Below are 114,377 nucleotides of genomic sequence, written 5' to 3'. Positions count from 1 at the left end.
TTTATTATATTTTATATAAAAATTTAAAAAAATTATTTTAAGATTTAAAAATTTTAAATTATTTATTATATTTTATGTAAAAATTTAAAAAAATTATAATGATGAAATGAGATGAATTGAAGTAAATTTTGAATACAAATAAAGTCTTACTGTATTAGTGTCACATTATTGAAAAAAAAAACAATTTTTAAAAAATTTCTAAATTTCTTATTTCCCCTCTGTTTTTCCTCACTCAACTAATATATCCTCATTTTACTGTAATAAAAACAAATTGTTGAGTTGTATGTTTTAATCCGTACAGAATGTCTTCGCTTTGTATTAACAAGGGGAGGAAAAAGTCGTGATAGAGAAATATTGCATACTAGAATAAATATGTATTTAGTAGTAATGTATAATTAAAATATGGGAAATAATCTAGCTATAAAAAGATTATAATAAAAATAATTCTACAAACTGATATTATTTGATGTAGTTCGTCAAATTGTACAGTTATTTTTATTGTAAAGTAAGTATAATAGATATAATTATATCAATTTGTAGAGTTATTTTGTATAATTTATTGGTGGATGTAGCAGTAATTTTAAAATATTGCCTAGCTTAACTTTTTTATTACAAATATCCTATAATTTTGGGCTTCAAGCTTTGGTTCTTTAGCAAGTATTTGTAGATGACGGTTGGATATAGCAACTAGTTTTGATACAGTAACAAAGAGAAATGATATTTGCAGTCGTGGAATGCGCAAGTGCTGCACAATCGTTTTAAAAAAATGAATAAATACGTGATTCACATAAAAAAAAGTTAATTTTTTAATAGTAGATTCTATTTTTTTTCAAAATGATTGTACAGCACTTGCATACTCTATTTTATATGTAGCATTACTCAATAACAAAGCCAACCACAAAACTCAGGTCCTCTCTAGAGGTCAACAGTCAAAATCTAGCAGAATGTGGCTTATAATTAAATCTGCATTGATGATGAAGTTATTGTTACAGATGTCCAAGATATATATCTACCAAATAAATCGGAATTAACTCTATGCTATAACGTATTTAGTCCCCCACCATGTGCAATCTTTTTAAGAATTAACTCAATGTGATATGAGATTTAAAAATAAGACTACTTGTTAATTTTTTTGTCATAGAAAATGTAAATTGAAAATACTTTACCAAATTACAAACAGCCACATGCCACTTTATTTTCTTACAATTTTATTAAAAGGCTTATTTTTATTTATTAAAATAAATCCAAGAGGCTTTCCTCGAGGTGGTGGCAACCACCACAGTTGATAACGTTGACGGTGAAATTTTTGGTAATTCCTTCTCCGATGCATGACACTACAATATAAATGACTTTTTGTGAGGAAAAAAATCGTTGTAAATAGTCAATTTTCATTACAAAAGAGTATTTGCAGCAAATATTTGTCGTTGCCCTACTCTCGCAGAGGCTGCATTGAGGAAAGTCTTTCCCACCAATGACTTTGTTCATTAAAAATAGTCATTATTAACTATGAGATTTTATCGCTGCAACTACATATATTGTCGTAAGTATTGTCCATATAGGTGATGTGGGTGGTCGTCACAAACAGATGGTTTTTTACCAACGAATGCATGTCTCCTTGCAATTGTTTTTATATGCGACCAATCTTTATTGTTGCAAATAGTGGTTTGCCTTTTACCAACAAAAACGCGTTGCAAATATAGTTTTGCAGCGAAGGCTACCATTGCAAATATATCTTTGCAACGAAACGATAGCATTGCAAATATATTTTCAATTTTACAAATATATTTTTCCAAAGAAATGTTAGCGTTGCAAATATATTTCAATTACAACAAGATAAAACGTTCCACATTACTAATTGCAACAAAAGTAAACTCGTTGCAATAATATTTCTAGCTTATATTTTGTTGCAAATGGTTTTGAGTTGTTGCAACAATTTAAATAATTTCTGTCGTTGATGTTTGTAATTATGCTAAATGTCATGATTGCGAACCAGATCCTATGAAAGAACAAGTCCTTCCAGTAAGCCCTACATACCTATAGTATTGCATTTAATTCAACTAATGGTATTTTAGGATGATTTCATGTGCATACACATGATATAATGCAGTGCATGTTATTGTATTGTGTACTTGCGAAAGACCTCTTCCTTATCTATCTTACATGACTACAATATTCGTCCAAACATTACTGGACTTAAAAAACACATTTCTGCATGAAAACATCAATTTATTTGCAACACCTATGCACCATGTACTTGAGTAAACTAACCTCTTACAATCCCATCTTACATGATTACACCATAAACCAATCCAACATATAAATTTAAATCATGTATTTCACAAGCACATCATTTTCAGACAATAATGAAATATTTCTGTTGCACAAGCTATAAGCACATCAATTTCATTCAAAAATTAGCACAATACATTATAAACCACTTTAAAACAGTTTCATTACAATATAAAGTCATTATAAAAAGTTCACAAAACATTAATATGCAACTATCCTATATATAGTTTGAAGAGCAGTTGCATACAAATGTACATGGTGCCTTAACTCCAATCCTAATAGTCAGGCCTTACCTGTTTCTTCACAACTATTGTTACTTTACACTTACATCAATGTTGTTGATGATTTACAACCACATAATTACATTTGTTACCTAACATATCACATCTTTTGCTTAACAAAATATACATGCATCTAGTTCAAATGGCTAAACATACCAGACCAAAAAGAAGGTTATGCTCAAAACTATCTTCTCAACCATTTACAAAACAACTTGCCTACGACTATATATATATATATATATATATACCTCTATAATCAGTTTCATGCCTTTCTGTAAGCCAACCTATGGATCTCTTCTGTTTTAAGACTCCATCAATGCCAATGTCATGTTTATTTATTCTTCACATAGCCTTTGATTCTCCATAACTGCTTGCAATATCCTTGTTAGTTCCACGCACTTATTTTTGTACATCTCAACTTGTTGTACTAGATTGTTTGCTCACCAAAGGAGAGCATATTTTAGGTTCAGGTATGACAGAACAGCCCAATCCTTAAACATACCCAGATCTATCCCCTAATAGGTCTTTGAATACCTGTTTTGCTACATCATTATCCATTACAGTAGGGGTCTCTCTCTTTTCATAAAAAGACCATTTGATTTTATCATATAAATATTCATATTGTAAAGAATAAGTTAACCTTATATATCACAAAATAACTTAACATGAAGACAAATAAACCAAATAAAAGTATTGTTGCTTACGTAATCCTCTTCACTATGCTTTATTACTAAGTTATACACTTCCTCATGCTGCACAGTAAATAATAAAAGTAAACTTTATACATATGGTATACACAAACTTACCAGCTAGAGATACTATAAAAAAAAAAAAAATCAATTCTTATATTCTCAGCAATTAACCTTTGGGTCATCAAATAAGTGTAAATAAATGATATCCCACCTATTTACAAATTTAGAACATGTTTATGCATAATAAAGCCATCCATCTCAATCACTCGCAATGACCAATAAACCGATTAAACCCAATCATGGGCTTTGGTTGAGATGTAAAAAACTATAACATCGTCACTATGACTATCATTATATTCAAGATCACTGAGATTTGTTTCCACGATTTATTTAATTTAAACTAACACAATTTGGATATACTTATAGTTAGTTGAAAGGCAGGAGATATACATAATTTGTGGCGCCCACGATCCCCATGTAAGGAGACACGGAAATCGAGACGTCGGGATGATGACAACAGGATCACACATCCCAACGTTAGTGCCAAGTGTGTGTACATGCAACAGTATACAAAAATAACACAGCGGATAATTAATACAACTAAGTACCAGAATTGTTAATACATTTTAAACAATCAGTAAAAAGGTTTAAAAATTATACAGTCATCCAAAATAAATATTTTACAAGTCTCAAACCAAAAAGAGTGATCCCAGATCACTCCTCAGGCGGAGCCGAATCCTCAGGCTCACCCTCAGCCTCATCTGCATCGAAATCTGCGTTACCACAAAATGGTACCGCAGGTAAGTATAAACCAAACAACTACGAAATAAAAATATATTAATGCGACCAACATGCATGCATATGATGAAATATGCATTATTCTCAAAAATACTATTTTCCCTGAAAATAGATATTTTCCAACACATGCCAAAATCTCATTTTGGCCCAAAAAGAATACTCCATCATTTTTCCAGAAAATGACCCAAATCAATAAAACCTCATTTTCCCAGAAAATGAATTACATAAATCCTTTTAATCAACACACGCTATTTTCCCAGAAAACAGCCCATTATTCCATTAACCAATGCACCATGATCTCCCATAGGGATCATCTGCACGTCCTGACTTCGTAGCGATGCTCAGTTCCGCACCCAGCGCGTTCGTGGCAAAGCACCTACTACGCAACGAGCGATGCCCAGTTCCATGCCCAGCGCGTACGTGGCCAAGCATCCTCTAGCCCCCGCCAGCAGAGGGGCCACGGAGTCGGCACGAGATCATCTCGTCCGATTCCGTTGTCGCCCAGCGACAATCCAGGGGACGTCACTCAGTATATTCCGCTCCCGAGTGACCAAATGAGCTCCAAGGAGATAATACCTCATCTCGGCTTGGGGTCGTGATACACACGCACCCAAAATCCTTTAACACATGAAAATTCAGTTTTCATGAAACACATGAACATGAATGCATGTACACGAAAACCCAGTTTCCTTTATAAACATGATCATGCGTGCAATATGCCATGTATATTAACAACACCAAAACCAACAACCAACAATTCACAATATCAACCAAACACACAACTCCGTCCACAATCCATCCTACCCCGAACTCCTCAGACTCAGTCCGGCATGTCCAACCAAATCACAATAATATGAGTTAGTGCAAAAATATATTTAAATCACGATAGTTATTTGGAAAAATACTTACAGTGCTATATAATAATTTCTGAAGGATCATGGAGCTGCAGAAGGTGGCGACACAGCAACGTAACAGTGTAAAATACACTGTGGTCGTGGGTCTCAAATACCCACTTTTGAATGGGGACAAACTAAGACCCGAAATTGATAGGATAGGGCCTAGAGAGGTCGGTGAAGCCAATGGTGGTGGTGATGGTTTGCCGTGGGTGGCGGCGCAAATGGTGGTTTTAGGCCAAAAATATCCAAATTGGAAATGGGGTTTGATGTGCTTCACCGGTGACGGATCGGAGCTGGGGTTGGGTCCATTGGGTTGCTAGAAGGTCAAGGATGAAGTGGTGAAGAAATGGTGGCCGGTGGTGGTGCGACGGCGGCGCGTGAACGAAGTGAAGGCCGCGGCTTGGTGTTGCGCGTGGAGGAGAACGACAGAACGAGAGGAGCTGTAATTTGGGAGGTGGGGTCGCCGGCCGATGGGGAATCGAACGGAAGGGGCGGTGTCGCCTGACGGAGACGCACGGCGGCAGACTGGGCGAGCGACAGAAAACACGGGGAGAGAGAGGGAAGACATCGCACGGGAAGAGAGAGGGAGAGGAGAGAAAAGAAAGAGAAAAAAAAAGAAAAAGAAAAGAAAAGAAAAGGAAAAAAGAAAAATAGAGGGAAAGAAATGAGGTTCAATCCCCACATCTTGGATCACAAAAAATTATCCAATGAAAATGATTTTAAAACAGCATCTCAATTAAAATAATTTAAACGTAATGATATAATGAAAATAAAATAATTAAATCCCAAAATCAATTAATTTAAAAAGAAGAATAATTTAAATGTACAACAATAAATAAATATTAAGAAAATATAACAATTTAATTTTCACAATTTAAAGATCATAAAATAACCCATTTAAAATATCCGATAATTATAAAATAAGAGAATAAATTTTTGAATTATTAAAAATAATCTTTCAGTGAAAATACACTAAAATACGAGGTGTTACATAATTCACACAATTTTTTCCAAACTAGTGCATCCACCATCTTGGAGCCTTTAGCCTAAGCTGCTAAATGTGTAAGGCTTGTCTTATATTACACTTATAGTCGATGATGAAAGGCATTGTAACTACTTTGTAGTTATAATCTGACACATTCTTGGTGATTCGTGTTCTCCAAGTCCAAGAGTAAATCCACCTAATAACATATTCTTATTTAATTATCATGGTTATTTAGCAACAATAGCAAGTAGCAAGTTAGTAATAGAAAATCACTCACCCTCACACGCTAAGTGAGATTCTCTTCCTTACCATTCGGAACAAATCTCCAACTATCATGCATCATGTTTACATGGTACTTGACAATCTATGTCACTCTCCGGCTATAAACCTTAGCATTATCACATAAGGATGATGTATACCCCTCATAAATTACTAAAGGAGTGGACCTCAAAGAATGAAGCTTTGCAAACAACCTCTCACTTGCTACCCCATGACCTTGCTTCCTTGTTGGTTGCACTACATATAATACACAATACAAACCCCTTATTGGAATAAACATATGAACATCTACATTCAAGCTGATTCATTTTCACTTTTTTGTCACTTTATCAAAAAAATTTCTCACTACCAACATTATATAAAAACAACCCACGCTACAATATGAACTTTAATATTATACATGGCTCTGAGCCAAAATAAAGAGCCATAAAATTGGTGTGATGCGAAAAGATATGAAGACTTGTTGTATACAAAAACTTGAGAAATATCCACATAACATTTTGGTTAGGCCATGTGACCACCATGTTCCCTAATAGCCTATGTCTAGTTTTCCTCAAATAAACCAACAAACAAAAACAGTAAATCCAAGAAATACAAAGTAAAGACATTTTAACCATGCAGGTGATAGAAGATGGAATACAAGTAATAAAAAGGTGGTACATTTAGTCGATAACTCCCATTTTCAAACTATCCATCGTCTGAACTTCAAAAGAACCTAGCTTTATCCAGTATACAAAAGCCTCCAAAACCATAATAGTTTAAAATGAAAGCAGAGAACGGGTTGCCACTCCCAAATGTGTTGACGCGTGATGGTGTGCGTGTGTTGGGTTTCACAGATGGGGACGTCGAAGGCTTAGAAGAATGGCATGCAACTTTCCCTGGCCTAGCCCCGCCATACGTGTGGTAGTGCTTAGAGACCGAAAGACTCATTGAATTTGAAGGGGCAGATGAGAGGAAGAAAACTCCTAATGCTCTTCAGACTTCAAACCCAAACATATGTCTTTTGTCTGAGAATGGAAAACAGTCTTCCCTTGTGTTCGGATAGATTTTAGACAAGCCCATATATGTAAGATATTTTGCTTGCTGCTTTCAATCCTCCCTGGATGGGCTAGCCTCAATTCTCCCGCCTGAACATAAATAAGAGAAATTACATTTGGTCTATCTGTGAAGGGAACTATATTAATGATTAATATCAAGAAAACTCATTTTAGGAAAGTCTTTATTTCAAATTTTAATGTATACTCTCCATGAAAGCACTTTAATTTGAGTCCAATTTTTCTATAAATTGTAATCATTTTTTATTTATCGACCCAAGTTATTCAAATGGAAGGCCAGGCACTGTCTCATTCAAACTATTGTGGTTTAATTTACATTTGTTATTCACATAGACGCTCAAACAGAACACCCGATCAAAGTAACTCAAGCGGAGCATCTGGGCAGTCTCTCGTCCGAACTACTGTGCATGTTACTGGGAAACCAAGCCTCAAAGAGTTATCGCAACAGAATTGCCAAACAATCCATCGTCTGAGGGTCTCCGAGTTTAATTTACATAGACTTCTACGAACTACTCAAACTAAACAAACGAGCGATCTCTTGTCTGAATTACTGGGTTGGATTTACATGGGTCACACACATAGCCACTCAAACAGAACTACTGAACAGTCCCCCGTCCGGACATGTCTACTTTAACTTACATGTGCATCTTAAAGATGCTGGAACGGAACAAAAAAGATCTCTTGTCCAAACTATTAGGGTTGGATATACATGGCTCACTCACAGAGACAGTCGAATGGAATTAACAAATGGTACCTCAACCTAACGGAGCCAATTTGAATTACGCCAAATGGTTAACGGAATGACTGGTTCTAACACGTTTGAACGAGCCTCAGATAGAGATGTTCAAATAGATTATTCGTTTTTAACTCCTTTGATACTCAGTAGTGCTAGGAGTCTTTTTTAAAAAAGCCCCTCTACCTCGACCCGAAGCCAAGGACGCCACACGAAAGAAAAAACTCACATTCCGATGAGGTACTTGCTGGTTGGCTTTCAGAAGAAGATAACAAGGGATAAACATACTCCAAGCCAATCCAACCAACGGATTATCTTTAAGAAACAAGAGGATTTCGACTTTCAATAGACTCTAGGTACTAATCCATTCATCTCTTTTGTAACCGTTGGGGTATTTTTTTTTTACTATATATATTTTTTTCTCTGCTTACATCAAAGGTTGTATTGTGATGGTTGTTGTCGAAAGGAGTATTTCACATTTGTATTGAAGGCATTTTTTTCATTTATCTAATAGACATTTCTTTCCCCTTATCAATTCATGCACATCAAGTGTTTGACAAAATATCTCAATAGTATATTATTTATTATTTTGTTTTTTCCTTTATTTTTGCATAATATTTTTCTATACTTGCTCATCGATAAATATATATTACCTCTATCATTTTCTTCAATCATTACTTATTTCACACCATTGGATATATTACTAATGCAATGTACTCATGTTTATAATGGACACCAACATAGATTCCTAATTTTCCACAAGACCATAAAATTGTGCAACTTGTAATGGCGTAAAGTGGCTTAAACATGCTTATATCTAACAATTGACATCTTCACCATTCATATCTTGACATGGTCACATATTACGTGAGATTTTTTTATAATTAACTGGTAAATTTTGGTTCTTGCAAGATATATGAAAGGAGTGATGGATAGAGTAAAAGGAAAGTGCTACAAGATGCCTGTGCAAAAGCTAAAAAAGCAGAAAACTCAAGTCGAACCATCTTTGACACCATCAGTGAACATGGGTAACTAGTTCAAGAATCGAGGTTGTGAGAAAATGTAGTATGACAGGTTCCACAACCGACTCGTAATAGGTGAACGAACTATTAAGCTATCTGATCTAATTGACATGGCTTTTAGGTTCATACCGGACAATTTGAGTCTTGACATTGAGAATATTTGACTTCCAAACCAAGATCTATCTGTGTTGAACTCATTCACAAGTTCTATACAAATTTCTCATCATTGATTAAGGATCCTCTAACATTTGTTAGGGGCACTCAGTTTAAGGTAACACCTATTTTTATCTCACATGTTACCAGTATTCTTATAGTAGATAATTCTGTGTATTTCTATTCTAAGTTTGATGCTCCTTTGAAACAACTTATGTCAACAAAGTTTGTCTATATAGATAAGCCTCATTATTGGTGTGACCAGGGTAGTGTATTCAGTTTGGCTGATATGTCAATTCATGTGCGTTTACTTGCAAGAATATTTTTTCAAAAGATTTGTCTTGTCGACTACTTCTCCGACAGTAACATTCCAAGAGCTGAGTTCCTCTATGTCATGCTCAATAATAATAGTATTTGTTTTCCATCTTTTATCATTATCATCACGGAGGGGGTCTTTCATGAAAGAACACCAAGCTTGCTTTATGGAGTATTAATTACTTGACTTTTGTGTCATCTATCCGTGAGTCTTCACACGTTTGAACTAACTCAACATCCTCAAGGGCCTTTCTCTCAATACACTATTTAGAAGTTTGTAGCCCAACTTTTTGAGATGGAGATGAGAATCATTGATCGCACGACCATACCCAATGGCTCAAGCAACACCATGTAGCAGGCAAGAATTCGTCAGGGACCTCTTCTACGAGGACAAATGACATAGTTACCCTGAGCTAGCTGTCTTCCATACGAGAATAACTATCTCAACTTCACTCCATCATGGGTGAGTTACGAGAAGGTCAGGCAGTTATCACAGCTCGTCAGATCAAACTTTAAGTTCAATTTGCACCTGATCATGACCTTCTGGTACAAACACAAGTGGATGTACAAGCTATTCTTTAGTGTAGGACTCATAATGATAATATAGATGTTGATTGAGAACGATGTAGAATTGAGAGTTCCTATTTAATGATTGGCCAAATATGAACTATTTGAGTTATTTGTATCAAAGTGGAAGAATGTACACGATGTCAATCAATACACTACATAGTTTGCACTACTTGTAATGTAGTTCTACTTTGATATTTTTATATATAAGCGATTGTGAGAAATCAAATTGCCACAATTAGCTTGTTAAATTCAATCATCAGTTTTTGAGATGGGTAATGCATGCAAGCTAAATAAACAGTATCGGCGCAATAACATCTCAATGTAGCGTGTTACAAAGTTAATCAATGATCATTTTACTAGTATTAATTCCCATACAGTCATCGTGAATGTGACTTATTACATAGCATGCATAACATCATCACTATTGCTATCAATGTTTGAGTCATTCTCGATGAGGAAGTCATATTCCTTGTCCTCTCAATTTTCATTGTAAAGCCAAGTCCCTGAGGGGTTTTGAGAGTTAACTCATGTCACCTAAAAATAATTTTCAACCACATAGTACATAATCCAATTTTTCTTTATCGCACAAAATACTCATTAATTCACATCAATTATTCCAGTATAATTATTCTAAGACAATACAAAGTCTTAATATAAATATCAACCTCCCAACATATCACATCATCAGAGCACAATAAGTTTACCGAATAAAAATCTTTAATACTCATATAAACCTTCTATACTTAATTTATTATTCTTAACTCATCTCACATATGCTCCATATTCTTGGTCCTCAGCTGAAATATTCAAATCATCAGAAAAATATTGTGGAGATAAGGGGTGAGTTATCAACAATTCAGAAAGTAGAGAACATATACTAGTATGCAAATATGACATTTATAAAGTTCAGAATGCAAAACAAAACACTTTATTTTCAGAATGCAGAGTCAGAAACATGTTATCAAATATATCAGAGCGAAAGTTCAAAAATATTCTTATTCAAAATTTCATTGGCATAGTATAACTGAAATATAAAATTTCATGTTTAACTCTCGTGGTAAGGTTGTGCAAACCCCAACAGGCAACCAAGTAGAAAAAGAATATGAATTTTTCCCTTATCATTCTCAGAGTCCCGAGTGTATACATAAAAAAGACCACGCAGAAAATCACTTTGTTTTCAAAGTGGATGCACCAGAAACAGAAAAGTTGATACCAATCCAAACAGAAGCCACAATTTTACACCCGTGGTAAGGTCAGAACATAACAAAAACAAAATGTCATGATGTCATGCCAGAGGTTTCAAAAATCGCATTATATTATATCAGAGTACTTGACATTTTTAGAAGATAACATAATCTGATTACAAAAATATGATTTATGCACAATTATTCATATTCGCTCTCATTTGCATAATTCAGAAACAGAATGCCAAAACTTTGCTTATGTCTACACCAGTTATGATAGAAAATACTTTATTCTTATGCAGAATTTCATGTAAGATAATCACATAATTTCTGTAAATTTACAATCAATCACGTATTTCAATATTTAAGCCTAAACTTCTAAAATAACCTATTTTAATTTCTCAAAACCTAAAATTCTCATAATTCCTAAAATACCATCATTTTCCAAAACCATCAATATCCACTTAATCGAATTTGTACCGAACAAGTATTATGATAATTTTGGAACTCAATAAATACTAATATTTAAAATATCTAAAATACCAACAACGTATTATAAATTAATAGAATACTTTGACTACTTTAAAAATCTTATAAAACACGTCGTGAAAAACCCCTCTCTTAAAAATAGATTTACTTCCTTTAGTTAACAATATTATTAAAATATTATCTACACAAATATAATATTTTATGAGACTTAAAACAAAACCCATTTAAACATAAACCCAAATAGACCACTCATCCGAAAATATATATATCTGGAACATACACTAAGGGTAAGTTGGAAATAATACTCAACTATTAGGTTAACAATTTACATATAAATATATATATATATACACACACCTTATGAGAAAAACTAGCAGTGAACAAAAATAAAAACATAGAAATAATAGAAGTGCAATGGCAACAGGGACTTACACCAAGAGAAGTTAGGGGCCGCATGCAACGGTTGGCTGGAATACCGTGGTGGCGTGGTTGTCGAGTTGGGGAGGGCGTGCGGCAGCGAAGTTGCCTACACTGGGTGGCAAGAGCGAGAGAGGCAGAGAGAGATGAATGAGAGGGAGTGCGAATGAGGCAAAGAGAGAGATGGCATGCGGTGGCGACGGGGTTGTGCTGGTCGGCGTGTTATATGGCTGAGGGTGGTTCCGTCTTCCTTGAGGTGGCGACAACGTGTTCAACTGATGGTTGATGGCTCACGGGGTGGAAGTCCTCATCTGTTTCTTGGTGTAAAAACAAGGGTGGTGTTTTTACTGATAACTGAGAACCAGGTGGGGTTCACGGAGGGGCGATGGTGCACGACTGGAGTGGTGAAATCAGAGTGGTTGAGGTATCGTGCGCGAACTAAGTTCAGTGGAGTAGTGACGCGTAGGCTTGGCTGTCTAAAAAAAATTTCATCATCGAAATTTGTTGCATCTTAAGTAAAGTCTAAAATACTTCTACCTCATAATTCATGCCTATTTCAATCCTCAATCAAATTGTCAAACCTAATATCCCAAATTCTAACCCTCCAATATTTTAGCTTTGAGCCTCCCATATTTTCCTTTAGACATACATCTTCGCGCACATTATAATGTTTATACACTTCGAAATGTCCAATCAAGTCTAAAACCTCAACAATTCAACTCATACGAATATCAAAATACACTCTCCAAAGTTCGTGATCTTTTATCTTATACTTGATTCATGAAGATATTCGACTCATGATTTCTAAAAGTTGAAAGTTCTCAATAATCCTCAAAAACTAAAAGTGTATAGCCACAAGATTCAAGTCCTAAGTGATCTCAAGTTAACAAATTTCCAAACTTCAGAAGATTTACTCTCAAAATCATATCACTGAAACCACGCTTCTGTTGTGCACTCTGATGATTGTACCAAAATGTTTAAGACTAGGAGTCTAATCTATTTTAGTACCTACGAAAATGAATCTTACCACACTTTAGTAGCAACTTACTTTCTTGTCTCCAAATCCATGCACACTCATTTATACTCTTTCATTCTCAGTCGCGTTCAGATTCGAAATGTTTCGTAACCGACAGTGAGGTGACATCATTGAGACTTGGATTTTAATAAACGTTTAAAAAGAAAATTTAGAGTTCATACAAACATATACAACTAGTACCAATATACCCCCAGAACAAATATATATATATATATATACTACTTTGAAAATTATAAAAGTACTAATATACCCCCAGAATCCAATCTTTCTCCAAAATATAAACCTTCAATCTAATCAAATCATTTTCTAAAGTCTACAGAATGAGCCTACACAATTTAAAACTTCAATCGTCATGAAATCAGCTCATAAAATCTACAAAATCTAATACTTCAAATTTCATAAGATATCTTTCCTAAAGTCTATAGATTCTAAAACCTTATATGCCAACAAGATTAATCCTTGCAATCCGCACAATCCGCACAATTCTAGACATTGAATCTAAAAAATTATTTCCTAAAGTTCATCGATAACTCAAAATCTCATATGTTATAGTCTGTAGAACCTCAAACCTTAAATATCAACATCATCACCTATTAGGCCTCAAATTCCTACACCTTAAATCTGGAGTTACTTCCTAAATCCACATATGTCCAAAATTTCATAAGTTATAGTCCGCAGAATTTCAAACCTTAGCTCTGATGCCAACTGTAACGCCCCGTCCTCGAGGAGTCCGGAGAGTTAACTCATGTCACATAAAAATAATTTTCCAACCACATAGTACATACTCCAATTTTTCTCTATTGTACAAAATACTCATTAATTCACATCAATTATTCCAATATAATTATTCTAAGACAATACAAAATCTTAATATAAACATTAACCTCCCAACATATCACATCATCAGAACACAACAATCTTACCGAATAAAAATCCTCAATACTCATATAAACCTTCTATGCTTAATCCATTATTCTTAACTCATCTCACATATGCTCCATATTCTTGATCATCAGCTAAAATATTCAAATCATATGAAAAATATGGTGGAGATAAGGAGTGAGTTATCAACAACTCAGCAAGTAGAGAATATATACTAGTATGCAAACATGAGCATTTACAAAGTTCAGAATCTAGAACAAAATACTTTTTATTTTCAGAATACAGAGTCAGAAATATGTTATCAAAGATATCAGAGCGAAATTTCAAAAATATTCTTATTCAAAATTCCCTTGGCATGGCATAACTAAAACATCATATCAAAACAGAATTCCATGTTTAACCCCCGTGGTAGGGTTTTGTAAATCCCGGTGGCCAACCGAGCAGAAACAGAATATGAATCTTCCATTTATCATTCTCAGAGTCTCGAGTATGCACATAGAAAAGATCACGCAGAAAACTATTTTATTTCCAAAGTGGGTGCACCAGAAATAGAAAAGTTGATAGCAACCCAAACAGAAGCCACAGTTTAACACATATGGTAAGGTCAAAACAGAACAAAAATAGAATGTCATGCCAAAGGTTTCAGAAATTGCATCATATTATATCAGAGTACAGAACATTTTCAGAATAAAACAGAACATAACATAATCAGATCATAAAAATATGATTTATGCACAATTTTTCATATTCACTCTATTTTGCATAGTTCAGACACAGAATTCCAAAGCTTTGATCATGTTTACACCAGTCATGACAGAAAGTACTTTATTCTTATATAAAATTTCATGTGCCATGCAGAAACAAATAACTGATGTCGTTTCAAATTTCTTTTCATAACAAAATATGTATATTTTTCTAAAAATCAACCTCAGCCCATTTTATTTATTTTTAGGTAAAGTCTAGTATAGGAATCCCGCTTACCTGGACTTCTTAACCTTTCAAAAATTTTATCAACAATGTCGAACAAATATTAATCGTCATATATAAGATAATCTCATAATTGCCGTAAATCACGTATTTCGATATTTAAGCCTGAGCTTATAAAATAACCTATTTTAATTCCTCAAAACTTAAAATTCTTATAATTCCTAAAATACCATCATTTTTCAAAACCATCAATATCCACTTAATTGAATTCGTACCGAACAAGAATTTAATCAAACAAGTATTATGATAATTACGAAACTCAATAAATACTAATATTTAAAATATCTAAAATACCAACAGTGTATTATAAATTAATAGAATACTTTGACTACTTTAAAAATCTTATAAAATACGTCATGAAAAACCCCTCTCTTAAAAATAGGTTTACTTCCTTTAGTTAACAATATTATTAAAATATTATCTACACAAATATAATATTTTATGAAACTTAAAACAAAACTCATTTAAACATAAACCCAAATAGACCACTCATCCGAAAATATATATCTGGAACATACACTAAGGGTAAACTGGTAATAGTACTCAACTATCAGGTTAACAATTTACATATATATATATACACCTTATGAGGAAAACTAGCAGTGGACAAAAATAAAAACACAGAAATAACATAAGTGCAGCAGCAGTAGAGACTTACACCAGGAGAAGTTAAGGGCCGCATGTGATGGCTGAGCTGGAATATCGTGGTGGTGCAGCTGTCAAGCTGGGGATGGCATGCGGCGGCGAAGTTGCCTACATTGGGTGGTGAGAGCGAGAGAGGCAGAGAGATATGAGCTGGAGGGAGAGCGAGTGAGGCAAAGAGAAAGATGGCGTGCGGTGGCAACGGGGTTGTGCTGGTCGGTGTGTTCTGTGGCTGATGGTGGTTCCTTCTTCCTTGAGGTGGCGACGACGTGTTCAATTGATGGTTGCTTGCTCGTGGGGTGGAAGTCCTCCTTAGTTTCTTTGTGTAAAACAGAGGTGGTGTTTTTACCGATAGCTGAGAACCAGGCAGAGGTCGTAGAGGGGTAGTGGCGCACGACTGGAGTGGTGAACTCAGAGTGGCTGAGGTACCGTGTGCGGACTAAGTTCGGTGGAGTAGCGACACTTTGGCTTAGTTGTGGGGTGGTTGGGCTGCTGAATGCAACCGAGGCTTGTGGATTGGTGTTTTACAGAAGGGTGAGGGCTGGGCTGTGGTGGAGTTGAGACGACGTGGATCTTGGCACTGGTAGGTGGAGGGGAAGTTATAGTCATGCAGAGGTAGTTTGATGGAGGAGGTGGGCGGTAGATGCAGACCAAGGCTGCAGCGAGTAGCACAAAAGAGAAAAATAAAATAAAATTAAAGGAGGGGCTCATGGGCGAAGAATGAAGGAGGAGGAAGAAGAAAGAAATAAAAAGAAAAAAGAAGGAAGAAAGGTGGTGCAGCGTAGCAAAGGGAGAATGAGATGAAGACCTAGGGCTTCTTGCCAAAACGATGACATTCCACCACAAGGGATTGGGCTCCCTCACTCACATGGACTGGGCCTGTTTCTCACACTCCCCAATTGGCCCAACAATCCACTTACAGAAATCAAACAAGCTCTTCTAACCCATAAGAACCCATTGGACCTCGAGAGAATTTAAAAAAATAAAATAAAATAAATAATACTAATACTAATAAATAAAATAAAACACTCAAAATTTTTGGGGTCTCACATTCATCATTTATAAAATCAATGAAATCCATAGTTCGTCAATATTCTGGAATGGTTGATGCATCAATTATTAAAGTTGGTACATTTTCTCTACATAATGAAATGTAGTTAGGCCCTAAGGTTTCAGGGGTTGGATACATAGATGAAAACTCGTTTTCTTGATAAGCCTTAGCCGATTCTTCATCTTTGTGGTTACATGTTTGTACATGCAACATATCATACACATTTTTGCCAACAATGTTTTGCACAACTTTCCAATCACCACTCCATATAACATCATCGAAATAAAATACTTGTTGCGCTTGAGATGCCAATAAGAATGACTCTTCCTTGTATCATGAACAAGATATATTGACATTGGTATAATGTGGATCCATATGTAGTCCACTATGACTACTAATGTCCCACCAATCACATTTGAAGAGATATTCATGACGCCAACCCATGTAGCACAACTACAATATGTGATATATCTATGAGCCCACCATAGTAGTCCTTTATACCCTCATTGAAACCCCCAATAGCTGCCATACCAAAACATTGGGTGCGGTGGTTTGCTTCACAATCCTTCGTATGAAACCTTATTCCATTGTTTATACAACCTGAATATAATGCAATCCAAGTGTTAGGACCACACGCCAATGAGGACAATTCATCAGAGGCATCGTTCAAAGCCAACATACGCCTCTTTTTTGCATGTTGGATATGGAGACGATAAATATAAATTATGCACATAAGCGCAAATAACATAAGTGGATATATAGGAGCATAAATCATTAAAATTAGTAATGTACACATGCTTTCAACCACTCTGGGAATTATATTTTGTGCCTCTCATTAACATTATTTGTGCATTCTACATTGATTTTTTCATAATGCACGCTACAACATGAAATGCTTCTAAGTACAACATTTGAAATATATATATAGGTAAAGAAAATGAAAGAGAGAAACATAAAATAATTAAAACCAAAAACTCACTTGACGTAGTCCCTAATCTCCATGCAATTATTGAGCACATACCAATGGACTTTCTAAAGAATTTTATCACATAAATGATATGATGATTTGGATGTAAACGTTGAGAAAAGACAAAAAATGTTGGTCACTCTTGTTGTTGAACATCATCCATGTTCTGTTCTTTTAGGTTAAATTTGTTCTCAACATCATTGAGGTACTGGGAGAAAAAATCCAAGTACTCCACATGAATGTAAGTCTCTATCATGATAGATCCTTCATGATGAGCTCTATTTCACACATAATGCTCAAAGCGTCCAAGATATCTCTCGAACAGGTACATCCATTGATACTGAATTGGACCTGTTAGCAATGCCTCGTGTGGTAGATGAATAGCTAAATAAACCATTATATCAAATAAAGCAAGTGAGAATATTCTTTCCAACTTACAAAGAATAACAGAGATGTCACATTCAAGCTTTATCAAGACCTCCACATTCAAAGTTCTTGCATAAAGTTCTTGAAAAAATTTACTCAATTATGTTATTTTCAATCTTATATATTCTTGTAAATACTTGCGAAAAGCAACTGGCAGTAGCCATTGTAAAAGTACGTGTGAATCATGGCTCTTTACTCCAGAGATCTTACAATCAATCTCGTTCACGTATCTTGATATATTTGAGGCAAATCCATTTGAGAACTTCACTGATTTCAACCATACACAAAAACTCCTTCGAGCTTCCTCCACTAACGTGTAATAGGCAGGCCTTATCAAAGAACGAGTATCCTGCTCCTGCAGATGTAGATCTTTCTTTGTACCAAGCCTCATCAAATCCTTTTGAGCTTTGATATAGATCTTTCAATTTTCCCTTAGTATTCATAATCATTCATAAAATATTGTTACAAATATTTTTCTTAGTATGCATAACGTCCAAGTTGTGTCTCAACATTAAGGTTTCCTAATATGGTAATTGGAAGAATATACGATTCTTCGTCCAATTCAACTCTTATGGGGACTACTTCCTTTTCTAGAATCCTTCACTGAAATTACCGCACTAAGGCTCATAAGTTACTCTAATATATTACGTACAAAAAATTCTTTAGGAATCATTCCATGCTCTTCCCCACTGTCAAACAAGTCAAGATTTAGCTGCCAACTATGATCCCTTGGTAAGAATCTACGATGACACATATAACAGTATTTTCCACCATATGTCAAACATGCCGAGGCTCGTGCCTACCTCCATATTACACACATGACAGCCATTTTTCCTTTCGTACTCCATCCAGAGGGTTTGCATATGCAGAGAAGTCTTTAATAGTCCATAATAAAGAATGTAAACAAAATGATTATCTCTTCCTCCCACAGATGTTTTAATTCATCAACCAAGGCTCTTAGATACACATCAATGTCATTTCCAGGAGCTTTGGACTAGGGATAAGTAATGTCAACATGGTACAATTTTTTCATACATAACTAGGGAGGTAGATTATAAGGTACCAATACAACTGGCCAAATGTTGTAAGTCTTGCTCACATTATTAAACGAGTTGATCCATCGCTTGCCAAGTGAAATCAGATATTGCGAAGCTCGTTTGCAAACCAACTATGTTGGTTGTCAAAATCTTTCCATGCCAAAGAGTCATTGGTATGCCTAAGAGTACTAGAATTGTCCACTCGATTCTTTGAATACTAGGTCATATGTGAGGTTGTTCGTGATGTCATAAATAGCCTTTGGACCGAATAAACTACACTAACGAACAAGGAAGCTAGGGGAGTACCCGAGTTGATACTTGGTCAACCAGGGATGAAATCGAACAATGAGAACCAAAAAAACACACAAAACTCGGCCACACAAGGGCAAAATGATAAAAGAGAGCATAAAACGTGTGTATGTGTATATATATATATATATATATACACATATATATGTGTATATATAGATTCTTCCACCAGCAGGCCAGCACCATTAACATCCAAACATCCAAACTGCATGCCATCGAAAACATCTAATTTCTTAAAGAGTGATTGACCGTTTTGTCCTGACCACTTCTAACTATTAGTCCAATTCGACATTATTCTTCCTAGTAATTCATCTCTGCTAGCTGTACTCTAAAGTACTTGGTTCTAATATTAGATATATGTGGCCTGACGGCTTCAAAAGCTAGATCGCTATTTGCTAGGAAACCATTGGAGCTAGCTAGCAATATCAGATTCAACCCTTGATGCATGCATGTTGTGTCATAAAACAAGAATAATCAAGCCAGTGTAGTACGGAACATAGCCAGCTTCTGGTCATTGCACTCATCCACGCAATCAAGCAAATTAAGAAGGATGATCATCAAGCTTCATTATCTCTTCCTCCTCCCCGTGGCTGTAATTATATTCGGCTTACTACGACTTTGTGGTAAGGATTTTTATTACATGACATGCACTCTTTTTTTTTTATCAGAACAATAATCAAACTACGTGATCTCCAGTCAATTAAGCTACATAATTAAGTTTGTAATATTAGAAAATCTAATGCCTTTAAGAGTTCATGAATTAATTATTGTTATCAAGGCCTTTTATGCCTTAAATTCCAATCGTTTATGGCCCCATTTTTATAGCCACTAGAGGGGTTTTTTTTTTCTTTTTATATCTGCATATATATTGATATTCTAAGCTATATAATATGCATAATCTAGATGGGAATAAGGTGGTGATGGAGTATATAGGAGCCACGGGCATTCCAGTTACATTCGATCCTGTTCCCATCAACGATGGCATCGACTTCCATTTCATACTCAGCTTTGCAATCGATGCAGACCCCTCAGGCAATGCCCAAAACGGAAAATTCTCACCATATTGGGCAGCCACATTGACACCAGACTCAGTTGCAGCTCTCAAGGCTCGCCACCACCCCAACGTCATCAAAGCCTTAGCCAGCCTCTCCGGTTGGAGCCTCGGCAAAAAAGTCCTGCGTTGGTACGACCCCAAAGACACTCAACTCTGGATATCCAATGCTTTCAAATCCCTCCGATCCATTATTACCACTTACCATCTTGATGGCATCGACATTGACTATGAAAACTTCCAAAAAGGCAACTCAACCTTTGCTTTCTGCATTGGGGAGCTCATTTCCATGTTGAAGAACCAAAGCTTGATTTCTGTAGCCACCATGGCACCCTTTTATACCACTGCTCGACCCTACATCGAGCTCTTCAATAAGTATGGAGGTTTCATTGACTTCGTTAATCATCAGTTCTATACCGATAAGGTTAGATCCCCGCAAGGGTACTTTCAAGCCTTTAGGCTTCGAGCTACGCAATTTGGCAGAGATAAGTTGCTGCCTAGCTATGAAGTCAATGGAAGAGGAATTCAAGGGGATGCCTTTTTCGAGGCTTTGGATCTTCTGAAGAAGAATGGATTTGATGTTAACGGGATCATGATCTTCTCGGCTGATGCTTCTGCCTCCAATAACTACTACCATGAGAGGAAATCCCAAGATTTCTTGCTTGACTCTACTATCGTGTAATGCAGCTAGCTAGCTAGGCCTTCATGCAAAGTTGAATGAATAAAGGATTTTTTTTTTTTAATGTTTAATTTTAGGATTTAGACTTAATGTTTCTTTTTATGTGTCAAAAAAATCAGTGCAAAAGAGAAGAAAAATAATTGCCAAAATCTATATACCATAAATTCATGCCACATGATCTTAATTAATTCAACAGAAATACATAAATATAAACTATATCTTAAAGCCATGCATGGAATAGGTCTTGAATTGGGGCCGGAAGCTAGCAAATTAAAGGTACCAAATTTATTAATGTAATAACGTCTATATATAAAATTACTTACACTTTGTATAAGTTCGAGTACGTACTTCACGACATACGTACGGCCATTTAGACATGATCCAACCATTACACGCGTACTACGTACGACACTAATAAAACTAAGAAGACCAACATGAAATTTAGATTACCTAGCTAAAAGCTAAGATAGAAGAACGACATGATGAAATTTAAACGACTTCGTTTAAGTTTCCATAATAACTGCTGATAACATGACACACATGCAAAGAGACGTTCCAAGACAGTATACTGCTAGCTGCATGCGGTGATCAACGACACATGGTGAAGTACTACGTACAGTTGGTGGAGCGAGCTTCTACTTTTTGCTGGTATAAACCTTGTAAATATCGTCGGCTATAGCCATTGCATCCGTAGTTATTCCAGAAAGTCCTCTCCTTGAAAAACCAGCACAATGCAGGCCATTCTCTCCCTTCCAGTGAGATGGGAAACTCTCTTTTGGCATTCCATCCTCATTCATAATATATTTATAATCCTAGACATGAAGAGTCAAGACATGATCAAAATACATTTCATAATTAATTTAAAGATTTTTATCACAGAAGTTGATTAGCTCCCAACGTATCATGAGTCACGTATGTGCACCACGTGGTTAAAGAAATTAAGCGTGTATATATATATATATATATATATATATATATATATATATATATATATATATATATATATATATATATATATATATATCAAGTAATTCTACATACAACCGTAAAATACGTAAATGCTGCATAATTGTTTTAAAAAATAGTAGAGTCTACTATTAAAAAATTAATTTTTTTATGTCAAATTTTATTCACTTTTTTCAAAGCGATTACTTTACGGTTGCACAATTCCCGATTGCAAATATTTTTTCTAATATACCTTAAGCCAACGAGTAACCGTGCTTTTATAACCAGTCGCGAAAACTATCGCATCAAACTTTATTTCCTTGCTATCATCGAACACCACATTGTTTCCATTAATTCTCGAGATCCCCGGGAGAACCTATAAGTCCGCTCGAACATATCGCCAAGAAAAAAACATATGCATATCAGATCAACAGACTAACATACTAAATTTATTAGGTCACTTAAGTACTTGATTTATATAGATGATCTGGATATATCTACCTTTATCTCTCCTGATTTGATCTTTTTGACAGTCCCAACATCGATGACAGGAGATCTTCCAGTTAAGACTTTTTGAACGAAAGGGCCTAATTTTGGTTGATGAATCCCATACTTGGATAGGTTGCCATATATGAATCTTGCCAGCAACAAGGTCACTTTATCCACCGCGTCAACTGAAAACCATTTCAGTAGAGACATTCCTAGATGCACTATTCCTTTGGTGAGCACGTGAAACTGCAAGGCCGAGTACTTGCAATATAATTAGGTCTCGTTTGGATTGAGAAATAAAATGAGATGGTTTTATATGAGTTGAATAAATTATTGTTAGAATACTATTTTTTAATATTATTATTATTTTGAGATTTGAAAAATTAAATTATTTATTATATTTTGTGTAAAAATTTAAAAAAGCTGTGATTATGAGAAGAAATAAGTTGAGATCACTTATTAATCCAAATGAGGCTTTAATGACACTGCTAAAAGAAAACATTAATAATATAGAAGAAGGAAATAAAGTATGACATTAAATTATGGTAACGAAATAAGGTCCAGTACTAATACTTCATAATATTAAAGGCACACGAATATTATAACTTCGTGAAATCCAAAACGAGGTTGTTCCTGCATGCATGCAACTATATATATATATATATATATATATATATATTATATGCAACAGGGTGGAATGGAAAAGCCACAATTAAGTTATTGATGATGTGTTCGCTAGTTCTGTTAGTAGCTAGATGGTTTTGAGTAGCTAGCTTGCTTGTAAGCTCCACCTATTTTTTTAAGCAAGTTTATCAACTTTTTTTTCAAAAAAAATATACGAATTTTACGTAAGACTTCAAATATAATAATTTCTTAGTCTATTTTCCTTTTTCCTCTTAGCAATGGAGTATTTACCAGGGAGAAAGAGAGTAATGTAGAGAGAGATTATTTTCAACAGGTTTAAAGACAACAAAAAGGAAAAAAAAAAAAAAATGAAATCAGCTATTTTGGGCTGTAGAGGAAAAGCAGTGGTAGTTCGGTTAATTTGGCTCTACTGCCTGCATGTACATGAGTACGTACAGGCGCCTGTCAGCCTTGCTGCTTGGAGAGGGTAGTTTCTTCTGAACCAAACATTTGCCCAAACCAAAACGCACAAAGTTGCCAAGCTGCATGCAACAAGGAGGGAGGGAGGGAAAGAGAGAGAGAGAGAGAACTAGCTAGAGAACCTGCAGACGTGGCTAATTAATTAGCTATTGCAGAGATGCATGAATGCTTTTCTAAGCTCAAAAATGATCTCTTTTAGCTTATCTGGACAAGATAAACAATGAATCTATGGTCCTATATATTAGGGCCTTGCAACGAAAGCAGCATTAATGCTTTTCTAGGCTCAAAAATTATCTCTAATATATAGCATTTAGGATATTGCAAAGAGAATCTTTTTTTTTTTTTTTTTCTCTGCTCAAAATCTCCGAGGCCAGCAACCCTGAACAAGACAAAGTTGTTAACAAATACATACTAGTAGAATTGCCATCGCAGGTGTGTGTGTGTGTGATAGAGAGAGAGAGAGAGAGAGTGGTCTTACAGGACTTCGAACTACAATGAATGTTCGGGCATGGTAATTGGAGAGATCATAAGCAACCTCCATTCCAGAGTTACCACATCCAACAACCAAAACGTCCTTGTTTTGATATTTCAAACCCGATTTGTAATGGCTGGAATGTACTATCTCTCCCTGAAAGCCATCCAAACCGGGTATATCAGGAATGTAACCCTCACTATTCTCACCAGACGCAATCACCAAGAAATTCGCAAAATAAACTTCCATCTTCTCATCTATGATGTTGTGAGCCTCAATCCGCCATTTCCCTTGAACTTTGTCAAGCTCGGCAGATTCAACAGAGCGGTGGTAGCGAGGGTTAATTTTGAAATGGGAGACGTAATCATCTATGTATCGAAGAAAAGCATCCTTCGGGATATAAGTTTTTGCTGTTCTGGGGTGTTTCGCAAAAGGTAAGTGGCAAAATTCTTTGGCCAAATGGAGACTTAAGCGATCATAGGTTCTCTTCTTCCAAAGAGAAGCGTAACAATCTTCTCTCTCAAGAATGATAAAGGGTATGGAGTGAAGGGTCAAGCAAGCTGAAATTGCGAGGCCAGAAGGCCCGGCTCCTACGATCAGTACTGCGACAGTTTCCATCCTAACTGGGAGCTAAAGTTTGTTTGTATAGAGAAAAGGCTTCAATTGCTACGAATTGTAGTGACTGATCAGATTAATCCTATTTATAGTGGATGTAGATTGGCATTATAATAATTATGACAATCTTGAACCCCTATCTCTTCAGATTATGGAAATCTCCGCGGCTGAAACAGATGGAAGCAGCCTGATAACATGTGGCGTCCTTTCTTTGCATGGCATCTACTGCATGCTGGCTGCCACTCTTCCACGTAATATATGCCATGGCTTTTTTTTTTTTTTTTTTTTTTTTTTTTTTTATAATAATATATGCCATGGCTAGGTACGGTGCATGATAGCTGAAACTTTCTGTGCATGCATGTAACGGTTGCTAGCTTGGCATGAATGGAGACCCAGATTTAAATTAAAGAAGGATTTCAAGGAAAAGGGCCGAGCAGATTTTGCAGTTACATATCTTAAAAGGATTGAACAATCAATTATATAAACGGATATATTAATTCATTCATAATGACAAATCTAAGTACTTGAAATATAATTACATAGCAGCATTTAACATCAGTACTTAGAATTCCTGCATTTTTCTCAATTTCTTCTTTGATTAGAATTTATCTGCCCGTTTATGACAATAATTTTTCTTTCCAACCTTGCAATTCGCTATTGAATAAAAACTTAGTGTCACTTATAAAATATCTGATTATTAATATTAGCGGCGAGCTTGGATCGAATGACATTTGTCATTCTTTTAGCAACCAACTTTTACGGCGCCGTCATTCTCGCCGGGACGCGCTAATATTTAGGATATCGTTTGTGTAACGGTAAACAGAATTGGATACAAATGAAGACATGAACATATTCTATTGTAAGTATCCAAAGCAAAAAATAACATGTACTCTCCAAATTACTTGCCAACAAACCACATGCATATATCATGTGGAAGAGAAAATCATAAATGAAGATCAATTAAGACGAATCACACATACACATATATATACATAAAGAAAAATGATATTTACAATTTTAAGAAGTACAAGTCTACACAGTAGTATTCAACTTTGAAAAAATTGGTTAATCTGACATCCACATTATAAAAAAATCATTTTTTTAAGATAAATATTTTAGCTATAAAGAGACACTACAAGGAGAATCACCTTTCTCGGCGATTCATTTTCGCTGGAAAAACCAATAAAATCGCCGCCTATAACCTTTTACAGCGATTTATAAATCGCTGGAGGTTCACCGGTATTAAAGCCCCACTTTTGATCTACTCCAACGGAAGCCAAAAATCACCGGGAAAGATTTTCTTTACCGCGATTTTTATTCACCGCAAATAGTACATTTTATTGCCGCAATTGCAAGATACGATTCAGTTGTTAATTGTTGGGAAAGATTAATTCCAGTGATTTAATATTGTCGCTAAAAGTGAGAAAATCGTCGAAAATATACTTTCCCAGCGATTTTTTGAAATCGCTGCAATTGACTAAATGATTTTTAAATAACAATTGCGGCGATAAAAATGCACCGGTATAGATCATTACCAGCGATTTAAAAATCGCTGCAATTGAGTTATTGGTTTTGTGAACTCAGTTGCAGCGATCATAACATCGCTGGTAATTTATCAATTGTGGCGAATTATAGTTGTCGCGAAAAATAAAATAAATCACCGCTAATGGTGAGATCTATTCCAATGGCTTAATTAAATTGCTGTGAAAAACTTTTTGCGGCAAGTTATATTCGCCGCAGGTAAAAGTATTTCCTGCGATATATGATCGCCGGAAATAAGTTTAATGTACAAAAAAATATTTCCAGAAAATTTTAATCGTCGAAAAATATATTTCACAAAATAATAAAAAAAAAGGTCCACAAAATTAACAAAATTAATCCTAATGAACTATACCCAAGCTATAATTTCTAAACATATCATATTATTATTATTATTATTATTATTATTATTATTATTATTATTATTACATACATTAAACTCTTATTACCTTGTCACTCCTCTATAAATAGATGCACCCCGTGAAAACCCACTACTTTTCCTGCACCAAGAAAAACTTATATTGATTGGTCAATTCATAAATTAAAATTTATCATATATAGCGTAAAGTGTAGAGAAACTGAATTCATCATGAATTAAAATTAATTACCTTCGCAAAGACGTAATATACTCTTGGTAGGTCATGTGCTTCATTTCTTCCAACTCTTTCTCGTAGTTGCTAATCTGAATTTTTGTCATTAAAAAAGGAAGAAATTAGACAAAATGTCAGAAATCAAAACCTTAATATAATGGTTATAAAATACATTGGAGAACCATTCGTTTCACTGTAGGTTATATATATATTTGACAACATCCCCCGTTCACCGGGGATCGATGCTCTGTATATAGGAGTACTACAACATGAACACATTGTATATATATATAATGTGCATGAAGTTCAATTTATATATATATATATATATATATAGTAGTCTTGACATTTTCCCATTATCTTAAGGTTGAAGTACTGTGTATATGTTGATATTAACGCAAACATTGAGAGATTAATTCTAATACAGCCAGTAGATAAAATGACTTGGCGGTCACTTAACTCTAATTCAGTACTTTAAGTTATTGACCAAAAGATAAGAAAATATATATGTTAATTTTATATATATATATATATGAACTATATATAGAACCCAATTTCCTTTGCTCCTCTCACTTCTTTTTCAGTCCAATGACAGTCCAAACCTCCAGATCTCTTCATGGTTTTCTTCTTTTCTCTTCCATGGAAGCTGCAAGTCAAATAAGCCACACAAAAGGCTTCAAATAGCAGGCGACAGAAAACCAAAACAGACATCATAGAAAATTGAAACATACAGTAGCAAAAACTATAATAGACTACAGCTAGTTCTTTTCTCTCTCGGGTTCTTCAAGTTTTCAACTCTTTTCCTTTGGCTTCTTAATGATATATAGCTATACAACATCCAAAAATAATTGCTAATGGATGTAGCAACACCACGTATTTGGGAGTGATGGAGTACTATCATTACTTCAAACCTTAAATCAGTTATATAGTCAAGCAGGTATTTAAAAGAGAAAAAAGCAAAATCAAGTACTGCCTGAACCATTCACAAGTAAAAAAGTTAAATCGATGATGGTCATCTAAGGGCAGAAATGCAAAAAATTATCCAATACTTAAGAGAATAGCTTATGGCAATGGTTGGATATATGAGTTATATCTATAGGTAGTCCAGTTTTTTTAGATAAGATCATTACAAAGCTGGAACTAGAATAATATTAAAAATGAGAATTGTGATAATAAAATACCTCTAAAACACTCTTCTTCTCCACAAGCAGTGCAACTTGGCTACTGTTTGTGAACAAGAAGAATGCTGACATTGGATGCTTAGGTTTCAATGGATCCTTATCCTTCATGTGAACAAAAATCAGAAATGTTAGTAACGTTGTTAACATACATGATTCTCATGTTAATAATACTTTTATTTTTTTTAAAGAGAGAAACAATCTAGAAAGTAGTCATAATGAAGCATAGAAAAATATAAGCTTGTTTGGAGAATGATATTTTAAGATATATAAAACAACATCTTAGTTGCATAGATCCGTTTGAAAATTGTGATTACAAAGACTTCATTGTTGAGGCCTTTCATTTGCTCCGTTGTCTCCCATCTTGTGCCCCATTAAAACCCATTTTCTATAAGTTGAATGTTAAGCAGAGTGAACTTTTGATTTCATGAATGCACCTGCAATATCTCATAGAACTCCCACAAAATTATTCACACTTTAGTTAGCAGTGACTAATTGAAAAGAAAATACAAAAATTAAGCAAACAGAACAAGGATTGAGATTCAGTCCTAATACATCACAATAATGACAAATGTGAATCATGTAGACAGGTGTGAATCTGCGTTGGTAATAAATGAACTTAACTAACCTGGATAGTTGCATCTAAGCATGACCATGGGTTTAGCATCAAAATCATTGTTAGTCTACAAAAGTAGAAACACAAAACCAATAACAAGTGTCACCAAGATGGTGCTCACAATCATCACACCAACTTCAGCTATGCATGCAAGAACAAACTGAATTTCATTAGCAGAATTTCATGACACCAACTTCAACTTCAGCTATACCAACACATGACAACATAACATTTGGTGCTCACAATCATCACACCAACTTCAACACAGACTCATAAATTTACTTTGTTTCTCACATCAAACTTGAAACAGGAAAAAACAAACAAATAAATATAAATGACAAACTAACAAAATAAATAAATAAAAAAGCATAAACTCATCGACCCAAAAAAGTAAACAAATAAATACAAATGACAAACTCAAATATTTCAAACTAAAAATTAGAAATAAGCATGATTTTTGGGTAGACATAACATAAAAGCAGCAACCAAAACAAATAACAAAAAGAATTATAAAGTTCAAGTCAATTTCAACCAAAAGTTCGCAAAACCCAAATTCTAAAATAAAATAAAATTGATAGCCCCTGTCCCTGCATCCAACACAATCTCGAGGACTTTAGTTATATGTATTGCCTAAAATCAATTAAATGCTTTAGCTAGATGATATAAAAAATCTGTTGATTAACACAAGAAAGAATCAGGAAGTAGAAAATCCAAGCCTATATATAATGAGTACATGAATGACTTCCATGACCGATGTGCTAGAAAAGCTTATACAATAGTCATGAGGATGACACTTGGTCATGCTTGAGAAAAGAATAAACCATATATGATGGTGAGTTTAACACTTTATAAGTAATGAGATCATCATGTGCACAGTTAGTTTTAACAAGGTTTCTACATGTTACAAAAAAAAAAAAAAAAAAAAAAGATTTGGCCTAACTAGGAGAAAAATCATGTTTCTAATACATGTTACATAATGAAAAGTAATGTTTCTAGCTTTAACAAAATATGAAACCTAATTATGAAACTGCATGCATGCGTGCATTATATGCATGTTCCTTAAACACATACATGGCAAATTGATGGACATGTGCACCAAAGAGATAATGCAAGAAATAGAATATTTGTACAGCACACATTAAAAATGATACTGCTATAGATTAATGGCATTGTGAATGCCAATAGATCTAGGAATGAATGTGTATTTAATCATGTGAACACAGAAAAACCAATATATCTAGGAATGAATGTGTATTTTACTACCAAAATAAAATAAATAAGGTGGCTTAATAATGTAGAACACTTAGAAACGTGAACCAAAATAAACACATTTTTTTAGATATAAACCTTGAACATACTCCAATGTCAACACCTTTGTATGTGGTAGTATAATCCCAGTAAACTAGCTAAAAGGGGGAAATATTCTCAAAGTAAGAATTAGTGATATATTTTAAACAAAGCATTCATCATGTCAAGTCCAGCAGCAAATAGAAAATCTATATCCAAGCATGCATGATACAGTTGCAGAGAAATGAATTAAAGCCAAAGAAGAGTATCAAGAAATCAATTAGTCTTGAATTCATAATTCTATGCATAGACTGCCAAAGAATAAAACAAAAGATTACAATCTAATTTGAGAAAGTTCTCACAGATACCTATCTTGGAACCCTGTTATGAGCAATTAACTTGCTAAACTGTAGAAAAAGGTGTGGAGTCTTGATGAGGATATCAAAGTTAAAACATGGAATGAGTGGGCCTACTAGTTCCCTGCAAATGCAATAAGAATGAAAACTCAAACAATTCATTTCCGATAAACAAAAGTCTATGTATATGCATCAAAACAAATTCAAAATATCGGCTGTGTTTTAAGTTAATGCAACCAGATGACCCTAGCTTTACCTGAATTCTAGCATGGCTGTTAAGGTAAAAATCAAATTCTGTTGGATTGACACATCGAACCAAACTTATGAACCAACATGTGATTGACCATCAAGATATTCAAGGAATATATCTCACCATGTTTTGGAAAAAAAAAAACATTTACATCATTATTCCCAGCTAGAGCACCGGAGAAATCAGATTCTAATTTAACTTTCAACTACTGCAGCCTCCAACAATGCATAAAGTTCAGAAATGCATAAATAACACATGACCTCACATTATCATGTACACAATACAACCTATAGAATATAAAATTCCTAAAAAAAAAAAAAAATTCAAGGAGCCATCAAGATGGCCATAAAGGGGAAGGGAAAAATTATCTCAGTCCAACGGTTAAGTATTTACAAACAAGGAGGGAAAAAAATCCAATGATTAAAAGAATTGGTAATAAATTACACTAGCAATTGTATAGTTTGGATGCAGAAAAACCTCTGCCAGCACATTGACAACTTCCTCTTCAGTCAACATATGTCCCTGTCCAAACCCAAATGCAAAAAACCCATCGAAATTGATATGTTCAATTAGTTCTCTGTTAGTTTATTTGAAACAAAAGGCATATATGAACAAAACCTTCTATTTCTATATGTCAAAATTCTCTCATTCGCATCAACAGCAACAAAACTAAATTTACTTACTTAAACCCCAACTTAGTTATCTGCAACACTTAATCCAAACCAAATCCGAGTCTTTCATCGTCTTATTTTCGTTACCAAACACCGCTTGAGGAATTAAAAGTAAAATCTTACTAGAGTTCCAATTTTTTAAATTGAATTTTCTCATAAACCAAACAAAGACAATACCTTTTTTACTTTTTTTTATCGGTAAAAATAAAAAAATAAAGGGACAATACCTTCAGAAAAGAGAGAAGCTTTGGGCACCGCAAGCCTATGTTTTGGAAATCTCTAGATTCTGAAATACAATGGGTTGCAGTTTCTGTGGTGCTGTGTCGTGGAGGAAGGCGACACATGGTGGGTATAAGAGCTTGAGCGAGATCCGTGAAGGAGAGAGCAGATCGACGGTGAGAGAGACGGAGAGCTTCGGTGGAGGGGCTGGGGACCGTTAGGGGGTAGCTACGCCGGTAGCTAGAGGTGGTGCGGTGGCTGCGGACGCGGCGGCACTGGGAATCTGAGGGAGAAATGAATTCGAGGGAGAAGAGAGGGAGATCTGCGGGAGAGAGAGAAGCCGCGAGGGAGGGACTTGGCTGGGTTGGCCGGCGACGGTGGAGGTGGATGGTGATAGTGGGTCGACGACGGCGTGCAATGGCTGCTGCGTGGCGGCATGAAGAGTGGGGATTGAGGGAGAAGAGGGATTGGGGAGAGACAGGAGGGGAGGAGAGACACTGGAGGGATTTTAATGGAACGAAGGGAAAACGCGGGGGTTTTAATTTTTATTAAATTTTCCGGCGATATTAATATGCCGCTAATAGTATTAATTCGCAAAAAAGACCTTTATGGCGATAATATTCGCTGCAAAAAGTATCTATTGCGGCAATTCTAAAATTGGACAGAAATAACATGCCCCTGCAGTTACAATACTTTGTTGTGACAAAAAAATCGCCGCAAAAAATGAACAGTAAATCTCCTCAGCATTTCCCACTTTTTGCGATGGAATTGAGCGGCGACTTGGAAATCGCCGCAAATAATCACCTTTTGCAACTTTTTTTTTTTTTGTGACGATTTTAAAATTGCTGGAAAATGCTTATTTTCTTGTAGTGAGATTCTACAAAAATAAAAACACAAACTGAAGTAGATTGATGTAATAGTACGTTAGATTATAAAATTACTTTTATTGTAAAATAAATTCAATGTATCATATAAAGTCATGTCAATTTATGATATACTTTTGTGAAAATTTTTTGTAGTTGTAACACTTCTCTTTTTTAACAATGAATCTTATTTTTAAAAAAAATGCATATATAGTGCTTGCTTATTTAGGACTATATCTAATATTATCCTATATAGATGTACAATGGGTAAAGTGAGCTAGGCATGAAGTTAATTATGAAAATCTTGGACTATTTATGCATGATTTCGGGTGGATCTGATGGATAATTAAACATCTTGATAATTTGTGTTGTCCGACATCTGTCGCTGTACTCGGCCTCTATTTGCATGGCATCTCATGCATGCAGGCTGCCACTCAGCTTCCACGTAACTATATATCCATGCATGCACGTTATTGGCCCATTGGTGGGAAATGCATAGTGAACTGGATCTGTATATAACCGATGCTTAATCGGGAACTGCATCCCCCAATTTACGCGTAAAAGTTCGGGGTCCATAACTTTTTACTCCCGGCTGAGGAGAGAATCCCTCAGAGAGCATTGGATCTTTTCCTCCGGTATGTATCCGTTTGGATGTTTAGTTAAATTGAGATGGGATAAATCTTTTATAAATAATAATGGATTAAAATGATAGAGTAAATTTTATATAATACATTTACGATAAGTTTAGATATATTTGAATGTTAAAATAAATTTATATGTATTTATAAAAAATTGAAAAAGATTATAAGTTCTATATATAAAGAATTTTGAATTAAGATAAATTTAGTGATTTGAAAATTGAATATTTAAATGTCAAACTCATTTTAAAATTAAACTAAATTGAGTTGATGTCACTTTATACTAAATTCTAAACGGGGCCTAAAAGTAGAGACATCTAAGTATCTCAAACAATTATTACAATGGATCAATCCATTACAATTTTGACAGGAATGGTTCCATTAATGTTATCAAATTATGCTGTACAATTTGTGTAATAAACATATTTTAAGATTATATATCTAATTAATATTATTCTGTACATATAAATTAATTAGGTCAAATGTTGCAGAAATATAAAATCGCTAACTCGAAGTAGCATTTTTTTGTACTTTTCAATTAACTAAACTTTCTTAATTGGCTCTTATAATAATAATAATAATAATAATAATTAGAGTTTTGTTACATATAGTTACTTTTGCATACTCTTTATACATTTTATTGATGTGATTAGCCAAATTAGTTATTTTATATTAAAAAAAGTAACGCAACCAATCACATTAATGGAGTGCACAAGAAGTACACAAAAATGACTGTATATAGAGTTTTTGTAATAATTATCCTAGCTATTTTCCAGTGGCTTGAATTATATTAAAATGATTAATTAGGCCCCATTTGGATTGAGCTAAGTTGATTTGAGTTGAGTTCTTTATAAATAATAATATTGAGTTAAGATGGTGAAGTGAGTTTTATGAGACTACTTAAGATGAGTTCATATGTGTTTGGATGTTAAGATGAATTTAGATATATTTTTAGAAAGTTAAAAAAGGTTATGAGTCCTACGTGTAAAAAAGTTTTGAGTTGAGTGATGTTTAGTGATTTGGAATTGTGTATTTAAATTTTAGGATAGGTCTAAAACAGAATCTAACTGAGATGAGCTAAGCTCATTCAAGAATCTAAACGAAGTAGGCTGCGTTTAGATGTTGAACTGAGTTGAGTTAAGTTGAGTTGAGATAATAAAATATTGTTAAAATATTATTTTTTAATATTATTATTATTTTGAGATTTAAAAAAATTAAATTGTTTATTATATTTTGTGTTGAAATTTAAAAAAATTATAATAATAAATTAAGATGAATTTATGAAGCAAACAAAGCCTTAGTGTACGTATGATTAGATAATGTTGAACTAAATTGTACAAGCTAGCTGCAGGATTGTGTAGCACATGACTCATATTAGAGTTACTGGTTTAATTTGTGCAAAGGCGATATTATTAAACTAGGGTTGGTTTGGATACTTAAATATTTCAATATATATGTGAATAATAGTAAAATAATTTAAATTAGGATATTTTATTTTGTTTTAGGAAATGACATATAAAAAAAGTTAAATACAAAAATATTATAAATTTAAAAAATTGTTTAAATATCATTTTTTATATTTTTTTGTTTTAAAATTTGAAAAAATATTTTTTTATATTTTTTTTAAAAATTTGATAAAATTATAATAATTAAGTAATAATTAGATAAAAAGTTAACAATTTAAAATTAAAATTATTTTATATTTAAGTGATATTTAAAAATAAAATATCTAAAAATATTTAAAAATAATTGTACTGACGAGTGTAACCTGAATATACCAATTAATTAAAGAGGTTGCATGTGGTATTATTGAAATAAAAAAAAGAAAAAAGATATTTGTAATCGTAAATTATATAACCGTCACATAATTATTTTAAAAAAGTTGAATAAAATATGAGATCTATATAAAAAAATTAATCTTTTAATAATAAATTTTATTTTTTTAAAAATAATTATGTAATATTTATATATTTTACGATTTTACAGAAAATTACTATTAGAAAAAAAAATCCCTATCGATAAATTAAACATATATAGGGCCCATAACAAGGCTTTTCAATCATTTCGGATTATCACTTCTTATTAATTACTTGGTGTGAATAAATTAGTTATAATCACGCGTGCGTGATAAATTAATTCCCTTGCTTTTCGTGCGGAATTCATGAAGTGGATTGCATGCTAAATTTATGATCTTTCTTTCTTTGCCACGTAGAATTTAGAGGTGTAATCAATTCAATGCATGCTTCCCCCTTTTAATTACTTGCATAGTTTAGTGAGTATGTTGACATTATAAATGGATGAAAATTCCACTCCCATATTATACGAGAAAAGATCTAAATCTCATAAATTAACGTAGATTGTATCGCATCAAAAAATCTTTTAGGTTCATTTTCAATCTCAATGTGTTCCTTTTCATATCTTCTTAGGTTGCATTTAAATGTTAAACTGAGTTAAGTTGATATGATAAAATATTATTAAAATATTATTTTTTAATATTATTATTATTTTGAGATTTGAAAAAGTTGAATTGTTTATTATATTTTGTATTGAAATTTGAAAAAGTTATAATGATGAGTTGAGATAAATTAAGGTGATTTTAAATTTCAAACGCACTAGTGTCCCCAAACCCAATCCCAGCATTTTTGGATGTTTTTTCACATCGTTGTCTCGGTCGGTTGAACAATGTTAAAATGGAGACTTTCACTTATTTTTATAATTTCTTCCTCTTGCTCCTTTTATTTTTCGATTGAAAAACACCACAAATATGACTGCCAAGAAATCAAAACCAACGAAAACCTATAAAGCAACTAGCACTGTTCACCCAAGTGATTTCGGACCAAATACTATACCTGGCCCGGAACCCAAGTTTCAAATTTGGGGTTAGTTTTGGCCCGGGTTAGTCCAGTTATGACCCGGGCCGAAATCTAGATGAATTTGGATTCCGAACTGTACAATATATATATATATATATATTTTTTTTCAAAAATTCAACTTAGTTGGTATTACATATATTCAACTTTTGCTTTCAAATTAGAAATGTATCTTATTGTAAATTAGAGAAGTGAGTGAAAATTTTGAATTTTTTTAGAGAAGCAAACAACACGATTGAGTAGAAAAATAAATAGCTAGAGCATGATAATCCATTTTACAGGGACCAAAATAATTGCAATTTCCTAAAAAATTGAAAATTTGTGGTCCATTGATTCAATAGACTCATTAAAAATTTATTGACATCTTATTACTTAATTAATACTCTATAGTTACCGTGCCATTTTTCTTCTTAACGAAAGGCTTAAAGTCAGCCATGACATAAAGTAGTCTATAGCAAAAATCTCATTCAATTAATTATTATCTATATTTTTCTCATCCTAAGAACTCTTGAAAATCTATCAAATTTAGAAATTTTATTGCAAAAAAGTGTTGGATCAAACAATTAGGAAAATAAAGTGTTGTTTATACTTTTTCATGTATATGGCTTGTATATCATTTTGCTTATTTGTTGATAATGAGATAATCTAAATTTAATTTAAAATCAATAGCATCAAAACATTCAAATCAAAAGTGGTGATATGGTCGTTGAGGGATATCAACGGGACTGAGACACGGGACAACTATCGGCGAATAAGCCTGGAAAGGCTCTCTGCCTAGGGGCTCGGGTTGGGGAAGGAAGTGGTGAGGACAACCGGGGCTAGGGGTTTCCGATTGGGATTCTTTCGCGAATCCCTTTAGGGTGTATGTAGATATTGAAGTGAGTTGAGTTGAGTTGTGATGATAAAATATTGTTAGAATATTATTTTTTAATATTATTATTATTTTGAAATTTGAAAAAGTTGAATTGTTTATTATATTTTGTATTGAAATTTAAAAAAATTACAATGATGAGTTGAGATGAGTTGAAGTGAATTTAGTAACCAAACGCATCCTTAATGTCTCTAATTTCCCGTATGCAATTTATGATATTTTGGTCAAATTTCAAATTGGAATCTCATTGAAAAGTCATGATTTCTTTATTGAAAAAGTCATGATTTCTTCGAAGAAAATAAGCCTTCCACTCGAGTGCCCCTGATCATGTAAATGTGGTACAAGAAATGTAGATATGATCCTCTCATGCACCATTTGATATATTATTCTGTTGACTTATGACATGGATTTATCACATCATTAAAGACACTGTTTTCTAACTCTAATAAGAAAGAAAATTGAAAAGGTGTCAAATCACAATTGCCCAATCCAAGGATAAAAAAATATCCACTCTGTTTTTTATTTTTTTTTTATTTTTCTAAAGGTGGGCCTGGGTCATTTTTCATTTGGTCCCTTTGGACACCCTGGCCATTGCTTCCCAACCAATCGAAAGCCTTTTACGTTCAGTCTCTTCTGGTCTGGAGGCCTGGAGGGAAATGGAAGGAAGCTGGAACCCCACGCCACCAACAGTGCGCACCCTCGCACGTTAGAATCTTTCAAATTTTCGCATTCTTATTTGTTTATTTATTTTTTAATAGTTTATTTATTTTTAAAAAATATCTCATCTCATCTCATTATTATAATTTTTTTAAATCTCTACACAAAATAAAATAAATAATTTAACTTTTTTAAATTTCAAAATAAAAATAATATTAAAAAATATATTCTAACAATATTTTATTTAACTTTTTAATTTTAATTTTATCTCATCTTATCTCATCTCAGAAAACAAACGAGTCCTAAAAGTAATATTACACTTATCAAAAACATCCCGAATTTACTTCCGGAATAACATATTTTCTTTTCTTTTATTTTTTTTATATACTTTTTTAATCATTATAAATATTTTTAAAAAAATAAAAAAATTTATAATATCATTAAAAAATATTTTCTTAATTCCTAAAAAAAAAAAAAAACTTCTTTCGGGAGGTTTAACATTTCTCAATCTTTAAAAAGAATGGATCTTAATTGAAATTGAAACCATATATTACCTCACTTTCTTCTCTCTCTCTCTCCAACAACAAAGACGTCGACGACCGCCACCACCGCTACCAGAGGAGCTGCGGAGCGACGTCTTTTGCAACGAGGAAGATCCATTTTTGCATTCGCATCTCTTCTCGTATTATACTTGCAGAATCTGATCCCGTTCACTCTGCGTAAGCACAATTCGATCCCTCTCACTTTCTTCGAGTCCAAATTTTCTCGCATATTCTCCTTAAAAATTCCAGATCATTTCCGCAATATAAATCGTCTCTTCCTCTTTGTTTTTCCGAGAAACGGCCAGAATATTCATATCCTCGTTATTTCTGCTTTGGAATTTTGGTTCTCTGGTCAGGAACTGTGAATATATCAAGGGCTTGACAGCGGACGTTTGGATTGCATCACTGTGGAGTTGTGTATTAATATTGGTGGGGGATTAGGGTTTCCCCGAAGGTTTAAGAAATTTCAAGGGTTTATAGTGGAGCAGTGAAATGCTAGATTTCATGAGTTGGTTCTGACGAGTGTTTATTTGGCTGTAAGGTAATTAGGATTCGGGGATTGAGGTGGTTAGGATATCTGATGGAAGATTAAGATATGGTGCGGCTTCTTGGACTGACTCGAGGGCAATCGGATGAGTTGCCTCGCGAGATCACCTCGCGGATCAACCGGGCGAGTGATACCGGTGAGAATGGGTGGCTCATTCGTTTCTTCGACTCTGCGTTCTTCTGTGAGTGGATCGCCGTCAGCTATTTGTACAAGCATGATCACTCTGGGGTACGGGACTACCTCTGTAATCGAATGTACACTCTACCCTTACCGGGTATTGAGAGCTATTTGTTTCAGATTTGTTACATGATGGTGCACAAGCCGAGCCCTTCTTTGGATAAGTTTGTCATTGATATGTGCTCAAAATCGCTGAAGATAGCTCTGAAGGTGCATTGGTTTCTAATGGCTGAGATTGAGGATTCAGATGATAATGAAGGGATTAACAGGATTCAAGAGAAGTGCCAAATTGCAGCGACTTTGATGGGTGAGTGGCTTCCTTTGAAACAGCCTCAAACTGTGCCGTCGACCCCTGGTAGCAAGAACCTGGTTTTTAATAAGCTACTATCATCAAAACAGCGGCTGTTGTCACTTACATCTTCACCGCCATTCCAGAAGTCTTTGTCATTCTCGCCTTCTCCAGCAAACAATTTGCAGCAGGATGTTAGCCAGTTACCTTCTGAGGAGAACAGCATCTTAAAGAAATTTATTCCAAGTCCAAAGTTGCTATTTAGGAAGTCAACAGAGAAAGATGATGATGGCTCGGAGAAGGATGGGTTCTTTAAGAGGCTTTTGAGGGACAATAGAGGTGATGATGAGGCAGGTTCAAAGGTTCGAGATATGTTTCTTTTCAGGAAGTCAATGGAGAAAGATGATGATGATTCTGAAAAGGATGGGTTCTTTAAGAGGCTTTTGAGGGACAGTCGAGGTGAGGATGAGGAATTGACGGCAAGCTCAGAGAGTCTTTTTAAGAGGTTATTTCGTGATAGCAAGAGTGGGTCTGAGGATAAATTAGTGGAAGATGATGAAAAAGAAGGTTTCTTTCGTAAGCTTTTCAAAGAAAAGTTTGACAACAAGAAGGATGGGAATGAAAGGAAGGAAGATGAAGATATTATCGACTCTGAAGCAAAATGTTCCAAATCTGTTGAAGATGATGAAAAAGAGGGGTTCTTTCGGAAATTATTTAGAGATAAATCTGATGACAAGAAAAATGAAGATATTGTTAACTTTGGAGAGAAAAGTTCCAAATCTGTAGAAGATGATGAAAAGGAGGGGTTCTTCCGGAAATTCTTCAAAGATAAGTTTGAGGACAAGAAAGATGCAAATGATAAAACTGATGAGGGGTGCACCAATTGTGAGGAAGAAGAGGCTTCTGACTTTTCATTGTTACGCAGAGTGTTTCGTGTGCACCCCGAAGATTCCAAAATTACCGTTGCTAATGAAAACAACAATGGTGGTAGCTTGCTTGAAAGTAGTCCGGGAACTGAGAGTTTTTTCCGTAAATTGTTTAGGGATCGTGACCGTTCAGTGGAAGACTCAGAGCTGTTTGGTTCAAAGAAGCACAAAGAGGTTTGTTTAGAATTGGTTTACTCTCTATGTTTTATATGTTAATATGAAAGCATGACCTTATGTAACACCCCCTTCCCGTAGGTTAGGAGTGTTACATGCTTTCGTAACTATTACCGGTAAAGAGACCCAAAATATTAAATATACCCAATTTATCGAAAATAAATTTCCAAAGAAAAACATAACAAAAAATATAATCTCATAGCAAGAAAATTTAAAACTGATATTTTAGTGAAAAAACACTTATTAACTAAGCCTGAAAATCCCTTGACACATGATCTATGCCTTGCCGTTAGCTCGTCAACACTATATTCTTTACCTGGACATTTTAAAAACATAGGGCTTTTTTGAAAGCCTGCGTACTTAATACATATACTAACATAAATATGTAACATGTACTCATTAAACTTGTCTTTCCCTTTCTTTAATGGCTAGCACACCTTAACCCCCGCAGCAAGGATGTGCACTGGTTGCACTGCTTGTTGCCACAAGGGAAACAACTTATCATAACATACTATGGTGGACTATGCTTAGGTCCATGGCTTGTACATTTTCCCATAATTGCATTAGTACCATGCATCTCTTATGGCGATTCTTCAAGCTTCTTTCATAACTTGTCTCTTACCTTTCTTACCATGATGTGTGTAGAACACATAATGACACAGCTTATTGTAATCTAAATATAAACATATCATGATGCATGTATTTTTGATAGGTGTGTATCATGATGCATGTAAAAGGGAGAATAACAAACTTATCATAACATACTACGATGGACCACGCTTAGGTCCATGGCTTGCACATTTTCCCATAACTGCATTGCACATTTTCAGAATGCTATTCGTCTGAAATTATATTGAAATTGGAAGATAATACATGTTTTCCATTCAAGTTTTATAAGATTCTATACTTCTAAAATGTCATCTTAACATTTGATTGCTAACATTCTTAATACAAAATGTGCGTTGATATCAAAGTCTTTAATTCATGAAGAATTCTGAAATTATACTTCCTCTATTGCTTTTAGTGTTTACGAGCCTTTATGATCCCATTTACTAGAGTATTTGAACATGCTTTAATTTTTTGGATGACTCCATTTGGTAGCTACATCGATGCAGGACAAAAAGCTCCAATGCACTTTAAAACCATATCTAATGCAGTATCTTCAGGAATTCAGCAATATAGTTAGGTTTCTTGATGGAATCCTGGTCTGGGTTTAATAAAACAATGATTGGGATTAAGTAGGTATGGAAAAAAATTTGATCTCGGTGGCTTTTTTTTATCTGCAAACAAGTTTTTATTGATAAAAAAAGTGGGCAAGTGCCCATGTATACGAAACATATACAAGAGCAATGCCTAAGCATGCTAGTTTAGTGATACAAGGAATTCATGAAAGGTCATGACATGAAAATCAATTATAATCGACCAAAGGAGTGAAGTATTGAAAAATAAGTTTATAAGCTCATCCATTGACCTCTCTTGATCTTCAAAACTTCTTTCATTTCTCTCTTGCCAAATGTACCATCGTAAGCATATTGGGACCATCTTACATATTGATGCAATCTGAGAGTTGCCTCGAACTATCCAAGAAGCAAGGAGGTCATTTACCCTTCGGCATCACCCAAGCTAGTCCCAACCAATCAAAGACTTCATTCCATAAAGTCATGGGAATCTCACAATGAAGTAGTAGATGGTTAGTGGACTCTCCGCTCTTCTTACACATACAACACCAATCCATTACTATGATTTGACGTTTCCTCAAGTTGTCTAGAGTGAGTAGCTTCCGCAAAGAAGCCGTCCATACAAAAAATGCTACCTTTAGAGATGTCTTTGTCATCCAAATGCTCTTTCATGGGAATTGATTTGTGTTGTGCGTGGACATGGCTTGGTAGAAAGAGCGGACTGTGAATATCCCTTTTTTAGAGGGCACCAAAAAATCTTGTCTTCCACTCCCCCCGACAAATGGGTGGAATACACAATGTCAAAGAATGCCAAAAAAATATCAATTTTCCAATTTTGTGCATCTCTAAGGAATGTAACATTTCCTTGGGGAATATCATTGGAGATGAATGAGGTCAGTAATCGAGGCTTCTTTCATTCTTGATAAACTATAAACGTGTGGATAAGTTTCCTTGAATGCCCTATCGCCGTACCATACATCGTGCCAAAACTTGACCTTGGATCCATTACCCATTTTAAAGCAGGTATTTCTTGCATATATATCCCAACCTCTTCTTATATCCTTCCACAACCTCACTCCATAAGACCCACTCACCTCATTAGAACACCATTCTACCCATGGTTCCCCATGTTTCAATTCAATGATGATTCTCCCCAAGGCCTCCCCAGTCATAGTGATATCTCCATAACCATTTGCCAAGCAAGGCTTTGTCGAAAGATTTTAAGTTCCAAATACCCAATCCTTCTCCTTTAATGGGAGAGCATATTGTGGCTCATTTCACCAAGTGAAATTTAAACCCCTCCCCTCCCCTCCCCTTTTGGAAGCCATGTTTGTCACAATAGAGAAACTCCATTGATCTTGGTGGCTTTAGAGCTACTAAAATTAGGATTCAAGGTTGTAGGATTTTCTAGCACTGGTTGTTGAAACAAAAGGTTAAAAGAAAAAGAATATAGTCTAGGGAATCATCTAGGCTTCTTCTTAAACAATCACTCTAGGGATCCAACGCTTAAAAGGGTTGCTGAAATAGTTTTTTGTAAGTAGGCTGCTGAAACTTATATTCAAGTATTCTCTGAATTTCGACCAAATGATAAAAGATTTTTATATGGTTACTAATCAATTATTTCCTACAAAAACAAAGACTCCTAAATAATAAAGCGAAGTAATTAAAAAAAAAAATTAGACCAAGTAACCTGTTAAAAAATAAATTTTAGACCAAGTAGGAAGCTAGAAAAAATTGGGAGAAGTCATTAAAACTTATGAAAATTTAAATCTCATGGGTCTTTGGCAGAGCCCTTTCCAGACAAAAATATTATTTTTTTCAGCCTCTTGTACGCCATGAGGTTGAGGGCTCAAGGAACTGATAAGATGTGGTGGGTACCTGCTAGGAAAGGTATATTTTCTATTCGTTCCTACTATAAGACCCTTACAAACCCGTAGAGCTATCATTTTCCTTGCAAAAGCATTTGGAGAAATAAGGTGCCTTTAAAGGCGGTATTTTTTGCTTGGACGACTTCTTTGGGCAAGATCTTGACTATGGACAACTTATGGAAATGTTGGGTCATTGTTGTTGACTGGTGCTGTATGTGCAGAAAGAATGGTGAGACTGTGGAGCATCTGCTACTCCATTGTGAGGTTGCCAGGCGTTACGAATGATGTCTTTAGAAGATTAGAACTAGCCTGCGTTATGCCTCTACTGTGGTCGAGCTTCTGGCCAGCTGGACAAATATTGGTGGTATTCCACAATTCACAGCTATGTGGAAGAGGGTTCCTATTTGTATTTTATGGTGCATATGGTTTACTTATCAAAAAAAGAAAAAAAATTATGGTGCATATGGAAGGAATGGTTGGAATTTTGAAGGTAGGGAGCACTCACTGGAGGATATTAGATTGTTATTTGTTATACTTTATTTGTATGGCCTAAAGCTGTTGATTTCAATGGTCTAAATTTTCCTGATTTTCTTGTTTTTATTTCTTCCTCTTAACTAGGTGTTACCTCTTGTGTACTCCCTTTGTATTTGGGCTATGCCTATTCTTATTAATATAAACTTTTGCTTATATATAACTCTCTTTGGTATTTGGCTCAGCCCACTCCAGCAAAATCTGGATTGGTAGACCACCCATGCTTCAATAAAGCTTAAATAAATTCTAGAATATGTGGAGGTATTCGAGGAAGGAGTAGGTACTTAAAATTTGAGAATATGTGGTTAAAACAAAAGGTTTTGTGGAAAGGGTCAGGCAATGATGGTCCTCCTATCAGATCCATGGCACCCCTAGTTTCATTTTTTACTGGTAAATTGAAAGCTTTAAAAAAAGACTTCAAGCTATGGAATGCTCTATCTTTTGGAGATATAGGCAACCGCAAGAAGTCCCTATTAGAGGAGCTGCATGTGGTAGAGAGGGCAGAGGAGGGTCGGGCTTTTTCTATGGAGAAACTATCTCGGAAGACACAGTTAGTTTCAGAATTAGAGAGGGTTACCTTATTGGAGGAGATTTCATGGCGGCAAAAATCTCGAGCATTGTAGTTGAAAGGAGATTGAAGTACAAAGTTTTTCCATTAGTGGCCAACTCCCATAGGAGAACTAATACCATTGAGATGTTGAACATAGATGGAGCTGTTTGCACAGAGGTTTCTGTGATTAAAGAGCATGTTGAACATAGATGGAGAGCATGTTTTATCAAACATCTACTTACTGAGCATGTGGTGTGGAGGCCAAAGCTTGATGGGTTAGCCTTTGAGACCATTGAGCGGCAGAATGTTTCTTGGTTGGAGAGGCCCTTTGAGGAGATAGAGGTTCGTGGAGTGGTGAGGAAGATGGTCAAAGACAAAACACTTGGTCTAGACAGATTTTCTATGGGCTTCTTCCAATTATGTTGGGATGTAGTGAAGGAGAACTTAATGAAGGTGTTCTAGGAATTCTTCTATGTTGGAAAATTTGAAAAAAGCTTCAATGCCACTTTTATTGCACTTATTCCCAAGAAGATTGGGTCTTTGGATGTTAAGGACTATCGGCCCATCAGTTTTGTAAATGGGGTGTATAAGATTATTTCCAAGGTGCTTGCAAACCGCCTAGGGGAGGTTTTGGGGCGGATCATTACGAAACCCCAAAACGCATTTGTAAGGGGAAGACAAAGATTGGACTTAGTACTCATGGCCAATAGATGTCTAGATACTAGACAATAGATTAAAATCTGGTGATCTGGGTATCTTATGCAAGTTGGATATGAAGAAGGCTTATGATCACGTTAATTGGGACTTCCTACTATACTTGCTTGAGAGGTGTGGATTTGAGGAGAGGGTGCTCTTGGATTAGGTGTTGCATATCGACGACGTGGTTCTCAATTTTGGTGAATTGCAATGCAGTTGGCTTTTTTGACAGCCCTCAAAGTCTAAGGCAGGGGGTCCTTTGTCCCCACTTTTTTATGTCTTTGTCATGGAGGTGTTTAGTAGAATGGTCTTTGCCATGGTTAACAGTGGCTTTGTGGCTGGATTTTCGGTTGGTTACACCAATCAGGATACTCTTAACACTTCTCATTTGTTGTTTGCAGATGATACTTTGATATTTTGTGAGGCAGAACAAAACCAGATTCAGGCGTTACGGGCACTTCTACTTTGCTTCGAAGATGTGTTCGGTTTGAAAGTGAACTTATCCAAGTCAGAGTTGGTTCCAGTTGGTAACATTCTCAACATCCGGTTGCTGGCTAACACCCTTGGATGTAAGGTCTCCTATTTTCCCACGAAATACCTTGGCCTTCTTTTGGGGCCGCTTCCATGGCTAAATCTATATGGGATGAAGTAATTGAGAAGATTGAACATAGATTGGCAGGTTGAAATAGATTGTATTTATCGAAAGGTGGTAGGGTCACCCTAATCAAGAGCACTCTGACCAATTTACCAACTTATTTCTTATCTTTGTTCCCAATTCCGGCAAGTTTGGCAATCCGAATTGAGAAACTCTATTGTGATTTCCTTTGAAATGGGTTGGGGGATGAATTCAAATTCCATTTGGTCAAGTGGGTTACGGTATACTCTCCAATCTCTTCTAGTGGGCAGAAATCTGAGAATCGGGCTCTTCTTAGGAAATGATTGTGGTGGTATAATATGGAAAGGGAAGCTTTGTGGGAGTTGGTTATTGACGACTTCAAGTATGGAGGTTTGTAGGGGGGAGTGGAGCACTAGGGAGGTACGTGAGGTTTATGGAGTGGGAGTCTGGAAGCACATCAGACAAGGTTAGGGAGTTTTTGCTCACCACACTAAAATTGTGACGGGAGACGGATCTAGAATAAAATTCTGGTATGACTTATGGTCTGTAGATAAAGCCCTTGAGGGCACATTCCCTACACTTTTCAGGATTACATGTGAGAAAGAAGCATCAATGGCTGACCTCATGGAGATGTCTAGTGGCTTTGTCCAATGGAATGTGAGTTTTATTAAGGCGGCCCACGATTGGGAAGTTGGTAGCTTTTTGGATTTTTTTAGACTCTTGTACTCCATGAAGCCGAGTATTCAAGGAACTGACAGTTTGTGGTGGGTACCAGCTAGAAAAGGTACATTTTCTGTTCGTTCCTTGTATAAGTCCCTCATACATCCATAAGTCCCTCACACATTCGCAGAACAATCACTTTCCATGGAGAAGGATTTGGAGAAATAGGGTGCCTCCCAAGGCGGTATTTTTTTGTGTGGACAACTTCTTTGGGTAAGACTTTGACGATGGATAATTTATAGAAATGCAGGGTGATTATAGTGGACTAGTGTTGTATGTGCAAAAAAAGTGGTGAGACTATTGATCATCTTTCATTGCATTGTGAGATTGCTAGAGCATTATGGGATGACATCGTCAGATGGTTAGAGCTAGCCTAGGTTATGCTTGCTATCGTGGTTGAGCTTTTAGCTAGTTGGACGAACCTGGGCGGTCTTCCACAAATCATAGCTGTGCGGAAGATGGTTCCTATTTGTATTTTATGATGCCTACAGAATGAATGAAATGATCTGACTTTTGAAAACAGGAGCGCTCATTGGAGGAGATTAGATTACTATTTGTTAAAACTTTATTTCTATGGGCTGAAGCTGTAGATTTCGATGGCCTAGACTTTCATGCCTTTCTTGTTTCTATTTCTTCCTCCTAAATAGGTATTACTTTTTGTATACCCCTTGTGTACTTAGGCTATGCCTATTCTCATTAATACAATTGTTTACTTATATTAAAAAAAAAAACTGAACCAAAAACTCCCTAATGTAAAGAAACTAGGAGTTTTTTTACCTCTTCCCCCTCTCTTAATAGGCATATTCGTAGTATACTCCCTGTGTACCATGATAATGCCTATGCTCTTTTTTTTTAAAAAAAAAAATTTATTATCAATAAAGTTTGTCTTATTCTTTTTTGAAAAAATAAGTTTTCTTTTCAAGGAGTTTCTTGTTGTTTGCATCACTTGTAGCTGTGTTTTGTTGTGAAAATTGCAGTTTTTAGCTCTTAGCCTTCCATTTGCCATAGAAGCACCGTTGCTTGTAGATAATTGGTGTTTTTGGCATAGGCACATTGACTCTCAAAGGACATGTCTTAGATTTGCAACTTGAAATATGAGAATGCTTCCACTTATCATCAAAAGTAAATATGGGAATGCATCCAAGTGGAGTGGCTGAGTTGGAAGAGTTGATGTTATGGGGGAGTTTTTTTAGTTTGTCTACAAGAAAAGTTGTGCATTTCATAACGTAGTATGGATTTTGATACAAAATCCACTACATTGAGAAAAAAACTATGGGAATGTAATTTATCAAAACAAAAAAAGATAACTATGTGAATGTAATGGGGATGGTAGCAAGTGAAAAAAGTAAGTTGTAGGTATTTCTAGAAAAGGATATGGTCTATGGAATAAGGTAATATACTCTTTAGACCCACAAACTACCTTTCCGATTTGCACACCTTATTTCGAGTTCTAATAAAAGCCACTTTGCCTGAATGAAATGGTATTGCTAGACTTGGAGATTTGAGTTCAATAAATAGATTGCTGAATCTAGAGGACAATCCATTCACTTGTCAGGAGTTGGTTTTGGCTTGCCTGTACATATCCTGAACAATTTTTTTTATTGGCACCGGGTGTCCGGAACAGCGTCCCGATTAATACTGAGGGCGCACAAGCCCTCGGCAAGGAGTTTCCCTCAAACATATCCTGAACAATTAATGAACAGGTTCTCTAATATGTGTATATAGAATATCAATAGCAATGCAGTAAGCATCTAAGTAAGGTCTGTTTTAGGATTCCACTTGAATTATCATCCCCTGCATGATGTTTGTCTGTTAGCTTGCTCTCTATAGCAACCCCCTCAATCCACTTGTTCTGCTGTGCCCTATTATTCAATGGACTAAATCTGAGATGTTTCACCAATTATATTTACAAATTAGTTTCTTTCCCTTGAATTTAATTGATACATAAAAAATGATGAGGTTTTTGATATAGTGACATCTTCTCTGATTTAGTATGTAGAAAGAACCATAGGTTGATCCAAGATATGACCATGCCACAGTAGATCCACTATTCTTTAAAAGATGAGATGAAAAAAGGAAAATGTATATTGAACATCTGTTAACATGCAAATGTCTCATATTTTCTATGCTAATTCACCATGCTCTTTATTTGGCAGAAGTATCCTGGTTCACCAAAGCAACGGAGTGAAAAGTCAAATGCAAAGCCCCCACTTCCAAATGACACTGCATCCCAGTTTCGAAAAGGGGCATATCATGAGTCATTGGACTTCGTGCAGTCATTATGTGAAACATCATATGGCTTGGTTGATGTATTTCCAGTTGAAGATCGCAAAAGTGCTCTTTGTGAGGTTTATTATTATCTTTTTATGCTTTCTCCAGCTTAGTTTATGATAGCGCTCTATGATACATATATACTTAGACATATGTTGCTTGAGTTTTTTCCTGATGCATTTGTTGTGTTTGTCATTCATATGTTTCCAGTCTCTCGCAGAGATCAATTTGCATGTGGCTCAGGCTCAAAATAATGGAGGTACTTCTTTAATCATTGTGGACTTAAGTAGATGAATGCTCATCTTGGGCACAGTGCTTTCGATTATTTATTTATTTATTATTATTATTATTTTGTAATGCTTCAACACGTTGCTTAGGTTTTTCTGGAACACTGCAGTATGTTTCTGAAGGTGTGTTTTTGTAATGTGAAGATTGCAAGAACTTCAACTTTTGAAAATTAGAATACGACCTTATGAAAAATGTGTTCTGTATATCTTATATTTTTTCTCCATTATATTTCTCAAAAATGTTCGGAATGTGCATTTGGAAACAAGTCTAAGGATTTCTGAAAGGGGTATTACCAGGAGGTTTGTTTATTCTTATAGAAGAACATGCAGAAGTTTACATTATGTTTGTGGAATGTAACAATTGGCCTTCTCCAGATTGACAGATAATGTTTCTGCAAGGAGAATAGCTTTCTCAGGTTGATTTTTCTGGCTGGATATTTCTATTCAACTCCTCAATGCTATTTAACAGAAAGAGAAAAGTTTTGGTACCCCATACTAACTGATAAAGGTGGGTGGTGTATGGGATCCCACATTGCTTGGGAAGGTGAAGTTATTGTTCTTTATAATGGTTCCAATGGTGCTCCAATTGTGTCATTGATTAGTCCTTTTAGAGTATAGGCCCATATGTGGCTTGGGCATCCCTTGGGGTTTTACAAATGGTATTAGAGCCTATTCTAACCAGAAATGTGGGACTCGAGCCGTGCCATCTACAACGGACTATCCCAATGAGGACGTCGGGAACTTAAGGGGAAGAGATTGTGATAGCCCATACTGACTGATAGGGGTAGGTGGTGTATGAGATCCCACATTGGTTGGCATGAAGAAGTTCTTGCTCTTTATAATATTTGCAATGAGACTTCATTTGTATTATTGACTAGTCCTTTTGGAATATAGGCCAAGTTGTGATTTGGGCATCCCTTGGGGTGTTACAAATTCATTTAAATATGTATGTGCACCTTTTGTTTTGTATATGTGGTGTTTTGGTTGACGTGAGCAACTCCTCGTTTTCCAATGTCATATGTGAACTTTCATCTTCTCAAGATGCATTACTATTCTTTTGTCCTTTCCTTTGATGTGAAGGTTTTTGTTTTCACTTTCTTTCCCCTCTCTTTTGCTGCTGCTTCTTCACTTTATCTCTCTCCCCTCCCTCCTAATTGTAATAGACTGATAAATTTTGACTGGTTGTACTAATATTAGCTTTAACTTGAAATTGTGGGATCTAAAACATGGTCTAGTGCATGATGCTATTGTTTTCTTTTGAATGAGGTCATTGATGTAAATGTGAAATTTTGTCAAGGTGAGGCTTGCCAACAGGTTTTGGCCTGTAGAAAATTGTGAGTTGTTTCTTGTTTTCTTCATGATCTATTAGGTTTGGTATGCTATTCAAATTAATATCAAAGAGGAGTTATTTAGACACTGGTTGTTCTGGTCCCTGGATATCCTTTTCCACTTCTTGTAATTGGCTTTTATGCCGTTTTACCCTGTAATTTGTGTAGCCTTGTTGATATATATTTTGTATTATCTGGGTTATTCATTTTATGATATTGCTACATTGTCTTTGAATAATGCAGATTATATGTTTTAGGAGTTTGTTTTTAAATGGTAAGGGAATTTTGCCACGTTCTATTATTTGAATAATTCCGATTCTTTGTTTTAGGAGTTTGCTTCCCAATGGGAAAAGGGATGTATCGTGTGGTTCATATACCTGAAGATGAAGCCGTTCTTTTGAATTCGAGGGAAAAGGCACCCTATCTGATCTGTGTCGAAGTTTTGAAAAGTGAAACGCCAAGGTAATTAATGAATTACATTATTCAAATGAGGGACGGTTGTTCCTAGTTGTTATAGTAATTGAAACAAGTACCATCAAATGAGATGATTTTAACCTTTTGTTTTCTGCAAATGAAAGGACTCAACTGATTCATTTTTTTTTTTTGCCTTTCTATAAAAACTTGTTTTAGCACTACTAAGGATGCGTACGGTGCACAAAAGCTTTCTAGAGGAGGAATTCCTCTGGCAAATGGAGACGCATTATTGCCAAAGCCCCCTCCTTGGGCTTGTCCATTGTGGACTGCCCAGGAGGTTTATCGTAATAGTAATGACCGAATGTCAAGTTCAACTGCTCAAGCAATTGACCAGGCAATGACACACATTTCAGAGGCAAAAATGAATATTGTCAATGTGAATCTTTCCGTGGAGAAGCAATTTCCCAGCCATACTGAGAGTATTGAGCACAGTAGCATCCATTGTGGTAGTCTGCTGTCTGCTCCAGCTTCTGGCGGTGTTATGTCCTGGAGTTATCAAGGTGGCGAATGTTTGAACCACACGTCAAGAGCAGCACATATTTGTGATTTGGAGTGGGTACGGGTAGTTCTGACAGTAGATTCAGGGGTTAGAATGGAAGACATTGAGGATCAAGGCCCACCACATCGGAAGGAACACCGCCGTGTTCCAAGTACAGTAGCTATAGAAGCAGTAAAGGTGCGTTGTCAGGGGATTTATGTTTTGATGCTGTTGTTGCCATTATTGTTTTTAACACAAGGACAAATTATTGATCCCCACTGCTTACATTTTTATGGTAGCAATCTCCTCGCTAGAGGAGCTTATTGGGGAGGAGGGTGAAAGGGCCCTTCACCCTGTTCATGGTACTTATGCCTCGCAGCTAGCTTTCTTTCCAACTTTGCTGCATTAGTTGTTATCTTTCTAGCATGACTTCGACTTATCAAGATGTCTGTCAGTTAACGTGTACTTGGGGCACTCCTTGCTTTTTTGTCTTTTTACTTTTTAGTGAGTTTGTAATTGCAAATGAAAGTTAGCCTTTTAGTTGATTTTTGTTTATTCCCATTCCGTTCTTCCAATGAGTGGCTCTTATGTTAGTTCATTTGTCACTGTTGAGTATAGCCTTTTTTTAAGATTTTCTTCCCTGGCCACTAGATGAATGATTACCAATTGCTTTTATCCTAATTGTTAAAAAAATGGTGGGACCAAGGGTCACTTAATAAAAATTGTGGGACTAAGGCCAGGACTTCTGTGGCTATTAGGATAGGGATCTCAGGTTCTGTGGTTAAAGTTTCCAGGCTTGGGAAACAATCTCCTGTGCGTATTTTATGGGAAAGTAAAGAGTACAAAATCTTGGCTGAATTTTATAGGTTTGAAAACAGTATGAAAATTCCTTTAACGATTATGGTCTGGGCGCTCTTTAGCTACATGTATTTTTTCCCCAAAGCATTCCTGGGTGTATTTTTTTTTTCAGGCATGGGAAACAATCTCCTGTGTGTATTTTATGGGAAAGTAAAAGAGTACAAAATCTTGGCTGAATTTTATAGGTTTGAAAACAGAATGAAAATTCCTTTAACGGATTATGGTCTGGGCGCTCTTTAGCTACACGTATTTTTCCCCCAAAGCATTCCTTTGTGTATTCTTTTTTCTTCCCCTAAGCATTCAGCCTGGTGTATCAGTACGCTGATGATTCATGGATGATGTGTGGGGCTCCTATTTTTAAGTTCTAAAGGCTCGGATATGTTTTTTTCAGACCATCTCTACATGCTTTCTTAATAGGCCAAAGTTTCATGTGTGACTTAAAAAGATCCAAATTTGCATCAATTGCAGTCTGGTTTGTTGTGTAGATGGATCTTTTTATTTTATGTGGTCACCATGGAGACTTAAACGAGTCCTGATTAGGTGGAAGTCAATATCTTGTAGACATATCCTGTGTTCATAGACTATGCCTAATGCTTTCATTAATCAAATTGTTGAATACTTATCAAAAAACAAATATTGGACAAAAACATTGAGCGGTATGACTGTGCGCTAGTATGTTGTTTCTGGAAAACGGCTGCCTTTTTGCAGTACAGAAAGGAACTATATTGTGAGTGACCAACCTATTCTTCTTGCCATAGCTGGACTAAAGTAGAAGTTAACAAACATGAATGGGAAAAATTGAAGGGCCAGTACCTGGAATGATGGTTTTCTCTGCAGATTACCTTTTTCATTCATATTTTTTTTTTTCAGACTTTGTTGATGGACTTTAACTTTCTGTAGGCCGCTGCTGCAAAAGGAGAAGCACCTCCTGGGCTCCCTCTGAAGGGCGCTGGTCAAGATTCAACAGATGCACAATCAAGGGTGAAAATTCATTGAAAATTGAAATTTGTGGACTTTTGATTTAGTGTGGTGGTGGAGAATATTATACTGAGAGAGTTCTAATTTCTCAACAGGTCAACGGTGGTTCACCCAAGGCCAGTGATGCCTTATCTGGTGAACTTTGGGAGGTAAAGAAAGAAAGGATACGCAGAGATTCGGTGTATGGAAATTTAGCTGGTTGGGATTTGCGCTCTGTAAGTAATATATATGTCAATGTTTTGTTTTGATGACTGTAGTTACATTGAGCAATGTGAACTAGATAGCTGATAAACATTGTAGGCTATTTTGGCAGCGAGTGGGATGCCTAAGATATGAATTTGTGCAAAAATTAACTAGAAAAAGATGTCCATCTGACAATTCCTTTCTGATTGTAGGGTTCAACCTTAGGCTCATCAACATAGAGTTCCTTCACGTATCATGTTTATTACCTGGTTGATGTGAATGAGATTGCAAACTTTAATGATGGTATCCTGTTTCCTGTTGGATTTTGATTAGTTGGAACAATTATGATACTACTACCCCATGTTAAACTAATGTATCTAAAATGACGGCCCCCTGTTCATGTGTTTGATACTTGCTTTGTTTAGCATTAATGATTAGAATTGGGGACTGTTGACTGTGTGGTAAGGCTATGTATTTTGGCCTTGTCATTTATTCTTGAGGATTTGTGCTGTCTGATTGTCTTTGTTACTGTAGAGCTGGCATGTATTTGCATATGTTGAATGTCCTGTGGCAGGTCTTAGAACACATTTGACGTTAATGACATTTCTCATTTTCTTGCTTTTCTGTTAGGTTATTGTGAAGAGTGGTGATGATTGTAGGCAAGAACATCTTGCCGTGCAACTTATCTCTCACTTTTATGGTAGGTGCCCTTTTGTAATTGTTATGATTTTGTTTCATGTAATGTAGTTCCTTATCATCTTCAAAAGCTGTGTGAAACCGTGAATAATTATGATCTCCAAGTAGTATCCTCTTGATGTAGTTTGTCTTGTTTGATTGAGGATTTTGAATAGGATGATGAAACATTTTCTGACCCATTTGTCTGGGTACTTATAAAAGAAAATGTAATGTTGTTCCTTGTTTTGTTCCATGGTACCATCTTTGTCCAGTTGATTCACTTAGAGAATGTTCTCATTCTTTATATCTGTCTTTTATAGTTTCTCAATCTTTTCTTTAGCGAGGAATAAGATGAACTGTTTAGATATGGAGGTGGATGTTGTTTCTTCCAATCAAATTAAATTTAGTGTTAAAACAGAGGAAAATTGGATCATTTTTCTTCAATTTAGCTTTCAATAATGACTAGAAAATTGTAGCGCTCTCTATCCTGTTTTAAAAGCAACATTGCGGAGTTTATGGAGAGTGAATGCTCCTTTGAGAGTGGCATTTCTAGTGTGGACTGCATCATTGGGGAAGATATTGATGTTGGATAACTTGAGGAAGCAGAATGCCATTGTGCTTGGTTTGTACTGTATGTGTAAGAAGAGTGGGGAGTCCATTGCTCGCTATCTTCTTCATTATGAGGTAGTGAGAGATTTATGGATTTTTCTCTTCAAGTTGTTTGGGAAAAAAGTTAGAATGCCTAGGAGAGTGAGAGTTTTGAGTGAGTTAGGGAAGAAAGAAAGGACATGATTACATTGTGGAAAGAGGTTGGATCCTTTATGTTAAATGTGGTGAATTTAGATTGAGCATAGTGCACATACCTTTGAAGATGCAGTAAAGCTGAAAAAGATTGTTCTCAACTCCACGCATGGATTGCAGCACATAATAGTTTGCTTTTTTTACCTCATTTTTTCTTATTTTTTGAATTGTTCTATTTTTTTCTCCTTAATAGGAGATCTCATATATTTTTTCGTGTTCTAGGGTTGCACCCCTTCACCCCTCTGTGCTTTTCTAATGAGATTATATTACTCATAAACAAAATGTGTGCATGGTATGTGCTATTTATGTAATGAATCTCTTCTGAAGTGAATGTATGTCTATTCTGCTTTTCGTCTCTTCTCACATTTTTTTTTTCTAGACTGTAGATTAATAGCAGTTACTTTCACTGTAAGAGAAAATGTATCCAGGTTTATGATTGTTCTAAAACGTGGTGACTGAAATACTCTAATGAATGAAGCAGTATGTTTTAGTTTATTGACTGGTGTTGTCTGTTCAATAAGAGTAAGGAAATGATCAATCACCTTTTGCTTTGTTGTGTGGTATCTCTTGTTTTATGGTATTCTATTTTCAGGATGTTTGGGTTACATTGGGTCATGCTAAGGCCAAATCGGTAATCTTCATGGTGCAACCTTATGAAAAATGATTGTCATGTTCGGTGTGGTGCATTTGGAGGGAAAGAAATGTTTGGAGTTTCAAGGATCATGAGAGGATGATGGGGGATCTTAGGGCTTTTGTCTTTTGACTCTTTATCTTGAATGTTCATGGTTGTACTATTTCTAGTTTTTAGGAGTCTAGTCTGTGTACGTGGATGGCACCCCCATAGCTTTCTAATGAAATTATTAGATTATGAAAAAATATGTAGTATATCTATCTGCAGTAGTGAGTGAATGATTTTACTATTACTTGAGGGCATTTCTAAGCCCTTTTTATCTTGTTTCTTGTAAGCAACTATTCATCTTTGATTGTGACTAAATGCACTCAAAACTGCACTTGCCTTTCTCCTGTTCTCAAGTGGCACAGTAAGCAAAGAGAGGAAATTAATAAAAACTCATATGATCCAGTGTCTTATACAGCCAATGCTCATTCATTTCAAGAAACTGGTTTTCTCATATCTTTTTTCCTGTGAAAGCCTGTCATAATTGGATTTTGATGCCAGATATATTCCAAGAAGCTGGTCTCCCTCTCTGGTTGCGGCCTTATGAAGTTCTTGTTACTTCTTCATACACAGCTCTGATTGAAACAATTCCAGATACAGTAATATTATGTGAACTTATGCTTTTTAATCGAATTGGCATTTTAAGCTCCTGCCTATCTCCTGATTAATGTTTTTTTTTTAATGTTTTAGGCTTCACTTCATTCTATAAAAAGTAGGTATCCCAACGTTTCAAGTTTACAGGAGTTTTTCATTGCTAAGTATGAAGAAAACTCCCCAAGTTTTAAGCTTGCTCAGGTAATTCACATTTACAATCAGTGCAGCTATCTTTCAGATGCTATTATCCTTTGTGAGTCTACTCATTCCCATGTATTTCCAGAAAAACCATGGGGGAATACAACACTATTAATTGCATTTTTTATTTTTCGAGAAAACAAAGCTCAGATGGAAATAGGTCCTGATATTGCATTAAACAAAGTCCCCACCCCATCCCTTCACTATTTTTCAGAAGTGTTTTTTAAAATTTTTATTTTCAATAGAGGTAGTTATTTACAATAGAGAGAGAGAGTAGTTGAAAGTGGATGGAGAAAGTGCAGTGGTTATGAGAATTTGAATTCTTTTCAAACTTTCAATTACAAAAATAATTAAGTAAATTTATAAGTAAAAACTTATTTCTTTTAAGAAGCTAGTTGTTGAAGGCAGTTTTAGAAATATTTTTGGGGAAAATGCACATGACGTCTTCAAACTACCATGCCATTGCAATCACCACCCTAAACTATCAGTTTTGGCAATTAATCTCCCCCGGCGCCCACACCGGAAAAAAAAAAAAACAACCAAAAAATCTCAATTTACCCATTTTCTGTAAAAAGTCCAAGCTACGCCTAACAGTTTTTAAAATGTACTTATAACTTTTGTTTTAAAATTTTAAATGACAATATAATCCTATTAAATTAAAAAGAAAGGCGACACAAAGGAGTGTTTTTATTTTTTTCGATTTTTTGAATTTTTGATGAAGGGTATTTGTGTCAATTTCTACATTAGAGGTATATTGAAATATTTTGGTTATTTAGGGGTGTAAGTGTCTAAATTTATAGTTTAAGGGGTGATTGCAAATTGGGTGGCAGTTTGAGGGAGTTACCTTTATTTTTCCCAAATTTTTGTAGAGTTTTCATTTAAAGGCCACTTGTGGGGCTCTCTTTATTAGTAGTTAGGGCATGAGTATGTATACAGACACGAATGTGTATGTCTATTTATGTTATTCAATTGAGTATATGTAAAACATGTTTCCTTTCCAGTGTTGTTTTTGTTGGAAGGCTGGAAATGGAGATATAAGGAGTGTTGGAGTATTTTAGACTGGAGATATATGTATGCAGAAACGTATGTGTATGTCTATTTATGTTTATTCAATTGAGTATATGTAAAACGCATTTCCTTTCCAGTGTTGTTTTTATTGGAAGGCTGGAAATGGAGATATAAGGAGTGTTGGAGTATTTTAGAATGGGGCACTTGATGATGTCTTTGTTATGGAGAAGTAGAGGAATAGCTCTATTGTAAGGGTGACTGGGTCTTGTCAAAAATATTTTTTCATGAGACTTTTATTCTGCATGTTTTGATGAAATCTTCCATGCTTCCGTCCAGTATTAGAATTTCCTTGTTGAACGTATCAAACCTTAGGTGAATATTTTGGTTCTTCGTTTTAGTTTTTGTTCCTCTTTTTATAACTCTAATGCACTTGGTTGCACTCATTTTTTTTTTTTTTTGGTGTTTTGCTTTATTTTTTATGCTTGTTCAAAAAGAGAGAATTGAGGGTTTCTAGAAACACTTATCTTTGGATGAGTTTTTCTGTTGTACTTTCACTTGATTAATTTAATTTTCTTGTTATATAGTTTTTTGGTTTTACTTTTTTGTTCTTTCTGCAGAGAAATTTTGTTGAAAGTATGGCTGGATATTCCCTTGTATGCTACCTTCTGCAGGTATGGTTTCTCAACCCCCCCCCCCCCCCCCCCAAAAAAAAAAAAAATACCCCAACATAAATAGGATACTAATTTGGGATCTGTTATGTTGGTCTCTTCTGAGTTTTGAACTTGTCTCTTTTAAGTTCATGTGGTTTAATTTTCAAAGCATTAGGAGGGTAAACTACCTGATGATGCTTACAAAGGGGAAATTTGGACTGAAGTAGGAACATGAATTACTTTCTAGGTTCCAAAGCGTCCAAGAAATCAAAGACTTGTGATTTCATCAATTACATAAGAAAACACCCTGTACAGTCACTCGAATGAGGCTATATGTCATATCTCTGTCACGTGTTTATGTTTTTTGGTTGTATGTCTGGGTAAGTTATACTTATTTGATTTGAATTAGCATGTAATTGCGTCTATATACAACCTATTTGACTTTGCGCTTTATGCAGTTATGTATCCATCCTCTTCTTTGAAATGTATCTGGTGTGGCAAAGTAAAGCGTCTTCTATAGCATATTCCAGATTGTGGTTTGTTTCATACCTGCTTCTCATCAGATGGTTTAATTTTTTCCAGGTGAAGGATCGACACAATGGGAACCTCTTATTGGATGAAGAAGGTCATATCATACATATTGACTTTGGCTTCATGCTTTCCAATTCACCTGGTGGCGTCAATTTTGAGAGTGCACCTTTCAAATTAACCCGTGAACTTCTTGAGGTATGGCAGCAATGTTGTGAGATTCACATTCTTTCTTCTTTTACTTTTTCTTTCTCTCTTTTGCTATGTTAATTGTAACAAGATATGTTGGGTTACTTATTTAGCATCTTGATCTTTTATAGACTTAGATTTTAACCGTAAAGTGATTGGAATGTTGTGATTGTTCTAGGTCATGGATTCTGATGCTGAGGGAGTTCCAAGCGAGTTCTTTGATTATTTTAAGGTTCTTTGATTATTTTCTTTTGGTTTGCTTTTGTTCTTTTTTTCCCCTGGTTTTTTACTCTTTGAACTCTTTAGATAGCCTAGGTTAAATTTCACTTACGGGCTTCGCACCTCAAATTCAGGTTTTGTGCATTCAAGGCTTCCTTACATGTCGTAAGCATGCTGAGCGCATTATTCTTCTTGTGGAGATGTTGCAGGTACCAGCTTTTGCTTTTTGATTATTTTAACTCTATAGGTAAAATAAAATGCATGTGCATGAAGAAAGTGTTAGGACCTTCATAATTCCAAGAAGCTCTCCAACACTGCAGCAACACTGAATCATATTGTTGCACCTTGTGTTTTTCTTTTTGATATTGGTGCGAAGAGGAAAAAACTTGGCTCGAAGGCAAGAGGACTTAGCAGACCTACAATAGATGGGTAGCTCAAAAGGGGACAAGTGGGCCTAGGCTCTGAGATTGCTGGACCCAATAGAGGTATAGCATATAGGCAGTTAAATAGGAGGCAAAGAGCAAAGCAAGTGGACTGCGCCTTTGGGCCTCAGCTCGTGGGGAAAAATGGAGGCAAGGCAAGGCTCGGGACCCAACCCTTGTGGAGAATCAGAGAGGGTGGTGATCTAGGGCCCTTTATTGGCAGGAGTTTGGTAACCTCACCAGAAAAAGCTCTGACAGTTTCGTGACAGGCTGAGGAACCCTAAACGGTGGCCCAGAGGGTGACGGTGACGGTGGGGAAGTCAACAACAGCTGTCTCTAAAAGGGCTTCGGACATTTCCCTACCACCGAGCATTGGATCTCAGATGCATCACAGCCAGACAACGCCCGTTGAGAAGGAGCGAAGTGGTTGCCATTGACTCTCCGATGGTATCCCTTCCGGCAAAGGCCCTATAGAATACGAAGGTGGACTGAGACCTGTATTCAGTGACTGGAAGTGACGAAGGAGTCGTTGAAGGGCCTTCCCGGATTCTAATTTCGATGTAGGCCTTCTTTGAATGGGAGTGCAGGAATACCTTCGCAAAGGAGGAGATGGGGATGCCGTTGGATTTGCAGTGGGCTACTAGGGATGGGGAGCCCATACCCCTACATTGTAAGTTGCCAGGTGAGTCTAGTGTTTCTGACTGGGTTCTACATAAGGTGAAGGAAATTCAACATTGTGTGGGGATGGAGTGCGAGGGTTTTGAGGAACAATTTATGGCTTTGCTTTGCTTACTGCCATTGAAATTGGTCATGCTTAGCTCTAGAAGTCAGATTCCAATAAAAAGAGGGAGCTAACGAGACTAACGTGGTTTCTTAATTATGAGGGCATCTCAAGCTGAGAAAGATCCAAAGAGAAGGGGCTAACATCTTCTTTATGAAGCCCAAAATTGTTTTTTGGAATGTTTGAGGGCTCAACGAGGCCAATAAGTGTCTTTGAATAAAAAATTTGCTTCGTGAGTGGAAGGCGGACATCGTATGCTTATAGGAAACTAAGTTGAAATCTATTCCAAGAAGAATTGTTTGAAGTATACGGACTTATCAAAAAAAATTGTTCGAAGTATACGGAGTTGTACATATGTGGATTGGGCTTATCTTGCATTTGATGGGGCTTTGGGAGGTGTTTTAGTTATGTGGAATAGAAAGGTGGTGGAGAAAATGGAGGAATTCATAGGGAGTACACCATGGCATGTTCCTTTAAGGGTGTGGAAGAAAACTTTATGTGGGCTTTTGCTGGTATATACAGGTTGAATTTGGACAGCAACAAAAGACTTTTATGGAAAGAAATAGCTGGAGTACATAGCTGGTGGGACCTACCATGGTGCATAGGTGGTGAATTTAATGTTATAAGGTTCCCAATGGAACATTTAGGAGAAAGTAGGCTGTGACCAGGAGTGGTAGAATTCTCGGAGTGTATTTTTTACTTGTGTTTGGTGGACATCCCTCTCATGGGTGGAGCATTCATGTGGTCCAATAACCATACGTGGTCTAGATTGGACAGATTGAGTCTCATCGGAGTGAGAAACTCATTATCTAGACACATGTCAAAAGAAGTTGCCTTGCCTTTCGGATCATTTTCTTATCTTGCTGGATTGTGGTCGAATCCAAGGAGGGCGTCGGTACTTTAAATGCAAAAATGTGGCTAAAAACTAAATGGAGAAGGCCTACGACCATGTTAGCTGGGAGTTCCTACTTTACTTGCTTGGGAGGTGTGGATTTGGGGAGAGATGCTACTCGTTGATCAAATGGTGCATATCAACGCGAAGTTTTCAGTTTTGGTGAATGATAGTAAAATTGGCTTCTTTAATAGCTCCCGAGACCTAAGACAAGGGAATCTTTTGTCCCCACTCTTTGTCATTGTTATGGAGGTGCTTAGCAGAATGATATCGGCTTTGGTTCACAATGGTTTTATGACTGGATTCTCAGTTGGTGACCTCAATAGGGTACTCTTATCATTTCTCATTTGTTTGCAAATGATGCATTGATATTCTGAGGTAGAACAAAACCAGATTCGGGCACTAATGGCACATTTACTCTGTTTTGAAGCAGCATTAGGTTTGAAAGTGAACTTTGACAAATCAAAGTTGGTGCCAGTTGGTAATGTTCTCAACATCCGACAGCTGGCTAACACTCTTGGATGTAAGGTTTCCTCTCTTCCCATGAATTATCTTGGTCTTCCGTTGGGACCTGCCTCAAGGGCTAAATCAATATGTGATACAATGATTGGGAAGATTTAACATAGATTGCCTGGTTGGAAGGGACTGTATTTGTCGAAAGGTGGCAAGATCACCTTAATCAAAAGTACTTTGTCTAATTTACCAACGTATTTCTTATCTCTTTTCCCAATTCCAACAAGTGTATTGAGAAACTTCACCATGATTACCTTTGGAGTGGCATGGGGGATGACTGCAAATTCCATCTAGTCAAGTGGGATAAGGTATAATCCCCAATTTCTTCTAGTGGGTTGAGAATTAGAAATTTGAAGATTTTCAATCGGGTCTTACTCGGGAAATGGTTGTGGTGATATAATATGGAACTAGAATCCTTGTGGAAGTCGGTGATTGACTGCAAATATGAAGGTTTGTTGGGGAGTTTTTACTCGTCATACTAGACTCATGTTGGGAGATGGCTCTATAATAAAATTCTGGAACGGCTTATGGTGTGGAAATAATGCCCTCAAGGACTCATTCCTTTCAATTTTCCAGTTTGTATGTGAGAAAGAAGCTTTAGTAGCTGGTTTTATGGTGATATCTGGAGATCAAATCCAATGGAACATCAACTTCAGTAGGGCGTTCCAAGATTGAGAAGTTGGCAGCTTTGAGGACTTTTTTTGTATTTTGTATTCCTTGAGACGGAGCATGCAAGGAACTGACATGTTGTGGTGGGTACCCACAGGTAAAGGTACATTTTCGGTTCACTCTTTCTATAAGTCTCTTTCACATTTGCAGAACAATCAATTTCAATGGAGGAGGACTTGGCGTAATAAGACACCTCCCAAAGCAGCATTTTTTGCTTAGACAACTTCTCTGGGTAAGATATTGACAACAACAGATAACTTGCGGAAACGTGGGGTGATCATAGTAGATTGGTGCTGCATGTGCAAGAAATGTGGCAAAACTGTGGATTATCTTCTACTGCATTGTGAGATTGCTAAAGCGTTATGGGATGATGTGTTCCGCAGATTAGAGCTAGCTTGGGTTATGCCTGCCACAATTGTTGCGCTTTTGGCTATTGGACAAATCTAGGAGGTATTCCACAAATCACAGTCGTGTGGAAGATGGTTCATATATGTATTCTGTGGTGCTTATGGTAGGAGCGAAATGACTGGACATTTGAAAACAATGAGCGCTTATTAGAGGAACTTGGATCTCTTTTGTTAGAACTTTATTTCTATGGGTCATAGCTGTAGATTTTAATGGCCTCATCTTTCATGACTTTCTCGTTTCCATTTCTTCTACCTAGATAGATGTTTCCTCTTGTATACCATCTTGTTTACTTGGTCTATGTCTATTCTTATAAATACAATCGTTTCCTTATCAAAAAAATATTTTTAACAAACTCTAGCTTTCACTTCATTTAGTAATTTGTGTGGGGTCATTTGTGCAACGACATGGTTAGTGGATAAAGAATTATAGTGTCTGCTTTGCATGGTTGACTAAAGGTGCTATACTTTTATGTTTGGTTCAGGACTCTGATTTTCCTTGCTTTAAAGGTGGTCCACGGACGATACAGAACCTAAGAAAACGATTCCATTTAAGTTTAACAGAAGAGGTTTGATTTAATCACAAAACCTTTCTCTACTGTACAGCATTTCACTGCTATGGTTTTTATGGTGGTTATTTGTTGTTTTCTCGCAGCAATGTGTCTCTGTGGTGCTTTCCCTAATAAGCAGCAGTTTAGATGCATGGCGGACACGGCAATATGATTATTATCAGAGAGTTTTGAACGGAATATTGTGAAATTGAATCTCCTCTGCTGAATGGTTGTCCCATTCGAGAAGGCAAGCCCAGTTTAGGTGCCCCGATTAAAATTGCATGTCAGTCACCGTGTGATGTAAGGGCATTTGGGTCATTGTGGGATGGCTTCAGAGTTCTCTTGGAGCCCAAAGGATTGTTAACAGCAGCTTTTGGCCTGTTTTTTGCTGGCTGGGAGGAACTTGTAACTGTTTCGTCAGAAATATTTCTCGGGAAGTCTAGCAGGTGCATTTTACTTCAGCAGGGATTTCATTTTTCATTTTACATATTTTCCCCTTTTTGTTTCATGCGATATGAAACTCTTTTGGCCGATGGGCAAATTAGCTTGTTTGGAGGAGATATACAGCCCATCTTAACCATCATGGGGGAGCACACACTGTACAGAGCAACTCCGGTGGAAAGGACAGATCAGAAATGAAATAGCTACAGAATTAAAAAAAAAAAAAAGGCGGTGGAACTACCAAGTTGAAGTGCAGTTGGGGTAGAGGAAATTTCCGGTAATTGTTTATTTATCAAAAAATAAATAAAAATAATAATCCGGTGATTGTGATATCAGCTACATATTTTGCACCGGTTAGTGATCTGAAAGCCTGAAGGTATTCAACTAGTTTTGGTTCTTTACATCTTTCATTTCCATATGAAGCTAGCCGATGTATTATTTTGAGTAAAGCATGGAGATAAGATTCAACATTTAAAAAATAGCCTGGTGTTCCTTTGTGTATGATTCTTCTACAGTTTCTTCATGAAGTTGTGTTGGAAAAGAGTATACGATTGATTGTACACGAGTATTCCCATTTTGTTTTTCTTTGTTGCAACTTATCACATATATATAAAGCATTTTGGTGGCATTGATTTTTTATCAACTATTTTGTATCCCTTAAGTGAGTGACAGCCCTTCAAATGAGCTTGTATATGTATTTGATTCTCTTTTGTAAGTAGTAGAAGTTTCTATCACATCTTTTCTTCTAAGGAGAATGTAATTAATTAAATCTTGTGGCTAAAACCAATCTAGTGTTGGACTATTGGCTGGCTCCGATAGTTATGCATTTTATGAGATTTTAGCATCGTGACAGATGCCCAGTAATAAAAAAATTAATAAAGAAACACACACCCCCTGTATTGTGCTCACTGCCGAATTGATTCTCCACTCCGAGTTGCAGTATGTTTATTATCAGGAATTTTAGTAAATTATCTTTCTTTAATTAGATTATGTGTAATTTTATTAAACAACTATAATTTTCATGCTTTTCAATTTACGATTAATTTCGGAAAATGATATAGTTACCACTATATTGCAACTAAATCATAATGAAACATGACAAATTTATGAGACGTTTGGATACAAAAAGTCTTTTATCTCATATTGTCGCATTTAATTATTTTAATTTTTTATATAAAATATAATAAATAATTCAAATTTTTTAAATTTTAAAATAATAATAATATTAAAAAAATAATATTCTAACAATATTTTACTTAATTTGTATTTCAAATTTATCTCATCTCAACTTACTATCCAAATCTTTCTTTAATCTTTCTTTTGTTTAGTCATGAATAACTTTGAATGAAAGTGAAAAATAATTTTTTAAATGAAAGTTGTATTTGAGTTCTTGTTATATCATTGAACAGTAATTTTAAAGCTCTCAAGTTTCCATGCAACGGAGTTCATTTTGGTACACCCACCACTTTGTTTTGTGTTGACAATATTTATTTTTCGTTTATTTTTCTTTGAAATTGAAATGCCCACCTCAACAATTATCACGAACGGGTATGCTTAATGATCACGGAAACTTCTTAGGGGGTAAAAAAGAAGTTGTTTGGTCAATGGCAGGGAATTGGGAATAAAATTAGATTACATGGAGTCGGCAAAATTGGAGAAAAGGGTAGTGTCCACATTGACGTAATATGAATTTAGCAAGAGGCATATGTCATGGTATCGTCTTACGTCTTCGCCGTCACCACCAAAACCTCCCCCACACACACATTAATCTTTTAATTTCTTTTGAATTGAGAGATGGGTTGAGATATTTTAAATAAATTAAATTAAATATTATTAGAATATTATTTTTTAATATTATTATTATTTTGATATTAAAAAAATTAAATTATTTATTATATTTTATGTGAGAATTTAAAAAAATTATAATTATTATTTGAGATAATTTTTTTAATCCGGGGCTTAAACGGCTCGTACGTTATTGAAATAAGCTGACCGACCAATCAGAACTCAGGATTGCTACTTAAGCTTCCCTAGCCAACAAGATCACAGGAGTCCACATACTTCTCCTTCATTCAGCTCTCAGTATATAAACTCGCGCCTTGCCTCCCGTATTACACAGTTACACTATCGAATGTCGATTTAGCTTGAATTCTCTCCTCTCTCTCTCTCTCTCGGTCTCTTTTGCTAGGTGCACTTGTCTCTCTACCTCTTTCTTTCTGATTGTTTCCTGTCATTTGTGTTTGATTTCTCTTTGATTTTATGATTTCTTGTTTAATTTTTATTGCTGTCTTCTTCTCCGGCGTTTTTGGTTTCCTTTTTCGAATTCTTTCGTGTTCTACTGCTTTCTTGGGCTTTTGTTCTCTTTTTTTATTCGAGGCGTATTCTTTCGCATCTTACTTCGTATGCTGGAGTTTTGTTGCTACTTTTTGAGATAATTTTGACTGAGTCTATCTGGGTTTGCTTTGCTTTCCATTTTCTGGTTTGGAGGTGCTATTTCGGAGATTTTATTTGAGAATTGATTGGATTTATATGCCTCATGTGGGTGGTTGTCCACCCCCTTTTTTATATTTTTATTTGATATATCTTTAATTTAATTTTGTTCGGTTGGCTTATTTATCTTCTAGTTTAGTCAGTGAGATTTGTTTCTGGGTTTATTTGGATTGCGTGCCTAATAATGTTGATCGCAGGTTAGTCACTGCGCGGCAAATGTCTTTTGATATCGACGGGAATCATTTTTCAATTATTTGGTTTGGTTTCATGAATTGGAGAAGGCTCTGGTGTTTGGAATATCTATTGGACATGAAAATTGGCATTTTATTTTTCTGGAAAGCTTCCTTCTCATTGCGTTCTAAGTAGAGTTAATTAATTGTTTCTGTGGAAGACGTCCTACTTGGACTTAATTTTGAATTAATTTATGGGGAAAGCACTGCGTCTACCTCCGGGGTACCGATTTCATCCCACTGATGATGAGATAGTTCTGCTCTATCTAAAAAGGAAAATAAAGGGTGAACGTTTCTATTCTAAAGCAGTTGCAGAGGTTGATATCTACAAGTTTGCCCCTTGGGAACTTCCAGGTACATGGGAAGAGCCTTACATACACGCTTTTCTTTGTATGATTAGCGTAATGTGCTTTCTCTGTGTGTTTCTTACTAAATTTTGCCTTTTCCTTCTTCAGGTAAATTCAAATCCGGAAGTGGTGATCTGCAATGGTACTTCTTATGCCCAGTGGAGAGAAAGTATTCTAGAGGGCATAGAATCAATCGTGAAACCAAAGATGGGTGCTGGAAAAAAACCGGAAACGATAGTTCTGTTCATCACGATAAAGAGTTGGTGGGGTCAAAAAAAACATTGGTTTTTCACAAGAACCTCAACTCGACAGCTACAGGGATACGGGGAGGAAAATCAACACAAAGGGAACGAACTGATTGGGTTATGCACGAGTACAGCCTTGGAGATCAGTATATGGCCAAGGAAGGAATTGTCAAGGTAATGCTTGGTTATTTGTCAACCTTGGTTTGATACTCTTGTTTGTGAAGTATGAAAAGCTTTCTTAGTATTTTTTATTTTTTTTGTTGGCTTAGAAAACAGGATTTATTATTATTAGTATTATTTGTTTAAGCTAATTGTTATTTTATAAGTAACGTAAGCTAATTATCAATAATAGTTCTTTCCTGCTTGGCACCAGAGATCAACAGATAATAGCACATATGCTTGTGGAATGACATGCACATTTCCGGGTTTGTTATCCCATTTATTTCATTTGGTTACACTTCAGAAGTACAAGGATTTGTCAAACCAAAGTTTACACCCACCGTGTTTAAGACGGAATTCCTGATTTTTTTTTTCTTGTATATTTGAATTTGGGAAATAATATTCTTAAAACTGATGGGATGAAATTCTTTCTACCTCTTGTGTTTTTTACTGGCTGTAAGTTATTTTGTTGTTGTTGAGCCTGTTGGAAATACCATAAAAATGGATATTTTGGGTGCTGCAAATATGGATAATAAAGGTTCTCTTTGTCCCCTCTATTTCTACCTAGCAACAGTTCTTTTTCTTTCATCATCCAGCTTATACATTGTGTTGAGAAGCATAGGACTGAAACTTCACAACCATAACCTCAATTTATAAAAGGGTTCATGTTGGTCGAGTTTTTATGTTCTTTTGAAGCCAGCATAGTTTTGCTATGCACATACTCCCTCCATCGCATATTACGGCATTCCAAAATTGCCCTTAAAAAGTTGCATCCTTCAAAAATATGGAAACTTTGTTAGAGTAACTTCTGGAACTGATTTTGTTCAAGAAACAAATCAATAATTTCTACTGATACTCTTCAGGAAATAGAGGGAGAAAAACAATTACTGAAATAATTGCCTCTTTTGAAAATGGGGTTTACAGTGGGGAGTCGTATTTATTGGTAATACTATTTCCATCTCTGTTCCCGCATAATAAAAACCATTGATGATGGTGTTATGGTGCCCTTATTTGAATTCATTCCCGTCATGTTGATCTTGCAGAACACATATGTGCTCTGTATGATTTTCCAGAAGGAGGGCCTAGGGCCAAGAAATGGTGCTCAATACGGAGCACCATTTAAGGAGGAAGAATGGAATTACAATGAGGATGACGACTCTGCAGAAGCTGTCACTTTAGCTGGTTCGTTGCCTAGTAGCAGTAGCGGTTTGGCTGCTATCGACACCAAGTTCTTGGGTGGCACAACATCTGTGTCATGTTTATCTGAAGCTATGCAGTCACAATGTGAGGGGTTTTCTGCAGTTCTCAATAATGATGCCTCAATTGAGTTATCTCGAGTATTGGGCAATAGCGATATTCTTCCAGAAGTGCGTACTTCCTTCAAAGAGGACAACCCTTTGATTTTGAGTGAAGATGACAAAAATAAGGTGAGTAACAATTCATGTTTCGGATCCAGTGCATCTGCGATTTTAAAAATGCCATATTTTCAAATGTTCATGTTCATTTCATGCTTACACTGAGCTTTGCACATTTTTCACTTGTCTGATCTTGTACATTCTTGTTTTTCAAGGTGGTAGTTGCGTTAACCATTTTTTATTTAAGAAAAAGAAGTATCATTCATTTCTGTCATAGTAGTGACCAAACTCACTTGTGAAGGGTGACCCATATGGCTGGATTCACTGTGTAACATTTAGCATTGCTAATTTTGTGTCTATCCACATTTCATTCTATTCTTTTCTTTTCTCAGCCCATTTTGAAAGGCAATTCGGAAAGTAATGTTAAAGTTGTACAGAGCAAGTCAACCGTTAAAACTTATATATCATTTGATACTATACTTCTTTATCACAGTCTAGAGTTTTTTAACACAATCTCTGTAATTAATATTAGACAGGTACTTAAAAAAATCATAAACATGTGTGGCACACCACGTTTCTGTTTCCTTTACATTTTAGGTAACACAGCATTTTTGTTTTTGGATTTACAATCTTGCTGTTCTTGTTGTCTTATTATATTCATTTTATCTTGGATAAGCATCTAATGATCTAATTTTTCCTCGCCTTTGTCTAACATATTATGGATTGAACCTTCAACGTCAATTTTCATGTGTACCACGTTTTGTTAAAAATAACAGTGTTTGGCATTTTGACAATTGGCCATTCTGTGAAAGCAAAGAAGAAAGATGAATCTTGGTAATTGCCTTATTAATAGTATGTAATCCGTCTCCATTTGAAACATTGTTTGCTGTCAGAAAATCATTACTGTGATGGTATATTTGCGAATGCATTGTCCTATAGTTTAGATTAGGTCATTCTGTCTGCCGGAATTTCTAGAGTTGGGCCTCTTTTTTTTCTTTTTCTTTTTTCTGTTCCTTCTTCTATGCATTATAACTGGCGATTTTCCTAATGTACTTCTCTTTGCCCTTTGATAATCCTCTTTGATATCTTGCATTGGACGACATAACCTTAATTTCTTGTGAATCTATCGTTTCCATTGGGACGTTACAGACGAATTTCTGAATGTTTTACAGTTGATCATGGTAGCGTTGTCTTCTGTGAGTTCTGCTTGCAGATTTCTTTGAAGCTTTAATATGTACTGAGGTATAATATATTTTATTTTATGGATTTGGCAGAATCTCAATCCTGATGAAAATGCACTTTGTTTATCTGATATCATGGGAGATTTTGAAGATTTCTACAATTTTGAGGGAACTCCCTGGAGTCCGGATGACCTTTTTTTTGACATAGCTGATCTCGATCTGCCACCGGACGCTCCTCCTACATAAAATTCTGTCCCAAAAAATTTTATTGTAAAATGTATGTTTTTACCATTTGCAATTTTCTTCTACATGCTGTATTGAACTTCAAATTTGTACTGAATAAATAAGAAACAAGCTATATTTAAATACTTTCAGTGGCATTGATTTTCTGATCAATTTTGTCATTCCTTCTTACCCTGCGAGCATGTATGTATTTGATTGTCTTTCAAAAGTGACATGTGTAGAGTTAGAACTTCCCAAAATTTGAAATCAATCTGTTTATTCCGTATTCTGTTCCTTGGATTTTGCCAGGGTTACAAGCTGAAGGGCATGGAAGCTAGTCGGGAACTCTTTCGATGAAGACAAGGATCGAAGTGCAGAAGTGTTTGGGTTACAAGGTAATAAGGCATCTCGCAACGATGCCGTTTCTACCAGGGAGGAACGGTGCCGTTTCCATTCCGGAAGAGGTGCAAGCAACGCTGTCGTTTAGTCTAATTTCTTTAAGTCCTTAACGTTGTCGTTTTTTATTGCATTTTAGTTCTATAATACTCTAAAATTCTGTTTTGGTCCTTCCAGTAATTGTGTTACACGTGTAAGAATATTCCAAAGTTAGTGGACCCTGCGTGACATTACCGTCGGCTGTTATCCTTTCCATTTCTCCATTGTTCTTACAAATTCATTCATTTTACTTTCACACTTGGATTTCTACACAATCAGAAGCAGCACCATAGCAAATGAATATGGATATGGGAAATTTTATATCTGAAATCGTCAATCCGCTCCACCCCAACAGTCTCCATGGTCCTGAAAATTCTTTGTTAGTTCCTTCTTTAAGTAAATTAAAAAAAAAAAAAACCATCTTTTTGTTTTGTTGCCCTCGTGAATGAAACTTGAATAGGTAGCTCTAAGAAAAATGCTTTGGTCATGTTTGAAGGAAAGAGTTCGTGAAGTTTCTGCAGAACCAAACAACCTGACATCGATGCCTTTCCTACGGCAACAAGTCACCAATATATCCCTAAAAGAAATAGAAAAACCAATATCGCTCTGTATAAAACTATAAAAAGTAGATATAAAAAATGTAAAAAGAACAAATAAAAGAAGAGAGCATAGGAGCCAACCAACCGTCACCCAACTAAACTCCAAAAATTCCCCCACGATTTCCAAGAATGACTTGACGTTTTTAACTCTTCACTCACTCTCACACTCTTGCTTTCCAGGACTACGTCCTGACTCGGGCCCGGAATGGACCCTTCCACCCGCCACCACCGCCAGGCTCGCCGCCGATCATGGTGTTGCTCTTTCACGGCGCCGCCTCCTAGCCCCGAAAACCTCTCTCTTTCTCACCTTAAATCCTTTCCCTCCAACAAGTCGGAAATCCTCTTCAAACCCAGAGCCAACTCCGTCCCTAACTCGCCCCAGAACTCCAAATCTGGTCTGGGCCTCAAAGGGCGGACCCGGATCGACGCCCGCCGGATCTTGTCCCCGGGTCGAGTGTCCCCAATAGACTCCGATTCCACCGTCCTTTCCGTCCAAGAAGAAATCCCCGCGCCAGTCGATTCCTCAACATCTCTTCCCAAAGCCCAAAGCTTCCGGGCCCCAGCGGCGAGCTCGTCCCCAAGCTCCCGAAGTGCCGAGAATGACGCTGTATTTGACGTGAGGTTGAACTTGCGTGGGAAGAGAGGTGGGTGCCTCGTCTTGGAGCTGAACTCGGAGGTCCTAAGCTCGAGTTCGGATTTATTCGCTGGCTTGATCAGTGAATATAGGAGGAATTCGAGCGGCTCGTCTTCGAGGCGGAAGGTGTGTAGAATTGAGGTGCCGGATGTGGAGAATCTCAGGGTGTTTAGGGAGACCGTCGAGCTGATGTTCGAGGACGATATTCCAAAGCGGCTCTTGAAGATCGGTGTGTATCGGTGCATCGATATACTCGAGGTTAGTGGCATTTTGTTTCTGTGTTTTATTCTTTGAATCGCGGTTTCTTGCGGGTTCTTGTGCTTGTAGTAATGCATAAGAGACGATCACTATGTGATTCTTGCGCTCTTTTTATGGAAGCTTTGCTTGGTTCTAATACGTGTGTATCAAAGTATCTATCTTTTATGTACAATTAGAACGCTTGTATTTTAGTTAGACTGCATGCATGTTGCTTGAAAGAGTATTTGTAAGACTGGGGTGGCTGTGAATTTGATTGGTTAAAACTGTGTTAGAGTGAGATTTTGTTTTGCAAGGAATGTGGCTTTCCAAGACCATAATCTACTGCAAAATTAACTTTTTCAGAGTGCTTTTTTGTGCCATCAATCTCGTCTTTATCTTCATTAACTTCAATAAAATTTCTTGTCCCACCTGAAAACAGAGAAGATGATTGTTGTTATTTCCTTGCAAAATGTGTATTGGAAATTGGATGGATCAACTGTTCAATTGATTAAAAAAAAAAAAACTCTTCAAAATGCATCTATTTGGACGAAAAGTTTTTTACTTTGAATTATATCCCAGCAAGTTACATTTTTCATCCCAATATGATTTCTAGAGTTAGTTTGATGTGAATCATACTTTTCAAAATCTAGATAGAATTTTTATTTCACATTGTCATCAAGCATGAGATGATATGCATTTTGGCTTCCGTACCTAGTTGACCTCTGTTGTTTTTTTTTTTTTTTTCATTTGGGCCTCCATGGTTCTGTGCTGCATTGTTTGTTTCAAAAGCTATCTAGCTTAGAACCAAGCTGCGCCACCATTAGGGTGCCTATGAAGAGTGAAGAATGATCAAATGAATTCAACCTTGTTCTTCTATCAGATGCGAGATGTCGAATGGATGCTGGAACATATGAACTGATGAAACATGGATTAATCTTTTTGAGTACATAGGAAATTAGATTATAAAACATGGAAATATCTTTTCTAGTACATAGGAAGCTAGATTCTGTCTTTGGTCTGGGCTTGGTCGCATGATTTGTGAAAAAGGGTTAATCAAATGTAGCCTGAGCTCAAATTTGCATGCTGGAGATTCCCGAACTAAAATTTTCAAATATGAAAAACTAACTATTCTGTTGAATATTCTCTTCCTTTTGGATTTGATCAGATTTTCTGGCGAATCTAAAAGGGTTATTCTAATTTTCTTAGTCTCTTCCTGTCTGGCTTTTTCTCTCTAAAGAGGGTAACTTCTGTCAGTTACATTTAAAGATTAATAATAACATCACCATCTTCTCATGTTATGCCTAACAAGCCTTTTGATGAACTGATTAGTTGTAAAAGGCCCATCCTTGCATAAAGTACCAGTAACATTGTACAATTCTCACTCCTGCAGAAGCTCATCTTTTGCTTCTCTTGCTTTTACTTCAGCCTTCGGTTAGGTTGTGGAAGGCTCACGCCTTATTGTTCATTTTGTTATACAATGAGATCATAACTGTTAAGAATATAATACAAATAATTTAATCTACCTCTTTCCATTAGTTTAAGCTTTTTGGACAAGTGGTGGTTTGGCATGGTATCAGAGTAAAAGTTCTGAGTATGAACCCTAATTCTACACTCTACTCCATTTAACTAATATTTCACGTGTTGGCCCACTCATTGAGGGTGAGTGTTCAGAATGTAATATAAATAATTAAATCTACTTATTCTCATCAGCTTAAGCTTTTTGGACAAGTGGTGATTTCACAATAACCCTCCCCCCCCCCCCCCCCCCCCCCCCCCCCCCCCAACCCCCAACCCCCACACCGGGTTTCTTTTCCTTTTTTGGGATTTCTCTAATGCATATCTTATGTGTTCATACCCTTTTCACACTAGTGCTATGACAGAAAGCATAATCACTATGTTCACATACTTTTAAACTGGGAAAGAGAGCCGGGTAAAAAAAAAAAAAATTATCTCTCTTATGCATATCTTATGTGTTCATACCCTTTTCACACCAGTGCTATGACAGAAAATATAATCACTATGTTCACATACTTTTAAACAGGGAAAGGGAGCCGGGTAAAAAAATATTCTCTCTCTTATGCATATGTTATGTGTTCATACCCTTTTCACACCAGTGCTATGACAGAAAGCATAATCACTATGTTCACATACTTAATAGATCTGCTTGAAGAGAAAAATAAATTAAACAGGGAAAGAGAGCCGGGTAAAAAACAAATTATCTTTGAGAGAGAGAGAGAGAGTTTGGAGGTCTGTATAAGCAAAAGTGGGGAAAAAGTAAAAAAAAAAACGAACCAAAGCTCTTTGAAAGTTCGGTGTTAAGAAAGCTTCTGCAAAATATGGGCTATGATATCTGTAATAACATTTGCATGCCTGCTTATTATTTCTAGGTATCAGCAGGTATCATGTTCACCAAGGGGATTTTGTCCTGTTTAAAGTACCTTGAGGCTGTTCCTTGGACCGAGGAAGAAGAGGAAAAACTGAGGATCCTGTTTACAAGATTTAAGTTTGATGATGCAACAACCAGAGATATTTTATCCAGACTGTATGCTCATGGCTCGGTAGATTCCCATCAACATTTAGTGAGACAGCTTGTTTTGTCTATCACCAGTTGTACCGATGCCAATGCTAGGAACGAGCTGAAGTCATTAGTCAAGGGTCTCCTGTGTAGAAGTTCAGTCTATGAGGACCAATCTGACCTCAATAAGGAAGACCTTTACGTTGCTTGCCAGTCATGTCTGAGTTCACTTTTCAGCTTGTTTGAGGAGGCCTCTGGTACTATCTCCCATGAGAGATTGTCAGAGAAGGAAAAGGATAGGCCGTTGATTGAACGCATCTCAAGACAAGTAGATAACATCAATTGGTTGCTAGAAATCCTGTTTGATAGGCAAATGGCTGAGGAGTTTGTGGATATGTGGGCAGATCAAGGAAAGCTGCTTATAATGCACGAGAATTCATCTCCAATGGTCAGGTACGAGCTCAGCAGGGTTTCAGCCCTTCTATTCATTGCCATTGGGACCAGAAAACTGCACTGCCGTTCAGAATCGAGATCCAGACTTCTCCTGGCATGGTTTGGGCCTATGATGCTGGACTTTGGTTGGCTGCAGAGATGCAGAAAAGGGCTCGACGTGAAGGCATTGGAGGAAGCAATGGGTCAGACGCTCCTTACTCTTCCTTTGAAGCAGCAGTATGTGCTGTTTATGGAATGGTTTCAGTGTTTCTCCCAGCATGGCACTGAATGCCCTAATCTAAGCAAAGCCTTCCAGATTTGGTGGCGACGCTCATTCCTAAGAGGCTCAGAAACTCATGCAATTGAATCCAGGTAACAGGCAACAATTCCTGATTCCTCTATCATTCACTCGTGTGTGGTATTGCAGTAGAAGTGTAGGTGTGAGATATTTGGAGAAACATCTGGGAGTCAATAATATCTAGATCAACTGTGTAGATTTGTTGTAACAGCTCTAAGTGCATAATATCTAAGTGCATAAATTGGAATCTCAATAATTTCTATGAGATCATCCTATACCTTGTTGTGCATATCCGCAAACCCAGATGAATGTTAGAGGACCCAATCCCCCCACAACAAACAAAAGAGTAATGTTACTCATCATCCCATGATGTGTCATTAGATGATTGGAGACTATTTATTATGTTTTACTTGTGAACTTATCATTCAATGTCACATCATAGAATGTTGAGAGAATGATGAGAAAAATGATGATGAGTAGAATATACAAATAGCAAAGAAATAGAAAATACTAGCACTCCCCTAAATAATGTTTGTTTCTTTACGCAGTATTACTGCATTATTTCTTAACCTTTGCTGGTTATTCCTTCTGACAATTGAATGACAATAAGGCATACTATGTATATTCCTGTGTCGATCCAACTTTTTTTCTCTTGAACTATCTTCCTCTTTCGGCTAAGTAAAACCCTTCCCAAAATCTTCCACAGATATTTATCTTGTTTTTCCATATTTATGTAGTTTGTACATGAAGTCAAATGACTGCGTCAATCGGCGTTACTTCCTTAAGTACCACGTAAGAATTTTATCCAGACACATAGCAAGGTGTCGTGTGGGTGGATAGAACTGGAAGTGGAAGACGTAGAACGATAGAAACAGCCATCAAATCGTACGGATTGCCCCAACGTTAGAAACTGTTCCACGCATTTGTAATGCTGTACCATGACAACCAAATTATATTTCCCGATGGAGAATCGAGATTTTATAGGGATGTTTCATCTGCAGTTAATCAACCTTTGCAAACGTGTCGCGCAGCGAAGCCATGCAAGATATACCTTGATATCATCAAGAGATAAGAATATGAGAAATGATAGTTACAGTCGTGAGTGCGTAAACATCGTGCAATCATTTTGAAAAAATTGAATAAATATTGGACCTATGTAAAAAAATAATAATTTTTTAATATTAAATTTCACTCTTTTTTAAAATGACTGCACGGTACTTGTACACTCTACGACTGCATGTAGTATTACTCAAATAGACAATTATTTAAAATATTCTACATTTTTATAAATATAACTGAAGATGATAAAATGTAAAATAAATAATAATATTTCTCATATTAAAATAACTTTTTCATTTTTACGATGTGATTATTAATTCTTTTTTATAGAATTTATCTAAGAAAATCCTTAATATATATTTATATATATTTAATGAATTTTCAAATTTTTGGGGGCTAAAACCCCAAGACCAAGTGCAGGTCCGACCCTACTTGCAGCAAGATTGGAATTCATATACAGGAGAAACAAATTGAGGATGACATGCAGGCCAAACATGAAAAAATAAATGTGTTTTTTTACCATACAAAAAGCACTTGGAGAAATATGTTCTTGCAAATCGTTACACTCCTGTTCAATTAAGCAAGGTCCTTTTTTTTTAGCCAAATATGGAAGTCTTGATACGAGATTTTGAATGAAAAAAACTGAAGGGAAGACAAAATTCATCAATTCCACACGGTAAATCAGACTTTAGGCTCGGCATTTGCTAGAAATGGTAACACTTCTGATCTGAAATTCAAGAGAAAGATCATATTGAATTCAAATATCCTATGCTAAAAATGTGTGCTTTTATAAGGTAATGACGTTATATGTATAATATGACGAAAGTATTAGATCATTTATACCCTCAAATTTCATGATAATTTATCGTCTAATAAGATTTCCAAAAGAATATAAAATTATATTAATACACTGAAAAACATGAAATATTATTGAATTCATACTTTGTAACTTTCTACTAATTTTGCCATACAACTAGGACATAAAGATCATTTTTTTTTTTTTTTTAATATCTCTTCTTATGGAGTTCAATATGTATAAAAATGATATAGATACAACTATGTTATCATTTTTACACAACTTTGTAATAAAATCTAAAAAAGAAGTTTAAAAAAACTAAAATTTAATTAAATTTTAAAATAAAATAAAAACTTAGATAGAGAAAAATAATAATATTTTTATAGAATTTATTTGTAGATGTAATTCTCCTTCTCATATAAAAATATTTGCATCATCGGTGTCTCGTTTCCTTGACCATTTATCTGGCATCAGTCATGATCATGGAAAATAATTAGGGCTCGTTTGTTTTCAGAGATGAGATGAGATGAGTTGAGATTAAAGTTAAAAAGTTGAATAAAATATTGTTAAAATATATTTTTTAGTATTATTTTTGTTTTGAGATTTGAAAAAATTGAATTGTTTATTTTATTTTGTATGGGGATTTGAGAAAGTTGTAATGATGAGATGGAATGAGATGATATGTTTTCTAAAAACAAACTAGGCCTAGTCATCACGATTCACTAAGACAGCGAGCTCATGCATAAGCATTCTTATCTCTCTCTCTCTCTCTCTCTCTCTCTCTCTCTCTCTCCCCGTGTTTTTTTTTTTTTTTTCCGTCTTCACATTAAGTTTGATATTTTGTTTGGGCCTTAATTTTATAACTTGATTTTGATATTGATGCCTATATCAATACTCCTGACAATAAATGTTGTATGGTTCTATCTCTCTTCCACTCGAGGCTTTTAAAATCAGGCAAAAACTTGAGGGAATGATCGGTGAAAGTGGAAGGGATGGGATGGGATGGGATGAGTAGTTGCCACATTTTGGTTGAGATTCCAAAATGATTCTTTTGGTGGTGTGAAATCAATGTTTCCTGGTTTTGTGTTTTTCTGTAAGGTTTTAGGCTTAGTTTTACCATTTTATTAAATATTGGACAAATAATGGCTTCCATACTTGCTGGCAATTGAATGACAAAAGCCTTTTTTTTTTCCTAAGCCTTTTTCTTCTCTGTTATTAGATCATTATCTTCTACAACATAGCTCAAATGATGAAAGGTATCTTTATTGTTGTTTTTGTTATTATCATTATTACTTCTGTTGCTGAACAAGGAGAAACAGATGGTGTTGATTTTTGAATAAGTTGTTGAAGTCACATGTTGTATTAATATGAAAATTGAGTTATGCATGTTTTGGTATCTTTGTAAGTTCATTTAGATTTTTATTATTTATGTTGTATTTGATCATTTTGGTGAACATGCATAGTTTTGCTACTGGAAAAATGGTTCCATCTGATTCACTAACACCCATTGATGACTCCCAGTCTGTTTCTCCTATGCTTCTTCAATTAAATTCTGCCATTTAAGGATCTCAGGGAAGCTTGTTGCCTCCACAAGGGGCATTTTCCTCAGTTGGACCTCCACAAACACTGTATAACATGAATTTGCATGGACATACGCCTCAGGCCTTCATTATTTATGCCATCAAACTTTGCAAATCCTGCTTCATCTGACCAAGTTCAAAATTCACAAATATCATCCAGATTTGGGAACCCGAATGTTGCCAGAACAACAGCAACCGCAAGATAAAAAAAAAAATTTGACCTACAAAAGTTCCAGCATGGCTAGTAGTCAAAGCAACAGTCATCGGGCAGAAATTTGTTGCTGATTTTTTCACTCCAAATACCAAGAAGTGTTGCGTTTTATCTGGACTAGATAATTTAACTATGAAAACGAAACAGCAGCAGCAAGTGCATCAAATTACAGGAGGGAATTTAATTAATGAACGATCATTAACAATGCAGTCTTATGCAAGCAATTTGTGTTGCGAGTGTAAACATTTCACAGTCCCCAACATCAACCTTGACCTCTGCCACTAATTTTGTTGGGCTTCTCCACGAGAATTCCATAAACTCTCGGCATGAAAATCAAATGAACGGTCCAAGCGGTCCCTATGCTGGGACCCCTGTTCAGATGCCTTGCATAGGCTCCTCAACCACTCTTCTGCCATCTCAACTCAATCCCTCTTCTCCCTTCTTATCTCCAACTCCATCCTCTTCCAACAAACACCCGCAAACTTCTAACTTAACATCATCAGCCACAACAAACAATGTTAATTCAGCAAATTCACCAGCATAAATCCCACAATAGAACTCAGCTCAGTCAAAGGAGGCCAAAGATGAATGCCAGAGCTCTGTCGAGAAAATTCTACAAGAAATAGTCCAATCATCACAGTATAGTAAAGAGAATAACATCATCTATATTGGATCCTTGGGATATAACATGAATAATGTGAATGGAAGTAGCCGTTCGCTGACCAATACCAAGTCCTTAGTGGGGAATGAAGTTGTCAACAAAAATTCTGGTGTTCATGGTGGAGGGTTTGGTGGCGAGTTTGCTTTCTCTACCGCTGCTAGTGGAATCAGAGCTGCCATAATGAATAACTCTGGCACTTTTACTGGAAGGGTAGGCTTGTCATTAATGCCTCAGGGTGCTAGCGTGAACCTTCAACAACAGGAATTGGCTAGCAGGTTGCTTAATGGACTTGGAGCTGTAAATGGCTCAAATAATCCCCAACTCAATTGGAAATATCCCTAAAGAGGCTTATTTTTATTAATGACAGGTATTGTTCATCACGAAAGTTGCTTGTGACTCCTAGTCTGACTCCTCATTTCTATGGTGACACAAGCTGTTTGTGCCATAGATGCTTGAGAATGGTCATTATGTTAGGGACCTCGGTCTAATCCCTAAACACTAAGGTCCACAAGCTCGCCTTGATGATTGTGATGATTGCCAAATTGCTTGGCCTTGAACTTTCGTGGCAATGGAGGGTCCCTACGTTGATGAAGGTTTACTGTTTAAGTGATGGAAGTGATGATGATGATGATGATGCAATCGGGTGATCTAAGTATTTTGATGAATGTAATGCAATGTACCACAGCTTGTGCTTGTCCTTGAGGATGGTGCTGAATGGGTATGAGCTAGGGTTGGACAGGTAAGGTGAGGTTAGGGTTTCGGTGGGCTAGGGCAAACAAGTGTTTGAGAATGATGGCAATTAGGGTTTGCGTGATTTAGGGTAATGGATAGGGTTTTGGATTGATTGGAGATGAAGAATGAAAGATTCTTAAATGATAGGAATCTATTAAGGAAGGATGGGAATTCGGGTTTGGCAAATAAGGTAAGTCTTGGTTGACTTGGCTCAGGAGTGCGTGCAGGAGCATGCACAGGGGCATGCGCATGGCCAAGACATGGGCTGCTTGGCCATGGGCTACTTTTCTTGAGGTCTTGACACACTACAACTTGGAGGTTTCATGCAAAGTTACAGGATTTATCTCCCACTACTAATGAATATACAATTACAATCTATAACTAAAGAAGCGGGCCTCTTGACATCCCTTGCATCGTGCCGCAGCAACAGTGACCCGTCTGACTGTTACTCAATTTGGGGAGTAAACAAGCCTGACCTATCTTGCTCTCTAATTGTTAGTGCAAAAATGTAAGTCCCTTTTTATTTTAATCCTCTAATTCGCACCTCTGGGTTTTAGGAAGTACAGTGACTTATGGAAATTTGTGTACGTGGCTATAAGCTTTATTGATGAAGATCAATGAATTTGATTGTGATTTCCAGTTCCCTTTTTTCAAAAAAAAAAAATCTCTTCCTCTTGTAATTACCCTTCCTGAAGTTCTGTCTTGTAATGGTTTTAAAGCGTTACTACCATTTTAAAGTCAAATGATTAGCTATGTGAAATGTTGTCAATTCTTTAATTTTCGTTCTCTCCCCAGTCTATTTTATGTTCTCAAATGATGTTTCATTAGTTACTACATACTGCAAATACGATTCAAATTTGTGTTAAACATAATATCCTCTCGTTTATGCTTTCATAAAAGAGAAATGTTCATGCTTTTTTTTTTTTTTTTTTGGCACTGGGTGTCTAGGAACATCATTCCGACTAATCCCGAAAGTGCACAAGTCCTTAGTAAGGTGATTTTCACAAGTGTACCTCTATAATTCAAGAGAAAAATGCTCCTAGAAATTGTTTGCTCCAAGAGGATTTGAATTTTAGACTTGGGGGAGCATAACCCAAGCCGCCTTACCACTTGAGCCAACCTAGGGGTTGAAATGTTCATGCTTTCATTTGGATAACGAAAGAAAGAATGATACCAATTGGATATACATTTTAATTGCATATTGCTCACAATTCACGTACCAAGTAACAAGGATTTGTAAACTTTGGATTGAAACCTTTATTGTCGAGTGTGAGGACCTCACAAGGACCAAAAAGACAGTTACTTCCCGCAAGATGTAAAGATGGGTCCCGAGCAGGAGATGGAGATACCACACTAGATAAAGCATGCTGCGTTTTCATTTCCTGATTGTTCTCTATAACGACTAAAACTTCCTGAAAAAAAGCCCCTATCTCCTTTTTTCTCATCTCTTCTGGGAAGATCATGTTGATGCTGCATGGGTGGTTTTACTTGTTCTTCTTGCCACCAGCCAGAATTCGTTGAATCTGAAGGCCTCTGCTGAAAGCTTGGTTGAATAACAGCCTGGTCTGGAACTCTGAGACGAATGGGAACCAGGCCAGCATGGCCACGGGCGCAAAGATTACTAACCCCATAATGTATTCATAACCTCTTGCTAGAGCTTTCACTGATCCCCACATTCCAATGCCCTTTACGAACGGCCTGCAAGCCTGTGATATCTGTCGTACAAAGCCAACACTTCAATGACTAGTTAAAAACAGACTGCTTGTTTCTCTAAAATGCTTTCAACTCAGTAACCAGGAAGTGCAAAATTCGTTCTGACGTGTTTTCAAACCAAAGATGCAAGAATATAGATAAACTATGCGGACTGCAGAGAATGGTTTACAGGAAAATAAAAGAAAAAGAAAAAGAAATAAATGAGTCATGTACCTGCAGAAGTGCCCATCCTGTTGGCAAGAATGCCAGCAGGCTAGCAAAGATGTCTCCGACTGTGAGATTAACCACAGTAAATAGCACAAAAACGGTGAATACGCATCCAATAAAAAGGACTAACTTCATCAGACGGAACATCAGCTGGAAATCTGCACTGAATTGCTTGCTTCCCATCGACACGATCTGCAGTCCAATATTTACCATCCAATGAAATATAAGTCCAAGCCATGACCAGAGACAAACTCTTTTAATTCAGATGAAGTTCTTGGAGGTTGAGACTAACCTTTAAGATGACCACGACTGCTACAATGACCAGCCAGGACAGACCATAAACCTGCAACAACATAAAAATAAGTAAATAAATAAATAAATCTTAGGAAGAATTTTCTTTACTGGGAAACTATTTTTTATGAATTTTCAAATCCTCAAGTTCACAAGATCTTCTAACCCATTCCAAAACAAATTTTTCGTTTGAACTCATCTATGGTGGGGAAAAGCAGATGGCAGCAGTTACTTATTCTATCTATCCAAAGAGTCCTAGTTTTGTAACTCAGCCATGAGCTGCAACCAGGTGCTTCCTCTTTATGCACCGTAGTGCATCTATCATAGCAGCACTTGGATCCTAATTTTATTATTTTACTGGCAATTTATAGACATTGTTGCAAGGAAATTTTCAAAATTTTAAACCAAGGGCAAGAGCTTAGTATACAGAAGGATTGAAGTTTTTAGGGTAACAATCTTGCATCTTTTCATGGAACAAAATTCATGGAAATATGAACTAAATGTCGATAGCCAACTTACTTTAATGCTTGTGTCTTCTCCTACTGCATGTAGATGATATACAATTCCATACTGAAAGACAAAGAAGCGCAGAGCAAGAACAATATCCCAGAACCGACCAAAAAATCCAGTATACAGCAGATGTTCCTGTTCCTCATCCCACCAGGATTCCCAGCTCTTGTTTGCTGGCACACCAATTCCGCCTCGGCTCGTTATCCACTTTGTCCAATCATCCCAATCTTCCACTATCTTCTGCCATTCAAAGCCTGAAGGGTTGAAGAGGAAAGGAGCAAACAACCAAGAAGCCACTAAAAACCACATGGAAAATGTGAGGAGGGTATAAGATGAAGGATCAGGAGCAGCTGAACCATAAATCCTATAAACTATAAGCAATATCATAAGCTCCAACCCTTTCACAAAGTGGCTCCTTGAATACAGCCTATAGTTCTCTGCAAACTTCTCGTGACGAACCACAAAACCACGCCCAGTTGCTCTGTACTTTGCCCCACCATGCAGAATGGTGCGCCCAAAGTAATGGACCTTTGTTCCAAGTGAGAACGTGAAGAAAACTGCAGCTAGCTGCATCTGCATGATTATTATGTCACCTAATGCAGTTCCAAACCCTCTCTCCAGTCCAATCTCCATGACCATGGGCAAGGCCATCAAAAGACCTATTTGAACAAGAGATTGCGAAGCCATTGCTGCCTTTAAAGGATCATCTCCCTTTTTCCTGGCAAACCTAACTATTTCCTTCTCCAATCCACTCAATGACAGGTAAAGTTTGCCATATAAGTAAACATAGACTGTAATGACAACCATCTGCATAACAAGAAGAAAGTGTCCTTTTTAGCACATGAAAAATTGGCTAACTTTCTAAATGAAAATCTATGCACTTAGCGATGAGTTCTCCTTCATATTCATGCTTGTCCTTTACATATTAAATTGATGTAAATGGTACACAACCTAATTTCACAAAAACAGGAGGGATTTGGTCAACTATATCCAATTTAAATTTACTTTCTGTGGTTATTACCATAGCACTGACGTAGAATCCTACTGTCGTGAAATAAAACGACAGCATGCGAAAAAAGTCGAAACGATGCCCTAATCGATAGATATCCCTGCTCAGCGTCTGCTCTCCATTACCACAGGCCACTTTCGCTTCAAAGAGTGAGATTTGGTTGAGCCCGACATCTCTACCCTTTCCAACTTGGATATATTCATGATGAGTAACATTCCCTCGTCTTAAAGTTGAATTGAAACCTGCATAGGTAAAGCACATGTTAAGAAGTATTCTCTCAGAGAAAATGAAAGTTTTGAGGACGCTACCTGCAAATATGTCCTCGCTCAGGTTGATGCCACGAGAAGCCTTACTGATGCCACCACGAGTAATGTGGAATATTCTATCAAATACATCTGGATGACCATAGTGGAACCGAACCCTACGAACAACCAATGAAGTAAAGCCGAATATAAAATTTTGTTGCACCATATTTATTTAGATGATTTTCATGACAATGGCAACGACAACAAGTTAGTTTCCCATTCCAATATACCTTGTATACTAAAAACTGTCCAAATATTGATAGTAGCATGGTCTTGGGGGAAAATGTGAATTCCAAACATTAAAAGAGTGGGTGGGTGGGTGGGTGTGTGTGTGTGTGTGTGTGTGAGAGAGAGAGAGAGAGAGAGAGAGAGAGGTCATAAAATTCACTACCAAATGAAGCTCAAAAAAAAATTATATTTTGAGCATCCATGACAAGCTTTTCAAGTAATCTATGGGTATAATATACAATTACAATCACCATTCATTCATCCCAACTCTGTTCTCACTATGGAAAATGTCAAGTGAATTCTGGCTTGCTGTTCAAGATGAGGCAAACTTAAAAAGTAATTGCCTTGGGAATCTTAATTAATAAAAAAAGGAAAAGACAAGAGAGAGAGAACATACTTCAAAGGTCTTGCAAGCACTCTTTGGCCTATGGTAACAAATGACGTTTCTTGGTTTGACATAAACCAAGCCAATGAAGATACACTGCAGTGCAGATGCTAGAATGTTTAGAAATAATGTTGTAGGATCTAAATATTAAGATTGAAAAAAAAGCACTGGATAAATGGACTTCATCCAACCTTCCGGTAAAGATATGCTCACGAACACCCAAAATCGTAGGTGGACGCACTCCATGGTCCTCATTAAACTCTTCCAAAAGGTTACGCATCTTAAAAGCTTCTTCCAAGTAATTATCCTATGAGAAATTGACGAAGTAAATGATCACAGTTGGCCCAAATAATAGATAGAGGAACCATGATGACTTCAAAATTCTATTGACTAACCTGGTTCATGTCGATGGTCTGGACAGCTTCCCCTCTAGTAAAAATTATAGCATGGTTCTGATTTTCAGGCTTCCCTTCTCCTATCTTTGCCGATCCTGGCAATTTTATCCGATAGATTTCCTTTAAAGAAGATACAACAATGGTCAGTATGGTGATTGTAAATCAAAACAGTGGTTTTGTTCAGTGTTTGAAAGAGTAATCACCTGATCTAGGTTATCAACACCTTTGACCAATACAGAGTAGTAAACCTTCTGTACCTTTCCGCCTTCTCTCTCCTCAACTTCGTCTATATATGCTACACGAAGAGAGGGATTACTGTACAAAGAAGAATCAAGAATCATATTCTTGAACACAATGAATGCAGCATCAAAATCCTCAAAGAATTCAAATTGCATAACACTATCAGCTTCATCAGATGGAGAACATACTTAACCATCAAATTAAGAATATCTGTTGCACGGCGATCTCCACTGCGCTTCTGATTCCCATAATTCTGACATGTAGCAACATATGTGAATTTCATGTCAGCCACAGCCTCTAATTGTGCATATAGCGATCTCTGACTTTTCTTATCTTCCTCTGATGGAATTGTGACAGCCTTGTAGCCTTCAAGTATCTCTGATTGTGAAGAAAAGAAAAAAAGGGTCAGATGCCAACATAATTACCTCCAAAAGACAACATACTAGAGTAGACAATATGCTGCATCTGAGGAGAAAAAAATTAAGTTATAAACACACATCAACAAAAAGTAGAGGCCACAGGTACAAAGGCATCAGTAAGCCCATGCTCACACATGATTATCACTCTTTGCCAGATGTTAAAAAAGAAAAAGCTAATATACACTAACCTTTTTCACTAGCCATGTCGAGAAAAGCCTGAAGCTTCAAAGCCCGTCGGTAGTACATCATCCCCCTAACTGCAATGCTAAAATATACTTAGACTGAAGACCAAAACCAGGAGATGTAATTAATTGAGAGAATAAAGCATAAATACCTGTTCTGCACAGAGTTTGTCCCCTTAAAGAGACCCAGTGACGAAGATGCAATATGTTCTCTTCATTTTCCCATATCTCACTATTGTTTTTGCAATTCAGTCGCTCCATGAAGTTATTCCACTCATCTAATCAAGTCACAATATGATTTCTAAATTAGTAACACCAAGCAAAATGAATTCACTTTAAACATAGTTCAGGTACACCATTAAACAGTGTTAGAGTGCATATTCACATATCACAAACCTGGGAAAATCTTTTGAAGGTAATATATGACTGATACACCATCTTCATTTTCCATCTCAAGGTCAGCTTTAGAATAGACAGTTTCCTCGCTATAGTATGGAGTCAAGACACTTTCAATGGCAAGAAAAATGATTTAGCAACCATGTGACAAGGCTAATAATATAATCAAAAGCTTAAAGGCTTCATCTGCAATTCATGAAACAATTTATTGGAAACTCAAAAGTAATTGTAGTATCATAAAGAATAAGTTATGACACATTCGCTAGGCATTTGTAATTGCATATAATATGGCAAGCAAAATTTACAGAAACTAACACAGGTGGGTACCAATATTTGATATAGACACACAAGTAAAATTCATAGGAGTACTAATAATTTTTGGCAAGTCTAATTCTGTCCCTTGATAATTAACCCACTAGTTGATAACTTTCAGCAAGTATACCTCTGTCCCATAAAAGTTGTTATTTTTCTATGAGCACATGTCTAGAAGCAATACTTCAAATGGCTGATTTTTTCAGAAAGAACCAACCAAGACAGAGTGGACAAATATTTGAAGCCATCATTTGAAATATATATCAGACCTGAATGAGAGCATTTTACGAACTCGTGGAGCACGTGGCATATCCATGAACAATGAATTTGTGAAAAAGGCAATCCTTCTGCGTGCTTCAAGATTTGTTGGTACATCAAGGGCAGATTCCTTCACCGTCAATAGTATATAGAGGCGTCTTATCTACAAACAGTGGCATGCAACAAAATTGTGTAATGTTTACAGAAACCAAATGTAGAATTTATACTTCCATTACTATTAGTAACTTTCAATAATTTACCTGTTCTTCCCATTGTGCAGTGACTATAGGAGGGAACACTATAGCAGGTTTGGCATCGGTGCCAGCAAAAAGTTGCCTTCCAGAATCCTTGGTGCTATGACCAACTTCTACCAGTTCACTGAATGACATATATTATATGAGAGAAAGCAAGCACCATAATATACCATTAAACTTCTAACATAATTTCCGAACAGACTGATTGCAACAAAGTTAACCAACCGGATCTCATTCACCATCATATCACGAGTAACTACTTCTAGCATATCTTGCAGCAACAACACCACTGTATCTTTCTTGGATGGATCGCTGTCTTTCTGCAAAAGGAAAGGAAGACAGGAGTTTCAATCATATGATGGTCATGCATACACAAACACAACCACCGGCTATGACGAGTAGTTTTTCTCCAAAAACTCACCAAGATCCCCACAAGCTCCACAAATGTCTTGCAAAGAGTAGGCAAAGGGCCCATTCTGAAATTTACAAGAAGTGCATTCTTTGAAATGTTACTTTCAACTTCTTTGAAGATGATGCCCATTATCCTGTTAATTATTATGAATTAGTGTCAGCCAGGCGGAGGAAAATTGGAAATCTTGAAATATAACTAGGATATACACTTTATAGGAATCACATACATTAAATTTGATTATTTTGGGTAAAGAATCTAGGATTGATTGAATATATACTTTACAAATTAGTAACCAAGAGGTGCCAATAACAACCTTTTTTCTGTTTCGCCAACCACCAAGGCATTCAGAACATGCTTGAAAGATTCATAGCATTCAATCACAGCACATTTCATATATTCATCCGCACATATGCGCCTCCAAAGATCAGAGTCCTTGGATCGAAATTGAGCAGCCATATCCAATGCTATTGGGATCTTCAATGTAGACAAACAGTCAAAATAAAAAGCAGTGACAGATACAGTATATTTTGAAGAAGGATTACACTAACCTTGCTGGCAAGCAAAAAAGGTGGCCACTGAATTATTTTCAGACTTGGATCCGATGAATAAGGAACTATCAAAAGATCCATTTCCCTGCATTTAGAAGGAGCCACTCAGTTTAACTGCATGATGAATAAAAAGATAGTATAGGTGAAAAACAGAAAACTGGTTCAAGGGCCTTTCCTGTCGCTTAGTAGATCTTCCTCACGGAAACTACATATTACTTCATTCCATAACTGAGCAAATTTGGCAGCTTCACTTCTCCTGCTTGTCGTGATCTATAAAAGAATAAGATTTTAATTAAACATGAAGAGTACACTCGTATGTCTCTACTCAACTTAGGGTAATCAATAATATACAAAAGTTTTGAAGGCATAAGTGCAACCTCAGCAAAACGCTTGGATAACGAGAATCCCCTTTTCTGTGACCTATCAGAAGGCACCAAATATGTGTTGAATGCGCCAGGTAAGGACTGGAACCTTGACCTTAGCATGCCAAGAGTTCGTATCTGTAAAAAGAAAAAAAGAAAATAACATAAACAGGCCTCAAAGCTCAAGTCAAAATAGTTGGGCACAAGTCTACAAGCCATGGAGTTGTTGCTATGCCACTATCATATTTTATCTCGTTGATCACATAAAATTAAATCAATCCAAGGGTTTCCTCACTAACATAAGTGAGATGCATCAATAGCCAAATGATACGAGTGGAAGACTAAGATATTCACTTGAATTAAAAGAAAATGATGGCCGTATGTTAATATTTCTTAATTCTGGAAAGAGTGTGCCTGTTAAAATTGGAGAGAGACAGACAGAGACAAAGAGTTTAATGAAGCCTGGAATACCCACCTAATGATTCACTGACAATGTAGCAGCAGAATGTAGTTTACCAAGATGTAGAAATAAATATAGAATGTCATGTACTCTTGATATGATACATCTCCCACTTCTAGGAATTCTCTTATGCCTCCTTGATGGTAATGTGGGAGGTAAATAACAATGACTTCAGTAAAACTCAAAATGAACAACCCAAAAGTCCACATTTCGATTCTGTAATCCTTGATCCAACTATCAAGAGCACCAATATTGAGTTATGCTACCCAGGTATTGTTGGAAAATTAAAAAGGGCCCAATTAACCTAGCTTTGGCTAATCTTTTGTGCTTACAAACAAAAAATAGAGAAGTATGAACGCAAAACAAAATGGGCAGATAATTCACCTTAAAGGATGCATGATGATCCATCAAGTAATACGATAAAATATGTCATGAATAATTTAGGACAGAAAAAAATACAAAGAAGAAAAGATCATTCTAATGGGTCACCTCTCCTAGACGATCAAAGGCCCCCAGAACACCACCATATAAAGTCGAGCAAATGGCATACCAAATTTGAGTGTCCATGAAATAGACCTGCATTGAACTTACAATGTGATATGAGATGCATTGCCAAAGGATACTGTAGGAGGTGTCATCCCTGACAAACTGAACAAAGTAACAAAATATCAGACTGAAAATTGGAAAGATAAAGTAACACATACCAATATCACCGGTACCCAGAGTGCCACAAGTGCTCCATAATTCTTTTTTGCTGCATTGACAACAGAACCTTAGCATAAACAGGCCCCTAAGTTGGAAAACATGAAAAGAATGAAGAAACAGCATATAGATACCTTCAGGGAAAAATTCATGCCAGTCATAGTCAATACGACGAATATTCATTATGTCACGTGTCGGCTTCACCAACGGTTTTATCTAGAGAAGAAGAGACAAAATGCTTAACTGAAAATCCAACCACCTCACATATCTCTTTTACATAGAAAGATTAAGAATCACCGCCGACCAATACCTGGACAAAATAGCTGAATGCAAACTTGGAACTCAGAAGTACCAACCAAAAAATAGTATACCTGAAATCAGAAAATTATCTACACAAATGAAGCAAACTTCTACCCAACAAAAACTGAAATACTGAATTGTAAATCATTGGATAAAGATTAGTGTGTTTCCACGTCATACACACTTTATCAGGGCGAACTGACTTTCATGCATTCCCCTCCCAACATATATTCTTGGCTGCATAAAAGTAAGAAAGCAATATAACAGTATTTATTATGGCCTGGGGATGCTGAAAACAAAAGAAAAAGTAAAAGACACACACACACACATATATATGGTGCTCTGCGACCAGGATCAATAAAGTAGCTTCAGATTAACTTAGTAAAACTAGATCTGTGTTTTTACAATTGGTGTTCCAAATAAGGGAATTTTTAAGTGAGTTTAAGTTCAACCAATTATGTTTGAAGCCTCAGCCAGGCAAAATTTATTTCTAATCCAATGGTGTCAGTATAAAACGTGACTTAGAACTGAATTCCGAATCCCATAGTTTGTATCTTTTCTTTTTCTTTTCTGTATCTATCGGAATTATCATACTCCCTATTGACAAAAATCTGTGAAAAACAGAGGCACCGAAAAAAAGAAGGAAAAATAAAATAAAATTGAAAAGAATGCAACATTGTTTGATTCTCAATACGTTGCCCTTCGAAGTACGAATTTAGCTATAAGAGTACACTCTACAGATTTTAACCCATCTCATCTATTAGTTATCTTTGTTGACCCGCTACATACTCAAAAACCTAAAGGTCCTATGTTCATGTGCCAAGGACTTTTTTGAACGCATTTTTAGTCGAACATCTACTTGATGGGGAGCAAGTTAATTGCTTCACAACATAACCAACATAAGCGCATAGATTCCACTCCCATGTGCACAAAACTTTTGAAACACCATCTGCAGTTGTGAACAAGGCAGAATATCTTTTTTCCCAATTTCATACAATATTTGCTACGGTAGATTTCCCAGCTACTTTCATCTTATAGTCTCTTGCAACTGGCTTGCTTAACAAACGCCCAACCAGTTAAGAACCTGGGCAAGCCTAAGGAATGATGATACAAGACATGCAAGAAAACATAGGATATAAGAAGCGCAGAGCAACAGAATTACCTGTGACCACCACAAGAGGAACCTAATGATATGCCAATCTGAGTTTTCAATCCAACGACGGAACATCGGGAAGACGAACAAAGCAGCTGTCAGTAAATTTGGGAGCAAATAGATGGCTACAGCCATGATATATAGAGGGGAAATGCCTTTCACTTCACCAAGAAATGACAACATATCTTTAATGTTTTTAGGAGCCATTTTAGATGAGTGCAGATAAAAAACCGGAAGAATGATGGCCCATGCAAGACTAACGATTATTTTGAGAATATTTCTCAGCACATCAGTGAACCTCCACCTATGATATCCTGGGAAGTTCAGAAAAAGGTCCAAATTACCTAAAACAAAATAAAAGAAAAAGATGAGAAAAACTGTCAGCTGCAAAATTGAAGTGGCAAAACTGCCGTAACTTGCTTCAATACAAATACCATCTCAGCTGAAAACAATACCAGATACAGGAGTAAAGCAATGATCCAACAGCTACATAGAAACCAAATAATTCTCCCTATATTGGGAGGTGGTAGTGCATTTGTGAGATTATTATTTTCATTGGCTCCCATGCTAACAACTTTCTTTTGTGGAGAGTCCTAACTATACAAAGCTCATATCAAGTCCCATGCCTGAGCAATTTGGGACCCTAACCCTCCTCCTTTGTGTCCCAATCAAAAAGAAGAACAAAAACAGGTGAGTTCAACTTCCCAGTAGATGCAATTAAAGTTGCAAATGGACTTAATGTGAAATCTAAGCACATATAGATTAAAGAAGGTGATCAACGGAGACTAGTGCTTTTGCTGTTGTCTCTGCCACAGCAGCCTTTGCTGGTTTGTTTGGATACTTGGAATAAAGAAAAGGGACTAATGTGATTTGGCTACAATGGCTTATCTATAATAGACAGTCTCAGACGTACATCTTTCTCGTTGGCCAACATACTAATAGAAAATCGAATATAAATTGATCACATGTTAAATGTATATGTAAGCATATAGATGAGTCCTATAATTTATCCCAATGAACTGACACCATGAATTCCACATATACATCACTCATATAGTGTACCCAAACTGTTTTTCACTTTCCAACAGGATCCAAATAGGTCCAACTTGGAGAAATTAAGGAAAATCTACCTTATTTGAATCTTTACTTTGCAAAAGCTCTCAACTACAACAGATAGCCACAACATCCCATAATTTATAACTCATGAGCAATATATTTGAAAACAAGGGGAAACCCCAATTTCCACTTTCAAACTATAAAGCATTTTACACTTTGCACCTAAACTACCAAAACGAGCACATTGCACCCTTAAACGAACAAAAAGTTGCAATGCCCACCCTTTGTTAAGATCCAATCATCAAGATTGTGGTACACTGCCTATTTTTACCTATTTTGCATCCACCATAACAGCCAAAATGGGACAAGGTTGCTATCAGTTTCTAGTAGTTAGAGGGTGTATTGTGTCAATTGTGGTAGTTTGGAGTGCAAAGTGTAAAACAACCATGGTTCGAGGGTGGAAACTGTACTTTGTCCAAGAAACAAGAACTGTCAGTTTTGTGAAAAAGACATTATAAGTTCACAAATTTGTCAAAATAAGTGGGAAAGTCTTTAAAAATCAATGAAAGAAGCCAGGTAACTTCCTTCTGAATGCACATTCTGCCTTATCTAAGGAAGCATCTTCTTTTACATATTTATCGAAGAAAGTGTCTTGTTTTACAAAGTGAGATTAACCACCAATAATGAGGCTCCATAATAATGCAATAACCACAAAATGCAGAAATGAAAAATAAATCAGGTTTGTATCCAGTCCTCAAAAGCATTTATTTTATAGATAATATCTAAAACATTTGCAACTATATAAGTACATTTGGAAACTGGATATTATTTGAAAATATTTCTTATGTGGAAATCCTGCTTATAAGTACTGCTATGTATTGAAGAAATCTTATTCCAAGAATCTTATTCCAAGAATCCTGCTTATAATTTATCTAGTTTTAGACGCTGATTCAAACATGATTGATAGAATTATTCCTAACAGGAATTCGTGTTTATTTTAAAGTATTAGGATAAATTACAGACTTCTCTCCAAGTTTAAGTAAACATTGTCGCTAGCACTAACTAACTACTTTACAGTATAAGATGCTTAGAAAGAGAGATACAAGCAGCATATATTCAAAGTGGCTATTTATAAAGAATTAATAACAATTGAATATAAATGAGCATTGCAGCTGTAAGTGAGCATAACATACATTGAAGGAAACGAAGAATGGCTGCAGTGATGAATATCGTGGATAGATCGAATAGGACTTTTGCTTGAAATATATCTACTAGTTTAATCTTTTTCCAGGCAATGATGATCATTCCCTGTAATACATATCAAAAACATTGAGTATAGATACATGCATACTCAATAAGAGCCAACAAAAGAAACTTCAGCCTAGTATTTCCAATCTGTAGCAATAAAGTACCTGTAGAGCCAGAATATAAAAGGTCCACAATCTATCAAAACTTCGAAAAATGTGCCAAAATGTTCTGGTCTCAACAAAGTATGATTTGCCTGTGGTTCCAGCTTTTTCTCCAGAACACTTCATTCCCTGTTATAGTAGTTATTCTAAGATGAAGCCACAAACTAATTTCAGAAATGTGGTAGGAACTTCTCAGAGTATTAGAATACCTGTACTATATCACGTGTTGATTTAAAAAAATCACCATCATCACGCATAGGCCAACCAAGAGAGAAGCAATGAGACGACCTAGAAAAATGCAAGGAAAAATAAAATCTTCAAAAAGGAGAGAGACCCAAACAAGCAATAAAATCTCAATATTCAATCAGCAACTTGATATCAAGCCCATACGAACCAGAAGTACTCATTCAGATCATCATAATTGCACCAGGCAGTGTGAGAAGCTCTACCATTTCTGCTCTTCTCGGCTTCCTGGCATCAGCAGCATTCTCATATCAAAAATAAAGATCTGAAGTTTGAACCAGCAGATATGAACTTCCAAGAACATACCTTTTCTATTACACGATACAGGGGCGTTATAACCTTCCGCAGGAATGCCTCATCATCACCACCATAAGAAGGCTTAATATTTTCACCAGTGACAATGCTAACATTTCCAGCCAATAGGCCATGGAGTTCGTAAGCCATCTGAAAGTAAAGTCTCCATCATTATCAAAAATGTAATAATCTATAATGAATACAATGGATGGAAAAATCAGATGAAAAATTACCAAGAAAGGAATTCACACAGATGAGAGCAGTACTCACATTATGAAATATATAGCATAGACATTCTGGCATGAAGCGAATGTTAGCTGCTTCTCCCCAAATAAGAAGATATAAGCCCATGTATAGCAACTTTCTCTGCTGTATCTCTTGCTGACCTTGAGGAAGCCTATAGGGAATGGGATTTGTCTATTTTAGCATTAAGTTCCACATCATGCATAAGAGCTCAAGTTGAACCAGTAAAAATGTAGATATGGTTATCTCACCGTAAACTGTGTTTTCGTCCCAAAAACTTGCACCATGTTTTGTAATTCTTGAAGAGCTTGTTCATAACTGCATCAACAGCACGTTCATCAAGCTGCATAAAAATTCAAAGAAATATCAGAAAGGTTTAGCCACGGCCAATAGTTTAAAATCATACATAAGGCAGGCTAGCCATATAAGACGGTGCTCAGGGTTTATGATCGTGAGCCAAAATAAAGCAGAAAATCTCATGAAACACTGTTCAGATTGTCAGTAAAGTAACTAGCAGATGCATACACACATATCCCACTTCAGTTCTAAACTTCAAAGTTGCTCAAGCGTTTAAATGCAGGAACAGCCATATCACCGTCCATCATCAAAGGGACAAAAGAAACTACAATTGCTGGGGCATAAAAAGTGTAGACAAAACTAGAATTCAAAAATGAGAAATTGGGGCATGCCTTGTTAAGAGGTTCAGGCTTGGGATGAAGCCTTATATGAGCATTAGCAAGTAGCAAAATCAAATTCTCCCTCTGGTTCCTGACATTGTCTCTCTGTAGTCAGAAAAAATAAACCAAATGCATTAGACACTTGCTGAAGATCTTAAAGTGACTCCTAGGCCCAATTCAACCATGTATCTATCTTTTTCTCTCTTCTCGGTTAAAACATGCCTGGAACCCGAACATGGCCCTCAGCCAATCAAGGAGGTCTAAATCTCCTGCTTTCTGCCTGTGTTGCTCAAACGCACTGGGCCAGCTCAAGCCACGAGTGTTCCACAGTGCAGCCACAGCAGCCTTAACCTGGTATAAACAGAAAGCAGGAAACTTGAATGCCACCTCAACTAAGCATAAAAAAACAAGACGCTGTCGACATTAATCACAACAGGGGAATACCTCTTCAAGCTGCATGATAGACTGTGAAGCCCCGGCGGAATCCAAAGGAAGAATATTATACGGTGCATAAATTTCTGTCTTTTCTTGGACATCTCTGGCGGCCGCGATAATCTGCTCATAGAGACATTGTTGCAAACAAGCTTATGCCATCGGATAGTGGGCGTTTCAAAAAAGACTGACACGGGCAGAAAATCACCCGAATCAGGACAACATCAAAATAAAATGACAATTAATTAGTCTACCTCAGGAGCAACTTCTTCAACTTTCTCAGTTTTATTAACAGCACAAAGCACTTCAAATAGCACTCCAGCTGTCTGATAAGCTTTTCCGAGTTGAGCTCTGTCGAGAATTGGAATATAATAAGCATATTACAGGAGCTTTCAGTCCTCCACAAACAAACGAGAAAAATAACAAGAGCAGAAGTATAGCAATTGTTTAAATACCTGTCTGCCTGTTCCCCTTGGTCCAGAGCACTAACATAGTGTTTATAGTATTGCTGATAAAAGCTTTCAATTTCCCTTGCATCCGTCTTCTTCACCCGAGAGGCAAGACTAGAAGCATTGTCCTGAGTCAAAAAAGTCGAACCAATTATCCTTACGCTTCAAATGGACTGTGAGAAAAGATTACCTCCAAATTTCTACATTCAAACTCTTCACTTCTGATGGGATGTAATATTTTCCCAGCTAGTTTGACAAAAAATGGTGTATTGTACTAGTTTGAAAAATAAAATGGTGTATTCATCGTCGAGCTCAGATGAAAAAAATGGTAAGTCACCCATAATTATACTAATTGTACTATAACTGCGGCCTCAAGATTATAGTCCTAACAACCCAATTGAAATCTGCTTTTAGAAAATGTCGAGAGAAAAAGGAAGGGAGGGTCATTCTGGCAGAAAAATGCACGGAGAAATTATTCTTTACCTCACAGTTATCCTTTTACAAGGTATCAAATTATCGCTTCGATTCGGAACATAATATAATCATGCCTTCAATCTGGTGGAATGATGAAGTTTACAATTTTCCATAAAATTTCACTCAATAATGAAATAGTATCGGTTAACTCAGAGAAGGGGAAAAAAAACATAGTAAAACACTTGTGAACCGAGCCCATTCTCTAACCTATAAGAAAACCACGGTCCTGTTCTTTCCATGACAGCGGGTAAAACCGTAAATGTCCCCAGTTTACCAAAACCCCTCGTTACAAGTTGCAACAGGTGGATCCGGATGGACGCTTATTGGATATGGATAGCTTATTGAGATGATAATTTTGTAAATAGTAATAAGAAAATTTATGTATAATAGTGAAATAGTTTAATATTTTATGAGATTTTGAAAAAGAAAGAGAAAAAATTGAAAAAATATTATAAAATTAAAATATTATTAGAAAATAATTTTTTAATATTATTTTTATTTGATATTTAAAAAAGTTGAATTATTTTTTATTTTTTGTTTGAAAGTTTGGATAAATTGTAATGGTTAGTTTGAAAAAAAAATGTAATGATTAGTTTGAAAGTATTTGTATTTAAGTGACATTTGGAAAGTAGGAGAGATGAGATCATATCAGAATTATGAGATTGAAACTTTTTCCAAACAAACCCTTAATAGATAAAATAGTTTATGATCCAGTAAAAAAAAAAATTATATTCATCATCCTCACATACCACATTTTTTTTATTTTTTCTCTTATCAAATATGTGGTAAATAGATGATTAATAGAAGAATTTAATTAGTTTAAGAAGAATAAAACTAAAAAAAATAAATATGATGTGTAATGTATGAGGATAATGAATAGCAAAGCTTATAAAAGTCCTTATAACTAACTCAAAGATTTAATCTAGTCTATAGTTAATAACTAATCATCGGCGTAAATCTAAGCTGAAAATTTTCAATAGTTGTGTTTATATTAAATGAGGAAGAAAGAATAGTTTTTTTTTTTTTTTTGAGGAAGAAAGAATAGATTAATCAACTGTCATATAATAGGTTAATTAAGTTTAATAGGGGTGTATATCGACCTATCTAATTGGGTAAAAAATAACGGATCATAACTTGAGAATCAAAATCTATGTTCCTAATGATCTCCTGGATGAATGCACCCTCAGTCCCTAACCTTCATTCATCAAGTATTTGAAATGGAAAATGTTAGTCAAAATTACTGTTTAAAATTACCGTTCAAATATTTTAATTTTCTTATTTAATAACTAAAAAAATAACAATTAGTATAGTTGTATTTTTTTTAATAATTAAAAATATTAAAAAAAAAAAAGAAATTGAAATGAAGTGGTATGCCCAGCAGTAACCGCTAGCCGCCCACTAGCATGATACATTTAAAATTAGTAAAAAAATTTAAAAAGTATTAGATTTATAAAAATAAATTTATAAATAGCATAATTAGACGTGGTGCGGAGATATACTTTATCGTAAAATAAAATTTAAATCTGTTATATAATTTTATAAGACGGCCATTCCTCTCCCCGACGTTGAGACGTAGGACCGCTCGCGCTTGGGTTGCAATCACTGTTGCCTTCACAAACTTCAAGTACTAGTCTAGAAAATATATATTATTTTCATCTTCTTATCATTTTACGATATAATATTAAATAATAAATATTTTATTATATAATATTAAATAATAGAATCACAAATAAAATATAATAAATAATTTTTAATTATTTGATGTCACATTATAAAATAACAAAAAGATATTGAGATTTGTAATGATAATTAGTATTACCTATTCTAAGCTTATATTAGATCACTCTCATTAACTTGGTTAAAATTTAACTTTAACCAAATTTAGCTAATAAGACACTTAAACACCTTCACATTGAATTAGGCATGTCTATATAAATTTAGACTATATAGATATTAACTACAGTAACTCACCAAATATGCGAGAGTCATGAGTAACTTAACCAAACACTATAATATTTATTTCTCATCAAATATGTGGGTATTTTTTATAATTAAGAAATTTGGTTTGATTTGTTATTATTAAATATAAAATATGATAAAAATAAATTAAATAAAAAAATATTAAATTAATAATATTTTATTATTATATAGAAAGTAAATAAATAATCTAAGTTGAATTTAAATGAATTAGATAAATACAAATTTATATTATATTAGCTCAATTTTAAATATGCATTTGGCTTGATGCTATTAATCCGAAAACAGATATTTTTTCAAATGAACTTAACTTTTCAGATCTATCAAATTTAATTTTGAGAAAAAGGACAGAGAAGCCAGTACCCTTTCTAACCGTTGCAGGAGCCCTGTCTTAAACTGCCTCACGCCACGCCCACTCGAGCTTTGATCCAACCTGTGCGCCTTCTCAAACGCATAGAATCGACCTTCCACAATAACCAACCAGAAATGTACTTTCAGAAAAACTAGCAAAAACATACACTTGCAGTCTTTCAGAAATCACTTTCGGCACACTCGCAGTGTCACACAGCCGAATTCACAACATCAACATTCACCAAAACCCTAGTTACAAACACGTGCATGCATACATACAGACGTAAAGATAGATGAGGGAGATATAGAGAACTTTACAGAGATAAGAAACTCGAGGTCGCTCGCTTTCGATCTCGTTAGCGACTCGGAGGATGGGAGCAATAGAGGCAAGGGACGAGGGGACAACCTCGTTGTCGAAGACCTCCATGGAGAAGGTGGTCATGGCGGCGCTGCGAGATGGCTTCCTCGCCAGGGCCTGTAGGACCGACTCGGAAGTCGACATTGCTGTCACCTCCTCGGTCGGGGAAGGAATTTACGTGTTTCCCTCTGTTTTAATCTCTACCTGCCAAACCACAAGAAGAAACAAAATCAGAACTAAAACGTTTATGCGTTTGTATATATAACTCGATAATTGAACCCTAGCTAGCAGCTCGAAGAATCAAGCGCTCTCACGATAAATATTTTTGAAAAAATGAGATTCGAAAAATGCTCCATTTGGCAGCAGAGAAACGTAGGAAAGGAGAAGAAAATTTGGATAATACTGGTTGACAGTAACTCGAAAACAAGGATGTTAACAAGTAGTCAGTATAAAAATTAAAAAAATGGTCGTCATTTATTTAACTTGGATTTTATAGTACTGGAGAGAAAAAGGAGATGCTCAAGATAACAACCACAATCTAGGTCCCCGAAAATCTTCAGGAGAATTGAAAGAACGAGGTCTATTTTGAGAGATCCTGAACATTACAAAATCATATATAGTCCATGATCAGATTCTGGACCGGATCAGATCAATTGCACGAAAACGAAAAGCGAAACACGGAACGTCCAATTCTTTCCATGTGCGATAAAGACAGCAGGAAAGATGGAGCAAAAACGGAACTGAATATTTTTCCTCAATCGCAAACCGGGTGATAAAGCAGCTTACGTTTGATTAGCAGGTGCAATTAAAATGATGATCCAGCTGATGCTAAATAGCGCCTTCGTCTTTAATCATGCAGGAGCCATGCATGCATAACCAACAAGGAAAATCAAAGACGAAAACTTAGTGGTAATGATGAGTTAATTAATTCTCTTGGACGAGAAATGAAGCAAATTAAGAAAAGCAGAGTGAGAACAGGGGGAGACCGATGGTAAACCTACCGGTGGATGGAGTTTCGACGAGGCAAATTAAAATGTCTTGCTGATCAGCCAAATCAAGTCGTTAGAAAATAAATGGAGAGAGAAATCGAGAGAGAGAAAGAGAGAGAGCTTTTAGTGGGAGTCCGTACGGTTGGCTGGGGGACAGATGGAGGAAGGGGAGAGTTGAAAGAAAGGAAGGAAGGAAGAAAGAAAAAAGAAAGTGCAAGGGTGGACGGACACCGATATTGGAGGCACGTAAATCGTTTTGAATTTGAACGCTTCTCCGTCTCTCTTGCCTCTGCTAGTTACAGACATACATACATACACATATATATTATATGTGTGTGTGTGATTGGAGGTCCGTTTTTCTCTTACTCTCTCTCTCTCTCTCTCTCTCTCTCTCTCTCTCTCTTTAATTTTTAATTTGTTAGGGATCCGTAATTTGCAGATTGCTTGTACGCTGTAAGTTACAACAGTCTGTCTCCCTTGCTTCTACGCTGTAGTTAGGTTATAACAGTCTGGACATAAGCACCAATTAAGGTCCATTTTACGAGTACCAGCTTTCTCTTCCATATTATTAACCACCTCGAGCGCGCTTCTACTCAACCGTTTAGGTGCGCGCGGTGCCAAGCGGGCCGGAGGAGAGAGAGCTGGCACGGGACCACCCCGTACGTGTACCCACATCCTCACGTGCAATGCAAGCTGAACATCCATCTTTAAATTATTACAATATATGGATACATATATATATACAAGGATTTAAATAATTATGTAGTGTATACGTTTGGAACTGATAGCAGCCATATATCATACTATATGAATTATGAGTCGTATTAACTTTTCGTTATACTTTACCAATTTGACATTTTTTAAGTAAATTTTTATGTTAATCATTAATTTTAAATAAATAATTATTTAAATTTAATTAAAATATAATTAATATTATTATTATTGTGATATTTTCAAAAAAAAAATTAATCTCTTCCACTCCACTCAAGATTATATGTCGATTTTTTTTTTTTTAAAAAGAATTATTTACCAAACAATAATTAAAAATTATTTCCTTCAGTGGCTTGAAAGTTGGACTCGCTTTGGGCCACGCCCATCCATTTTGAGTTCTAATTAAGCTGAACTTGCTTTGGGCCATAACCATCCGTTTTGAGCTATATATGGACCTGCTATCATCAGTTTTACACTCCTCTAAATCTCAATACGAAGCTTAATTCGTTAAATGGAAATGAGCACACATGATCATTGGAGCCCATTTATATATCATATTCGTCGAGAACTAGAGATCAGGTTAGAGAAAAGTACTATATATATTTATAGCGGGTTTTGCTAGATACAAGCGAGTTCGTGCACCATATCGTGTACCGATAATTTTTTTTATTAAAAAAAAAATAGAAAAAAATTTTTGAGAGAAAAAGAAAATCTCCTATATCATAAAAATTATTTTCATCTTTAATTCACATCATTTCATTAAATATATGTATGACATATTAATATTGGTGCACGAATTGGTACACAAATTTGCTTGCAATAAGATTTTTCCATTTATAGCTCCCACGCCTTGAATTGATAAGTAAATTAAATATCAAGCAACTCCAGTTGGGCCCAATTTTTTTTCAAAAATAAAAAAATTATCTATTTGCAAACCCATTAATTGACACATTCAAATTATTCAATACGTCACTGAATGGCTTTCACATCAATTAGAATAAAAAAACATTGGTCTTCTGATTTTTTTTTAACGAACTTTACAGTAAATGATATTTTTACACACCAATTTATAAGTAGAATGATTTTTTTTTTTTTTCCAAAGCTAAGTCCTTTAGAGAAGGTAATGTAATTCCAAAAATTAAAAAAATAAAAAAGATGTCAATTATGCCTTTTGCAGTGGGGTTGATTAAATGATAAGGTCCTATACTATGATCTCTTATAATTAATCATAAAAGGTGGTTAATAAAGCAGCCGGTTCATCTAATTTGTATAGAATATAAAGGGAAAGGGAATAATATCCTAATTATAATCTGTTGTCTTAATCATAAGAAGGATTATTTGTGATTTCATTACTTTGTGACCAAGAGATTACTTAGGTTGTTTTTGAATATTGAGTTGAGTTGAATTAAGCTGAGTTGAATTCTCTATAAATAGTAGTGAGTTTAGATAGTGTAGTGAGTATTGTGGAACCCACTTAAGATGAGTGTATATGTGTTTGGATATTAAGAAGAGTTTAGATATATTTATGAAAAGTTAAAAAAATTTGTGGGTCTCACATGTAAAGAGATGTTGAGTTAAAAAAAGTTGTAGGCTCAACGTGTAAAGAGGTTTTGAGTTGAGATGAGTTTAGTTATTTGAGAGTTGAGTGTTTGGATATTAGAAAATGTCTAAATCTAAACTAAACTCAACTGAATTGATTACAATCAAGGAACCAAATGAGTCCTTAATCATGAAGTTAGGGGCACATATATTCTTGCGGCCATCATCTGGAATATATTTGCTAAACTTCTCTTACTTCAACTCCTTGCACCCACGAGGGGGAATAAAAGCTTAAAATTAAAGGTAACAAATTGATTCCAAGGGAATTGATATGTAAGAATATATGTATATATATAAATGAATAAATGCTACGGCCACAGAAAATATTATATAAAAGTAAATTCATAAACTGATATAATTTTATATGATACATTAAATTTATTTTACAATAAAATAATTTTACAATATAGCATATCACATCAAATTAACCACATCAATTTTTGAATTTATTATTTTGAATGTCTTTGTGATTAAAGCATATATATATATATATATATATAAAGATAAACGGTTAGTAGTGCTCAAATGCACAAGATATATATTATTAATATTTCTGAAGGTTATATCAATATTATGTCGTCATTGACATGAGATTTAGCTGTATTTTTATCACGCGTTAATATTGCATTGTGTTGTTAAAGAATTAAAATGCTTTCTTTAAACTTTAGTGTGATGATCAATGCTCATGTACTTACCGCCAATCCTCCAATCAATACCCGTACGTATCCACGTAGTTTAGATTGATTTAAGAATCTACATATATTTGTTTAATAATCCCGTTGGAATTATTCTTATGATCATGAGTTTGTTGGTACTTTGCTGCTATCTTCTAATTATTACAGCATCGAGTCATTCAATTAACTTGAGCTCCCATGTTGGAATTTTTGAAGAGAAAACAAAAAAAAATTCCATGGAAACAATCTCTTCATTTTTATGCCGAACACCCTGGAAAATTTAAGGCAATGGAGCCAACCTAAAGAAAGAAAGTCTAGACACGGATCCCAAGCTCACGCACGTTTCTCTTTTCCTGTATGACGAATAACAAAGTATAGATTATTTATTTGACTCGGAATTTTTGTTTTTCCTAGCAAATTCCGGATATAATGTATAATCGTTGAAAAAATTTAATCTTAAATGCAATATTAAGATATGTAAATTTTGTGCACTTATTTTAAAAAAATGAGATTCATCCTAAAAAAATAATTTTTTTCTTGTGAATATTAAAATCATTTACTATTTTCAAAATGAGCGAACGATGCTAACTCACTATATAATTACAAAAAAAATTCTATTCAATAGTTCTATATCATACGTTTGCTTTTATTTTTTATTTTTTTTCTACAGAGTTGTTGAGCAGAAGAGCTTACTTACAAATATCATTAAAAATCTCTCGAAGTCTAGAAATTAGGATACAAATTAGCTAAATCGATCACATTCATGTAACAGTGTCGTCTCGATTTCTGAACTATTCCGTCCAAGAAACATTCATAATTTGATGGAGTCTTAAATAGCCTTTTTATTCGGAATAGTTTGGGAGCATTAAAAATAAGTTACGTTTAAGTAGTGAAATATTTTCAATTATTATGTGAATGATAGTAAAAAAAAATAATAAAAAATAATGACATGAATAGGAAACTGCTATGTACAAGTGAATTTGTGGACTGACATGTGTATCGATGCCAACGTGGATGATATTTTCAGATGTGAATGTTAAAAAAGAAAAAATGAAAGAAAGGAGAAATACGAAAAGAAAAGAGAAAAGGCAGAACGTCGTAAACTTCATCTTCTCATCCTGAGAAACTCTCTATACAGAAATCAACGGTCCTTAATGCCTCCATTATCATGTGCTCCTCTCCGATCACCGGCTTCTTCTTCTCCCCCACCAATTCCTTCTCGGTCGCCAAGTCATCCTCCTTTCCCCGACTCTCCGTCGCTTTCTCCTCCTCCTCCACCGCCAGTAGCAGTTCACGAATCTGCCCCTCTATGTCCCCACCAGGTCTAGACCAGTTCTTGAAAAAATAGTAAACTGGGATTGCTAGTGGGGAGGCCAAGAGAACTAACAGTATGGCCGCAAATATAAGAGAGAAGACGGTGCTAGGGCTGGGTATGAAGTCATAGGCTAAGAGGTAGACCGCAACGACTATGACCAAGGCATTGAAGGCCCAGAAGTAGCAGGACTACTCTTGTTCCTCGACAGTGGCCGCAAGAGGGGAATCATGGAGGGAAAACGGCAGCAATGACGTAGACTCCTAAGGGGATTACGGCGAGCATGAACAGGAAGGAGGTTGCGTCATTAGAGAAGAGGGTTGTACATAGGTCGGTGAATATGGTGATGCTCAGCTCAACATAGCCTTTGAGTATCCCCAAGACCAGGCCCCGGTTCGTGCAGAAGTTCCTTATGCAGGTCACTAGCACCGCCATGTTCATCCATGTCGTGATGTTGCCTCCCATGCACATGAATATGCACATCTGTCATTGTGTAAAAACATTATCAGCATCAGTTTGATGATCAGGGTGTTAGTCTTTATGAATTTTACAACTCTTTTGGTTTTGTATTCTTTTTCTTGGAAATTGTTTGGCTTTGTTTGTTTATTGAGAAACTCAAAATGAAGTAAAGAGATCAGAGAAAAAAAAAGTAAGTACAGTTGTGTTTAAAAATAACAATAAATATGTCAATATCCGATTGATAAACATAGAATGTGAATGCTTGCATGCACGAGACATAAAAAATAAAACAAAATAAAATAAAATAAATTGTGCTCGGCGACAACGAAAATCCTTTTCTGCGATGACGAAAATTCTTAGAGAACGGACGAAACCGTTTGAGTTAGGATTTTTCTGAACAAGATTTGGGTGAAGGGTGCGTAATGGATGAAGGAGAAGGTGAAGGGTGTGGAATGGATGAAGAAGAAGAGAAATCTAGTGGAAAATGAATGAAGCTACGTATAAGGGAAAGGAGAAGGGATAGAGTTTTATTTTCACTATCTTGCTAAATGCACCATTTTAGTAAATGGATTCAAAAATTCGAAATCTTGCTGGAATGAGTTTGCCGCTGCCTTAAACCTAATCTTCAAATCCGCACTGTTTTATTAAATGCTGACTTTCTAACTTGCCACATTGGATGGGAGTGCAAGACCGTTTACAAACAGAATTTTTTTATTAAATAGTAATAAAAAAATAAGTGAAAAGTAATAATAAAATAATAAATAATAACAATATATTCTCAAATACTATCCAAACTAGGCTATGTCTAAGAAATTCTAGCTTCATTTGTTCTAGTCAATGTAGTCATGCCTACTACTGCTCCATTTCTTTTCCTCTTTTCCAATTTGACCCTGTGGATAAAAAAGAAAGAAGAAATACGTAAGGCTTATAATTTGTTTGACATGGAAAATATTAAGTAGTCCAAGTTACGACAGTTTCCAAAGCAGAGCTTGCTCATGGGACTAAACCATCCGGGTCAAATACTTGCCCCCATGCAAGTGTACGGAAATCATGCACCCCTGGTCTCTGAACTAGTCTTTAATTAATTTCCTTGTTATTACAGACATGGTTGCAGAAGACGACTCTTTCTCATGTTTGAACAGTTCATCAGGGGTACATTTTTGCAGATACTTTCTAGAATTCTTTTGTTTTTTTTTTAATAAATATGTTTTTAAATCCCAAACATAATATATAAATATAAAAATTAGAAGAACGCTTTGTATCAATTACTATTTACTCTCACATTCTATATATATAATTTTTTTCATAAAGTATGAGGGTGTTTTTGTGTAAATGTATTTTTCATAAGATATAAAATATAAAATGATAAATAGTGACTTATAAAAACAAAAAAAGTATTAAAGAAATCAAAATAAAAAATCGATGCCTTCGAAAAATAATGAGAAACTGATTAGAGATGGGATGCTTTGCTAGAAACACTGGCGCGTGAAGGGAAAGGAAAGCCACAGGTAAAGAGAAATTATTTACATCAGCCACTGTAGTCGCAGCACACCGTGATGAGGAAGAAAAAAAAAATCACGTTGAGTGTGCGGAGAGTGCGGCTGATACGTATCATTGCTCCAGGTAAAAAAAGTAGGTTGAACGGTGACTGTAGTTCAAGAAGACATTCGAAAAGAAAAGACAAAATCAAACGTCCTCGTCTCCTCGATTCATCCCTTTCTTAGAGTGAGTGAAATGTAAAATTTGACTCAATTTACATAAAATTATCTGTATTAAATTATCTAAATATAAAATCATGTCAATGTGGAAATAAGTTTTGAGTGAAATAGTAAGTCAAATGTAAAATCATGTCATATTATGTAAATTTTACATTTATATTTGTATAATCTAATACTAATGCTCTTAAATTACAACAACAAATTTTAAGGATAACGTTGGACAGTCCACATTCCTTTTAGAAAAAAAAAATATTAAACAAATCTCGAGATTGTATCTAAAGATATTTTTTTTAAATATATATGTTTATCATTTTTTTAAAAGAGACTGCGCAGATACAAATCATTTTCCTAATTTTAACACATACAAGCTTTTATTTACATTTTACCAAGATAATTAAAATAAACATTCAAAAGTCTATCTATCATAAGTTGTAGTTGAAATTGTATGTACTCCTTTTGTAACAAAAAAAATAAGGTGAAGTCATGGGTATTAAATAACTATAGAAGAAAACAATGTACCATGTGTCATAACATGAGAATATGTTACAATAAGGTTGTACACGTCATAGATCGGGTTTAAAAAAAACAAATACTTTCACTCTGTTATTTTTATATATTTTGACCCGATGAATCCGTGTTTGTACGGATTGAAAAATGCGGGTCTTTCAGACGGATCGGGCCAAGGCCCTTTTTGCACAGGCCTAATAAGTAGAATGATTTTTTTTTATTTTTCCAATGCTAAGACCTTTAGAGAAGGTAATGTAATTCCAAAAATAAAAATTTAAAAAAGAAAAAGACAAAAAAAAAGACGTCAATTATGCCTTTTGCAGTGGGGTTGATTAAATGATAAGGTCCTATACTATGATCTCTTATAATTAATCATAAAAGGTGGTTAATAAAGCAGCCGCTTCATTTAATTTGTATAGAATATAAAAGGAAAGGGAATAATATCCTAATTATAATCTGTTGTCTTAATCATAAGAAGGGTTATTATTTGTGATTTCATTACTTCATGGCCAAGAGACCACTGCTCAGTTTGGATACCAAAACTATCTTATTTAATCTCATCTCATCATTATAATTTTCACAAATTTTTACATAAAATATAATAAATAATTCAACTTTTTCAAATCTTAAATAAATAATAATATTAAAAAAATATTCTAACAATATTTTATTTAACTTTCATCTAAAATCATCTAATCTTATCTTATCTCACTATCTAAATCTCAGCTTAATCATGAAGTTAGGGGCACGGATATTCTTGCAGCCATAATCTGGAATATATTTGCCAAACTTCTCCAGCTCCAACTCCTTGCACCCAAAAGGGGGGAAGAAAAACTTACGTACCAAATTGATTCCAAGGGAATTGACACGTATGTGTGTGTATATATAAATGTTACGGCTATATAAAAGATTATATAAAAATAAATTTATAAACTGATATGATTTTATATGACACATTAAATTTACTTTACAATAAAATAATTTTATAATCTAACATATCACATCAAATTTTTAGTTTAATTTTATGAATGTAGCATTATATATATAAACAGATAAATGGTTGTAGTGCTCAAATGTATCATTTATATTATTATTAATATTTCTAAAGGATATATCACTATTATGTCGTCTAGGTCATTGACATGAGATTTAGGTCTCGTTTATTTTCACAAAATTTTTTAACTAATCTCATCTCAGCTTATCTAATTATTATAATTTTTTTAAATATTTATACAAAAATAAAATAAATAATTCAAAATTTTCAAATCTTGAAATAAAAAAAAATATTAAAAAAATATATTCTAATGATATTTTATTCAATTTTTTAATTTTCATCTCAACTCATTTGAGAAGATAAAAGAGACAGATGTATTTTTATCACACTTTAATATTATATTGTGTTGTTAAAGAATTAATATGCTTGCTTTAAACTTTAGTGTGATGATCCATGCTCATGTACTTACCTCTAATCATTACACGTACGTATCCACGTAATTTAGATTGATTTAAGAATCTACATATATTTGTTTAATAATCCCGTTGGAATTATTCTTATGATCATCAGTTTATTGGTACTTTGCTGCTATCTTCTAATTATTACAATATATTGAGTCATTCAATTAACTTGAGCTCCCATTTTGGAAGTTTTGAAGAGAAAACAAACTCGAGAAAATTCTATGGAAAAAAAAGCTCCTCATTTGTATGCCAAACACTCTGGAAAATTTAAGGCAATCGAGTCACCCTAGAGAAAGAAATTCTAGACACAGATGACAGAACCCAAACTCATCACGCACGTTTTTCTTTTCCTGTCTGACCGATAACCAAGTATAGGTTATTTATTTGACTCGGAATTTGTGTTTTTCCAAGCAAATTCCAGATATAATGTATAATCGTTGAAAAAAATTAACCTCAAATATAGTATTAAGATTTATAAGTTTGATGCCCTTATTTTAAAAAAGTGAGCTCTATTATTAAAAAATAATTTTTTTTATATAAATCTTAAATTTATCCATTATTTTTAAAATGAGTGAGCGATGCTGACTTAATACTTTATAATTATAAAGAAAAATTATATTTGGTAGTCAAAAACTACACATCTACTTTATTTTTTTAATTTTTTTTTTTTGTATGGTGTAGAATTGTTGAGTAGAATAACTCATTTATAAATATCATTAAAAATTTCTCGAAGTCTATAAATTGGGACACGAATTAGCTAAATCGGTCACATTCTTGTAAAAGTACTATCTCGATTTATGAAATGTTCCGTCCAATAAACATTCATAATTTGATGGAGTATTTTTATTGGGAATAGTTTGGGCGCGTTAAAGGTTTAAAAAGTTTGGGCGAGTGGGTTCTTTAAGTTTAGAAATGAATTGAGATGGTTTTAGATAAGTTATATAAAATATTAGTAGAATATTATTTTTTAATATTATTATTATTTTAAAATTTAAAAAAATTAAATTGTTTATTATATTTTATATGAAAATTTAAAAAAATTATCGCGATAAAATAAGATGAATTGACATGAATTTTCAATCCAAACCGAAAGTAAATGTCCAAGAAAATATAGGTTCGTTTGGATCATAAATTCATCTCAATTCATCTCAACTCATCATTACAACTTTTTTAAATTCTAACATAAAATATAATAAACAATTCAATTTTTTCAAATTCTAAAATAATAATAATATTAAAAAATAATATTTTAATAATATTTTATCATCTCAACTCAATTCAATTTAATATCCAAACACAACTTTATTTTCTTCATTTCAAAGAAGAAATACGTAAGGTTTATAATTTGTTTGATATGGAAAATATTGAGTAGTCCAAGTTACGACAGTTTCCAAAGCAGCTGCTTGCTCAATGGGACCAGGTCAACCATCGGGGTCAATTATGCAAGTGTACGGAAATCATGCCTCCCTGGTCTCTAAGGCTCTGAGCAAGTCTTTAATTAATTTCCTTGTTCTTGCAGACCTGGTTGTAGATAAGAAGACGACCTTTCTCAGGTTTGAACAGTTCATCAAGGTTACATGTTTTCAGATATTTTTAGAATTTTTTTTTGTTTTTTTTTTTTAGAATAAATATGTTCTTAAATCTCAAACAAAATATATAAATATAAAAATTAATAAATTTGAAAATCTAAATTAATCAGTTTCTTCACAAAAATAATGTTCAATATCAAAATTGACTATTTTGAAGAAATCGATGCCTTCGGAAAATAATGAGAAACTGATAATACAGAAGAGATTGGAATTTGGACTGCTCAGCTAAAAGGAAGAGTCGTGCTATTCATTATTACTGTTAATTTCTTTTATATATATTTTTTATTTTTATATTCATATTTTTTTAATATATTTAAATATTAAAAAAAATAAAAAATATACTAATATATTTAAAATCACTTATTTAAATATTAAATAAAAAAATAATTTTTTTTTCTCAAACAGTCCGATAAGATCTGGTAGGTATAGTAGTTTTTTCCAAAAGGAAAGCCGTCGGTGACTGTAGTTCAGAAAGACAAATTCCAATTGGGAAAAGAAAAGAAAAAGTCAAACGTCATCGTCTCCTCGATTCATCCCTTGCTTACAAGTTACAGCCAAAAATTTTAAGGATAACGTTGGATAGTCCGCATTCTGTTTAGAAAAAAAAAAAAAAAAAAATGTTGAACAAATCTCGAGATTGTATGATCGAGAGATAAATTGTTTTTTAAAAAATTATATATTTATCTATTTGTTTAAAGAGACTGCGCAGATACAAATCATTTTCGAAATTTTAATACATACAAGCTTTTATTTACATTTTACCAAGATAATTAAAATAAACATTCAAAAGTCTATCTATCTTAAGTTGTAGTTGAAATTATGATTTGAACCCCTTGAGTACTTGTAGAGTATATGCGTGCAAAATATATGAAGAAAAAAAATTAATTAAATTAATAATGAATTTAAGGCCGATGTATATACAAGAGCTTAATTAATTAAGAAGTAATACTATATATAATCATTAGTTATATAAGCTCCACGCATTCTTTTTTAAAATAAATGAAATTTATTATTAAAAAATAATTATTATTTTTATATAAATTTTCTATTTATAACTGCAAATATCAATATGAGTAATACTATATACAGTAATGAATTGTGTAAATATTATATATTTATTTTGAAAAAGAGTAAAATTTACTATTAAAAATGAATTTTATCAAATAGATCCAAATTTTGGAAAAAAATGTACATGCTTACGCTATTTATACTATAAATATAATTTATATTCAGTAAATTAATTTCTAAATTAGGTGGTCCACCTCCGTCCTCAACAATTTTAGTCTATGAGAACTTGGAATTAATGCCATGACGTTTTTTTATTGGTGAAAAGGATGCTCCAATTTAATTAGCTAGCTAGCTTGTTCGGAGTTGTAATTTTCTATTTGCTTTTTTGTCATGTTTTTGTTTATGTTTTGTCTTCTTCCTTGAAAGGACCTTCTTTTCATGAACCTAGACATGTCTCTAGAAATCAAATAAAATAATAAAAAAGGATGGATTGCGTTGCTCGCAAGGTAGTCGTATAATAATGCTAATACATAATCAAGTGTGCAATAAGGTATAGCTGACTTTTTTAAACCCATGCCTCCTTCCTGGCCCATTCCTAGATACCATGAAATCGACGTTAATTTGCTATATGTAATGTCAATTACATGAATCCAAATCAATTCGGGTAATTAAGACAAAAAATGAATGTGCACTAGAATGGCTTGAAAATGACATTTGACAATCCTCTAGCTACCTAGGAGAGTTGAACTTGAACTTAAGATCCATATAAAGATCCTTAATTAGAGAATGAGACATCATCGATCTTAATGTTTGGATAGAATTCGAAGATTTCAAATGAAAGAAAAAATAAACACATAAAAAATATATTTTATAACATTTATTACGACCGATTTTTATTTTTCGATTGTATTTATTTGACCCATTTTATTATTTACAATAGTTTTTGTCAAAATGAATTCATTGTACTTGAGTTAATGGATCTTTCAATAATAATAAAAGCCTCTTGGTTTAGGTTAAAATAGTATTTGGAGTAGTTATGGTTTCAATTTTATTATACATGATGAAGGTAGCTGCTAGTATTTATAGCTAGCTAGGATATTATCATTGGATTAATTAATTATATATTTCCTTTAATTAAATCCCGTCGGGCCAATTGCTACTTACCCCTAAACTTTTGAAGCTCACACCAACCGTCGTTATCATCCAGCAGGGCACCGATTCTGTCCCATTAATTTCCTCCAATGAAGACGCCAAAAAAATAAGAGATTATTCCCCATCTTCAATGCTTCTCATCTACATCCATAGACAAGATATTTTTAAGAGATAGAGACCACTCCATGCCAGCATACTTAATGCATATATATATATATATGCATATATATATATATATATATCTAGTATTTTTTAATACATATAAATATACGGAAAATGCTAGATGCCCGTTGGGGGCTCCCATTGAGCTCTAGTATTTTTTTTATATGTATTTTTTTTATATAGATATTTTTAATAATTTTAAATATTTAAAAAAATAAAATAAAAATTATAATATTATTAAAAAATATTTTCTTAATCATGAAGTAGAATTTTTATTCTACTTTGTGATTAAGGAAATATTTTTTTAATAATTTTTTTTTACTTTCTGATTAAGAAAGTATTTTTTAATGATATTTTAAATTTATTTTATTTTTTAAAAATATTTAAAAGTATAACAAAAATTTATATAAAAAATAAATTAAAAAAATACACATAAAAAAGTACATGCTAAACCCAGGAGCCCCAATCGGGGGCTGTAGCATGACCCTAAATATATATATATATATATATATATATATATAATATACATGAGAAGTGATAATATGGTACAGTTTTAAAGAGATTCTATAAAATTAAATCTATAAATCGACATGATTTAAATATATTTTATAATAAAAATAGTTTTATAATCTAATATATCACATTAAATTACGTTATGAATTTATTTTTATGAAATTTTTTTGTGATTAAAATATTTATATATAGATAAATATAAATTACACAAAATTATAGAAAGTGTGCAAATAGCCTCACTTTTTATTGCCCTCCCTCACCTCTTTTGTTACTTTATTTGTGTTGATTATCTTTCCACTTATACTCGGCGTTCAAAATCTTCCATCTTAGCACGTGCGTACGTTTTTCAATTTCCTTCCGACTCGCACACGTTTCTGGTCGTGTCGAAAGACAATAGCAGCAGCTTATTCCCACCAAATATTGCACTAAATATAGCAGCAGCAGCAGCAGCAGCAGCAAACACCATTTCATTTCTTATTAATAGATCCTCAAAAAAACCTGCTCCTAGTAAGTCTCTTGTTTGCCATGATGAATTGCATTTATGACACAAAGAAATTTGTCAGATTCTTTTTGTTTTTAGACGCATCTTGAAACAATTGTATGTGAAGTAATAGGACCCACAGATTCTATTTTTGTTTTCTTATAACCAGGATGGATGATATTGCAGCCAGCCAGATCATCATGGGTATTGTTTTCTTTCATAAACGTGGTCGTTTTAGAATAATGCTGCAGTGGGGCTAATTCGTTTAGTGAAGTGTACCATCATGCATGGCAATAGTACTGGGGGAGGTTTTATTAGATTAGTAGTTGATGATCTAATTATAGATGGCAAGGAGATTAATAAATTGCATAAGGAAACTAATCCATCTCCATCAACCTAACCACCCTCCTAAGTACCTGCCAAATGACATCATTAAACGTAAGCATATTGTCATTAAGAGATAATTATTTTTAAAAAATAAATTATATTTCACATATTTGTTTGTAAATACCATATGGAGTAGTCTCAACCTCAACAACTTAAGACTCCCCACCCATTTCATGTACATTTTCTCTTCATCCATCTCATCATGTGTTGTCTGGCCTTAATGAAGCCACTTGTCCCATGTTAACTCTCTCACTATTATGAATTGAGATTAGATTATCTTGGATTCTTTGTAAATTGAATGGCCATGCGCATTTTAGAATAGAAATATTAATTAGACTTGATTCAGATAGTGTGATGAGATGAAATGATTTATGAATAATAGTGAAATAATTTTAGTTGAGATGCTTTATAGGATTATGAGAAATGAAAGATAAAAAGTGAAATAAAAATATTATAATTTTAAAATATTGTTAAAAATATAATTTTTGTTTTGAAATTAAAAGAAAATTTGATTTTTTTTTAGTTGATATACATACATACCATGATATTCTTCTTTTGTTGCTTCATTAATTTATAATATCTTAAGGATGATAGTGGGGTATGGTGCGGATTATAAGACTTCAAATCCAAGCTTGGACGCAAGAATTTACATGTAGCTCTGTATATCATTGTCAACTAGAATGTTAAAGAGATGCAAATCCATCCCATCAGAGAAGGAAATAAAAATAAAATAGAAAACTCTTTAAGGCCAAATAAATATTCTTTTAAGTAATTATATTTCTAGAATTGTCAATCCTGATGTAAAGTTGAAAACTTAGATATAGTTTAAAAGGTATTTTCATAATATCTTATTATTATTTATTATTATATTATTATTCATTATTATTATTATTTCAATGTGA

General features: G+C 35.1%; 7 protein-coding genes across 10 annotated transcripts; 5 read left to right on the top strand and 2 right to left on the bottom strand.

Moving 5' to 3' along the window:
- The first annotated feature begins 20,385 nt into the window (after window positions 1–20,385).
- LOC121249263 (chitinase 2-like) lies at window positions 20,386–21,304 on the top strand. The gene has a single exon (XM_041147976.1). The coding sequence runs from the start codon at window positions 20,386–20,388 to the stop codon at window positions 21,226–21,228; it is 843 nt and encodes a 280-aa protein (XP_041003910.1). The 3' UTR covers window positions 21,229–21,304.
- A 342-nt stretch (window positions 21,305–21,646) lies between these two features.
- LOC121248056 (probable indole-3-pyruvate monooxygenase YUCCA10) lies at window positions 21,647–24,918 on the bottom strand. Its single transcript, XM_041146412.1, has 4 exons — window positions 24,242–24,918; window positions 22,672–22,905; window positions 22,424–22,546; window positions 21,647–22,037 (listed from the first exon to the last, which is right to left on the bottom strand). The coding sequence occupies exons 1-4, from the start codon at window positions 24,851–24,853 to the stop codon at window positions 21,861–21,863; spliced, it is 1,146 nt and encodes a 381-aa protein (XP_041002346.1). The 5' UTR covers window positions 24,854–24,918; the 3' UTR covers window positions 21,647–21,860.
- Window positions 24,919–38,002: 13,084 nt separating this feature from the next.
- On the top strand, window positions 38,003–63,640 carry LOC121248719 (phosphatidylinositol 4-kinase beta 1-like). Of its 3 annotated transcripts, XM_041147263.1 has the most exons (16): window positions 38,004–40,110; window positions 48,426–48,617; window positions 48,751–48,799; window positions 50,485–50,617; window positions 50,786–51,305; window positions 52,866–52,946; window positions 53,039–53,158; window positions 53,757–53,826; window positions 55,780–55,877; window positions 55,969–56,073; window positions 57,696–57,749; window positions 58,311–58,454; window positions 58,624–58,677; window positions 58,799–58,873; window positions 62,831–62,914; window positions 63,001–63,640. In XM_041147263.1, exons 1-16 carry the CDS (start codon window positions 38,593–38,595, stop codon window positions 63,100–63,102), a joined length of 3,399 nt encoding a protein of 1,132 aa, XP_041003197.1. In that variant the 5' UTR covers window positions 38,004–38,592; the 3' UTR covers window positions 63,103–63,640. The 3 variants fall into 3 exon arrangements, with proteins under 3 accessions (XP_041003198.1, XP_041003199.1, XP_041003197.1); XM_041147264.1 differs by lacking the exon at window positions 57,696–57,749 and having other exon boundaries at window positions 38,003–40,110; XM_041147265.1 differs by lacking the exons at window positions 55,780–55,877; window positions 55,969–56,073; window positions 57,696–57,749; ... (3 more) ...; window positions 62,831–62,914; window positions 63,001–63,640 and adding an exon at window positions 55,195–55,772 and having other exon boundaries at window positions 38,003–40,110.
- A 1,722-nt stretch (window positions 63,641–65,362) lies between these two features.
- LOC121249330 (NAC domain-containing protein 82-like) lies at window positions 65,363–70,211 on the top strand. Of its 2 annotated transcripts, none has more exons than XM_041148040.1 (6): window positions 65,363–65,525; window positions 66,025–66,411; window positions 66,513–66,823; window positions 67,852–68,235; window positions 68,700–68,760; window positions 69,438–69,591. In XM_041148040.1, exons 2-6 carry the CDS (start codon window positions 66,252–66,254, stop codon window positions 69,449–69,451), a joined length of 930 nt encoding a protein of 309 aa, XP_041003974.1. In that variant the 5' UTR covers window positions 65,363–65,525; window positions 66,025–66,251; the 3' UTR covers window positions 69,452–69,591. The 2 variants fall into 2 exon arrangements, with proteins under 2 accessions (XP_041003974.1, XP_041003973.1); XM_041148039.1 differs by lacking the exon at window positions 68,700–68,760 and adding an exon at window positions 69,876–70,211 and having other exon boundaries at window positions 65,364–65,525; window positions 69,438–69,621.
- A 441-nt stretch (window positions 70,212–70,652) lies between these two features.
- LOC121249329 (BTB/POZ domain-containing protein At2g13690-like) lies at window positions 70,653–74,981 on the top strand. Its single transcript, XM_041148038.1, has 2 exons — window positions 70,653–71,492; window positions 73,859–74,981. The coding sequence occupies exons 1-2, from the start codon at window positions 70,806–70,808 to the stop codon at window positions 74,792–74,794; spliced, it is 1,623 nt and encodes a 540-aa protein (XP_041003972.1). The 5' UTR covers window positions 70,653–70,805; the 3' UTR covers window positions 74,795–74,981.
- A 4,069-nt stretch (window positions 74,982–79,050) lies between these two features.
- LOC121249262 lies at window positions 79,051–79,365 on the top strand. Its single transcript, XM_041147975.1, has one exon. It carries the CDS (start codon window positions 79,051–79,053, stop codon window positions 79,363–79,365), a length of 315 nt encoding a protein of 104 aa, XP_041003909.1.
- Window positions 79,366–80,923: 1,558 nt separating this feature from the next.
- Window positions 80,924–99,633, bottom strand: LOC121250502 (callose synthase 5). The gene is made up of 43 exons (XM_041149632.1): window positions 99,546–99,633; window positions 98,720–98,963; window positions 98,414–98,514; window positions 95,606–95,727; window positions 95,405–95,501; window positions 95,163–95,273; window positions 94,941–95,069; window positions 94,731–94,823; window positions 94,293–94,384; window positions 94,069–94,195; window positions 93,811–93,948; window positions 93,656–93,732; window positions 93,471–93,549; window positions 93,265–93,390; window positions 93,046–93,160; window positions 90,806–91,140; window positions 89,828–89,880; window positions 89,654–89,714; window positions 89,478–89,559; window positions 89,346–89,395; window positions 89,131–89,217; window positions 88,197–88,319; window positions 87,995–88,089; window positions 87,820–87,904; window positions 87,585–87,745; window positions 87,281–87,404; window positions 87,085–87,179; window positions 86,866–86,983; window positions 86,617–86,768; window positions 86,036–86,145; window positions 85,792–85,917; window positions 85,646–85,714; window positions 85,227–85,416; window positions 85,002–85,113; window positions 84,799–84,918; window positions 84,595–84,710; window positions 84,416–84,499; window positions 83,794–83,906; window positions 83,498–83,727; window positions 82,486–83,283; window positions 81,968–82,018; window positions 81,682–81,867; window positions 80,924–81,470 (listed from the first exon to the last, which is right to left on the bottom strand). Exons 2-43 carry the CDS (start codon window positions 98,901–98,903, stop codon window positions 81,240–81,242), a joined length of 5,748 nt encoding a protein of 1,915 aa, XP_041005566.1. The 5' UTR covers window positions 98,904–98,963; window positions 99,546–99,633; the 3' UTR covers window positions 80,924–81,239.
- Between the last annotated feature and the right edge of the window lie 14,744 nt (window positions 99,634–114,377).

This window comes from Juglans microcarpa x Juglans regia, chromosome 2D, assembly GCF_004785595.1.
Source record: "Juglans microcarpa x Juglans regia isolate MS1-56 chromosome 2D, Jm3101_v1.0, whole genome shotgun sequence".
Taxonomy (NCBI): domain Eukaryota; kingdom Viridiplantae; phylum Streptophyta; class Magnoliopsida; order Fagales; family Juglandaceae; genus Juglans; species Juglans microcarpa x Juglans regia.
Note: the sequence above shows the minus strand (reverse complement) of the source record. Positions and strands in the feature narration are given on the sequence as shown.

Coding starts and splice junctions, on each gene's coding strand:
- LOC121250502 (XM_041149632.1), bottom strand. CDS start 98,903: ATGTCGACTTCCGAGTCGGTCCTACAGGCCCTGGCGAGGAAGCCATCT. Junction 87,180..87,280: donor TGGAGCTTGTGGGGATCTTG/GTGAGTTTTTGG, acceptor TTCCTTTTGCAG/AAAGACAGCGATCCATCCAA. Junction 86,984..87,084: donor ATGATGGTGAATGAGATCCG/GTTGGTTAACTT, acceptor TATGTCATTCAG/TGAACTGGTAGAAGTTGGTC.
- LOC121249262 (XM_041147975.1), top strand. CDS start 79,051: ATGAATAATGTGAATGGAAGTAGCCGTTCGCTGACCAATACCAAGTCC.
- LOC121249263 (XM_041147976.1), top strand. CDS start 20,386: ATGCATAATCTAGATGGGAATAAGGTGGTGATGGAGTATATAGGAGCC.
- LOC121249330 (XM_041148039.1), top strand. CDS start 66,252: ATGGGGAAAGCACTGCGTCTACCTCCGGGGTACCGATTTCATCCCACT. Junction 66,824..67,851: donor CCAAGGAAGGAATTGTCAAG/GTAATGCTTGGT, acceptor TTGATCTTGCAG/AACACATATGTGCTCTGTAT. Junction 68,236..69,437: donor GTGAAGATGACAAAAATAAG/GTGAGTAACAAT, acceptor TGGATTTGGCAG/AATCTCAATCCTGATGAAAA.
- LOC121248719 (XM_041147263.1), top strand. CDS start 38,593: ATGGTGCGGCTTCTTGGACTGACTCGAGGGCAATCGGATGAGTTGCCT. Junction 48,618..48,750: donor GCAAAAGTGCTCTTTGTGAG/GTTTATTATTAT, acceptor ATATGTTTCCAG/TCTCTCGCAGAGATCAATTT. Junction 58,455..58,623: donor TAACCCGTGAACTTCTTGAG/GTATGGCAGCAA, acceptor TGATTGTTCTAG/GTCATGGATTCTGATGCTGA.
- LOC121249329 (XM_041148038.1), top strand. CDS start 70,806: ATGGACCCTTCCACCCGCCACCACCGCCAGGCTCGCCGCCGATCATGG. Junction 71,493..73,858: donor GGTGCATCGATATACTCGAG/GTTAGTGGCATT, acceptor TATTATTTCTAG/GTATCAGCAGGTATCATGTT.
- LOC121248056 (XM_041146412.1), bottom strand. CDS start 24,853: ATGGAAACTGTCGCAGTACTGATCGTAGGAGCCGGGCCTTCTGGCCTC. Junction 22,547..22,671: donor TCAAATCAGGAGAGATAAAG/GTAGATATATCC, acceptor GCGGACTTATAG/GTTCTCCCGGGGATCTCGAG. Junction 22,038..22,423: donor CGGTTACTCGTTGGCTTAAG/GTATATTAGAAA, acceptor CTTCATGTCTAG/GATTATAAATATATTATGAA.